The sequence below is a fragment of the Capricornis sumatraensis genome, chromosome 1 (genome assembly GCF_032405125.1).
Source record: "Capricornis sumatraensis isolate serow.1 chromosome 1, serow.2, whole genome shotgun sequence".
In the NCBI taxonomy this organism is placed as follows: Eukaryota; Metazoa; Chordata; class Mammalia; order Artiodactyla; family Bovidae; genus Capricornis; species Capricornis sumatraensis.
The window spans coordinates 159,335,952-159,480,130 of NC_091069.1; the positions used below are offsets into that span (position 1 = coordinate 159,335,952).

At 41.1% G+C, this 144,179-nt stretch overlaps 1 protein-coding gene across 1 annotated transcript; it reads right to left on the bottom strand.

Moving 5' to 3' along the window:
- Positions 1 to 12,058: 12,058 nt before the first annotated feature.
- On the bottom strand, positions 12,059 to 73,494 carry CD47 (CD47 molecule). Its single transcript, XM_068965355.1, has 10 exons — positions 73,315 to 73,494; positions 60,280 to 60,627; positions 51,373 to 51,462; positions 31,190 to 31,297; positions 26,166 to 26,258; positions 25,371 to 25,463; positions 24,048 to 24,140; positions 20,000 to 20,031; positions 18,406 to 18,430; positions 12,059 to 15,869 (listed from the first exon to the last, which is right to left on the bottom strand). The coding sequence occupies exons 1-10, from the start codon at positions 73,358 to 73,360 to the stop codon at positions 15,865 to 15,867; spliced, it is 933 nt and encodes a 310-aa protein (XP_068821456.1). The 5' UTR covers positions 73,361 to 73,494; the 3' UTR covers positions 12,059 to 15,864.
- Between the last annotated feature and the right edge of the window lie 70,685 nt (positions 73,495 to 144,179).

Here is a 144,179-nt window from a genome sequence, read left to right on the forward strand (position 1 = left end):
CTTCCCAAACTACCTATCTTGGAATCAAGGAAGGATGGTGATTCTTATTTTCTTTCAGTTCTAAGGAAATATTTGGTTGTACAACCTGAAGATTTCCTAAGAGGAAACATTACTGTGTTCAGTGTAACTGTAGGTTTTTGTCCTTTAGGTATTTCCTTCCCCACAGTGTGTCAGAATCCAGCCATGAAGTTGAAATAGGTTAATCTGGTCTTATCAGACATGTCTCAGTCATCTGGAAGAAGATATCAACACAAGGAATAAGTATGGGTACATTCTTTAGAAACTGTGTTTGCAGTTGGTTTAAAACTCTTCCAAGAATTCAAGGTGAATTCAACAGTATGAGACCAAAAAATGTTTCCACAGCACCATCTTTGCAGGCACAGCTGCAGAGAACAGAGGGAGCTTTGAGCCAGAAGGAACTGGGCTGAATCCTGGATGGATTATCAGTTAGCGACTGAGTGACCTTGGATGTGTATCTCACCCTCTCCGAGCCTCACATGCCTCAGGAATAAAATGTCTGGAGAAACTACTGTTGAGTTCTGGAAGTAAATAGAATGACAACATATAGAAGAGCACCTATGCAGTATTAGAAGATAGAAACTCAAGTTCTGACCATTGTCCTGGTCAGGCCCCTGTATACTCTGGATGGAAGATGTTAGCTCAGCCTTCTGACTGGTGCTCACAGGTTAAGTAGTCATTCTGCAAAACCATCATTTGGTGGATTTGTTGCTGAAGAATTCAATTTGGGAGGTATCTTAGCTCAGGCTGCCATAACAAAAATACCCCAGCTGGGTAGTTTAAATAACAAACATCTGCTTCTTATGGTTCTGGATATCCTGTGAAGTCCAAGGTCTGGGATCCAGCAGATTTCCCAGATCTGTTGTCTGGTGAGACCCAGCTTCCTGGTTTGCCGAGGCCTACACTGACCTTCCCCTTTTTTGAAGACACTAATCCCATCATAAGGGCCCCATCCTTGTTATCTAATCTAACTCTAGCCACCTCCCAAGGCACCACCTCCAAATACCATTAAAGGGGGATCAAGGCTTCAACATACAAGTTTAGGGTAGACACGTTCAGTCCATAGGAAGTGAATCGCCTGCTTCCACACTGACTTGGAACTTCAGATGTAAAAGCCTTGGAGCTTTCTTCAGATCTGGCCCATGGTCAACAAACAAGCTCCTCTGTGGCTCCTGTGGCCTCATCCAGGGATGCTGAGGACTGTGTATTTTCTGGGTACCCAGCATAGAGTAGGCACTCATCAGATAGGGACTGAGTAGATGATTACCACTGAGGCAAGGCCACCCAGAGTCCACATTGGGGGCTATAATGTTGCTGCACCCACACCAGTGCTACTGCGTTGCTCTTTTGCTAGGATGTTTATATACCCTCTGTGCATCATGACTGCACGGATTTGGCTTTTGCTCTCAGTTCCATTTCAGAGCTGGGATAAATATTTACTCCCTTCCCAATGCCCTCTAGACTGGGGTCCAGGCAGCACCAAGTAGCCCTACCTAGAAACCTGGGTTAGCTTATGGCCTATCCTTGTCCATGCCTGCTGAGGACTCCAGCCCCTGGCTCTCAGCACTCGGCTTCAGGTGGTGGCAGCTGGCAGTGGGCATCCCATGGGCAGTAGGTCCACAGCATGCAGGCCAGCTGGCTCCTCTCCCGGCACCACCCCATCTGCTCAGTGAGGGTGACACCAGGAGAGGATGGGAGGAGCTGGCCAGCTTACAGCCTTACAATATGCGTATGTTCATGTTGCCTTTGAGCTGGGAGAACAAGGAAGGGCTGGGTTGGAAGGGTACCTCACTGTCCCCAGGGAAAGGGCAAGGAAAAGTTCCCTTCTCAATCCCCTTCTAGACCAGCTGATACTGGGATGCCACACTTGGGGTATGATACCTGTCTGAGCCTAAATTTCCTCCTTTGTGTGAAAGGTGGAGAAAGTCATCAGAGAAAGCCCTGTTATTAGTATCAAGCAAATGAACTATGGATTAATTTCCTAGATTCCTACCTGGCCAAAGGCTGATGGATGAGACTTGTCAAGTTTGCCGCAGATGATGACAAAGCAAAGGCTTAAGATAAGAGGACTCCTGCCAAGGTTAGGTGCTAAGCCCACCCCATCACGACCTTATACACTGCTGGAAGAGGAAGGTCTGGAAGAAAGCTGCAGACTGTCTGCAGATTTCCATCTTCCAGGTTTTCCAGGGAGAGGAGAAGAAATTCACTGTCTTTGTGAGTTAGGCAGGTAGCGGAAATGAATGGAGTATGCTTGGGGTCTGCATAGTAAGCATTAACTACCTCCCCCACTTTCACAACGATGCTTTCTCTACTTGCTGGTAAAACAAGTGGTCCTCTATGTATATGTTTTGTTTTCTCATTTTTCGTGAATTTGTGATCACAGGGAAATTATTCCTCTAGTGCAAACAAATTCTAAACTACATGATCACATTGCACCTTATGGAAACCCAGGAGCTGTGCCACCGAGCCCTTGGTTGGGGGGTGGGCATGGGAACCGGTGTGGCCAGATCTTCTACTGTGTTTATTTAACAAATGCTGGAAATATAGATTTTTTTTAATGGAGAGCCTCCTGTTTTCACAGTTTCCTCTTCTTCTTTTCTTTTAATAGTGCACATGTTGTTTAAATCTTTGTGTACACCTCATAAAACCTATCCGTCTGTGGTCTGTTTGTATCCCACCTTCTGCATGGTACTCTGAATGTTGAAGTGTTGTTGCTAAATTATTCCAAATTTAGCATTCCACGTGCACCTCCTCTTGCAGCTGGGAAGTTGGGAGCTTTGGGAATCCTCACTGACTAAGGGAAGATTGTCTTTGACCTTGACTTGGGCCTCATGTCCTTAGGAGATGTCAGGGGCTGGCATGGGCTGGACAGAGGTACAGTCTCCTTTACACAGCAGAATTTCTTTCCTGGGGTCTTTCTATCACCCTGAGGCATTGGTTCCTTCTGTGGGCCACCTCCTGGCTTCTCGTATGATGGATACTAAAAAAAGGAACACTGCCTTGCTGTTTCCACTGACTTCCTGGCAGAGATGTCAGACCAGTAGTGCTAGGGAGAGCCCTTCAGGCATGGAGGCCAAGCCCCTTACTTTACACATAAGGACGAAGAGATGCAGAAATCTCCCAACACCTCCGCGGGCCCACAGCTTGTGGATAACAGCTGAGGGTTGAATCCCAGGACTCCTGCCTTACTGCCCAGCACTGTTTACTATCTCCTGCTGCGCCTGCCCACACAGGGCACACTTAGCCCTCCCGGCCTTCTTGGGAGGTTGTGGGCATTGCGTGCGTGCAGAGTCGTTTCAGTCGTGTCTGACTCTTGGCCATCCCATGGACTGTAGCCCACCAGGCTCCTCTGTCCATATAATTCTCCAGACAAGAATACTGCAGTGGATTGTCATGCCCTCCTCCAGGGGATCTTCCCAGCCCAGGGATCAACTCTCATCTCGTGTGACTCCTGCACTGCAGGATGATTCTTTACCACTGGGCCATCAGGGAAACCAGATTGGAGCTGCATAAATAGCTAACTTCAGAGCAGAGGCTGGGAATAGTGGGGAAGGCCAAAGGGAAACAGAGGTGGGGAGGAACTTTGAAATACTCTCTCCTGGAAGTGAACAAAATTTTCCTGACATCTCTCCAAAAAAGGCTTCTTGCTTATTTTGTCCCCAGAGTGTGGGAACACCAGTAGGTCTTGCCAGGCAAGTTCAACTTGCAGGCCACCCTGGCAGAGCTGGTCTCCCCAGTTCACAGAGCTGCTCCCCCAGGTCAGCCAAGGAGCTGGGCACTGGCTCTGCAGAGACTCTGGCTCAACCTCCCAAGGTCTCTCCCTCCATCCTTTCAGCTCAGGGGTCTCCACTATCTTGAGATGAAAAACCACACACTTCTGACTCAGGCGAATGATTTGCTTTTTCTGATAGAATGTATCCTGGGAGGGAAAGAGTGGCTTAAAGATTCTGGTCCTGTGATCTCTAATCTGTGATCTGCTGTTTCATCCTAAATGACGTATTCTTTTAAATGAAGACCTTGAACTTTCTATTAAACAACAATCTATTTTTTAAAAAATTGTTTAGAAATGGGGAAATGTGTGAATTTAGTTTTTTTTTCCTTTTCTTGCTTATCATGGGGTTGGGGGAAGTAACATGATTAAACTCTTAGTTATATTCCACTAGACAATTTTATATACATTATCTCAAGTAATCCTCAAAAAATTTCTGGAAGGCATGATACCTATCTAAAAGAAAACATTTTTTTTTCTATGTTACAAATAAAGGGATCACGGCTCAGAGAAAGTGAGAAACTTACTAAATATATAGCCCAGCTTGGAGGATTGTGTCTGTCATTGCAGCTGTATCCTTAGGCCTTTGCATGGTGCCTGGCCGGAAGTGCTCAGTAGAGTTGCCAATAATGTTATTTCCCCTGTGGCAACCGGTGAGCAATGAGACCTTCACGAAAGATGAAAAAAGACCTTGTAGGGTGAAGAAAAGAAAGAGGTTTGCATAATTAATACTGAAATGAGAAATGACTTTGATTTATACCACAGCATCTCTCTTCCAAGGATTTTGAGGTATTTGACAGTTATCTCACTTGTCTCTTCACCAGTCCTGGCAATATTCTTGCCAAGTGAGAGGACATGAAGCACAGAATGATTTAGAAAGGACCACACACAGAGCCCCAGGGCCAGACACAGTTACTTCCTGCTCTGTGTGCATGCCTTCCGGCCCCACTGGAATCTTCAGGGCACCCCCTCTTCAGTACCTCTCCGGAGAGGGACTTCTGCCCCGTATTCCATTCCATCACCTTGGAGATGAACTCAGCAAAGAGGAATAACTCAAATTCCCTTTGGACTCTTAGCAGGTACAGAGAAAACAACTTATAAGAATTGACTGTAGAGAAGTGTTTACCAGCAGTCTCCAAACTTTTTGGCAGCAGGGACCAGTTTTGTGGAAGACAATTTTTCCATGGCCTGGGCGGGGGTGGGGGATTGATCTTTGGAATGATTCAAGCACACTACATTTATTGTGCACTTTGCTTCTGTCATTATTACATCAGGCTCCATCTCAGATTATCTGGCCTTACATCCCAGAGAATGGGAACAACACAGATGAAAAATGACCTCCCAGATCTTCTTCCCAAAATCTGATCTTTAATGCTTTCTGTAAGACCTAAAACATTGCAGGAAATTGAGTTGAACTGAAGCAAAACCTCATGTAAACGCATTGCTGAACATTTCTGTGTTGCTTTTATTATTAGAAAAAAAAAGAACATACTAAAAATTTTATCCATAGCTTTAAGCTTTACTTTTTTAAGTCTGAAATGGTATCTTTTTATCAAAATAACAAAATGAAGGTAATAGAGGAAGGGGCTTTACAGTTGCAATACTATTAGGAGATTTCTGTACCCAAACAGGAAATCTAAAGACCTGTAAACTGGAAGCTGAAGCAAGTTCATTCGAGATTCCTAAGTACGCACTTGCCACTACCTGTCTCAAAAGCTTGTCTGAGACACAGAAGTCTTAATTAAATGCAGATGAAAAGGTGTCCTGAGTTGATTTTCTCGTTTAACATTAGACTTTCTTGAATTAAGCAGCTCAGTAAGAAACGAGACATAATTGAGTCTTGGTTTTAATTAAACATATAGAGATATATTTATTTATTTACTAGTTCCACTAAGATATTGCTGAATTTTCATTTAACGCTGTTGATTTTTTCTTTCCATAGAACAATACTCTTGTTAATCTTGCTTGAATGCAATTAATTGTGCTGTATTTATCTTCCTGGCTTCACCATTAATTCCAGTGTAGAACCAATTATATTCCAGTGTAGAACCAATTATTTATATTTTTCACTGCTCCTAACATCCTCCCTACTGAACATTCATCAATAATGCCGTGACTCACAGTATATTTTTATTTTGGGTGGAAGAAAGTGAGGAATCAGTTTGGAGGAAGAAATGAGAGAGAGGTGTCTATAAAAGACGTTTCATTGGGTAGCATGGATTGGAAATGTCCCTGATGAAGGACACAAGTGCCTACTTTTGGATATAATTATGGTGCTGTGATTGGCTTTCTGCATTACTCTCTCTTTCTTCAGATGCAGATGACAGACTAAGAAAAGACTCCTATAGTTACTGCATCTCTAAACACCCAACAAACATAAACAGTAAAACACCTTAACAGACTGTGACATACTGATTCACTACGCACATCTGGCCAAGTCGGGAGTCAGGAGCTGAAACAACATACGAGGATAGCCCAGATTCTGTCTCTGGGGAAAGTACCTAACAGTCTAAGCATCCAAGGCTTAATAGAAAACCAAGCCTTCAAACGAATTGGGGGCCTTTAATCAAGCACTCTCTGAAGCACGTTTTGTACTCCACTCAAAGGACTGCAGCCAGACAGCCCCACTTGGCTTTTGATTCCCCCTTGAACTGGGCATCATCCGTGGCCATATGAGTAGGCGGAGAAGAAGTAAATAGAAGTCACTTCCAATTCACAGCATGTCTCCAGCTGCCTTTTTTGCTCTCTGCAGACACCCAGGAGCACTGGTAGAGCAGAGACGCTCATCATTTTAGAGAAGAGAGTGAGCTGGTTACATATCGCCTAAGCCTTATTAAAACCCCAGACTGAAATACTTCCACTGGTGAAATAATATTTACCAGGACTCTGTATTTTCAACAAATACCTCCACTCCCATGTATCAATACTTGGATTTAGTCTCTGCTAGTTATTAGCCTCAAGGCAGCTCTGAGTTCTCCCGTGAATCTACAGTGATTTAAGGGTCTGCTCTTAGCACACTTTTAGAGTCTTGAGCATCAGCCTCTGATATGAATGAATAAATGGGTGAGTTGAGTATTGCTGGCAGGCAAAGTGCGTTCTAAAGACCCTCCATATGTTTATGAGGACAAGCTCCTGTCTCCATTCCAGGAAAGGGCGAATCAGATCTTCCGATGCCTTTCTCTTTCTCACTTGCCATCCTCTGGTTTCACTGAGGGAACCAGCATGCATGCGTGCTTGCTAAGTCGCTTCAGTTGTATTCGACTTTTTGCAACCCTATGGACTATAGCCCTCCAGGCTCTGTCCATGGGATTCGGCAGGCAAGTATACTGGAATGGTTGCCATGCTCCTTCTCCAGGGGATCTTGCCAACCCAGGAATCGAACCTGTGGTTCTTACCTCTCCTTCATTGGCAGGCAAGTTCTTTACCACTAGCGCCACCTGGGATGCCCTGAGGGAACCAGAGGGTATACCTAACAAGAACACCGTGTTTGGATGGACCGGGTCTGCAGTGTAGCGGTGCTTGTCGTGTGACTTTATATGCTGAGTCAGTGTATGTTTGATTTGCTTCTTTGGCAGTAACCCAACATAGGTAAGTATGAATTCCAGTATATGTTGTGCTCATCTCTAGACTATCATGCTAAGTTTTTTCCTCCCCGGCCAAAGTTTATTAAGATGGGGAAAAAGAGAAATAGTTGACAGTTCCTGAGCCGGGTACTGTGCTAAATACTTCACGTGCATTATCTTATTTCATCTTCATGTGTAAAAGGGAGACACAGAGGGCCCAAAGAAGTTAGGTTACTTGCACAGGGCCACACAGCTGATGAAGGCACTCTGACTCCGTGCGAACCGCCTCTCCTTTAAGCACCTGCATGGGGAGCCGGCTCTAAGGTTTACTAGGTGATAGGAAGAGATGAAATCTAGAAGTGAAGGCAGCATCTCTACTCCAAAGAAAAAGGAACTGTTGTCAGAAAACACTGCAACCGCTGTGGCCTTCTTTCCAGGATAAGAATAAATTTGCTGAATTCTCCTTTAAGGCACTAATGACTGGGCTGCTGAACTCCACGAGCTATTATTGTTTTCCAGGCTGACACTTGGCTGGTTCTTTCTCTTCTTTACTTTCAGGCTAATAATTAGATCTAAATCCCTGACAGGATTCTAACCACCACCCCAGGGGGTTCTAGATTTCTTTACTATTGCTTGTAAAGATTTCATTTTAAAAAAGCCCTTTGAAGCTATAAGTTACACTCAGCTACAGCTTTTAAAAAAATCTATTATCTATTTGAGTCTTTTGAAGAACACACACTACCGTCTCTCTCCTCACCTTGAGAGATCAAATCTTATTTTTATCTCCAATTTGAAGACCCCAGGAGGACCAGAGAAGGTAGCGTCATCAAATGTCGTTTCTATCAGCACCTGTGTCTTTGAGAGGCTCACTTGGATAGCATCCAGGCTATTGGAATGTTTTAAATATAAATTTCCTACATATATGTGAAAATTATGGTAGTGACTTTGCTCCTCAGGGGGAAAAATATAAAACTGCTTTTTATGTGAACAAATGAATCTCTTGGCCTCATGCGAGCTCACTTTGAGCAAGGTGTTTAGGCTTTACAGTTTACCCAATGCTGCACTGCTCTCCACACCCACACTGATTTGCAACCACACTTGAGTGGTTGTGATCATGGAAAGCAGCTATCTGACCCAAATGGGGGCACTCTAAATCCTTTGAGGAGCAAGAAAAGCCACACAAATATGAAGCTGGCTCAGGTGGGGGATCACGGGCCTCATTAACGTGTGTTAAAGCCACTGAGTGGCCTCTCGGGGGACCCAGTCACTCAGGAAAAATATGTTCTGAAACCATGTTATCACTTTATATTATGACTCCTTTGGAGAATCCCTGGTGCCTTTGAGGAGGGAGACAAACAGCTGGCTGGTCTCTCTTTACTAAGTCTAGTCTATTCACACAGTAAAGTAAATGATTCCAGCCGGAAGGCCCAAGGATGAGATTTGGTAAATATTCCAGCCAAACATTTCAACCAAATGTTTTCCAGGAGATTGCATCAGTGACTTTTTCAGAGGCATAAAATAATATGAGTGTTTAATTTTACCAAACTTATTGCTTTAGAAAAAGCTGAAAAAATGTTTTGTGTAATTTCAAGCACAATGATTTTAAGCCATTAATAAATAAACCACAGACTGTCAATCAGCTTAAAGAATAAAGCTTCTATAATTTTTTTTAACAACTTCCCTTGAATGGGGGTAAGAACAACTGATATTTGTTGATGCTTTCAAATACATCCCTGCACAGGACCCAGAGTAGTATTTTCTATTCCACATAGTGATAGTTGTTAAGCAATAACCCCAGTTGATAGTTAGGCATATAGTTAAAGATATGAGGAGGCATGAGTTCTATTGAATCAAGAATAATAAAACTTAAAAAACCCCAACATATATGCCTACCAATTCAACTGCAAGAATTAAATGACTGTTAACACTGAAATAAAGAAACGTTTCTTGGGGTAACCAAATATATGGATCCTCTAACTTGCAAAGAGGTTTATGAACATTACATTCTAAAAATGTCTGGTGGAGCTGGGGGTGGAGACTCCCTGGAGAGTGAGCAGCATTCCTAGAACGACTTACCTGGGCGGTGCGTCATTCCAGCACAGGGCTTATGTGAGGGCAGTGGGGAAGCTACTGCTACAACTGTTGGAGAAAGAGATGTAGCAGTTTTCAGTGCTCTCTGGTTGCCCTCAGTATGAGTGCGTGAGAGAAAAATTACCCCACAGAATTTACACAATGATTGCTATGTACCCGAAAACTTCACCCATAATGCAACCTAACCACAGCACCCCTAAGATAAACACCTTTTAAATAAAAATGACTCAAAAGGCCTTTACGGACTGGCTTAAAAAGCTTAATTATCATTTATTTAAGAAATTAATAAGTAGAGAGTATATCCAGGGAAGATATAATCCACGTTTTAAACAAATACACTTTAACTCTGAAAACAATTCATTTGTTTAGAATGGAAGTCCACAAGATTTTACATTGTCAGTTTGACCTTGAAGAAAGTAGCAGGCAATTCAAAGAAAATTAGGAAGCAAACGATAGTGGTTCTTCTTTTGGAAGACAAGTCTATGATTAAATAAGGTCATTTTAAGAGGAGGATCTGGGCGCCCAGTACCGTGCATGCTGTTGCAACATCTGTAAGGGAAAAGCAGCAGCAGGTTCATGAATCCGCCAGATTTGCCTGCTATCTGGCCTCCAGATTGACATCGGATGGGTTTTCCGACATATAAATCATTTCTCTCCAAACCAGGCTCTTTACCAAATATTTCTCATCCTCCAAGCTGGGAAGACATACCTGATCTTCCACAAGTGACTATGAACAGAGTTGAAAAGCTGCTGTCTTATCATAAAATGACTAAATAAATAAATGCTGAATAAAAGTGGAGTTCTAATCATTTAATCCACGATCACTTCTATGCAGTCTGCAGTGCTGTCTTTGGCATTAAATAATCAATCCAATTATCCATAACTCAAATACTTCATTTCCCTCTGATTTGATGGATGGGTACTTGACCATGAAACTTAAATATTCAAAATAAACACCAGGGGTCAAGTCCCAGCACAGTCTCACTTCAAACACCCAACTCTGTCAATTGTGTGGAAATCTCTGAGTTACTGGTGAAATCATGTCCTACATGGATGGTGTTACCATAATACATTGTTTTCTAAAGCTGTCAGACTTGAGGCCTTGAGCTGGAAGGGTTGCCACACAAAAACGAAATCCAGTTGCATCCGGAAGCCTACACCTCCGTGGGAGTTTGAAAGAAGTTAAGTGCTGTTCTGTGCTGCACAGAACAGCTTTCTGTACAGGAGGTAGGCTATTAAATGCTTTCTGAACTCCATTAGTTACTCCTGCTGAGTGAAAAAAGTCCTCATAAATGCATAAAAATTAAATTGCCTATGAGGTAAGGAGTGAGATGGTACTTTGCTGCCAAATATTATTTTCCATTCAAATGGTTTACAATCACACATACAATGCAGAATCACAGTACATACCTGCAAGAAACAGGCCTAAAATTTAATGCCATCTTAATTTGGTTAAAATCTTGACTTTGCTTCAGTTTACTCCCGCTCTGTCCCCAACCCCTACCCCGGATGGAGTCCACAACTCCATTCCCTCCAGGCCAGACAGGCATGAGGTTCAGGCTGGCCCAACCTGGGTGTCAGAGATGCTGGGCCCCAGTGATTGAGAGGCCCCTGGCCCAGGCAGAGCTCTGAGCTGCAATCTTGGGTGGATGGGACTATTCAGAAAGGGAGAGACACTCTTTTTTTCTCCCCTCTTCCCTCCCTGAACTCAGGAGAAGGTGGGTATTGGATTGTAGTCAGCCATTCTGCCATCACACACACGCTCTGAAGAAGTCAACAGGGAGACTGAAGCCGAAAGTTGGAGACTCTGATCCTGAGGACACTGCTGGGAGGCCCTCTCCAGCTGGACATGTGAATTTTCAGTTATATGAGCCAATAAATCCCACTTTTCTTAGATTTAGTTTTACTTTCACTTGCAATCCTTGGTGGCTCAGAGGTTAAAGCTTCTGCCTGCAATGCGGGAGACCTGGGTTCCATCCCTGGGTCGGGAAGATCCTCTGGAGAAGGAAATGGCAACCCACCCTAATATTCTTGCCTGGAGAATCCCATGGACAGAGGAGCCTGGTAGGCTACAGTCCCCAGGGTCGCAAAGAGTCAGACACGACAGCGATTTCACTTTCACTTTTCACTTGCAATCAAACTAGACCTAGCAGATAACCAATTAACATGAAGAACCATTTCAATTTGCATTTCAGTCTTTAAGAGGCTGATCTGATTCTACAGATAAGGCGGGACACAGAGGCAGGTAAGTTGGCTTGCTGAGGTCCTCTGCTAGTCCAGAGTATGTATACCCAGGACTAGGAAAAAGAAGTATTTACTCTACCATGGGGAAAACTAATACATTGGACTTACCTGGAACTTTCAATTAAAACTCTGCTCTGATCAAACATTTACTTATTGGATATTGTTATACTTTAAAAAAAGAACTTATAAATTAATATTTTAAGTCATCATTTGCATTTGTACGTCAGATATGGACCTGAAAATACATTGATAAACTAAAATTTCTCAGTAATGCACTTGTAGCCTGCTGAGGCAGCAATAGAAATAAGCTCAACAAAACTAGCTTAAAATGTTTTATTAAGTATATATAATATTACAGGGCAATATTTACAAAGTTATGTTTTTTAAATAAAAAAGTATCTTGGCAAAGATTGCAGATATTCAAAGCTTCAAACAGTGATAAATTGATTTAATACATATAAAAAGAAAACCTTTAACAGTAACACAGCTGTAAAACAACTTTGGTCTTTAAATCACTGCAAAAAATGGCTACTGACAAATAGCACACCTTTAATTGCTATGGAAAAAAGCCCCCAGGAGAGGATCTCACACATAGCAACATCAGAGTTTCCTTTATTTAGAATGGTTAATGGATATTTATACCGTGTGGAATCTAATTCTCAACAATGGCTCTTTGTAAATAATGCTCTGTTTAATAAAAACAAAAATGCTTCCGTCTCTCACCCTGATAACAACATTTAAGATTCCACTGATATTGCCTTACAGAGAAGTTCATTACAGATGCTTTCTTCTTTTCAAAAGGCTAAATTTATGGGAAAGCTGTTCTTAAATATTAAGGAAAGGCTGTCAAAAGCCAAAGGCAGGAAAGCTTCCTGTTCACTGCTCATCTCTGAAAAGTTACCTAGATTATCCCTATTAGCCACAGAAGATGACTTAACAAAGGACCCCAGTGGGTGATGGCAGTTGGTGGCTGAAAACATGACACGTGAAAGACTGTTTCTAAACAGAATCTTCATCAAATTAAACACAATATAATGATAAAGGGTTGCCCAACAATCACTTCTCTAGTTTCCAATAACAGGTAAAAAAGGGGTGTGCCATTCCATACATACAGCACAGATGTCTGTTTTTGAATACCCATGTTAGGACAAAAGAAATCTAGGTGATACAGAGCTTAATTCTTATTAACGAGAAGGAAGCATAAATTCACAACTTTTCCAGCTTTATTATAACTCAAATCACAATTTGGTTGGTCACTTACTAAAATAACTACAACATCCTGAAAAGAACAATACTCTCAAGTATGGGATAATCCTATTATTTTCATTCTGACATTCTCAGAAAATTAACAGATTGGACCTAGGGTTTCCAGGTGAAAAAACTATCACCTTTGAAGGTTTTCAGAGCATGTGAAATTTGTCTAAAAAGAAAAATCTCTGGCTCACTCTATTAACAATATGGGGAAACTGAAATACAGCCTACTCAATCTTCAGATTTACAGAGTGAGCCTCTAATGTATGCAAACACTGCAGGAAGAGAAAGGAAGGGGGAAAACGGCTCTTGCTTTATGGTGGAATTTTTAAAACTGAATGAGAGGAGCAAGACAAAAACCCAGTGGAGCTAAGCAGAGACACACAAAGTACTAGGAAATGTAAGTAAGAGATGAGAGGCAGCGAGATAGGCACAGACCGCAAAGGAGAGCCAGAAGGGGCAGAAGGGTGGGAAGATAATGTTTTGAAGGAGAGAGAATTTGATTTGTTGCCAAAATGACAAATGTTGTCACTCTGAGAACATACAGTAAATTAAACTGAAGTCGATGGCAAAAATTGGGATCACTGATTAAAAAAGCATATTATGGGGGTAACAGATAATACTGATACTCAAAACAGCTGAGAACTTTAATTTGGTGTGACAGATAACTTACTGTCATTAGAAGTCTAATTTAAAGAGAATGAACTGGCCCAATGATGCCCAAGTAAGAGGGCGCCTGCTGCTGTGGTCCCTCTTCCAGAGAAGCTGACAAGTAACAGCAAGGGTAACAGTAACATTGGCCTTTCTCCTGCCACCTCTGTGTGCTGTCTAGGGCAGGGACTGCCTCCAAAGACAGGTAGTGTTAAAGAGAACACAAAGGACGGATAAGTCCCAAGATTAAGCCCCAAATAAATGAGAGCTGACTACATATTAAAAGGTACAACTCTGGTTCATTAAAAAGTTTATTATAAGATTTCATATAGAGAACAGGAGTTTGGATGTTTTTCAAGTCCATCTGCTTTTTTCCTCCTTTCATCAGAATTGATTTCTAAATTAACAAACTATATTAGTAAAATACAAATGTTTTCCGAAGGAAGAAGAGCAGTGGAAGCCATCAAATTTGTATAAAGGAATACAGCTCCCTCTACATGTTAATACTTTGGACAGGAACACAATTAGGGAAGAACATTTATTTTTCTTTTTTTCAAAAAGAACTGTTTTCATAGTATGTTCACTTTTCTAAGAGGCATCAGCAGGTTATAAATTTTGGTTTGCCATGGGCAAACCACTTGGTCCCAACGTAAAATATGACAAGTAATTTGGCATAAACGAGGTACATGGGAACATTCAGTGGACTAAGCAATAACTATTAATAATGCAACTACAAATAGCAATGTCTTCTTACACAAACAGGAAGAAAAACCAGTATTTTTAGAGGGCACTGGTGAGCAGTCAAAAAGCTTGGCAAATTACCTAGAACTTTTTAAACATTTTAAGTGATCGATTATTCACATCAAATAGAAGTCCACCCAATAAAGATCTTTGTTTTTAAATGTTCTCACTAGAAGCATGAAATTAACATTTGCTCTCCCATCGGTACCTCACCTTTGTGCATACAGAAGAGGTACGTGCCTATCTTATACATGTGCACACACAAACACACACCCGCAAGGGAAGAAAATCTAATAATCTAAAAGTACTCCAGGCGATCACGACTGTCAGAATGTTAATCTTCTTCTAATGGGGGGTAGGAAACGTTGGGGGGGGGGTTGTTTTACTTTTCAATCTTAGGGTAAAGTGAATATGAGGCAGGACTACAGGAGGAGATGATGAGTGTTTATCATGCAACACAGATACAACAGTAATAAAACCACCCGTTCAGGGCTGGCCTGTTGGCCTGACGGTGACACACATTATGTTGCCATGCAGGAGACTCATAGTTCAAATCTCAATCTTGGTTTTTCATGCCCCAGATCAGAAAAGAAGCGAAGAAACACTGTAGATTGTGCCTTCAAATCCAAGGAAGGGAATACATATGTTACAACCATCGCTATTTCTGCTGAAAAGTGTGAACATAGTTCTTTGAGAATAAGTCTGGCTCCTTTCTGAAGTGATGCTACTGTGTCACTGGACCATGTTCAAAGAGGAGAAAAAGTGCTACATCTCGTACAGCAGAAGCAAATAACAGGAGGACAAGACAGCATGTAAAGGGTCATGTGAGAAAAAGGAAGAAAACATCCATCAACAAAATTACCCTCAATCTGGAAAGGGTCTGGTACACTGTATGTTGAGGGGATAACGTGTGAGTGGCAACCCCCAAGAATGAAGACCATGATCCTCAGCAGTATCACACCCCATGTAGGCAGTCAACAAGATGTTCCTAAATGAATTTCTAGTCTGTACTTAACATTATGCCCCTGACCCAGAAGAGGCAGACATTATTCAGTTAACACCATAACAGCCAAAGTGGCTGTGCCAAAGTTCGCTAAGGTTTGATGGAAGCCTCTGTTTTCATAGATAGCTCTGGGTAACCAGGGTAGTGCCAGGAAATTTTCACCTTGAACCAATTTAAGTTGGTGACCTAGAGTTAAGAGGCCCCAGGATCTGGAAGGCATCATTCTTGGAAGTTGCCAACTCTACTTTTGCCCCTAATTGAATAAAAATAACAACAAAAACCTGGATTATCAATTGGGCACACAACACAGATCATAATTCATTTATTAATTAAATTTAAAAATGCTTTGAATAAAAACTTAACTGTAACAATCATTTAAAAGTCAATTATTTACTTTCTCCCATAGATGGAAACCAGTTACTGTTCTTGTTTTCTTCTCCAGGACAATGAATCAAGGCCATGGTGCTTAAACACAAGTGTATTTCTTTCATGCCATACTACTCTCCAAATCAGAGTCCATCACTCCACTTCAGTTACTCTGGAAAATTGAAAAATGGATATATAATTGCTATGCATGTCTATTTTCTATGCCTTAACAAGTTGATATATTTTAAAAACTGAAAATTGTTTCAGATATATGGTATCTAAAACTAAAGAAAAATTATTTAATCTTAGATTTCCCAAGTTCACAGACATAAACTAGACAATCCATTAGCCTTTTTAGCTGCAGTAAGCAAAAGGCCAATGCCAAATGGAAATGTAAATCAACAAAATCTGATAATCTCCGTTTGCTGGGTTAGCTGAGAAGTCAAGAGATGTTGATTTTTCCAAAGTAAAAGACATTGATCCTAGAATAATATGCTATCACTTTCATTTTAGATTGACACCATTCATTTAATGTAAGAAAATGAAATTGAGATCAGGTGTTAAGTGAAAGAGGAAATGGGACTGTGGTCCCAAGAGGGCACCCGGTACCTCACTTACCAAAAAGGCAGATACACATGGGCCTTGTGACCTGTCAGTAGGAAGAGCCCACCACCCAGACATTTGGAAAAAACCCAACAAATTCTGAACAGCTAAAATTAGCAAAATTAAGGGAATTTCAAAGGTTGGTATAGTTATCATGTGCTGTGAAAATACAAAATCTGCTGTCTCTACAATGGTGCCCAAAAAGTAATATCTTAAGGGGAATTAATAACGGAAGAGGCACTCAAGGCTCTTCTGGTTTTCTGAAAATGGAGAAGAGTTTAGTTTCTTCATACAACTACAGAAGAATGACACCACAGTAGGAAAAGGAGAAAAACAATGAAATTTAAAAAAACAAAAACAAAAAACCAACAACAGAACACGAGAATGCAAACACAGACAAACCATGCCACACTTTCAGGTATCAGTTCTTTTTAAAATGTCATTTAATGTTTTCCTTCTGATCCTGTTATTTTTAGGAGTGCAGTGGTTAGCAGAGCATGCATTTTTCGTAATAAAGGCTGTGACACAAATTTGCAAAGGGGGCATCATTCTGTGACTGCTTACTGAACACAGTCCAGGCACTGTTTTAAACTTAGCTCACCAAACACAACTGGTGTGTTTTTAATCTTATGCAAAAATTAATTGCACTCAGGGGAATATAGCCTCTTGAGTTAAATGCTGCATTTTGCTGTAGAGGTGAGCACATATGTCACAGACGTTAGAACAATAAACTGAAAGCAGACTATTTACATGATCAAGGAATGATTATAAATATCAAAGGTATGAAGAAAGTTTCGATAAAATGAAAACAATTATTCAAATGTTAACAGAACTCAAATATCAGAATATGCTAAGGTAAAATTAAAACGAATGCTTACAGAACTCAATATCTCATACTTAATTAGCTTTAAGAACTAATAAATATAGGTCTTTGAAACAGTCATTAAAAATTAAAAATTATTAGCCCAGAGTCCCCCCTTCAAAAAGCTGGAGTAACTAAACATGTCTTTTTCAATACTCTCCCAAAAGGTTAGAATCCAATCCTTGCTTTAAAAAGCTGAGATATTAAGTCTCCATGAGCCAAATGCAACAAAATCACCAAACATGAGCACAGAAGAAACCCTGTCAAGACGATAAAGATTTGTGCCAAATTATCTAAGCGTCTTACAAAGAGCATTTAAAGGTTCAGTCATCAGACACTGCATCTGAAAAATGTTTGTTTATTTTTTAAAGCAGTTATTTTTCTTTGTTATGAGCAATTTGACTGGAAAGTCTGATTAGTGATACCCTACAGCTTTTATATTATTAGTTTTGCAACTTGTAACAGAGTAAGTAAGTTTTATAAACTAAGAAATGTAGGCCTTTATGATTTGACAGTGTCCCTTAAAAGAAAAAAAAAACCCACACTTTCAAGAAGCAATTTTACTTCTTTTCAATGTCCATATTTTAACCAAGCTATAATTGCAGGTGCATTTTATACTTACCATCATTCATCATCCCTTTTGATTCTTTAAATGCTAAGAATTAGTAATAAGCCAAGCAGTTAGTAAGATTCCACAATTAGAAATCATTTCTAGACAAACAAATATGCGGTAATATCATGCCCAGTTAATTTTAAGATTACTATTTAGTTATAAAAGCCTTCTTGTGGGTCATACCCACAGGCTCCACAAAGGACACAAAGTCGTTGGGAATACAGATCTAGATTTGGGGAGAAGTGAGATACTTCGGTCTCACTCCATGATGACAGTCTATATCTGAAATTTATAATTAAAAATTGAAACTAACTGAGATCCTTCTCTACTGGGGGTGTTACATTTCATCTTGGCCAATTAAAAAGGCAAGAGAGTCCCCCCACCCAAAATCACTTGGCTCGAGAGACACAGAACAGTGCATTTTTCTCTCAGAGGTGACACTACAAAAGCAATACTCTTAATTCTTGATGAATAATCAAGAAAAGAGAGGTTAGGCAATTAAAAAAAAGAAAAGAAACTAGATTCTTCTCAAGGCACAGAGAGCATTCTAACTGCTTTGGGGCCTAATTCAATTTATGATGATCTGGTAACGGATCAAGAAGAACATATAAATTTGTAACAACCACATACCATTAAGAGGTTCCTCTACAGCTTTCTGGAAAATATTTAAAATATATTTACATAAAATAGAATTTATTTCATGTTCTTTCATACTATAATTTATATATGCTAACATTTAAACTGTATATAAACAGTGAATCCTACAGCCAAAAGACAAAGTAAGGCAATAAAGGTTAGGAAGACAAAGCTTGCCAAATTTAGCTAATAGTTTGATAATGACAGAATCATTCTCTTAATAGTTTCTGTGCAGAACTTCCCACCCTACCCTACCTCTCTCTGTTCAAGAAATCCTAACTATAGAACACAAACACAGATAGCAACATAATAAGCAATACAGTTAAGCCAGATATGAGAGCAATCATTTTCAAGTCATGCAAACTGAACTTGGTAACAGGAAAGAGAAGCGTTAGGATTGATGGGTCTAATGGCCGAATTATCTTTAACAGAGGCACTTTTAAAACTTCTAGCTGTTTGGGACCTGTGTAGCTATGGTATCAATCTTTTTAGAATGAACACGTGGGGTAACGTGCACCCCCACTTGCCTCACCTCTCCGGAAAGTCTGTGGAGGCTTATCAGCTTTACGGGCATGTGTAATCACCCCTTCCTGCCACAGACAGGACAGTCTCGCGTTTGGCATCCCAGACAGAGCTATTACTAATCCTTAATCCTTTTGAGGAAGATGAATACAATATGGCCCTTTCAGATCTTATTTCCATAAAGTAGTTCCTGTCCCTGTCACCATGATGAAAAAACGGCTTTTTTCATCCCCCACCATTATCCCTTTCAGTTTACCTCCTCAATTGCTTCTTTTCTTGGAATTTTCTCAGGTAGCTTATGATACAGAAAAACTACAGTGCAATTTGGAGGAAGAAAAACGCTTATAAAATGGGGGAAAGAGGGAAATGAATCAATTCAGAACAGCTGTTTTTTGGCCATAGTTCCATTTATTTTATAGATTATTGTTTTTAATGAAATCAATTTAATATGAACTTCTCTCCTCATTTTTAAGCCTGAAATATCATTCTGTATATGCACTTCAAATGTGTCTGACAGGTGAGGCAATATATTGGAATCAGATTCTTTCAGCAGATAATGACCATTATTCTTACATACAAACTTTCCAGTTCTGGGCATGAGAAAACAGCACAATCTTAAGGAATCGTTTATTCTAACCCATTGCTAGTAAATGACCAAGTTTTAAAATAGATTGGATCTATCCATGCAAAGGTCATAAAGTGACTTCATACGTGTGTGCTAAGCTGCTTCAGTTGTGTCTGACTATTTGCGACCCTGTGGACTGCAGCCTGCCAGGCTCCTCTGTCCATAGGATTCTCCAGACAAGAATACTAGAGTGGCTTGTCATGCCCCCTTCCAGGGGATCTTCCTGACCCAGGGATCAAACCCACGTCTCTTATGTCTCGTTCATTGGCAGGTGGGTTCTTTACCACCAGTGCCAACTGGGAAACCCTGAAATAACTTCAGTGTTCTCTTAATTTGATGTCTTGGTGAACAGTGAGCAATGGGGTTCAATATCTCAATTACCATTCTTCAGACTAAACCATCAAGTATCATACCCAATTCATTTAAGAAATTTTAACTTACCTTAGGAGGTTGTATAGTCCTGTGATTGGAAGCTGATCACATTAAAAAATAAGAATATTAATTTAATAAATGAAAGCAATTAAGGCAATATTATGTTTAATTTTAAGATAAAACATTTAGGGCTAAAACTAAACATGTCAGAAACTCCACTGAAAGAGTTTGGCTTTGATAGACTAAAGGTACAGAACACTCAATCATATACACTGACAGAAAAAAATGATGCAAATAATCCACCCCAATCAAATAATAAACACATACACACTCTCATTTGTACATGCCATATGTCCCTCAAAATCAGTCACTTGTTATACTTTGTGGTGGAAAAACAGTCATCTACTCACCCCTGCTGTAGGCTTTACACCCCTCCCTACTCAACCCAGCTGGAATGTGGAATTGCCCACCCTTAGCTCACTGCTGTTGTTCCTGCAGCCCGTCCTCTTTTTTTTTCTTCTTCCCTCTTTCCAGTTTTCAAAGCTCCAGCTAGCTAATAAACTAAAGAAAATATCAGATCCCTCTGAGTTTAGAGAATTATTTGAGGCCAGCTAGTTTTAGTTACAATCAAGCCCTTCTCTGTCTGTATTCCTCCCTAGCTTTTCAAGTTACCCTTCACTGCCTCTCAGTGGATTGGTTAATGAAGATGAAGAAATGAGGGGATGAAGAAAGTGACACAAGAATGGCTCTAGTTGCACAGGGAAGAAGAGAAATGCTCCTTATAAAAACCAAGTAAGAAGGTCCAGGAGCAGCTAAAACTGGTCTTAAATACAGAATCAGAGTCCTACAGATACAAAAGCATCAAGGGGCAACACCCTGCGGGTCATTCTGTAGGAAGAGGATGCTACTGGATGGTCAATTCCACTGATCTCTGGACTGGATGATGGCACTGATTTATTTATGAGAAGAATGAGGCAGGCCACTAGAACTGCTCTGGTCTTCTGTGCTCAGTATTTCCTACCACTTCTCCATGCCTTCTCTATCAAGCTTCCAAAGCTGATGGGAAATGGGGGTAAGACCTGAGCCAAGGGAAGCCAACCTACAGACAAGTCAGAAGCTTGGTAAGACTTGTTCCAAAAGGGAAAATGGTAACTGACTGGCCTGAAAAGTTTATTTCCCACTGGAACCTGGAGAGGGGAAGAAAGAAGAAGAGAAAGCTGGTGAAGGGAAAGAAAGGTGAAAAGGAGACAGAAAGTAAGCAAGGAGAAGCTCAAAGCTCAGAGCCAAAGGTAAGAATACAGACCAGTGAGAAGATATGAATAGGATTAAAAAAAAAAAAAAACCATTAAGGAGAGGATGAGCTATCTGGCTAGCAGGTAAAGAACCAAAGAGAGAGAGAGAGAGAAAGTAAGTACACTGGCAGAGGGCATCTGCTAACTCTTGCTACTGAGAGGGCAAATCATGACTCAGACTTCAGAGATGTGTTGGATTCTTCCAATTCCTAAAGCACTTAGTTGTTCCACTCTCTGGGAGGATCAGTTATGTATCTGCTTTCACGCAATTCCGATCTCTGTTAGTGCCATGTGTGGTTTTAAAGTAAATCTCCTTTACTGGAGGCATTTGAAAGTGGTTTGGTCCTTGAGACCAAACAAGAAGAAATGTCTTTTTAAAGTACTATGGAATAAAATGTGTTGGGAATATGGGTAATCACAATTAGCAACCTCTGAAATAAACCAAGCAGAGTTATAGAACTTTATTTGGGACAATCATGGTAGTTATATGTATATACAACTTGCTTCAGCTAAACCATGCCCCATGTCCATGTTCTATCTAGGAAAAGAGAACTTAGCAGCCATGTAATGTGAAGGGTCAGAGGTAAGATTTTAAAGCTATATTTTTGACCTCATAAATTGTTAGAATTAGTATTAAGAACTGCCAAGCAACTCTTTCAATAGTCTTAAAAAAGTGTGAAGAAGTTTCCGAGTTCTAATTCGCAGGTCCAAGGAGCATCATATTTGGCTAGCCCATTCTGAAACAAAGAGCTCTATAAAGAACATTGATCCAAAGGGCACCAGTCAGCTGTGACCCCTCTAATATAAGACCAAACAATGCAGAAGTGAATTTAGCTTGAGTTAATCCTCTCTAATAGGCATATGACCTATGTGACTAAAGAATGATTGTGATATGTGAGTGTGGGTGTGTGTATAAATCACAAGCCTTAAGCATTTCATGTAAGCTCACTTGCAAAGCTTCTGCTCTACCAAAAACACTTGATACAAGGAGTAAATATATTTCCAGGTTTTGAATTTTCAGGGACAACTTTATCTTTTGATACCAGATTCACCTCTCCCCAACAATGGGCAAGAAAATTTCACTGAATTTTACATATCTAGTCTGTGTCTTTCTAAAATATGTGAGATGAGATGTGGTCAATGTGGTTCCTGACTGTTAGGAGGCTGATTTGTATCAAAACATTACTATATTCCCTTATACAGAATTAAATAGTAATAGCTTAAGAAAATTAACAAGTAATGACCCTTATGAAGAATGAACATAAGCACCCTACATAGGTAACACACCCAACTTCACTGCTGAGTTTAGTTAGTTCTTTTTAATCTTCTATATTTTCTCATATTGTTATTGTTCTCAACCCTTGATTTCATTTTATGAAACAAATGTTTCAGTAAACAAACTCCAACACAGTTAAAAAATAACATAGAAAATGAAATTTAAAATCCTACTCTTTAAATAATATTTAAGGCTACAAATTTAAATTGGGAAATAATGAAAATAACGAAAGTTAAATCTCTCACAGGGACATAAACAGCTTGGATTTAAAAGTCAAGACACATTCTTTAGACTTTTCCAAAATAGACCATCAGCAACAAGTAAAAGTTACACTGAAAGCATTTACAGTTTTACTTCCTAATACAAATGCTCAAATTTGTAACCTTAAATGTTATATATACTCATATTTACATATTCAGTTATATATGAAAAATACATCAACTTTTCTAGTCTACCACATTATCTAAAGAGCTACTTCCCTGTACCTTTTCTCTTCTTGTCCTTCAACTGACCAAAGGCATTTCTCTGAACTCTGGTATCAGACAAGTTGATTTGAAAAGTTAATTTAGAAAAGTCTCAAAATGTAAATAAAACCTAACTTAATTCTTCACTTACATATACTTATAAAACTACCATAAAGAAAAAACCGTTTGAGGAACTTGCTAGGAATTCAGTTTCACTTTGAATTTAATGTGAGAATAATACGTTTGTAATGATAATGGTTTCACAGGCTTCTCAGGGGTGTAGTGGTGGAAAAGGGGAGAGAGCAACGTCAAGGGGGCAGCAGCTAGAAGATGCCTGTTCCCATTGAGTCAGTATCTCCAGACCTGCTGGTCGTCAGACAGGGAAGGCAAGAGGGAGCATGGGAATAAAAGGGAGGGAAATCCAGATAATGAGGGGGGAAAAAAAGAACAAAGAGCTGACCACCAGTCAAAGATACCTAATACTACATCAGCTGCATGGGTACTGCAGGTCACATACTGTTCTCAAGTATTAATAGGGAGCAACATCATTAGCAGAGTCATCTTCAAGAACCAGACAAATGGTGATTAAAAAGTCAAACCCAGGTCTCAGGGACTGAACCCAGGTCTTCCACCTTGTAGGGAGACACTTTATGGGACACCAGGGAAGCTTAAAGGGAGCTAATATAAACCAGGGACTTCCCTAATGGCTCAGTGGTAAAGCACCCGCCTGCCAATGCAGGAGACACAGGTTCGATCCCTGGGTCAGGAAGATCCCCTGGAAAAGGAAATGACAACCCACACCAATATTCTTGCCTGGAGAATGCCCATGGACAGAGGAACCTAGAGGACTACAGTCCACAAGGTCACAAAGAGTTGGACACAACTTAGCAAGTTAGCACAAGGCACAGCACAAATGATTTCAAATTAATTATTTAAAAAATACAGTGGCATTTGCTGTATTTTCTCATTTTTGGAATTACTCATGCACTTCTTTTGTCCTAGACAGTAAGAATCAGCCAAAAGCATTATCCACATTATATATTTGAAATTCCTCGCATAGGCTAACAAAAATAAGGCTGACTTACCAACACATTTCATATAAACTAATCCAAGTAATTCTGCTAGAGCTATAATACCCAAACCTGAAATCAGAAGAGGACCATGCACTGGGATACATTCTGTAAAGACAAATGAAGTTCTATATTAGAAATTCATATGAAATGATTGATTTTTTAAAAGAACTAGCAATGACAGTAATAATATTGAGTTTTAAGAAATTGTCCTTTTATCAAGAAACAAAAATTATCTACATTTGTTCATCACTATTAAGTCAGTCAATGAAATGACTTCAAATTATTAAAAGAAAAAATCCTTTGTCTGTATAGTATGTACCTTATCACATCAAGACTAATGGGAAATAGTGTGTAAAGCCTAAGGCCCCAACCCACTGGATGGAGCCTACTTATTTTAAAAGCTCTCTCACAGATATAGGCAGAGCAGTCTGGCTGCTGAAAGAATCAACCCACAAGCCATATACAGCCAGTATACTCATAGTAATGTGGAAAGCACTATCCTCAGTGCGGGGAGCACATGACACTAAACGCCGGCAAGGATGTAGAGCAACAGGAACTTTCATCCATTGCTGGTGGTAATGCAAAATGGTATAGCCACCTTGGAAGACAGTGTGGCAGTTTGCTGAAAAACTAAATATGTTCTTAACATACAACACAACCACTGCACTCCATTGGAGTTGAAACTTGTGTCCACACAAAGACCTGCACATGGATGTTTAGAGCAACTTTATTCTTAATTGCCGCAATCAAGATGTCCTTCAATAAGTGAATGGATAAACAAACTGTAGTATATAATACAATGGAATGTTATTCAGTGCTAAAAAGAAATGAGCTATCAAGCCACAAAAAGAGAAATCTTAAATGAATATTACTAAGTAAAAGAAGATAATTTGAAAAGGCAACATACTATGGACACATTAAAAACACTGGTGGCTGCTGGGGTAATTAGGGAGAGGGAAGATAAACAGGCAGAAGAGAGGATTTTTAGGGCAGTGAAACTGAACTGAATGATATCATATCTCTGACTATGATCCATATCATTATACATGTATCAAAATCATAGCATATACAACACTAAGAATGAACCCTCATGTAAATTATGCACTTGGGGTGATACTATGTCAATGTTGGTTCAATGACTATAATGCATTTACCACTCTGGCGGGGGATGTTGATAGTGGAAGAGGTATATGGGAACTCAGTACGTTTTACTCAAGCTTGCTGTGAACCGGAAACTGCTCTAAAAAAAATGAAGTCTACAAAATAAAAGCAAGAAGAAAAAGAAAGAGAACCCTACTAAGACAAGGCAAGACTAGAGAAGGCTGAGACTCTTACCTGAGACACAGAGGCTGAATCCAACCACAGAGAGCACATAGCCCAGTATCTGAAGGATCAGTATGCTGATGGTATAGGAGGACATCCCCATAGCTGGACGGAGGAAAAGTGTGTTGAGGGCATTTAAAAAGCAGTCAGTCCTGCTTGTATTTTGTGCAATCAAGAAAAACAGCCTATGACCAAAGACTGCCTCTGGAGTTCTTGTCAGACGGTAAATTCTTTCCCAGTGACCTATCTTCTATGTCTAGATCTGTAATTTTATGACAAATCAATACTTTTCCAATTGTAGGCCAGAGATAGGCTCTAAGGCTGAGAGTCACATGGGTAACTAAAAAAAATAGATTCTAATATTAACAAAAATGTTAGTGATTTACTCCTAACATGCAGTTAAAATGACACCAATTACAGGTTGGATATCTACATGTTAAGATTTGCATAACTAAAAAAAAAGCTACTCTTACTTATTTATAATTCTATTTTGTAGAACTAGCTAAAACCTGAAATAAAAATATGATGATAATCATTAGGAAATTATATAGCATAACTTTAAAAATATACTGATATCAAATATACATAAAAATAATTTTTTACAAGATAACTGAATGCCTTGAAAACCCAAGCCAACTTTAAAATAATTCCATATGGGTAAAATATCACTAAGAATAGCCTGGGAAATCTGTTAATAAAGCAACTTCTATTGAGTAGTTAAAAAAAATACAAGAATATTTTAACCAAAAATGCTGTTCTTTAAATGAAAAAGGAGAGCAAAATCATTACATCACAACAAATACTCACCTATCATAAATACACAGTAATGAAGTAATATTAATATTACTGTAGGAAGTACAATTAAACCAAGTCCCGAAGCATTCTTTGTTGAATATTCACCTGTTAATAATGAAACATAATAATTAATATTTTCCTACAAACCTCCTACTCTTACAAATCATTACTTAATTTATTAAATGTATTAATCTCTATACTGCTCTTATAAACTACAAAAGGTTTAAAAATATTTTCTCCAAAACTTCACACAAAATAAATGACTATTTTTTTTTTATTATTCTAGACCAAATTTAAAACACGTAAATGTCAACACAGAAGTCTGAAGACGTCAAACCTTGAGTTGGCTCTGCCTCCTTATTAACTACTTCACCTAATTACAATGGGAAACTCTGGGATCTCTTACCATTCCCTTCACTTGCTATACTCAACCTGTCCCAAAGTCAAAGCAATTGTTCTTTCAAATTGTCTTCTAAATTAATCTCCTTCCTCCCCCTGTTAAAGTAGTGCTCAGAATTCTATAAGTCAGGCTTTCAGAGGTTTAAGCTGGATTTAGAAAAGGCAGAGGAACCAGAGATCAAATTACCAACATCTGTTGGATCATCAAAAAAGCAAGAGAGTTCCAGAAAAACATATACTTCTGCTTTACTGATTACACCTAAGTCTTTGACTGTGTGGATCACAATAAATTGTGGAAAATTCTTAAAGAAATAGGAATACCAGACCATCTGACCTGCCTCCAGAGAAATCTGTAGGTAGATCAAGAAGCAACAGTTTGAACTGGACATGGAACAACAGCCTGGTTCCAAATTGGGAAAAGATTATGTCAAGGCTAAATACTGTCACCCTGATTATTTAACTTATATGCAGAGTTCAGTTCAGTCGCTCAGTCATGTTGGACTCTTTGTGATCCCATGGACTGCAGCAGCCCAGGCATACCTGTCCATCACCAACCCCTGGAGTTTACTCAAACTCATGTCCATTGAGCCAGTGATGCCATCCAACCATCTCATCCTGTCATACCCTTCTTTTCTCACCTTCAATCTTTCCCAGCATCAGAGTCTTTTCCAATGAATCAGTTATTTGCATCAGGTGGCCAAAGTATTGGAGTATCAGCTTCAACATCAGTCCTCCCAATGAACACTCAGGACTGATCTCCTTTAGGATGGACTAGCTGGATCTCCTTGCAGTCCAAGGGACTCTTAAGAGTCTTCTCCAACATCACAGTTCAAAAGCATCAATTCTTTGGCACGCAGCTTTTTTTATAGTCCAACTCTCACATCCATACATGACTACTGGAAAAACTATAGCCTTGACGAGATAAATCTTTGTTGGCAAAGTAATGTCTCTGCTTTTTAATATGCTATCTAGGTTGGTCATAACTTTCCTTCTAAGGAGTAAGGATCTTTTAATTTGATGGCTGCAATCACCATCTGCAGTGATTTTGGAGCCCCCCAAAATAAAGTCAGCCACTATTTCCATTGTATCTCCATCTATTTGCCATGAAGTGATGGGACAGGATGGCATGATCTTAGTTTTCCGAATGTTGAGCTTTAAGCCAACTTTTTCACTCTCCTCTTTCACTTTCATCAAGAGGCTCTTTAGTTCTTCTTCGCTTTCTTCCATAAGGTTGTGTCATCTGCTTATCTGAGGTTATTGACATTTCTCCCGGCAATCTTCATTCCAGCTTGTGCTTCATCCAGCCCAGCATTTTCCATGATGTACTCTGCATAGAAGTTAAATAAGCAGGGTGACAATATACAGGCTAGACATACTCCTTTTCCTATTTGGAACCAGTCTGTTGTTCCATGTCCAGTTCTAACTGGTGCTTCCTGACCTGCATACAGATTTTTCAAGAGGCAGGTCAAGTGGTCTGCTATTCCCATCTCTTTCAGAATTTCCCACAGTTTGTGGTGATCCACACAAAGGCTTTGGCATAGTCAATAAAGTAGAAATGGATGTTTTTCTGAAACTCTCTTGCTTTTGTGATGATCCAGCAGATGTTGGCCATTTGATCTCTGGTTCCTCTGTCTTTCCTAAAACCAGCTTGAACATGGTTCACATACTGTTTAAGCCTGGCTTGGAGAATTTAGAACATTACTTTACTAGCGTGTGAGATGAGTGCAATTGTGCGGTAGTTTAAGCATTCTTCGGCAGTGCCTTTTTTTGGCATTGGAATGAAAACTGACCTTTTCCAGTCCTGTGGCCACTGCTGGGTTTTCCAAAAATGCTGGCATATTGAGTGCAGCACTTTCACAGCATCATCTTTTAGGATTTGAAATAGCCCAACAGGAATTCCATCACCTCCACTAGCTTTGTTCATAGTGATGCTTCCTAAGGCCCACTTGACTTCACATTCCAGGATGTCTGGCTCTAGGTGAGTGATCACACCATCGTGATTACCTGGGTTGTGAAGATCTTTTTTGTACAGTTCTTCTGTGTATTCTTGCCACCTCTTCTTAATATTTTCTGCTTCTGTTAGGTCCATCCATACCATTTCTGTCCTTTATTGAACCCATCTTTGCATGAAATGTTTACTTGATATCTCTAATTTTCTTGAAGAGATGTCTAGTCTTTTCTATTCTATTGTTTTCCTCTATTTCTTTGCAATGATCACTGAGGAAGGCTTTCTTATCTCTCTTTGCTATTCTTTGGAACTCTGCATTCAAATGGGTATATCTTTCCTTTTCTCTTTTGCTTTTAGCTTCTCTTCTTTTCACAGCTATTTGTAAGGCCTCCTCAGAGAGCCATTTTGCTTTTTTGATTTCTTTTTGTTGGAAATGGTCTTGATCCCTGTCTCCTGTACAATGTCATGAACTTCCGTTCATAGTTCTTCAGGTACTCTGTCTATCAGATCTAGTCCCTTAAATCTATTTCTCACTTCTAAAGTATAATCATAAGATATATGATTTAGGTCATACCTGAATGGTCTAGTGGTTTTCCCTGCTTTCTTCAATTTAAGTCTGAATTTGGCAGTGAGGAGTTCATGATCTGAGCCACACTCAGCTCCTGGTCTTGTTTTTGCTGACTGTATAGAGCTTCTCTATCTTTGGCTGCAAAGAATATAATCAATCTGATTTCAGTGTTGACCATCTGGTGATGTCCGTGTGTAGAGTCTGCTCTTGTGTTGTTGGAAGAAGGTATTTGCTATGACCAGTGCATTCTTTTGGCAAAATTCTATTAGTCTTTGCCCTGCTTCATTCTGTACTCCAAGGCCCAATTTGCCTGTTATTCCAGGTGTTTCTGAACGTCCTACTTTTGTCTTCCAGTCCCCTATAATGAAAAAAACATCCTTTTTGGGGTTTTAGTTTTAAAAGGTTTTGTAGGTCTTCATAGTAGTGTTCAACTTCAGCTTCTTCAGCATTACTGGTCGGGGCATAGACTTGGATTACCATGATATTGAATGGTTTGTCTTAAAGCACAAGCTGGAATCAAGATTGCCAGGAGCAATATCAATAACCTTAGATATGCAGATGACACCACCCTTATGGAAGAAAGTGAAGAGGAACTGAAGAACTTCTTGAAGAAAGTGAAAGAGGAGAGTGAAAAAGCTGACTTAAAATTCAACATTCAGAAAACTAAGATCATGCCATCCTGTCCCATCACTTCCTGGCAAATAGATGGAGAAACAATGGAAACAGTGACATTTTATTTTGGGGCACTCCAAAATCACTGCAGATGGTGACTCCAGCCATGAAATTAAATGACACTTGCTCCTTGGAAGAAAAGTTATGACCAACCTAGACAGCATATTAAAAACCAGAGATATTACTTTGCTAACAAAGGTCTGTCTAGTCAAAGCTATGGTTTTTCCAGTAGTCATGTATGGATGTGAGAGTTGGACTATAAAGAAAGCTGAGCCCGAATAACTGATGCTTTTGAACTGTGGTGTTGGAAAAGACTCGAGAGTCCCTTGGGCTGCAAGGAGATCTAGCCAGTCCATCCTAAAGGAGATCAGTCCTGAGTGTTCATTGGGAGGACTGATGTTGAAGCTGATACTCCAATATTTTGGCCACCTGATGTGAATAACTGACTCATTGGAAAAGACCCCGATGCTGGGAAGGATTGAAGGTGAGAGGAGAAGGGTACAACAGAGGATGAGATGGTTGGATGGCATCACTGGCTTAATGGACATGAGTTTGAGTAAGCTCCAGAAGTTGGTGACGGACAGGGAAGCCTGGCGTGCTGCAGTCCATGGTGTCACTGAGTGGGACCCGACTGAGTGACTGAACTGGAGCTGAACTTCCCCTGCCTTTACTAACTCGAATTGCAAACAGAGCTACCAAATTGATATTCCTAAACATTATGCCTATAGGGTATTCTGCTCAAAACACAAGGCTTCTTCCAGTTTGCACTTGTGAGTCCCAGCCTGTCTCTGCTGCTCTTTTCATGTGCTGCAGACCCTTCCCCCCAACTCACACTGCCATCCTTCATGGGCAACTGCAATTTCAGACCCATCTGGGTTCCCAAGTTCATTCCGCCTTCCAAGTCTTGGCTAATAAAGTGTGCCTCTGTAGTGGCCTAATAGCTGCCCTAAAGATATGTCCACCTCCCAAATACTCCAAATTTGTGAATATTAACATATAGTAAAATACATGATGAAGGTAAGGATCTGAAAGAAGGAATATACCCTGGGTTTCCCAGGTGAGTCCTGAATCCAGCGACAGGTAGTTTTGTAACAGAGAAGCAGCAGGAAATTAACGGAGACACAGATGGGAGGAGGCCGCGCGACCATGGAGCAAGTTGGGAGCTATGCTACCACAAGCCAAGGAGATGCACAGATGGCCAGCAAAGAGCAGAAGCTAGGAGAGCTTGGAATGGATTCTTCCCTAGAGTGTCAGGAGGGTGGAAGGCCCTGGTAACACCTTTATTTCAGATTTATGACCTCCAGAACGGTGAGAGAATTTCTATTGTCTTAAGATACCCAGTTTGTGGTAATTTGTTAACAACAGCCCTAGGAAACTAACATGCACCTCTCCAGAAATGTCCTCAACCTTATCAATCCTCCTTTCCCTCATAATAACTGTATATCTTACCTGGGATGAAAAGGAAGGCTCCAACAATGACAAGGACAGTGAGCAGTAGTCCAGCAACTAATAGAAAAATGGCTTTCTCCTTCGTATAATTGGATTTATATTTAAGCGCTTAAAAAAAACACAAAGAATTACATGAACTCAATCACAAGAAAGAAATGGAACTTACAAGGTGCAAAGATTAAACTGGTAACTTACTATAACTGCATAACCTTTGAGGAACAAAACTCCACATCATGTCAAGCCACTTCAAATCTCTTTCATAATGAGTCAATGGCTAAATGGTATCATGGCAATATAAATATGGATGCTGACTTTACAGGTGATACTTTATTCCCCTAAAATGAAGTTATATATACCAGGCTTTCTTAATCATAGCATTATTAATATTTTAGGTCAGGTAAGTTGCTGCTGTTAGGCACTGCTCCACACACAACAGAATGTTTAGTACCATCCCTGACCTCTGCACACCTCATACCAGTAATAATCCCCAAACTGTGTCAATTAAAAATGTCTCCAGACATTGTTCCCTGAGGAACAGAACTGTCATGTCTATTTATGACTGATAGACACACTGCTGAGGAAAAATAACTGGCTAATCAGTTATATTAAGAAAAAGAGAAATTTGTAATATCTTATATAAAATTAGTAGAACATCTGGAAATCCAGATATTTTGTTTTGAAAAAGTATACACTGGACAAATCCCACCCTCTTGAAATCCTGAGGTGGGGGAAGTGCTTATATTGTTTAATTAAAATAATTTCATACAAATAAACTACAAATATTCCACAGGTTTTAATATATATGTTACACTTTTGATGCTAGCTCTGTTGTCAAGAATCCAGCTTCCATAAAAGAATGATATAATGCATAAACCTAAAAATGTTATTTTTATCATGTATTTACCCTTCCAGTTTTGTTTTGGTTAAGATTAAAATTAATGTTTCACCAAGAAAGTTGCTAAAAGTACCCTAAAAGCACACTGAGTAGTAGAGAGAAAGGGTGTGTGATTGATTGAAATTCAGCCATTTCATCCATACATGATTCTCTCCATGTTATTTACCAATGGGCAGTTGTCTTGAGGAGAATTTTTTCAGTAATTTTATATTTAGCATTTAATTTTCATCTAGTAAAATGACAGATAAATTACAGTAAGAACAACTAATAAACTCCTAAATGAACATGATAAAATCCATGTTTAAGGTATTATAACCTAGAGTTAGATTATAACCTATGGCTAAGCATTTAAAAGGTATAATTACCTTTTAAAATCTCTACTCATACTTTAGACTGTAACCTCAACTTTGTCCTCTTTAGGGGGATGGAGGGCTAATCATAATTAATCCTGAAGCTGAAAAGTGAAATTCACATTAATCAGAAAAAAGTAAGAAACAATAAGCTTGCCAAGCCTTCGTTTGATCTATCCAGCCTTGGAACTTATGTGACTATGACTCAATCATATCCCTGCCTTCTTATAGGGCATAGACTTTTTCCTATAGCCTACTTTCTAGTTTCAAACACTGGCTATGATGATAAAAATTCAGTGCATATGTTACAAAAGGCACAGATAAAGACAGAAAAAGAAACCTTCTCTTTTTAATTTTTTTTTTCAAAATTTACTTTTAATTGGAGGATAAATGCTTTACAATATTGGACATATGGCAAGGTTTTCATTTTCATCCCATGTATGTATGCTCAGCCACTCAGTTGTGTCTAATTCTCTGTGACCCCTCAGTCTGTAGCCTGCCAGGCTCCTCTGTCCATGGGATTTCCCAGGCAAGAATATTGGAGTGGGTTGCCATGCCCTCCTCCAGGGGATCTTCCCAACCCAGGGATCAAACCCACGTCTCTTGTATCGGCAGGCAGATTCTGTACCACTGTGCCACCTGGGAAGCCCCAATCCCATGTATACTATTAACTAAAGACAGTTTGAAATTTCTGCAAAAGGCTTTTAAAATAGAAGCTGTTTCAAATTACCTCACAATCAAACAAATATTCATAAGATACACTCCTAGGTTTAACTCAGCACATAAAAGAGCTACAAAGATGTCTGACTCTTTGAGACCCCATGGACTATACAGTCCACGGAATTCTCCAGGCCAGAATACTGGCGTGGGTAGCCTTTCCCTTCTCCAGGGATCTTCCCAACCCAGGGATCAAACCCAGGTCTCCAACATTGCAGGTGGATTCTTTACCACCTGAGCCACAAAGGAAGCCCAGAGTCCAGTATAAGTACATGCAAAATGGCTGACTTATACCATTCTTAAGAAAAATAAGAGTTTGAACCTCATATAAAATTCAATCTCTTCAGGCTTTCCAGAGCTACAGGAAAAAAATAATGTCAACAATAGAAACAAAAATAAAATGCCACAAAATGCTATTACTGACAGTGTTTTACCATAGAATGGTCTTTTTAAAACCTTTTGGATATAGCTTTCATTTCTGCTGATTGGTTCAACTACTAATTTTCAAGGCTATCTAAACTATTCCTCAAATTTAAGCAGCAATTCCCACTAAATTTATTAGTAGAGTCTACTTAAGTAATCACAGGCAATGAAAGATTATGTCCATGTTTTCTTTAGTGAACCTTAAAAAGGGTTTCTTTTGACTCACAATGGCCATGTTTTAGCAGGTCCCATAGCAAGTCTGTAGAGTATCTTGTTGTTAGGCTCTGTTGTTTCACAGTTGGAATCACATAGCATGTAGCCTTCTCAGATTGACTTCTTTCACTTAGGAATATATATTTAAGGTTCCTTCATATCTTTTAATGATTGACAGCTCATTTGTTTTTAGTGCTGAGTAATATTCCATGGTCTGGATGTAACACAGTTTATCCATTCTCCTATTGAAGAATATCTTGGTTGCTTCCAAAGTTTTGCAATGATGAACAAAGCTGCAATAAGCATCCATGTGTAGATTTCTGTGTGGACTTCAGTTTTCAACTCCATCTGGGTAAATCCCAAGGAGTAGGGCTTCCCTGGTGGCTCAGTGGTAAAGAATTCACCTGCAATGCAGGAAATGAGGATTTGGTCCCTGAGTTGGGAAGATTCCCCTTGAGAAGGAAATGGCAACCCATATCCAAGTTCCTGCTTGGGAAATCTCATGGACAGAGGAGCCTGGTGGGCTATAGTCCATGGGGTTGCAAAAAGAGTTGGACACAACTTAGCAACTAAACAACAACTATTACTGGATCATATGATAAGAGTACATTTAGCTTTATATGAAACCACCAAACTGTATTCCAAAGGAGCTGTATCATTTTGCATTCCCACCAGCAATGAATGAGAGTTCTTCTTGCTCCACACTCTGACCAACATTTGGTGTGGTCAAAACTTATGTTTTTAAGAAAAACCTATAAATGTGCTGCCTGACACAGGAACACCAAATATACAGGGAGACAATGTCAAGTTTTTTCCAACAAATTAGGAATTCCAAGTTTCCCTTTTATACCTTCTATCAAGTAATTAAATCTAGCTAGCTACTTCTCAGAGATGAGATGGGGAGCTCATTCATTTGTTCTATCATTACTGTGTGCCTACCATGTACTGGGCCCATTTATTAGCCCAAGTCACATCAACCAAATTGAGGCACAAGTAGAAGTTACTTTATTCAATAATAATAATTGATCACACACCTACTATGTGGCAATCACTATTCTAAGTGCTGGCAGTGAACCAATAATTCTGCCTCAATGCTCCTTACATTCTAATGTATGAATGAGTGTGTGTGTGTGTGTGTGTGTGTGTGTGTGTGTTGGTGGCGGGGAATGAGTGATGGAAAGTGTTACTCCCAGTTATCCTCCTCCAGTTAAGTAAAAGATGTCGGTCTAGCCTAAGCAAGCCCTATTACATATTTAAGCTTTCAAATTCATGTGAACAGAGAAATGACATGTCCCTCTAGCCACCTGAAGAAACGTGGCTAATACTATTGATAGATACTCCAGTAAGGCTTTTTTTGTGTCTTTGTCACTGATGTAAAGGATATATACAACAATGCAGGCTGTGGGTGAAGAAGTCTTGTGAAATTACCAGGTACAACCTGGAGATCAAATAAAACTATCATCTTAGTTTTCATGACATCCCAAAGACGGGATACAATAAGCCCATAAAGATCCACCACAGGCTGAAGTCCAGCTAACAAAACCCCAAAATTCATGAATTCAATGCCTGTTCTAACTGCATGACAATTAAATGATCCCTAAGTGATTAGTGAGTTTAGTGGTGAGATAGGAAGGTTAACCAGTGAGGTAAAAGACACATCAAATAAAGAATAAATCATGAAGAAAAGACATACACTTGATTTTATTATTACAGTGCTATCTTCTGATAACTCTCAGAAAGTAATTTTAGGATGTTTTTGTTATCAGTTGAGCTGCACATTGGTACTCTCCCTGATTAAGGATAAAGCACATCTGGTAGGTTTTAAAAAAGATGGCAACTTCAAAATTTTTATTTAATTATATTAAAATTACTATTTTAAAAATATTTAACACACATTAAAAAAAAAGAAGGCTTTGTGAAACTGGTACTAGATAAAAATGAATAAGAATGTCAGTAACAAACTGATTACTTGCCAGAAGGCGAGTAAAGTAATTTTATAATGAATGCCATGCACTATCCAACATTCTTTGATGAAACAATTTTGTCAAAATGAAGACGGATGAGAAATCACATTCCTAGTCTACAGAACAGAGAAATAAAAGAGTCCAAGTTTCATGAAGTCTGGGCTTTGAAGTGCTTTGAATATAAAAGATAAAAGCAGGCAATGCCTAACATACTAATTTCTTTTCCTTAGTTCCAAACATTCTTGGTCTTATGGACCATGCCACACCTTCAAAATAGAGGCAGGAAGGTGGGACATTTGAATTTGGAAAGAGTCAAAGTAACAGCAACTGTATTTCTACAAAAGAGTATATTGCTAAGCTGTAGGTTTGTTCAGTTCCTTCCACAATAAAATCAGTATATAAAAACACGTTTTAATAAGCAGAATTGGATAATTATATGGACAGGACCAAGGAAAAGCAATGGGAGTTCAAGATTATTTGATAGGATCTTAGCAATAATATTTACTATGATGATGCTTTGCCTTCCTGGATAGATGTTTCCTAGTACAGTTAGTATGTCTTTGTGTGTGTGCATGTGTGTCTAGTCGCTCAGTCATGTCTACTCTTCGCAGTCCCATGGACTATAACCTGCCAGGTTTTTCTGTCCACAGAATTTCCCAGGCAAGAATACTGGAGCAGGTTGCCATCTCCTTCTCCAGGGGATCTTCCCAACCCGAGGATCAAACCCAAGTCTCTTGTGTCTCCTGCACTGGCAGGTGGATTCTTTACCTGTAGTGCCGCCTGGGAAGCCCATATATGTCTATTTCTTCAGAATGATTTTTCTAATATACAAAGAAATTCTGTTTCATTACTTCTTTTAAATGTGGTTTCATGGCTTAATCACTTTCAAAATTAAGCTAGTCCTCAAGATTGGACTCAAGAACTTAGCAGGATCTCAAGGGTGTTGTGATGGAGAAATTTTTTCTTTGAATTTTCTGATTTCAATAGAGGCCTCCAGCCAGAAACCTCTGAGCAGTAACCAAAATCACTGTGGAATAATCTTGAGCAAGGACTAGAAAGTTAGAAAACAAAATGAAAGATGCCTAGAATGAACAAATTTGAAATTACAGCTGTCCCTCTCCTTCCCTAGTTCTGACATGCATCAGTTATCATCATTTAGTTAAATAACACAAGTCCTCCCAAAACACAGTTCAAATTTCCACGACCTCAATATAATAACGGAGTAATTAAAGTGTAAACTTCACTGTTATCTCTTCAATCCACAAATCACTACATAAATAAGAGATGTGCATCACCGTCAGTGACCAATCATGTCACCCTTTTCAAAGACTGTTGGTGACTGCTCACTGCACAGCTGTTATTCAATTCACACACAGACAGCAAAACATATGTTGTGCTACCTCCTGTCTCCCAATCATAAACCACTGTGACATTTTACAATGGATAATCAAAAGAGGAAACTGGGCAATAAAGATGAAGGAGCAAAGAAATGAGATGTGATAATGCTGGAAACGAAATTCCAATAGACGGTAACTGGCATTATAGAATAGCTAACTGTGGAATGTAAATACTACTGCCATTCAAGAGACTCTAGATATACAGTCAGAAGAACTCAGGAAAAGTGAACTTATTGGCATACATGAGGACAATGAGGTGGCTGTGACAAAAATGAAGATGTCCCAGAAGGGACTGGGAAAAAAAAAAACTTCATATGAAAGAAACTCTTGGAGACCGTTCATGACAATATATGCAAAAGGATAGTTCAAGACATGGAAGTGCTGGGGAGCTGATTAGATCTTAGAAAGGAGTATGACAATTCACCAAGGCATAGACAAGATGCATGCTCTGTATTCAAAGTTATATAACAAGAAAAGGCAAGCATTTTTCCACCTGCTCTTGATAAAATTCACCAATTCTCAATGTTTTTAAGGTTCTAACTTATCATGTACTAAATATTAAATTTACTCTTTTTTCACTTCCTAACACATTTATTATTGACAATAAGAGAGGTTTTAATGTTTTGACAAAAATTTAAAGGTCATGGAACAACAGTAGTTTTGGCATTTATTATAAGATTGCTTTGCAGAGTTTCCGCTTACATGGTCATGTTTATAGTCCTACGGTTCTGTGTAAAGCAGGGATTCACTGAAAATAACAAAAGTTCTAAAGAAGAAAAAATAAGAACAAGCAATCGTATCACAAAGAATTTCAACATGTTATCCAGTTCTCAACACGGAGTTAAACATTAATCCTATACAAACTGGATGTCCTGGTGAGAAGCACTTGAAATCATTCATTACACATCTAAATGATGGAAAATACCTGTCATATTGACACTGAGTAAGGAAGGACAATCCTGAAAATCAGGCAGGAACATAACTGTCAGTGCAGTGGGAAACTGAGTTGGTACAGTTTTCAGAACAAAAACAAAATACCTGAGACAAAATCCTATTAGAGATTCATTACTTCGGCCAGCAAATCTATAATTTGTTAGTCAAAGTAACTCGGTTAGCAGAAGGCTTGGTGTTTGATTCTAGGATTCTCTGAGCAGTTGGTTTACCATAAGATTCTGTTTAGACATTTTTAAGTTAAAGCTGAAGGCAAAGGTATTTCCCTGTGAGAGACCTTTGTGGTCGAAACGTGAGCTAGGGCTCACCATATTTGGGGGTTTGGCTTGGTTTCCAGAGTTTAGAGGTCTCAAAGCTTCTTTCTCAGTAAGATCGATGGCATCCTGAGACAGAGTTCAAAACACAGTTCTGGTATAAAGAAACTTTCTCCTCAAAGTGAAAGTGTAATCTGATGTCTTTACTGGATGTTTAGCTGATGGAAAGTCTAGGTTTTATTTTGGGTGACCAAAAAGAATGACACACAGAGCTAGATAAACCAGAGAGAAATCCCCTGTGTATAAGTGATATAAATGAAAGACTATAAATAATCAGGAAAAGTTAAAAGAAACTGAAAATCTAGAAAGGGAAAGACATGGGTCTGAGTCACGATTAATACTGTAGAGGCTGTAAGATTCTGCACTCTAAAAAATGCATAACCAAGCAGCAAGTGCAAAACAAAGGGGTTTTCCTTGGGTGGAATCCCCAGGTCAGAAACAGGATGTCTCCCACAAAGAGTACTGAAAGCGTTTAAATAAAAATTACCACAATTGTTTTTTTAGGTTTATGATCACATTTGTTAAAATATGACCAACAAAAGGGAATTCCCTGGTAGTCCAGTGGTTAGGACTCTGTGCTTTGACTGCCGGGGGCAGGGGTTTGGTCCCTGGTTAGGGAACTAAGATCCCACAAGGCATGGCCAAAAAAAAAAAAAAAGACCAACAGAATAAATATAAAAAAGAATTACCCTCACTAACACAAAAATGAAAATTAAGATGATGTTTTTTTCAACCACTGAATTACCAAAGATTTTAGAATTATAATGATGTCAAGTTTGTGAGGTGGAAGATGGGTGTTCTTACCTGCAGCAATAATTGATAAAATGGTGCTGGAAAACATGTTGGCAATATGTATTAATATCATAAGCCTTAAAATACCTTCTCTGCCTTTTCAAGTGTTACATATCTTTAGAACACTTACTTTCATAACATCAAGAAAATTTGGAAACATCCTTAATATCCATCAAGATGAGAGCTAAGTAAATTACAGTACATCCATAAAAGTAGAGCACAGGCAACTATAAAAAGATTTCTGAAAACACAGGAGGAAAATCAGCATTCACAAGTGTATAAGCTACATGAGTCCATTTATGGGTTTTCCTTTTTTAAGAAAAAAAAGGCAGAGAAGTGGGAAATTCACCAGAATACCTCAATAGTTTATTTCTAGGCTCTGAGACTCTAGATGGTATTTGTCTTTTCTTTACACTTCCTATGTTGCATAAGGTATCCTAAAGGGGTATGTATCACTTTTTTAATTCAGAAAAACAATGGTAAAACTTATTTTTGTAAAAATATGGCTGATAGTGAACACACTCCTGGTTCCGTCGACTAATGATAACGCCATGATCAGCACAGTTCAATCAATCCAAATGCAACAAGTCACACTTCTGTTAAGTGATTTCATGATCTGAGAAAAAGACTATTTCCCGCCTAAATCATAAGACATAGGCCTTAACACCTGAGTCTGCCAATAGGGTTAAAGGTGTTCCCTGATGTCAGTGGACAAGGTCTTGATGCTATACTAGTTATTTTCTTATTATAAAAAGCTTACTGAAACTCTAAGAAATTGCCGTAAGAATTTCAGACACTGTTTTGAAAGAGTTGTGAAATGTCTTGACAGTTGTCTTTCTTAGCCCTTTCTTTGTCTTTTTTTGCTTTTTAGACAAAAGCTGAGAAAAGCTTTGAAATCACAAAACATTTCCAGGGTGCTATACATTGAAAACAGTCTTTAGAATATATAATCAATCATCTCACTTCTACTTTTATGTATCACTTTAGATACACATGACTGAAAAAAAAAAGGAAAGTGAAGTTGCTCAGTCGTGTCCAACTCTGTGACCCCACAGACTGTAGCCTTCCAAGGCTCCTTCATCCATGGCATTTTCCAGGCAAGAACACTGGAGTGGGTTACCATTCCCTTCTCCAGGGGATCTTCCTGACCCAGGGATCAAACCTGGGTCTCCCACATGACAAGCAGACTCTTTACCATCTAAGCCACCAGGGAATCCCATAATAGGTAATCTGCTACAATATTTTACTAACTTTCTTTTTATAAAGCCTGCAGAATAAAATAAGTAAGTTAAATCACCCATTAGTCACTTCTTGCCTTATTTTAATGTACTTTTTTCCTTTCCTTTCCTTACTGGCCTTCAATGACTAACTTATTTCACTGTGCTATAAGGAGATGAGAAAGATCTCTTAAAGTTTAAAAGTTTAGACTATCATCTCAGAACTTTACTAATTTAGTAAATTTCCTTTACCAAACTGGTAAAGAAATACAGTTGAATATAAATATCAACCAAAATGCAAAATACCATTTTTAAACTACTAATGACAATCCTACATTGCTGATGCTAAATCTGATACAGCAAGATTTGTGACCTGAGAAGTTCAGTCACATGATCATCACAGTAAAATATGATCAAATAACATCACTTTCTATGGCTACTTTCTTAGAGGTTGTAGAACTGTATAGAAAGGATGACAAAATATGGCTTAAATTGGGCTTTTCCAAGCACATGTATTTTCCTGGGAAGTTCAAACTGGAAAAATAAAGAGAGGGAATTAATTAATACTCAAAAGAACAACATCCTTGTTTTTTTTTAAACTGAAGTATAGTTGACACATTATATTCATTTCAGTGTACAACATAGGGAATCAACATTTACATACACTACAAATTGATCACTGTAAATCTAGTAAACATGTTACCACACAAAGTTAGACTATATTTTCCATGCTGCACATTACACCCCCCATGACTTATTTATTTTCTAACTGAAAGACTGTACTCCTAAATCCCCTTCACCCATTTTTCCCATTCCCCTCAAATCCCCTCCCTTTTGATGACTACTGTATTTATGAGTCTGTTTCTATTTTGTTTTGTCTGTTCATTTGTTTTGTTTTCTAGATTCCACAGATATTGAAACCATATGGTATCTTTGTTCTTTCTTAAGATTGTATATTCAGAGTCTTTTATGTTTCCATGCAAATTTTAGGATTATTTGTTCCAGTTCTGTAAAAAATGCCACTGATACTTTAATAGAGATTCATTACATCTGAAGATTGCTGCAGGCAATATGGACATTTAAAAATATTAATTCTTTCAATATATAAGCACAGAATATCTTTCCATTTTGTTGCTGTTGCTCAGTCGCTTAGTTGTGTCCAACTCTTTGTAACCCCATGGACTGGCTTCCCTGTCTTTCACTATCTCCCAGAGTTTGCTCAAACTCATGTCCATCGAGTCGGTGATGCCATCCAACCATCTCATCTTCTATTGCTCCCTTCTCCTCCTGCCCTCAATCTTTCCCGGCATCGGGGTCTTTTGAAATGAGTCAGCTCTTCGCATCAGGTGGCCAAAGTATTGGAGCTCCAGCTTCAGCATTAGTCCTTCCAATGAAAATTCAGGGTTCTGTGTTGCTTTCAATTTCTTTCACCAATGTCTTTGTCTTTAGGGTTTTCTAAATGCATTATCATGTTATCTGTAAATATGACAGTTCTACTTTTTCCTCTTCAATTTGGATGCCTTTTATCTTCTTTTCCTGTCTGACTGCTGTGGCAGTCATTCCAATACAATGTTGAATAAAAGTTGTGAGTGAGCATCCTGTCTTATTTCTGATCTTAAAGGAAAAGCCTTCAGTTCTTCACTGAATATGATGTTATTAATAGCTGTGGGTTTGTTATACATAGCCTTTGTTATGTTGGATATACCCAGTTTGTTGAGTGTTTATCATAACTGGATGTTGGATTTTGTCAACTGCTCTTTCTGCATCAATTGAGATGATCAAATGATTTGTATCTTTCCTCCTACTAATGTGGTGTATCATATTAAATTAATTTGTGGATACTAAACCATCCTTTCATTTCTGGGGTAAATTCCACGTGATCAGGGTACATGATCCTTTTAATGTATTGTTGAACTTATTTTGCTACCATTTTGTTAAAGATTTTTGCATCTATGTTCATCAGGGATATTGGCTTGTAATTTTCTTTTCTTCTAGTGTGTTTGTCTGGTTTTAGAATCAGGATAAATCTAGTTTCATAGAACAAGTTTGAGGGTGTTCTCACTTCAATTTTTTGGAAATTGTTTTAAAAGGATAGCTAATAACTCTCCTTTAAATGTTAGTAGAGTCACCTGTGAGGCTATCTGCTCCTAGACTTTTGTCTGTTCAGATTTTTTTGCCCTGGTGGCTCAGATGGTAAAAAAAAAAAAAAACCTGCCTGCAATGCAGGAGACCCAGGTTCAATCCCTAGGTCAAGAAGACCCCCTGGAAAAGGGCATCGCAACCCACTTCAGTATTCCTGCCTGGAGAATCCCATGGACAGAGGAGCCTGGTGAGCTATGGTCCATAGGGTCGCAAAGAGTTGGACATGACTGAAACAACTTAGCACACAATACAATTACATTTCTAATAATTGGACTGTTCAGATTTTCTATTCTTTTTCTTAATTCAGTCTTAGAAGATTGTATGTTTTTAAGAATTTATGTATCTCTTCTAAGTTGTCTAATTTGCTGGTGTATAATTGTTCTTAGCAATCTCTTATGGTCCTTTGTATTCTTGTGGTATAAGCTATAACTTCTCCTCTTTCATTTCTTATTCTATTTGGGTCCTTTCTCTTTTTCTTGATGAGTCTGGCTTAAAGGTTCATAAATTTTATCTTTTAAAAAAACTAGCTCTTAGTTTTACTTGTCTTTTTTATTGTTTTTAAAGTCTTGTTTTCATTTATTTTTGATCTGATCTTTACTATTTTCTTCTTTCTACTAATTTTGAGCTTTGCTGATTCCTCTTTTCCAGTTCCTTTAGATATAAGGTTATACTGTTTGAGATTTTTCTTACTTCTTGACATATGCCTGTATCACCACAAAATTCCCTCTCAGAACTGCTTTTGCTACAATGCAAAGATTTTAGGTCATTGGGTTTCCATTTTCATTTGTTCCAAGGTATTTTTAAATTCTTCCTTGATTTCTTCAAGTGACCCAATATTTGTTTAGTAGCAAATTGTTTAGCCTCCACTTGTTTGTTTTTTCCATTTTTTTTCTTGCAATTGATTTCTAGTTTCATACTGTTGTAATAGGAAAAGATGCTCATTATGATTTAAATCTTTTATTTTAATTAATTTATTTATTTTGATTGGGGGCTAATTATTTTACAATATTGTGGTGGTTTTTGTCATATATCAACATGAATCAGCCATGGGTATACATGCGTCCCCACACCCCCTGCCACCTCCCTCCCCACACTATGCCTCTGAGTTGTCCCAGAGCATCAGCTTTGAGTGCCCTGCTTCGTACATCAAACTTGCACTGGTCATCTATTTTACACATGGTAATATACATATTTCAATGCTATTCTCTCAAACCATGCCACTCTCAACTTCTCCCACATAGTCCAGAAGTCTGTGCTTTACATCTGTGTCTCTTTTGCTGTCTTGCATATAGGATCATTGTTACCATCTCTTTAAATTCCATACATATGTTTTAATATACAATATTGGTGTTTCTCTTTCTGACTTACTTCACTCTGTATAACAAGCTCCAGTTTCATCCACTTCATTAGAACTGATTCAAATGTATGTGTTTTTTTTTTTTATAGCTGAGTATTATTCCATTGTGTATATGTACCACAACTTCCTTATCCATTCATCTGCTGGTGGACATTGAGGTTGTTTCCATGTCCTAGCTACTGTAAACAGTGCTATAGTGAACACTGGGATACATGTGTCTCTTTCAATTTTGATTTCCTCAGTGTGTATGCCCAGCACTGGGATTGTTGGGTCATATGACAGTTCTATATGCATTTTTTTTAAGAATTTCCACACTGTTCTCCATAGTGGCTGTACTAGTTTGCATTCCCAACAACAGTGTTAGAGGGTTCCCTTTTCTCCGCACTCTCTCCAGCATTTATTGTTTGTAGACTTTTTGATGGCAGCCATTCTGACCGGGATGAGATGGGTACCTCACTGTGGTTTTGACTTGTGTTTTCTAATAATAAGTAATGTTGAGCATCTTTTCATGTGTTTGTTAGCCATCTGTATGTCTTCTTTGGACAAATGTCTGTTTAGTTCTTTGGCCCGCTTTTTGATTGGATTGTTCATTTTTCTGGAATTGAGCTTCATGAGCTGCTTGTATATTTTGGAGATTAATACCTTCTCAGTTGTTTCATTTGCTATTAGTTTCTCCCAATCTGAAGGCTGCCTTTTCACATTGATTATAGTTTCCTTCATTGTGCAAAAGCTTTTAATTAGGTCCCATTTGTTTATTTTTGTTTTTATTTCCATTATTCTGGGAGGTGGGTCATAAAGGATCTTGCTGTGATTTATGTCAGAGTGTTCTACCTATGTTTTCCTCTAAGAGGTTCACAGTTTCTAGTCTTACATTTAGACCTTTAATCCATTTTGTTTATTTTTGTGTATGGTGTTAGAAAGTATCCTAGTTTTATTCTTTTACAGGTGGTTGATCAGTTTTCCCAGCACCACTTGTTAAAGAGATTGTCTTTTCTCCATCGTATCTCTTTGCCTCCTTTGTCAAAGATAAGGAGTCCATAGATGTGTGGATTTATCTCAGGGCTTTCTGTTTTGTTCCAGTGATCAGTATTTCTGTCTTATTGCCAGCCCCATACTATCTTGATGACTGTAGCTTTATAGTGTCATCTGAAGTCAGGCAGATTGATTCCTCCAGTTCTATTCTTTCTCAAGATTGCTTTGGCTATTCAAGGTCTTTTGTGTTTCCATACAAATTGTGAAATTATTTGTTCTAGTTCCATGAAAAATACCATGGGGAGCTTGATAGGGATTATGTTAAATCTACAGATTGCTTTGATTGGTGTACTCATTTTCACTACATTGATTCTTCCAGTCCACAAACATGGTATATTTCTCCATCTATTTGTATCATCTTTGATTTATTTCATCAGTGTTTTACAGTTTTCCATATATAGGTCTTTTGTTTCTGTAGGTAAATTTATTCCTAAGTATTTTATTCTTTTTGTTGCAATGGTGAATGGGATTGTTTCCTTAATTTCTGTTTTTTCATTGTTAGTGTATAGGAATGCAAGGGATTTCAGTGTGCTGGTTTTATATATTGCAATTTTACTATATTAATTGATTAGCTCTAGTAAATTTCTGGTGGTATCTTTAGGGTTTTCTATATAGAAAATCATGTCATCTGCAAACAGTGGGAGTTTTACTTCTTCTTTTCCAATCTGGATTCCTTTTATTTCTTTTCCTTCTCTGATTGCTGTGGCTAGGACTTCTAAAACTATGTTGAATAGTAGTGGTGAGAGTGGGTACCCTTGTCTGGTTGCTGATTTTAGGGGAAATACTTTCAATTTTTCACCATTGAGGATGTTTGCTGTGGGTGTGTTGCATAAGGCTTTTATTATGTTGAGGTATGTTCCTTCTATGCCTGCTTTCTGGAGAGGTTTTTTTTTTTTTTTTAATCATAAATGGGTGTTGACAAAAATGAATTTTGTCAGAAGTTTTCTTCACATCTATTGAGATAATACTATGGTTTTTATCTTTCAGTTTGTTAATATGGTGTATCACATTAACTGACTTGTGAATACTGAAGAATCCTTGCATCCCTGGGATAAAGACCACTTGGCCATGATGTATGATCTTTTTAACACACTGTTGGATTCCATTTGCTAGAATTTTGTTGAAGATTTTTGCATCTATGTTCATCAGTGATATTGGCCTGTAGTTTTCTCTTTTTTTGTGGCATCTTTGTCTGCTTTTGGTATTAGAGTGATGGTGGTCTCACAGAATGACTTTGGGAGTTTACCTTTCTCTGCAATTTTCTGGAAGAGTTTGAGTAGGACAGGTGTTAGCTCTTCTCTAAATTTTTGGTAGAGTTCACCTGTGAAGCCATCTGGTCCTGGGCTTTTTTGTTTGTTGGAAGATTTTTGATTACAGTTTCAATTTCCATGCTTGTGATGGGTCTGTTCAGATTTTCTATTTCTTCCTGGTTAAGTTTTGGAGGGATATACTTTAGAAAGAATTTGTCTGTTTCTTCCAAGTTGTCCATTTTATTGGCATAAAATTGCTCATAGTAGTCTCTTATGACCTTTTGTATTCCTGTATTGTCTGTTGTGATTTCTCCATTTTAATTTCTAATTTTGCTGATTTGATTCTTCTCCCTTTTTCCCTTAATGAGTATGGCTAATGGTTTGTCTATTTTATTTATCTTCTCAAAGAACCAGCTTTTAGTTTCATTGATTTTTGCTACAGTCTCCTTCATTTCTTTTTCATTTATTTCTGGTCTGATTTTTATGATTTCTTTCCTTCTACTAACTTTGGGGTTCTACTCTTCTTTTTCTAGTTGCTTTAGGTATAAAGTTAGGTTGTCTATTTGATGTTTCTCTTGTTTCTAAGATAGGCTTGTATTGCTATGAATCTCCCTCTAAGCACTGCTTTTACGGAATCCCATAGGTTTTGGGTTGTCATGTTTTCATTTTCATTTGTTTCTATGCATATCTTGATTTCCTTTTTTATTTCTTCCATGGTGATCTGTTGGTTATTCAGAAGCATGTTGTTTAGCCTCCGTATGTTTGTGGTTTTAATAGTATTTCTTTTGCTGTCGCTAACATCTAATCTTATGCATTGTGATCAGAAAAGATGCTTGAAATTATTTCAATTTTATAAAATTTACCAAGGCTAGATATATGACCCAGGATGTGATCTATCATGTGCACTTGAGAAAAGGTTGAAATCCATTGTTTTGGGGTGAAATGCAGATATCAATTAGGTTTAACTGGTCCACTGTATCATTTAAAGTTTGTGTTCCTTGATAATTTTCTATTTGGTTGATCTATCCGTAGGTGTGAGTGGGGTACTAAAGGCCCCCACTATTATTGTGTTGCTGTTAATTTCCCCTCTCATACTTATTAGTATTTGCCTTACATATTGAGTTGCTCCTATGCTGGGTACATATATAATTGTTTTATCTTCTTCTTGGATTGAGCCATTGATCACTATGTACTGTCCTTCTTTGTCTCTTATTATGGTCTTTATTTCAAAGTCTATTTTCTGATATGAGTATTGCTACTCCTGCTTTCTTTTGGTCTCCATTTGCCAAAAATATCTTTTTTCAGCCCTTCACTTTCTGTCTGTATGTGTCCCTAGGTTTGAGGTGGGTCTCTTGTAGACAGCATATACAGGGGTCTTGTTTTAATATCCATTCAGCCAGTCTTTCGGAGAAGGCAATGGCAACCCACTCCAGAGCTCTTGCCTGGAGAATCCCATGGATGGAGGAGCATGGTAGGCTGCAGTCCATGGGGTAGCTAAGAGTCAGACATGACTGAGCAACTTCACTTTCACTTTTCACTTTCATGCATTGGAGAAGGAAATGGCAACCCACGCTAGTATTCTTGCCTGGAGAATCCCAGGGACAGAGGAGCCTGTTGGGTGCCATCTATGGGGTCACACAGAGTTGGACACAACTGATGTGACTTAGCAGCAGCCAGTCTTTGTCTTTTGGTTGGGGCGTTTAACCCAGTTACATTTAAAGTATTTGTAAGTATGATCCCTTTGCCATTTACTTTGTTGTTTTGTGTTCATTTTTATAAACTTTTTCTGTGTTCCCTGTCCGAAGAAGATCCTTTTGCATTTGTTGAAGAGCTGGTTTGGTGGTGCTGAATTGTCTCAGCTTTTGCTTGTCTGTACATCTTATAAAATTTATTGAGACTGTTTTGTGGCCCAGCACACTATCTATCTTGGAGCATATTCCCTGTGTACTTGAAAAGAGTGTGTACTCTGTTGGTTTTGAATGGAATATCCTATGTATGTGTGTATGCTCATGTGTGTGTGTGTGTGTGTGTGTGTGCAGTCATATATATATGTGTGTGTGTATCTGCTCAGTTCAGTTCAGTCACTCAGTCGTGTCCGACTCTTTGTGACCCCATGAATCGCAGCACGCCAGGCCTCCCTGTCCATCACCAACTCCCAGAGTTCACTCATACTCATGTCTGTCGAGTCGGTGATGCCATCCAGCCATCTCATCCTCTGTCATCTCCTTCTTCTCCTGCCCCCAATCCCTCCCAGCATCAGAGTCTTTTCCAATGAGTCAACTCTTCACGTGAGGTGGCCAAAGTATTGGAGTTTCAGCTTCAGCATCAGTCCTTCCAATGAACACCCAGGACTGATCTCCTTTAGGATGGACTGGTTGGATCTCCTTGCAGTCCAAGGGACTCTCAAGAGTCATCTGTATGTATATATAAATTACATCAAGCCTGACAAGTAATTTTCTGTGCAGATGATCTATTCACTGATGTAAGTGGAGTATCAAAGTAACCAAGTACTGTATTACTGTCAATTTTCCTATTATTTGTTAATACTTGCTTTATATACATTAGGTGTTCCTTTGTTGGATACATAAATACTTTTGAATGTTATATCCTCTTCTTGGATTGAGCCCTTTATCCTTGTGTAACACCTTTTCTTTTTTGTCTTTTATTAAAGTCTTTGTTTTAAAGTCTGTTTTGGTTGATGTGAGTACAGCTATTCAGCTTTCTGTTTCCATTTGCATCAAACATATTTTCCCAGCCTTTTGTTTCCAGACCATGTATGTCTTTGGGTTTGAAGTGAGTCTTTTGTAGGCAGCACATAGATGGGTCTTGTTTTTGTGTCCAATCTGCCATCCTGTGTCTCTTGGTTACAGCATTTAATCCATTTACATTTAAAGTGATTACTGATAGGGATGCACTTTTATTACCATTTTGTTAATAATTTTCTGGTTGCTTTTATAGTTCTTTTCTGTTTCTTTCTTCTTTTAGTTTCTTTCCTCATGGTTTGATGATTTTTAGCTTTGTGTTTGGGCTCCTTCTCCTTTACTTTTTGTGTACATATTATAGGCTTTTGGTTTGTGGTTATCACGAAGTTTACATATATGGATCTATCAGCAGATTGAAGTTCAAATACATTCTGAAACTGTTTTTACTCCTCCCTACTCTCAAACCATATTTTATGTTTTTGATGTCATATTTGTATCTTTCTATTCTGTACACATAAATAACACTCACTGTATATAGTTACATTTGATTTTATAATCATTTTACAAAAATTATTTTTTGTCATTTAACCTTCACTTTTTAAGTGACAATCCTTTGCCACTTAGAGGATGACCGAGGACAAGATAGATGATGGCATCACTGACTCGGGCATGAGTTTGAGCAAGTTCCAGGAGATGGTGATGGACAGGGAAGCCTGGTGTGCTGCAGTCCATGGGGTCACAAAGAGATGGACATGATTGAAAGACTGAACTGACTGTACTTTTGACTTCAGTTATTGTATTCTTCAGTTCTGATGGATTCTTTTCTTCTATACTCTAACTCCTTGTTGAAGTTTTCACTGTTTTCATCCATTCTTCTCCAGCCTAGTAAGCATCTTTATGATGATTACCTTAAATACTTTATCAGGCAAACTGCTTATTTGTTTCATTTAGCTCTTTTTCTGAGAGTTTCTCTTGTTTTTTCATTTGAAACATATTCCTCTGTCTCCTCATATTGCCTAATTCTCTGTGTTTATTTCTAGATATTAGGTAGGTCCATTACATCTCCTAATCTTAGATAAGTGGCCTCATGTGGGAGATGTCTTATGGAGCCCAGCATCAAGGTTCTCTACGGCCACCAGAGCCAGATGCACCAGAAGTATCTCCTATGTAAGCTCTTCTATTGTGGTGAGGCTGACTCCTGCAGGGACACTGGTAGGCACAACAGACTTCCCAACACTGCTGGCTGAGCAACCTGTCAGTCTACAACTATTATAAGTCTCATGACTGCTGGTGGGATGTGCCAGCCCCAGGTGCTAATATGTGAGAGAGACAATTCCAACATGGTGCCCACCAGGTCAGGCATCAAGAGTGATAGTACAAGATCACAAAAATGGCTGCCACCAGCATCTCAGTTCTGGGGGGAATCCCAGCTGCCTATCATCTTCTAGCAAGGCTCTCCGTGAAAAGTCACTGGGTCTGACCCAGACAGCTGTCAAGTGCTGCCTCTGTGCTGGGACCTGAAGCAAGTATGCTTTTGGACATACCCTTTAAGAGCAAAGTCTTGGTATACCACAGTCTTCTGGTTCTCCCAAACCTAAGTCCCACAGGTATTCAAGGTCAGATACTTTGGGCACTTGAACTGCATGTTCTTGCCTGGAAAGTTTTATGGACAGAGAAGCCTGGTGGGCTACAGTCCATGGGGTCACAAAGAGTTGGACATGACCGAATGCATGTGCGTGTGTGCACACACGTGCACGCGTGCGCGCACACACACACACACACACACACATACTTGGTTTAGGACCTCCAGGATGGGGAGCCAGATGTGGAGCTTGACCCCTCTGGGAGGATCTCCACTGCTGTGATTTTCCTCCCACTTAAGGACCCCAAGTGTGGGTTCTGACCAGACCACATCTCTGCCCCTCCTACTCATCTGGTTGTGTTTTCCTCTTTACAGTTGTAGAATATGTTGTCTATCAGTCTTTGGGTCATTCTCAGAGACAGATGCTCTGAAAACAGTTGTATTATAACTTTGATGTGCCAGGGGAGGTTGTAAGCTCAGGGTGTTCATATGCTGCCATCTTGATTTCTTCTTCTATAAAATCCTATTTATCACCAATGTAGACTGTAACCATATCTTTACCAAAGAAAATAATATATGTATAAATGTTCTGTAAACATTAAAACCAGCTGAGTCAAAGGTACTGTTATTTTCAGGATTCACAATGTTAAGTCTTAAGAAGTTAAAAAATGAAAACCTTTGGTGGAATTAAAAGTGATCCGAAGTAAACTATGAAGGACAATATAGACTTCAAGGAGAATATTAATATTTATTGTACATTCTTACTTATCACAATATCATACTTGCTAATACAGTTTGGCTAAATTAAAATTTTGCCAACATTGCCGCCAAGAAATAACAATTTAACCACTAAAACATAAATGAAAAATAGAAATAAATACTTACTCACAATACCAAACTGTCCCCAGAACAGAAGTATAGCCAAAACTGGGAAAATAACAATGAGGATATTTTCATTTGGAGAAAACCATGAAACTGGGAAGAAAGAAAACAAAAATCACAATTAACACTTACTTTAATCACTTTAACTCCTAACTGTGATTAGTCAACAATATATATTATTGTGGAGATGGAAAATAAAAATAATTGAACTAAAAGTTCAGCTTTAAAATAAACAAACTACACATATAATTTACTTATACAACAAATTTTACTTATGAAACAAAAAACTATTTATGTAAGTGCTTTTCACCACATTTTCCCTAACCTATGACTTCTAGAAGGAAGTATAATGGCACAGGAATTTAAAACAAGGTTCTACAGCCACAGTGTCTGGCTTTGAAACGCAACGCTAATTTACAGTCTCTGTGACCTTGAACAAAGTCTTAACCCCTCTTGTTCTTCAGTGTCCTCATTGTTACACTGGACTATTACACTGTTACACTGTTATACTAGACTGTTGTGGCTGTTACACTGTTACACTGTTGGACTATTAGACTGTTACTGTTGGACTGTTACACTGTTACATTGTTACACTGGACTATTGTGACTTAACAAAGTTAATATATAAAAAACCTTGGCACTTTTCAAGTGCTCAGTAAACATTAACTACAATTATAATTATGCACTCCAACAATGAATACCTGTTAGGTGTCATTGCCAAGAATTTATCTTAAGCCAACAGTGACGCCCTTCTGTAAAGACTGACTCAGGGTATCAAAGTGAGGAAGCTGTACTCCGGGGTACCTTCACCTTACTCTGACTAAAACCAAGACAGATGTGAGCCCTAACTTTTCTCAAACTTACTCTAGATTAGAAGATGCATTTATGAATAATTAGGCCTCAAATGATTGTTTATGTGTAAAGTAACATGAGGGGCTTTAGGTATTAAGTGAAGGGAAGTGAAAGTCACTCAGTCGTGTCTGACTCTTTGCAACCCCATGGACTTTACAGTCCATGGAATTCTCCAGGCCAGAATACTGGAGTGGGTAGCCTTTCCCTTCTCCAGGGGATTTTCCCAACCCACTGATCAAACCCAGGTCTCCCGCATTGCAGACGGATTCTTTACCAGCTGAGCCACAAGGGAAGCCAAAGAATACCGGAGTGGGTTGGCCTATCCCTTCTCCAGGAGATCTTCCCAACCCAGGAATCGAACATGGGTCTCCTGCATTGTAGTGGATTCTTTACCAACTAAGCTATTAAGGAAGCTTCTATTAAGTGTGCAAAGAGCCGACTCATTAAAAAAGATCCTGATGCTGGGAAAGATTAAGACAAAAGAAGAGGACGGCAGAGGATGAGATGGTTAGACAGCATTACGGACTCAATGGACATGAACTTGAGCAAACTCTGGGAGATAGTGGAAAACAGGGAAGCCTGGCCTGCTTCAGTCCATGGGATCACGAAGAGTCAGATACTACTTGGTGACTGAACGACAACAACAATTAAGTATGTTACAAGTTATCTAGAGAATGATATTATAAAATGATACATTCTATATAAGAGAAATTGTGAAGTTAAGTCTTCAAAGAAGGTTTGTTGAGACCTTTTAAAAAATTAAGTTTAGTTGCATCTTATTAACTTTTAAGACTGTAATTTTACCTGTGAAATTTCTTCTCTAACAACAAAGCAAAGTAAGTGCACTGAAAGTGTTTCCAAGTTTGTCTGTATAGAGGGAAATGCTAATTTTATCCAAAGCAAGCACTCATGTTCTTCTAAAATTAACTCTTCCAAATCTTCCACTGTTCTGCCTCTTTATCAGCATGTAAGGAAACTATTTGGCTTTCATACAGTAATGCTAACTATGCATTTCCCACGTTAGCTTATAATGTTAAGCTCTGGTAGATGTTAATAATCTACAGAATATAATAATGTTATAAACTCTGTCTCACAGATATTTGCTTTCCATAATCTAACATTTTGCCCTACACATGCAGAGACTCAATTGGTTTGTTGCTGAAGGTCCCAACAGTCAAAAAATAGTGAGTGAATGAAAGACAGATTTTTTTGGGTGAGGGGTGGATGCTCTCATGGTTGCAGGTCTCTTACCAAGAGACAGATGTCTTCTGAATTAATACCTTAATTTCCAACAATGACTGAGCATCTTCCTTTACCAAGGAAAATCCATTTCAATTCAGTCTAAAATCCTACCAAGAGAAACCTTTATGAATTATCCCTAGGTTTTCACATTTAAATGCCTAAAGGATTTGGTAGAAGCTCTATGATTTAATGATTATTCTTAATTGACTTATTTTTCTCTACTTCCTTTATTATTTTGTTTTGAGTTGTGTATATCATTAACTCCCCAAATCCTCACAATTAATTAACCCCTCCTTATCATATGGGAAACTGAGGCCCAGATAATTAAGCAACTGACTTCTGACACAAGTTCCCCCTACTCCTTCACCAAACCTACCCTCTCAGTTTCCCCATTTCAGTAGTGGTGACCCCATTTCTCCAGTTGCTCAAGCTAAAAGCCTTGGAATCATCCTTGACTCCATGGTTTCTCTCACACCCTACTTCTGGTCTGACAGTAAATCCTGTGGTTGCTGCTTTCAAGACACAGCCAGTATTTGATCTCACATTCAAGATGGGCTGAGAAGGAAACGTTATTTCACAGGCCTCCCTGCCTACACAACAGAACGATATTCAACATTCTTGGCATTTATTAACAGAAATCTACCGGTGAAAATAAGAAGGATGTTTGACCTGGTCTGACCGCTCGTTTTTCATTTATCACAGAGTCATTTATTATAAGCCCACCATGGGCAGGGTGGGCTTCCCCAGCAGCGCAGTGGTAACCAACCTGCCTGTCATGCAGGAGACAAAGGAGACGCGGTTTAGTTCCTTGACTGGGAAGGCCTCCTGGAGAAGGGAACGGCAACCCACTCCAGCATTCTTGCCAGGAAAATCCCATGGAGGGAGGAGTCTGCCAGGCTACAGTCCATATTGTCACAAAGAGCTGGACGCAACTGAGAATGCAGGCATGGATAGAATTTCTTCCAGGTTTCTGCGATTCAGCAGTGAACAAACTAGGGGGAGCCACAGACTTGAGGAGGGGGAGGGGCTGAGGGATAAGACTCTTGTGGGTAGTAAGGAAAGGCCTTTGGGGAGAGGAATTGGCCCCAAACCTTGGACTGGAAATAGCCTGCCATTTCCAGACAGGGAAAGATACACCAAAGGAACAGCAAGTTTGAGCAACTAAATGATGGCCAGTGTGACTAAAATTTAATGATACACAATGAGACGGGAAGAGTTTGCTGGGATTAACATCATGGTGTGTCTTATTAGCTTGTTAAGGAAGTTTGGATTTTATTCTACAAGCAATGAAAAGTTATTGGAAATCCTCAAACAGGGGAGAAAAATGATTTACTTAAAATCTTCCTTGGTAGAGGAAAGGAAAGTAGCTAGAATGGGGATGCTGAAACTAAGAGCAATGATTGAAGGAACTGGGGATTTTTACCTTAGAGAAGAAACTTGGGTGAGAAATACCACAGCCCTCCTAGTGAGTGAGAAATTGTAGGGTTGCAAGCTTTAGTTTGACTTCAGGAAGAATTAGAACTGCCTAATAATAGACTAAAATCCTTTAGGAAGTAACAGCCTCCTCATGTCAAACATTTACGTAAAAAGTCTGAATGACCAACTACTTAGGGTGTGATAGAAGGAAATCATGAATTAGATGGGGAAACAGATTAGATGACTAACAGCTGACCCTACACCTCTAGGCAGAAATATGTGTAAGAGCTATTTCAAAGATGGGGGTAGGATTATGAATAAATAACATTATTGACTAAGTGATTCTTAACTGAAACTTATCAAAACCACCTGGGGTTTATCCAAACATCACATATTCTCCAGGGATTCCCTCATAGCTCAGTTGGTAAAGAATCTGCCTGCAATGCAGGAGACCCCGGTTCCATTCCTGGGTTGGGAAGATCGCTGGAGAAGGGATAGGCTACCCACTCCAGTATTCTTGGGCCTCCCTTGTGGCTCAGCTGGTAAAGAATCCACCTACACTGCAGGAGACCTGGGTTTGATCCCTGGGTTGGGAAGATCCCCTGGAGAAGGAAAAGGCTACCCATTTCAGTATTCTGGCCTGGAGAATTCCATGGGCTATACAGTCCATGGGGTTGCAAAAGAGCTGGATGCAACTTAGTGACTAAACAACAACTCCTTCAAATATATACAAGGTACACATCCATGCACAAAGAACATATTTCCATAAAAGAAGATCACAATGAAATTTCTAACAATAAAATTCAAGCCACATTTTTACTGATGCTTTAGGATTGTGAAGGGTTTTTTTGATGTATTAACTTGGCTAAGATATAATCCCTAGTTATTTAATCAAAGCCAGAATTCTAAGGTGGTTCCCAAACCCTGCCCCCTGCAAGCCTTTCTTTTTTTAACTCCTTCCCCTTAAGGGAGGGATGGGCCTGTGAACATGATGGATTTCATTCCCATGATTATGTTGTGTCACATGGCAAAAGGGATTGTGCTGACTGTAAATTAAGGTCCCCAATCAGCTGACTTTGAAAAAGAGTGATTATTCTTGAGGGAGAGGAGGCAAACCTAATTAAGACCTTAAAAGGATCTGGGATTGTTCTAGCCAAAAAAAAAAAAAAAATCAACATGTGCAAAGGAATCAACAAGAAGAAGATTATTCTTAGCTGACTTTAAATATGGAAGAGGTTCTGGAACAAGAATGGAGCAACCTCTAGGAACTAAAAGAAGCCCTCATCAGATATCTAGCAAAGAAACAGGGACCTCAGTTCTACAACCATAAGGAAAGTAATTTTGCCACAACCATGTGTGCTTGGAACAAGACCCTGAGCTTCTGATGGGAACACAGCCTGCAAACATCTTGATTTTAGCCTCATAAGACTGAATGGAGAACCTAGTTATACCATGACCACAACTGTGATCTACAAAGTGGTGAGCTAATAAATGAGTGCAGTTTAAAGCTGCTGCATTTGTGGTTGTTTGCACATGCACTAGAAAACCAACACAAGGGTCTCAAAATGCCTTCATGTCAACATTAGGAACATAACATATTTCATGTTGGTAATAACGGAAACAGCAACTTTTCTAAACTTGAATAGACCTTTTAAAACAAAACCCTAAGAGCTTACTCAGAAAAAAGTAAAAATTTAAGCTTCTAAGTTTTTGAATCACTACACTATAAATACAGATAAGAATAACACATTGTATAACTATTTTTATTTACATTTAATAATTGGGTTGTTTACAAGATGTTTTCATAGCAACCATATACAGTGGTAGTAAACATACTGGTTTTAAAGAAAGACAAAACTAGGTTAAAATCCTGGCTATGACACTGATTTTGAACAAGTACTCTAAATCTCTCTTACTTCATGTGTTAAACAACAAGACTGATAACTAACTCCCGGAGTTCTTAAAGTAAAGACACAATAAACATAAACTACTTGGTATAAATGTAAGATTATTTTACCATGGTACTGTACTATCACTTCCCTGAAATCAGGGATTATGCCTTAGTCATCACTGAATCCACCGTGCCCAGGACACTGCCCAGCATGTGTTAAATAGTAAGACTGATAACTAACTCCCAGAGTTCTTAAATTAAAGACACAATAAACATAAACTACTTGGTATGTGCCCTCATAAATTGTAAGATTATTTTACTGTGGTACTGTACTATCACTTCCCTGAAATCAGGGATTATGCCTTAGTCATCAACTGAATCCACTGTGCCTAGGATACTGCCCAGCACATAGTAGTTGCTCAGTAAATCTCTGGTTAAGTAAGCAAGACATTTTGAGCAAGACTTTGATGAAATGGTCCACATTTAGCAGGTAAAAACAGAGGGCCTGACAGGTTGACTTTCTTATCCAAATTTTCTTAAACTAGAAAATAAAAATGTATGTAAAAAGCTTTCTAAATTCAAGTCCTGCACTCTGTCCATGGTACCATACTATACATAGGCACCAGAGGTATATAAAACCTCTATATATAAAAGATTATATATATATATTTGACAGTATCTCTAAAATACTGCACTTAAAAGAATGGCACAAAGAATGGCCTTTAGTTCACATTCTACTAAGTATAATTCTCTATGACACAATTTCAGTTCCTCATCTATGTCTAAAAAATTGGTTTCTATTGCCTAAATCCCCAATGTCCATATGATGGGCAAGTTCCATTATCATAATACATTTGTATTCCACTGTAACAGTCCTGCTCCAATTAACTTTTTGTTGGAAGAAGTTTCTTTTTCTTCCCCCCCTCCCCCAGTAAAAAATGGATGCAAAACAATGATATGACAACAGCAGATGCTAGCAAGGATGTGAAGAAATGGGATCACTCATATGCTGCTGATGGGGATGTCAAATGGACCAACCACTCTGGAAAACAGTTCGACAGTTCCCTTACAAACTAAGCATACACATGCAGACAGCCAAATAATCTGTCCTTACTCAGAGAGGTGAACACTGTGTCCACCTAGAAAACCTCTACATGATTAATTCACTGCAACTCCAACTGTAATAGCCAAAAACTGGAAACACTCAAGACATCCTAAAACAGGCGAACAGTTAAACAAGCTGTCATATGCCCATGCCATGGAATATTACTCAGCCAAAAAACACAGAAAGAGAACAAACTGATGCAGGCAACAACTTGGTTAGATCTCAAGGGCACTGTGCTGATCGAAAAAAGCCAGTCTCAAAAGATTACACACTGTATGATTCCATTTACATAACAGTGCTAAAATGACAAAACTATGGACAAGGGGAACAAATTAGTACTTGCCAGGTTAGCATGAGGGAGAGCTTTGTGCTAATGAAATAGTTCTATATCCTGACTGCAGTGGTAGCTACAAATGACAAAGAAATATACATACATTGTACCACTGTCAGCATCCCAGTTTTGTTTTTTTTTAAAGTTACACAAGATTTAAGCATTAGGAGTAACCGAGCAAAGAGTACACAGCACCCAGCACTGTGCTGTTTTATTTTTGTGAATCTTTTATTTCTGTGAACTTCCTGTGAGTCTATAGTTATTTCAAAAAATAAACAATGAGTGCAAAGCCAAATGTCTGAGACCTCTGGTAGAATTTTCTACATTCTCTCCAACGAAACAATACTTCCTCATTTGAATGGTCCCAAAGTAAACCTAGTTCATATTTTTATAGGGTACTTTGAAAATAAAGAAAAACAAAACAATCACAGACACACAAAATTATAAACTTTCTCTTCATCTCCAGATGCTGGTATTCCTTTCCCATTCATTTTCATTCCATCTCCTGGCCTTTTGAGTCTCATATCTTGAGATTACCTCTCAGTGACCTATACAACTACCAAACAATTGATCCCTATGTCTTGTTTTTTCATTCCAGTGAAACTGTACATTCCTTCAGAAAAAATTTCAACTAGATATTAGATTATGCAATTCCAGATTCGACCCCCTGTTGAAAGGCACACTTTAAAATAAACAAAACAAAAAAAGCTCTTCAGCCTAAATTAGTACACATTAATACAAGTTACAATGTAAGAGAGATTTCTGAGCAGAAAAGCCTTCCAGATTCTCCTAGCCTACTCTAAGCCATCTCTCAGCCTCTCCTCATGGTGCAAGAATCCCTCTCACAACCACAGGCCAGCTTCACAACTTGACACCATCCTTCATAAAACAAACATCCCAAGAACACAATTCACACCTGTAAAGCACTTCAGTTCACATAGTGCTTGTACACAAGGGACCTCATTTGGTGCTCATTAGACTGTCAGGATAAGACATAAAGGCAGGAATCTTTCTTCATCCCCATGTAAGAGATGAGGTAACTTGACTTGGCAAAGTAACTTCTCAATAGCATAAAGGTGAACAGTTAAGTTGCAGAATAGGGGATATAACCCAGATCTGCTGGTTTCCTAATACTAAGCAATGTCAAAGTATTCTATCAACCCAAGCACCTCATTCCCAGTGTGGTAACAGACATTTATTAATGGTAAATGCAAGAAGAACAGAGGCAAAGAGTGGATCCAATGGAACCGATCTGAGTCCACGAAAAGAGCAGGTTCTCAAAGTATGGTCTAATCCTGAGATCCATAATATCGCTAGCAATTCTAGAGATTTCAAAACAGAAAGCCAAAATGTACCTCTGTGTGGCTGAAGAACTTAGCTGGCACTGCAAGGAATAGGAAAGAAATGAAAACTTTTTACTCAGCTAACTTTACTGCTTTATGCAACTCACCAACTCAGAAAGGGCAGGATAGTGCTACTATAATCAAAGCTGAATTTAAATATATTAAATTGAATCCCTAGCTCTCCCACATCTTAGCCAAAGTGGGGGCGGGGGAACAACACCAGAGCAAGGCTAAGCACAGGAAATCTCAAGGAATCAGCTATGATAACATGATTTTTAACATTCTTATTCTTCTCCTAATCTGTTATTTCTAGAGGAAGCATGTTTGGGACTTGGCAACCCTTGATCAAAGTGTAAGGTTAAAAAAAAGGTGAAATAATTGGGAAAAAGGCTTGAAAATTAATCACATGAAAGAGAGTACGTCTGATGGCAGCAAACAGAACCGCGAGGAGATGATCCCTGAACTGCTCCCTGCAAACATCACAGCCCTCAGACCTAAAGTTTGAGGACCACACAATGTACAAATTATCAACCAACAAAGGAGATTTATTGAGAAAAGCAGAAGAGCAAATAAGATAAAACTCATGATCTTAATGCTGCTAAACACTCCAACATTTAGTATTAATAGAATGTTTTTTGATTCAGAGAAGTTCCTAGCCCCATTTTACCCTTCTTTAACAGGATCATGTTGCTGCAGAAGAAATAACAGAGAAACTTTATAGAAGTCTTACCAACACGATATTTTAGTTCTATGATGGTTTCTCCTTCTCTGCTCAATTCCGTTACTTCGCAAGTGTAGTTTCCTAAGACGGCATCACTCTTATCCATCTTCAAAGAGGCAATGCCACGCAGTAATTCTGGTGGTGTGATTTTTGCACTAGAAAAGTTACTGCTGGACTTGGACATCCGCTTACTTCCATCAAAGATGAAAATGTTTTCTCCTTTAAATTTCCATCTGACATACAATTCAGTAATGTTCTTCGTCTCCACATTGTTAACAAAACATGGGATGACAACAGTTTGATTGCAAAGGGTATATTCTACAGATTTGATTACATTAAATATTAGTTGAGCTGAACCTGGAAAAGAGAAATAAAATTGTTTCATTTCATACAGAATACTATGAGATCTTAGGTATGTTACAAATTCTTAAGATAAAGAGAAGTGCTTCTATTGTTCACTTAAGCAAGTAAGCAACTATAGAGAAGATGGGTGAAGTGAAAAGAACAAATTATTTTAATATTAATGTGCTCAGCTGATAGACAACACTGTACCTCTTCTTTATTCATTCCCACTAACACAAAATATACATTCTCATGAATCCTGGGAATAAACTCAGCAACTGTGTTAGAACATACAGATGTAGTATCTGGCTTTGGAAACTCTGAAGCTTGTGTCTTCTGATATTTAAAGAAAAATACTGACTTTACTATGAGAAAATTTTTAAATTGAAAGTAAAACCAAATAATATATTCAGTCTCAACTTCTATACACTTTCTCCAAATAGAACTTGCTAAACTGATAGGAAGTTTATTTCTATCCCTAGGTTACATTTCCAAAAAAGGTAGCAGGCTCTACTGTACTTAAATATAAAAAGTAAATCACATGAATCACATCACATCTTTCCACTAGGATGGTAAGCCTTAGAATGCTAAGGATTAAAAAAAAAAAATTCTCTACAGCTATTTTTCCATTGCAAAATACAGACAGCAACAGACATTCGGTATGCAAGTATCATAAAGGATTATACACAATTGAATGGCATTTTCCCACTCCCACATTTCACTGAAACTAAGGAACAACTTCCAAATATATATTACAGGCGTCCCTTTCTTCTAGAAACCATAAACCACCCAAAAGAAAGCTAAGATGCAAGCTGAAACCAAGAGCAGATACTACTAATAAGTAGCATGTATCCGATCAACTCTTTTCAATAGTATAAACTACTGGTTGTTGCCTTATAAAAGAGAGGTTGAGAAATGGGTCTTCTTTCATGTGGAATGTGCAAAAATGTGGACAAACTGTAGTTGTCCTCCATATTCTTCAGCCACTTATCACTTCTTTCATGTAAGCAGTGAGTTGGTGTTTCCTTTAAAAAAAGGATTGACAGATATAAATAAAACCTTAGGTTTAATTGTTCATCTTTAAGATTTTTCCTTTATCAGGGGCATCAAGGGCATATTATTACTCTAGGAACATAATTACTCATCAATAAATGCCCACTGAATTGAATGCTGGGCTGCAGCATCGAATATGAACTGAACAATGTTCAGAAGCCTGAGAACAAATCCCATCTCTGTCACTTTTCAGGGTGCAACCTTAAGCAATTCGCTTAACTTTCTATGCCTTGGTTTACTCTCTGTAAGTAAGATGATCAAAAAATGAACACTGGGCTGCTTCACAGAATTGTGCACGCAAAGTTGCTTCAGTCATGTCTGACTCTCTGTGACCCTATGGACTGTAGCTTGCCAGGCTCCTATGTCCACAGGATTCTCCAGGCAAGAATCCTGGAGTGGGTTGCCACGCCCTTCTCCAGGGGATCTTCCTGACTCAGGGATCGAACCTGCATCTCTTGCGTCTCCTGCAATGGCATGCAGGTTCTTTACTACTAGCGCCACCTGGGAAGCCCCTCACAGAATTGTGGTCAGCATCAATGGAGAAAACATATTGGTAAGTGCTCTGTACTGCACTATAAATATGTAAGGTCATACTATAAAAACTAGGCACTCCAGCATCTTAATGTAATGCTCTGGACCTTCTCTGACTGGCAGGTCTAAACTGTTATTTCTGGGAATTGCAGTCTAAATCAACCCTGTGGTCATCCACAGCTCACCTTACCCCAGTTCCCTCCATTTCTAGCCACCTGAACATCAGGAAGCTCCAGGCCAAACCTGGACTTCCAACTGCATTCTTCAAAACGCTGGAGTTATGAATTACTTCCCCTGAGAAATAAGCACTGGGGGGAGACTATAGAGTGTACAAGGACAGAAGAAAGTGGTTATGATGCTGGAACTAGAAAGGAAGGAAAGTGTCAGAAACTATGGTCAACGATTTTGAAATGGACTAAAGGATTACCGGGAGTCCTTTCAATGGGGTGCTGGGCCTTATCGGACAGATCCTTTTGGAATAACTCTATAGCAGCCTGGGCCTCCTGCCAAGACTAGGCTGTTTTTATACTTTTGTAAGATGTAGAAAACTGATAGTAATGCAAACGATTCATATCCATAGAGATACAAACAAACTTTGTTCTGCAGTTGATTTGGACCTGTTGGAAGAGAGGAATTTTTTTTTAAACTACATTTTAGGGACTTCCCTGGCAGTCCAGCGGTTAAGACAGTGCTTCACTGCAGGGGGCATGGGTTTGATCCCTGATTGGAAACTACATGCCACATAGCAGGGCCAAAAAAAAAAAAAAAGATTTTATTGCCCTGAGGACACTGGCCAACTTTGTATCTATCCACAGATTCATTTCACCATTCCTGACTGCCTATATGTACATGTGTCTATTCTTCCAATTCTCTCTTTTTTTTAATTAACAGTTATTTGGCTACATTGGGTCCTTAGCCACAGCATGCAGGATCTTTAATTGTGGTGTGCAGATTCTCAGTTGTGGCATATGGGATCTAGTCCCCTGACCAGAGATTAAACCTGGGCCCCCTGCACTGGGAGTGCAGAGTCTTAGCCACTGGACTGCCAGGGAAGTCCTTCCAATTCTCATTTAAAACCAAGATGGCTGTACCGTCTTGTTGGTTTGCTTGTTAATTAATGTGTGAAATAAAAACTTTGACACGTGAGCATTTCATATTTGTTTGAGTCAAACTATACCTCCTAAAAATTATTAAATTGTATTTATTTATTTATTTAAATAATTTAATTATTTTATTTAATTGTTAATTAAAGAGATACAAGTGAAGAGCTAAGTTACCTCAGCAAACTTTTTTAGAAGCCTCCAAGTGAGTACAAAATGGTCAGCAAGCACTCAGTGACTTTATAACTTGTGTTCAGAAAATGGATTTTCTAAAGAATACAGAAAGCACTGATTCCACTGCAGTATTTGTTGTAATATCAATATAGCCATTTTTATAGCTGAAGCAATTTAAGTTGAACAAATGCTGTCAATAAAATTCAAAATGAAATTGACCTAGATCAACTATAATTTGAATAACCCTTGCACTAACAATTAATAAATACAATCCAAAAATGTTGCTTCATCAGCTGTTAACTACAACTTCACCCTCTACAAACATTTACTAAGCAGCTATTAAGCAGTGGAACTATTTGATTTGGTTTTTCTCTATTTTGCCTACTGCCTTCTGATGAAACAGCAAAGTGAAGAAAGAATCTAAAATATACAGAGCAAATAAAGGATCATATAGATAATTACCATGAATAAGTAAATTCTGAATACTCAAGAAATGCCTACAGCAGTCTAATCAGATAGGAATTGATAAGTATAACCATCCGTGATGCTGGAGGTACAGATAAATTAACGAATGAAATGGGAAAATTAACTTATATCAAATGCCAAAAATATGGGACCTTACAATTTCTGTGAATACAGACTACCAGTTCAAACCATCTCATCTGATCTGAAACACTTAACAGGAGGTGCGTATACAATAATGAAAAAAAATGTAGGAATCATCTTTAAAAAACTTAGAATTCTCACCTGGGGGACTAATGAAAGTGAAAGTAAAAGTCGCTCAGTCGTGTCCCACTCTTTGTGACCCCATGGACTATACAGACCGTGGAATTCTCCAGGCCAGAATACTGGACTGGGTAGCCGTTCCCTTTTCCAGGGGATCCTGCCAACCCAAGAATCAAACCAAGGTCTCCCGCAGTGCAGGCATATTCTTTACCAGCTGAGCCACAAGGGAAGCCTGGGGGACTGATACATACTTTTTACAACCCACGGTCGCAAGTGCTTTCTTTCCTACATGAACAAAGTGCTATGGATGGGCAAGAGAGTAACCAGTCTTTAGACTTCTAGGAAAATGTTTGTTGCTACTGCAGGAAAAACAGAAGACTATCATAGACTCTGCTCATTTATTTAGGCCTTCATTCTTTTACCTTTTCACATGTTCCATGGAAATTTTCTCTCCTTTAGAACAACACTGAAAATACTGTCCTTTTGTAAGAGCTTATCCAATACTCTCCAAAGGAGCCCTCCCTTCCTAATTACTTCAAATTGAGTCCTCCAGATAAGAAACCAGAAGCTTCCAATACTTCCCCCTAGACATTCTCCTGCTGCCCCACCTATCCACACCTCTCTTCCCCTCACTTCCTCTGCTTCAGAAATGAACTCCTTCACTTGAGAGCTAGTTTCCATTTCTGTCTCCACACTCATCAATATCAAGGACTTCCCCTAGTTGTTTACCATCCTCTGACATCCCCCAAGTTCATTTACAACGGGTTTTTAAAAAAAATTTTAAATACTTGAATATTAGCCAATTGGGGAAAAAAAAAATCCCTTGTACTTGTCTCTCTCTTTCCTAGCATCTAGAAAGACAACTAAATGCATTTCTTCATCTCTTACTTCCTACATCCCTGCTACCTGGCCTCCACCTTGCCTTCTTCACTGCGATGGCTCTTGCCAAAGTCGCCGATCATCCCGTGAAAATGGAATGCACATGGTTCGCTCTCCATCTTGACTTCTCTACAGTTCTTGAGCCTGTGGGGAGCCCCTTTCTTGTCTCTTGGCTTCTGTATCTCTGAATTTCCTCCTAGTGCTTTCTCCACCTCATCGCAGCTTGCTTGCTTTACTGAAATCCACTCCTTGACTCACAGTACACATTAGGTTGCTAAGGACTTCCTACCCAGCCCTGACCCCCACCCCTCCCCACTCCAGCATTCTCCCTTACTCCAGGTTTTAACTACCCACACATTTTATTTAACTAGGTTCCCCCTTTCTCCTTAGCTGCAGAGCTTGGGAAGCCAGCCCATGTGCTATGCGTTTCCACTTGGATATACGACAGTTACTTCAGAATCAACATGATCAAAAATCTATCTACCTTCTGCCTATGTTCATCCCAAATCCTCACCTCCCTAAAGTATTTTTTATTATCTACCAGTCAACCAGACCTAGACCTAAGAATCATGCTAGATTCTGCTCTCTCAGCCAGGCGAGTTCTGGGTAGGCTCAACCTATGTGACTGTTCCTAAAGCCAATATCTGCTACATAAATTAACTAGACATTCATCATTTCTGCCTTGAACTATTGCTGCAACCCCTAACTAGCTCCCTGCCTTCAGCCTCCAAGTTTCCCCATCCCAGTCATGCATTTTGCACAGTTCCCAAAATAACTGTTCCAAACACAAATGTGCACTCCTTTGCGTAATATACTTTAACAGCACCCCTTCCCCCACTTTCAGGCTAAATTCAAGTGCATTAGCACAGAATACAAACCAGGTCCTTCAGGATCCTGTCCATCCTCACCTCCTACACTCTCTTATTTCCCAAGTAAGCTTCAGTCATAATGACCTTCTAGCAATTCCCTGGATATGCAAATGTACTCTCATCTCCGGGCCTTTCCCCACTCACACGAGCTGTTACCCAGCCTAAGGAGGCCCATACCTTTCACTGGAGGTACAGGTAAGGGCACACACTTAGCTCAATACTTAGCGCTTTCTAGGTGTATAAGCTTAGGCAAGTTACTTAATTTATGTATCTCAGTTTCCTCACCTATGAAATGTGACCAGTGGTCATGTACACCTCATAGAGATTTTGTTGAGATTTAACAAGATAATGAACATGGAGTTCCTACTGAAATGCCTTTCACTTACACAGCAAACGTTCCATAAATGGCAGCTACAATTCACTAACTTTGGCTCTTCCTGAAGGCACAGCTGAGATGTTCAATCCTGTCCCCGTCGTTGCTACTACTCAACTCTATTCGTCCCTCCTAACTGCTCCTATTCCCCCCATTCAAGCGCTGTCGCTGAGTTCCAAATCTTGTAACTACTGTTTTACTCTACTGATTTCTCCTTTAGGATAAAAAGGGAGAAACACAAGGATAATGTATTCATTTGATATCCTATGGATCTAATTCAGGGTCCAGCCAGTAGGGCTCAATACATTCCTCCTGAATGTAAAAATTTAAAGTATGAATCCCATGAAAAGAAAATCTAAATATCATATCAGAGAAGATTCACTCTTCTTCCATATTTCAAGAGACTCCTCCACTGTTTCTTACTTCTATAGCCCTGATTATGGTATCATGAGGCTACATATTTTAATGAAAAATCTAAACCAAGTCGGATGCAGATTGGATGGAACAGTTTCTTTAAAATTACTTGATGTCTCTAAGAATGCTCCTCCTACCAGGCAGTGTTTAAACTGGATGAGTTGCAGTGTCCTAGAAAAGGAAGGGCTTTTCAGGCCATAACAAGTTCAGAGGAATAAAGAAAGAATACCCGAAGGCCAATGATTATTCAAGTGAACTCCAGGAAAAGAGGCTGGAAAAGATGATTAGGACTTATTGTAAAGGCTTCCTTGAATGTCATTGTGGGAAGTCTGGAGCTGATAACCTAAGTAATGACAAACCACTCAGACTTAATTACATTAAAAAAATAACAATAACACAGCAGTATGAAGGGTGAATTAAGGACAGGAAGAGCTTTGGGAAAGGAGATTCATTAAGAGATGGCTGCAATAATCCAGGAAAATGACAAGTGAAGAGAAGGCCAAAAGTCATAGTGAAAGAATGAAAAAAGCATACGGACGTAAGTCAGATGTGAGAGGTAAAGGAGAAGCAAGAAGAATTACAGTTATTAACTAAAATAGTATGTATAACCAGTTAGATTGTGGATTAACTATAGAGTAAAGGAGAAGAAGGAGAAGGCAATGGCACCCCACTCCAGTACTCTTGCCTGGAGGATCCCATGGACGGAGGAGCCTGGTGGGCTACAGTCCATGGGGTCGCTGGAAGTCGGAGACGACTGAGCGACTTCACTTTCACTTTTCACTTTCATGCATTGGAGAAGGAAATGGCAACCCACTCCAGTGTTCTTGCCTGGAGAATCCCAGGAACAGCGGAGCCTGGTGGACTGCTGTCTATGGGGTCGCACAGAGTCGGACACGACTGAAGCGACTTAGTACTAGTACTAGTAAAGGAGAAGGAAACGGCAACCCACTCCAGTGTTCTTGTCTGGAGAATCCCATAGACAGAGGAGCCTGGCAGGCTATAGTCCATGCGGGGGTCACAAGAGTCGGACACGACTTAGTGCACTGTCTGTCTCTCAAAGATACTTAAGAGATTCAGCAGTAAATATTCTTTCAATATTCAATAGGCTGAGTATTAAAAGTACCAGTGGCACACTGAAATGGAGATGTCCAGTAGATCCCAGGATATGGCAACGTGGATTTAAGAAGAAAGGTCTGAGCTACAGAGACTTGGGATTTACCAAGAATATAGCTGGTAACTGAAACCGTGAGCATAAACAAGATCACTCAGAGAGTCCTTGCAAACAGAGCAGGTACCAGAGAATAAAATGGTGGGGAATATCAATATATATGGACTGAACAGTTAAAGAGGAACAAACTAAGGATGTGAGAAAAGAGGTGAAGTAGGTGAGGGGGCAAAGAACACCACTGCAGACACAATGGAAGGGTCTTAACTATGGACAAAATAGATGTTAAGCAGGATGAGTAAAAAAAAAAAAAAAACCTCTAGATTTAAATTTTCATTCTTGGCTTCTTTATCTGCAGCGATGTCAGCAGACGAGGGACTGGAGTCAGACTGCATTTGGGAAGTGAAGGGGAGGGGAGAAAGAAGAGGCAGTGGTTCTCTATGAATAAATTTGGCAGAATAAGAAAGTAGGCTTCCTTCGTGGCTCAGCTGGTAAAGAATCTGCCTGCAATGCAGGAGACCAGGGTTGGGAAGATGCCCTGGAGAAGGGAAAGGCTACCCACTCCAGTATTCTGGCCTGGAGAATTCCATAGACTGTTTAGTCCATGGAGTTGCAAAGAGTCAGACAGGAATGAACGACTTTCACTTTCACTTTTGTGGGCCTCCCTGCTGGCTCAGATGGTAAAGAATCTGCCTGCAATGTGGGAGACCCAGGTTCAATCCCTAGATCAGGAAGATCCCCTGGAGAAGGGAATGGCAACCCACTCCAGTATTCTTGCCTGGAGAATCCCATGGACAGAGGAGCCAGGTGGGCTATTGTCCATGGGGTTGCAGAGTCAGACACAACTGAGTGAGTAACACACACAAGAGAGCAGAGAAAGAAGGCAACAATGGAAAGAGCGTGGAACCACTCTTCTTGTTCGTTTTTAATATGGAGTCAAACTTGAGCATGTCTTCAAACTAAGAGGAAGGAATCAATGAAGAGGGAAAGATCTAAGGTACAAGACTGAAGGATTAAGGTGATTAGGCATGTCTCCAAGATGGTGGAAGTGAAAGACCTGTAGACAGGGGGGTCTTTCCTTGGAAAGGTGAATAGGAACACTTCTGACACCGGGTGAAGGAGGAGAATGAAATGAATGTTGCCTAAGATATTATAGACAAGTTTAGTAATGGTGGGTGGGAAGTTGAAAGAGTCCACACCACACATCACTATTTTCTGCAGCAGAGTAGGAAGTTAATTATTTGTTCAGGATGGATGATCAGGAATGGGATAAGAAGCCCCAGCAGTCAATAAGGTAAATGAAGCAAAGCCCATGAGTCAAGATACCTGCTAGAAATGAATCCATTTAATTTCTGCCATCAGGCTTGGGTTCTGATATGAAGAACTGCAGTCTCAAACTGAATCAGGTTAAAATTACGGTCAAAGCGAGGATTTAGTCAGATCTCTCCTCAACAGAGACCAAAAAAGGCCGGTAAAAAGGCAGGTGTTCACAGGTGTTTAGTTCTGACTCAAACTGATCTCCCACTGGGGTTTTAAATGGTCCCTATAAGAACAGAAGTAGTCAACTTAGAGTTATAAGGCCCAGGGCAGTTTAAAGGCAGCAACATCCACAATTATAGCCTTTTCAAGCACTTAAAATATATTAAGTACTACTGAGGTATAAAAACAAAAAATCCCTTCTCTTTATAAACTACACTTTAAGTTATTAAGAGGCACACAGTCTGAAATTTGTCTGTATGCCCCAGAAGGCCTTGCAAAAAGCTTAAAGCATAGCATGGGTTCATACTTACTTGAAATAGAATAAGCAATGTTGACAGACCCTGCACTTACCCAATCCCTTGTGTGTGTGTGTGTGTGTGTGTGTGTGTGTGTGTGTGTGTTAGTCGCTCAGTCGTGTCTGACTTTTTGCAATCCCATGGACTGTAGCCCACCAGGCCCCTCTGTCCATGTAATTCTCCAGGCAAGAATACCGGAATGGACTGCCCTTCCCTTCTCCAGGGGATCTTCCCAAACCAGCAATTGAACCCAGGTCTCCCACATTGCAGGCAGATTCTTTACCATTTGAGCCATTAAGTTCAAATATGCACTTAATTTAAATCCTAATTTAAATCTCAAACCCTGGGATTGACCAGATTTTGATGGCTCAGTGTTAAGTAATTGGCCTGCAATGCAGAAGACACAGGAGATGAGGGTTCAATCCCTGGGTCCAGAAAATACCCTGGAGGAGGAAATAGCAATCCACTCCAGTATTCCTGCCTGAAAAATCCCATGGATGGAGGAGCCTGGTAGACGACAGTCTATAGGGTCGCAAAAAGTAGGACACAAATGAACAACTGAGCACACACACCATGGAGATGGAATAAAATATTCAGAGCAGCTTCTAATTCCTAACCACAGAGAATGAAAACCCAGATTCTACTGTCTTAGTCTAGGTATACCACAGTCAAATTTCCTGAGTGCTCTATACTTTTTTTCACTTTAGTACTACAATGTGTTTAGCAAAACTGATCCTACACTATCATTCTTGTTCTTTTATCATAGAAGAAATATCAGCACTAGTACACAGAGTGAAATTTGCTTTATCACAGCCCAAGAGTGCATTATATTAGGCTGAGCTACAAGATACAAAACTACAGAAATTTTTATCTTGTATAAAAAGGTATGACAGCAAAATAAGCTAAAAGAGGGGTAAAATGGTTACATGAAAACTATGTCTCTAAAAGAAGATGAATGTATTAAAAAAAAATGACGCCTATTCTAGCTAGAGTTGACTTAAGGAATGCAAACAGTTTTAATAATGCATTTTGGATTTACAATGTTTATCAATTTTGGGGAAACCACCTATTTCTCTACTTTAGAACCTGGCCTTTCAAATCTTCATTAACAACTCAGTGGCAAACATAAAACATCTGCCAAAATACAGATGACAGCACGAGAAAGTGTCCTAATAGTAGGCATTTAGTGCAATGGTTTAGCACCCTGCCTCTAGACTGCTGGGCGGCCCCGGAAATAAGTACATTTAAAGAGGCGTTTACTTCCTTAAAATGGCAAATTGTGGTTCAAAATAATATATCTGTTAGGAGAAAAGAAAACATTTTTGTTTAAGCCAGCTAAATTACTACTAGACTTAGACAATAAAAATGCTTTAAAATCATGTGTACCCGTGATTCTAAAAACTCACTTTAAATAAAGAAAAATCATTCAATTACTGAAAAGACAGTTCTTATCAGTGTCATTATCTGAGTAACCTTTTATTTACCAGTTAGTGAATATCACTGAAACTGATGATGTACTTTCAAACAACGTATAATTGGACATATGGAGGAGGGAGGAGGAAAGAAGAATAGTAATAATTCATTCTGCATCTTGTAAATCAATACAGAAAACTGTATTTTGCCTGTAATTAAAAGGAATTGGCATTTTGGATAACTTTCTTTACTATAAAGATCAACTGAATCTGTAGAGGCTACCAGGAAATAGCCTTTGACCACCAATCATTTATAAATGAAACTGAAAGCAAAATCAAACCTGAGTACAAATAAACGTACAAATCCATGACTTCCTTACTCATTTGAGAATCTAAATTCAGCCTTGCAAATACTTGGGTTTACAACTACTTGTGTTCTGAAACAACATTTCTTCCTACATGCTCTTTTAAAACTACATATTAAACACACATGCACAAAAATACATTATAGCTTATGACAAACACTATCCCTTCCTGTTTTATATTCAACACTTAACAACTCAAATGTATAATATCTCTATTTTGGCCTTTTTTTTAGGTCATTATTAACTAAGTACAATAAAAGACCATAAATTCTGAATTCTAAGACTCTGTAGGGACTTAAGCATATTAATATTGTATGTAAATAAATGCTAATCATACGTGATCATACCTATTACTAAAGGAGGCCTAACCATTTCTATCCTCAAAAGTACCATTCGAGCAGTTCTTTCTAATCTACTTGAAAATAGGACCCTTGTTTTTAAAACAGTGCATGATTCACATTTTTTTATGCTTCAAACTAGCTTTGAGACCACCGGTCTGATTTAGTAATATTTTATTACAAATTCATAACCGGGTTCAGTATAAGGCTCTCCGATCATACAACAGGTTTCTGAAAGCAGTATTATCTGAGCTATGATGGTAACGGGCAACAAGATGTTAAGGATGATAACAGAAAACACTACCCTACCTAGTATCAACCCTTTAGATAACAGAGATTGATTTTTAAGAGCTCCAACATCCCAGGAGATTTCACAGAGAAGGGAAGGAGCTAAGTCGGGACATAAGGGCATTTTGTAAACAGCCTGAAGTCACAAGCCTTCACAAATGGTAGAGGGAGGCTAATAACCCATTTAAAATCTAATTAATCTAGCATTCCAGAATTAAATGTAACAACTGCTTGATACTACTACTCTAACTCAATTCTGAATTTTACAAAAAGTTCACAACAGAATGTATAGATGTGAAGTGTGACAGGCACTATAGAGCCTCGAAAATTCCTATTCCTTCCTCAGTTTTTACAGGCGAAGCACACGTTCTAAAAAAGCGAAATGGATTCCAAAAGCTTGGGGGGCCAAAACGCCTTTGGCGTGGAAATACACCAAATCCCACTCTACCGCAAATGTGTTTTGACTAGAGGTTACTATCTTCATACTTGAAGCGAAATCTGGATTACTTTTAAAACGGTTCCCCTAAATAACGTAGGAAAACTTGAACGCGCAATTTAGACTGTATTGAAGTGGCTGATGGTGGTGGGGCGTGGGGGTAGTTTCCACCCAGTAAGCTATATTTCTAGGGTTAAAAAAAAGAAAGAAAGAAAAAAACAGCCAGAGAATCTTCTGATTAAACGCTGGGTTGTAAATGAAACTTAATTGTGTCCTTTACGTCCTCTTAACTCCTATGTTCGTGTGGTAGGGCAAACGGAGGAAACCCCTTCTAGCAGACTTTGCCAAAATGCGTACTTGCATCACAAGAGGCTGGGGCCCTCCTACTCTCCTTCTTTCAACCCCCAAAACGTTTAAAGCACGGGGAGGGACAGGGGTACGAAAGAGGGGTACCCTAACAGCTGCCAACCCCTCGCCTCCGATTGCGCCCCTTCTCTCCAGAGCTAATTTTTGCGCGAGGTGCACGGTTGGAGTCTTCCTCGGTGGTGGCAAACAGGGGAAGATGTGCCCCGCTCTCACCCAGGGGGAAGAGGAAGAGGAAGGAAAGGAAGAAAGGAAGGGGGTGCCGATTACCCGCTGGGCCCTCCCGCGTCTGCACCCGGGGCCTTGCACCCGTGGAGGGCCCGCTCGTCCCGCGCCCCGGCCACCCTCTCCAGGGAGCCGCCGGGCCAGCCGGGCGCAGCCCACACACCCGCGGGGGCGCCGAGACACAAGCTGTAGAACCAAGAGCTAGTGACCACTCACCGCAGCGCACTGAGGCCAGCAGCAGAACCACTACCAGGGGCCACATCTCCGCGCCCGCCGCTGGGTCGCCGCAGCCGCCGCAGGCGTCTAGAGCAGGCGCCGCAGCAGACACAGAGAGGACCCGCCGCCACCTCCTGTCACAGGCAGGACCCGCTGCCCAGGCTGCTTGGCCGCGCGCGTGCGCGCGCTCCCGACGCCCCCCTCCGACGCCCGCGCGGGCCGCGCACGCGCACTCGGCCTCCCCTCCGCCCCGCCTCGGTGGCTGTTGACGCCGCGCCCTCCAGACTCGCAGCTTCTAGTTCCCGCTCCCGCCTGCTCCCTGGCGGTGGCGCGCGCGGGGCTTCCCGGTCACGCCCCGCGGCCCCCGGCCGCCTCCTCCCACGTCAAAGTCCACACACCGCCCCCGCTACCCGCTGGAGGCTGAGTGTGTGTTCTCCCGCTCACCGGGGACCTCACTGCACCTGTCCCTGTCTGCTGTTCCCTTCTACCTCCCTGGGGACCCCCTGTCTTATCTCCACTGGTCCTCTCCTGCGTTCACGCCCAGCCTCACGCTTCAGGAGCCCCCTCCCCAGGCGCTGCTCCGAGGCGCTCCCTCGGAGCCCACTTCCCTCTGGACCCCACAATGGCTCGCCTCTCCCTTCATCCAACGTCCTCCCGCGCGATGGGACCTCCGCGGCTCCACACTTCTCATCCCTCTCCATTTCCCCCAGAGCTCGGCCGCCTGCAGTGGGAGCGCACACCGCGTGGGGGCATCTCAACGCTTCCCCCGCCGGCAGCGAGCCCGGAGGGACCACGCCTAGGACAGGTCGCAGGCGGTCGCGTGTCCTCTGGGAACTTCCACTCGCTGCTCGTGGGCTGCCGGGCCCTCCGGGGTTCACCGCGTCCCGTCTGCTTTGGTTTTCCCGGCCGCTCTCAGGTCCTCCGTTCTTTTTCTCGCCTAGTTCTGTTGTGTTTTCAACCTTTGAAAGGGATTACTCAAATTCCATTCGTGGTGGTGAACACTTTGTTGTTGTTCAGTTTCCAAGTCCTGATGCTGAAACCCTAGCAACCATCAGGGGTGGTCGCAACGGTTAGCAGAAGTATCCACGATGCCCCTTCCTGCAAAGTCATTGGGCCTGGTTAGTTCCCTCGCAGTGGTCCCTCTTCTATGCTGTTTGAGTTTACCTTGCTTAAAAAATGGGTTCAAAGTATGTCTCCAAGCCACAGTGTGGACAAGTTCTTTGATTAGCTCTCTGAATCACACAGACCACATCATTTATACAGAAGCAAATTCCCTTTTAGAACTCCCTTTAACATTTACCCTAAATGATGAAAATGCTTGCTGAAAAGTCATGCTTCGTGACTACTGTATTGGCATGCATATTGTCAACTTAAAAATTACATGCAATCTAAATGTTGAGCATTAGGTTTTATTCAGCAGAAATTTTTAGAAGGTAAGCCAGGGAGGGAACCTCTCAAATAACCCTGAGAGAACTGCTCCAAAAAGGTGAGGGGGGAGGAGCCAGGTTACACAGAAGCTTTGCAACAAAGGGCAGGTAATCTGAACATGAGAAGGTTATTGTTAATTAAAGAAACCCAGATACCCCAAGTTAAGGAATTTAGTACTTTTCTATGTATGGAAGGGACTTCCCTGGTGGTTCAGAGGTAAACAATTTTCCTACCAGTGCAGGAAACGGGGGTGCAATCTGTGGTTTTAATCAGTGGGTGGGGAGGATCCCCTGGAGAAGGAAATGGCAACTGGTTCCCAGTATTCTTGCCTGGGAAATTCCATGGACAGAAGAACCTGCTGGGCTGCAGTCCGCGGGGTTAGGTAGCAAAGAGTCAGACACAACTTAGTGACTAAACCGTAACTGTGTATGGGAAGATGCAAGAGTCTGGGCTCACTGAAATCATTCCTTTTATAGGTATCTCAGCTATCTGGCCAGCATCCTGTGTTTTCACTCTTGAGCTTCCTTTCCCCAGGGCTCATAATCGAGTTTGGCTATTATGCTGGCTGCTAGATAGCAGGTATTCTTCTACCTAAGTTCCCTTAGGGCTCACCTGCTCACACTGGATGGGTGCAATCGCTGAAGATTGTGACATCATTATGTACCAACATGGTTGGAAGTATTCCATTTCTCAATATCCACTGCTCCCTTGGCTGTTTTTCACTCATCTGGTGGAAAACAAAAAATCTTCCCACCACAATATTCCAGTCCTCCAAATCCTCTACCCATGGTGTCTCTTTCATTGCATCTCCTTAGTAATAAAATCCAGGAAATAAAATTACCACTCTCTGACCTTCTGTAGCATTGTATTATATATACTGCATAACTTTCCCTTTGATTGTTTTTTTGTGTGTGTGGGTGTAAATCTCTTCCCCACAGCATTATCCATTTTTTACAGTCAGAGAGGGTATATTAAGTATTCCCTTCTCCAAGACTTCCTGTTGAACTAGGCAAACAGAAGGGGTTTTAATAAACCTGTAGATGTGACTTGAGGCAAGCATTGCTCCAGTGAAATTTGATTGTTTTTTAATGATTAAAAAAAGAATGAAAGAAAGAAAAAACAATTGCCTGGCAGATATCTTACTAAAACAATGGTTAATAATTATGATGGTAATGATTTGAATGACAGCTTTGACACCCTGAGGCTACCAAAGGGACTGATGGATTCTCCTCCAACTGCTGCTTCTGTGGATACAAAAGAATCATCCATCAGACTTTGAGCATTCGGGACATTGTGTATCACAGAGCAGCTGGTTGGCTAAATAAGGCTGTCAGCTGTCCCTGAGATCCACCAACCCCCCTAAAGCTGAAGAATGACTGGGGAGGACTGTCCCTAACCTTCAGAGGTGGAGATCAGTGATGCTGTGTTTTATTGTGGGAACTGCTGACATCATGTGCTTAAGGTAGTTTGTGAAGAAAATGGAATAGCTTAAGTCAGGTGAATGAGAGGCCACCTGGGTGACCACCTCTGCTTTGGGAATCTGACCAGGATATGTTTTGATGGTGGGGCATGAGGAGGCCTGTTCTGGGAGAGATGATCCAAAGCAACCTACCTAGGTTTGATGATTTTCTCTTTGAGATAACTTGGGCTCCTTTCTCAAGTATCTAAGCACCTCATTTTTGTGGTTTCCCTTTTAACATTTGCAAGCATTTTGTGGGGCGGGGGTGGGTTTTGAGCTCATCTTATCTTTACATAATGAGTTTTCTTGGATAGAAAGCAAAAGAATAATGCATAGAATGTTTTGAACAGAGGTAATACACATTAGGTATATTACCTAAATCTTCACAACAACCTTGGAACAGGTTTTATGATCTTCATTTCAGTGACAAAGAAGCAAAGGGAAAGAGGGATGATGAGCACAGTGTCTATGATCCTTTGTGTCTAACTCATTTGCCCTCTTTTTCCTACTTTCTCTTTTCACTCTGTAACATCAAAGATCCTATAGTTTCCCCTTTGTAGATAAATCAACTCACAAGCCCAAACAATTGCTACCTTTTCCCATCATTACCCTTACAGGTAAGGAAGGTGAACTTTGCTCAGGGAGGGGATGGTGGTTAGTCTGACTCCAAGGCCGGCGAAAATGTTCACAAGCTTCCCTTCTCAAGTCATGATCAGCTCCCCTTTCTTTCACTTTCTATCTCAACAGTACACCTACTTCTATCTTCCTCCCCAAACTGTATCTACATCCTACCACATGGCCCATATTGTTAGGGTATTATCTAAAAATATGTGTTGATAGAGTTGAGTCCTTACCACAATTTTTCATTCAACTGGAACCTTTTTTTCTTCCCATGTTGGTGTGCCATGCATGATCCTTGATACTCTGGAGAGTTAGCTCAGAACTGTACCTGCCTAACTGTGCAAGGCCTACGCTTTGTGGAGGGCTAGATACACCTTTTGATGTAAGTGAACCTACATCGAATGATCCCACAGTAGACCAAAGCCCAGGATTCCCCCACTGTAAGTTCAGGGCCCCTTCTCTGTATTTTCTGTTGCTTGGTACATATCAGTTACTTTATTATGTTAAAACATACCTGTTTGTGTTGCTTTCTTCCTGTTCAATAGTAACTCCTTCCTAAGCCCAATGAGGGGAGAGGCCACATGAGTCTTTTTCTCTGCTAGCCCCATTGCCTGGCACACAAGAGGTAATCAAAAATTGGTCATTAAAATGATGAATGAAAGAATGATCAATAACCTCTCAAGGCCAGGAACTCTATTTTCTATGATTGTCTGGCAAAGTACCCATCAAAAGGGGATGCTCCATGAACTGCACTAATGAGCTAACCCTGATGCTTGTCTGGTACGTAAGAGACTTTTATCACCATTAAGTTCCATTCTGGGGCTTATCAGTCATCAAGTTAGTTGCAGCACATGATGAGTATTATCTCTCTTAGTGTTTCTGAATATAATTTGAGGGAGGTGCTATTTGTAATGAAGATTCTTGTATTTTTAACAGTTCTGGCCAATGTGATCCTAGCTAATTTTCATGCCCCGGTCCAGCACTTTACGCTTGTAACAGTGGGCTTTTCCTTGCTGGGACTATTCTATTTTCAAGCTTCTGTATTTCAGTCACGCTGTTCCCTCTGCCTCATGTGTCTTCCCCCACATTTTTTTCCCTCTCTCTTCAAGCCAAAGAATTCCAACTCATCCTTCAAGACTAAGATCAAATTTTACCTCTTCTACGTAGCTTTTCTCAGCCTTATTTTTCCTTTTTCTCTTAACTCTCTCTACCACTTTTAAGGTCTAATGACCTCTTCTATTATACTTTGTTCATGCCTCAGTAAACATTGTGATATGAAACAGTTGTGTTCATAACACAGTAAAATGTGCCAATATATATTTCTTTCTATATACCTGTCCTCTTCTATCATGTTATCAATGAAAAAAATGAAATGTTTCTGGGTCTATTTGTATCTCCAGGGTCTGGCACAGTACCTGGTTGAGTTCTAAGGGCTCTGCGTATGTTAAATCAATCAAGAGAACTCAGTGTGCCATGTGTGTACAGAAACACCCCATAGCATACTGAAACACATTAGCCTGAGTTATAGCCATGTACCACCAGCCAACCTTGGACAAGTTATATAATCTTTCTGAGTCCTATTTTCCTTTCCTCATTTTAAAAGTTAGATGACAAACTGATAAAAATAATAGAAATTAACTCTTCAAGTTGCCTTGAGAATTTAGTAAGTTAACACTTTTATAGTTACATAGAGCTGTGTATACAATAATCACGCAATCAGTATCAGCTCTTAGGATTACAATCTTCTTATAGTGAGATGGCAACCCACTCCAGTGTTCTTGCCTGGAGAATCCCAGGGACGGGTGAGCCTGGTGGGCTGCCGTCTATGGGGTCACACAGAGTTGGACACAACTGAAGTGACTTAGCAGCAGCAGCAGCAGAGTGAGATGGGTCTCCTAGAAGGGCAGTGAAAAGTATTTCAAAAGGATCCCCAGCCGCTGATTTGGAGCCTTGAGAAAGCACTGTAGCTGGTGAACTGTCTACAGTTTTGACTTAAGCTGGCCCAGTGGGAAGTCCTTAATTCTCTTGCTCTTCTGCACACTGTGTTGGTGATTGAATGCTGAGGAACCCTTGTCTCTCTCATCTAGCTCAGGGCCCAGTGTCCTAGGATGTTACTTCAATTTGACCCAGTTATTAAAGCACAGGTGGTGGTTTAGTTGCTACAGTCCATGGGACTTGTGACCCATGGACTGTAGCCCACCAGGCTCCTCTGTCCATGGGATCCTCCAGGCAAGAATACTAGAGTGGGTTGCCATTTCCTTCTCTAGGGGATCTTCTCAACCCGGGGATCAAACCCAGGTCTCCTATTTTGCAGGCAGATCCTTTACCTACTGAGCCACCAGGAAAGCATAGGAGTCCTAGTCATTGAATAAAGCTGGGTAGCAATGAGGGTCCGTGTTCTCTGGGTTTGTTTCATTTGGCAGCTGAAAAATACCCATGTGTGGCTGGGGAGATGGATTTGGTGAGGGAGATAGAAGGAAGGCTCCAGCAGCAGGAAACGTTCTTCTTCCTCACCTGTGTTTCAGTTAGAGGTGAATACTGGAAATAGAAGCTGCCTCCCTGGAGGAGGATGGTAGCAGGACTAAAGGTTTCCAGTAAGAAATATCCTACCAGAGAGCTGACAACCTGCTCTGGTGTGAATTTCCCTGCAGGTGTCAGAGGTGCACAGGCTTGTCTTGCTTGGGTCACAAGGAAGCACAACGTGTCCTGCTCTTCCTGCTGCTGCTGCTTGAGCTTACTCCTGTAGGAGGCCCATCCTCATGACAGCTGGAAAGTGCTAGAAAAAGACAGCCTGCACATTAGGCTGCAAAACTGCCACAGGCTTATTTCTTTAAGAGCACTTGACTTTTGGGGTCCTGGGAAGGCCCCTTGTATCTTGCCTACCTCTCCTCTTTGAGGGCAGGGAACATATATATCGGGGGTCACCTTAGGTAGCAGATGTTTCCATGCTAGTGTGTTATTTTCTATCATTGAGGGTGATGCGGTCCTGCTCAGCTGTGTCTGACTCTTTGCAACCCCATGGACAGTAGCCCACAGGGCTTCTCTATCCATGGGATTCTCCAGGCAAGAATACTGGAGTGGATTGCCATTTCCTCCTCCAGGGGATCTCATCAACCCAGGGATTGAACCCACATCTTCTGAGCCTCTTGCATTGCAGGCAGATTCTATTGCTGCAGGAACAAATTACCACTAATGTAGGGACTTAAAATAACACCCATTTATTATCTCACAGTTTTGTAGGTCAGAAGTCCAGTGGCTCAGCTGATTTCTCAGCTTCTGGTCTCACAAGGCCAAGATCAAGGTGTCGACTGGGCTCCTTTCACTTCTGGAGGCACTAGAGGAGAATCCGTTTCCAGCATCACTCCCGTGGTTGGCAGAATTCAGTAGCTAGAGGACTGATGTCCATATTTCTTTGCCTGCTGCCTTCTAGGGGGCTCTTTAGCACCTAGGCCTCTTTGGGGTCATTGCGAATAATTGCACATAGTCTCAAAACATGTTAGAACTAGCAACAGTACCCAAAATCCTTCTTTTGTTGTCATACTTCTGCCTTCTCACCTTCTGCCACATTTCTATGACTAACTCTTCTGCCTTCCTCTTCTTTTAAGTGCTCAAGTGATTAGATTGGGCCCCTTGGGTAATCCAGGATAAGCTCCCTATTTTAAGGTCTGTAACCTTAATCACAGCCACAAAGTCTCTTTCACCATGTAAAGTAATGTAGTCACTGACTCCCAGCAATTAGAGGCTGAAATCTTTGGGAGGCATTATTCTGCCTACCACAGTCAAGCTCTTTCCTATTTATGTCCCTCAATCCTCATCACAGTCCAATAAAGAAAGCATGATTATACCCATTGTGTATGTGTAGAAACTGAGGCTCAGAGAGATTTATATCACAGGTAAGAGATGGTAGAATTGGAGCTTGAATCTTGCTTCAGAGCTCACACCGCTTCCTCTGCTAGGGAAAAGGAAAAGTGGGAGCAAAGCAATTGTATGGTCTGTTACCATCCCTGTGGTCCCCGCTGTTGTTTTGCTAGTGCCGTTTCTCAACTAAGTGAAGCAGTCACCATTGTGTCCAGCAAGTTTTCGGTTCTTCTCCTGGGTCCCAGAGAAGTATATCCACTGGGCATCAGCAGAAAACAGGTGGCACATTCAAATGAATGATTTAGAAGAGACTGGTTAAAGGACTGTTTACAAGGATGTGGGTGGGGTTAAAAGAAACCAACAAGGAAAGAAGAGTGGCTCTTAACCAGCAATAGCTATTGCTCCCAGGTCCCTAGGTCTGGAGGTGCAAGAGGAGGAAGTGATTATGAGAAAGAGAAAGGAGAAACTGAAGGAGGGCTTCTGGGCAAGAGCTGGTGGCCTTTGATAGGTGAACACAGCCACTACCAGCATGGCAGAGAAAAAGATGTCAGAGTAAGTCCTCATTCCCATCCTCTAAATTCCTGCCATGGGCAATTCTCAACCAGAATCCACAGGGGGAGAGGTTCTTGAAGTTCCATTTTCTAGGCTCTGCATAGTATGAAAGGGTGGAGAGTTGGTCTGAGAGAGAATATTCAGCACAGCAGGACTATCCCTCTCCATTCCCCTGAAACTGGCTGAGACTGACTTTGCCCAGCGTCTTAGTTTCCTAGGGCTGCCCTAAGAAATTACCATTAATAGGGGACTTAAAACAAGAGAAATATATTCTAGAAGTCTGAAGCCAAGGTGTTAGCAGAGCCACGCTCCCTCTGATGGCTCTAGAGAAGAATCGTCTCTTGCCTCTTCCTAGCTTCTGGTGAAAGTGAAAGTCGCTCAGTTGTGTCTGACTCTTTGTGACCCCATGGACTATACAGTCGGTGGGATTCTCCAGGCCGGAATACTGGAGTGGGTAGCCTTTCCTTTCTCCAGTGGAACTTCCTGACCCAGGAATCGAACCAGGGTCTCTTGCATTGCAGGCAGATTCTGTACCAGCTGAGATACCAGGAAAGCTTCTGGTAGACCCTGCCACTATTGGTGGCAACACTTCACTCTCTGCCTCCATCCTCACGTGGTCTTCCACTCTGTCTGTGCCCTCTCTTCTTATGAGGATACCAATTGTTAGATTCAGGGCCCAACCTAAATTTAGTATGATGTCATCTCCAGATTCTTAACTGAATACATATGAAAAGGCCTTACTTCCGAATAAGGGCACATTCTGAGGTACCGGGAGGGGACATGAATTGGGAGGGGATACCATGGGATCCCAAAGAGTCGGACAGGACTGAACTAGTGAGCGCGCATGCAGGCACTGTTCAACTCGCTAGAGCCAGTAAAGCGTGTCAGATCTGAGCATGGGATTTGCCACTCTCTCGTCCCCTCCCCCAGGGCAATCAGCAGCCCTCCAGACAGTGGCTGCTCCCTCAGCCTGGGTCCCGGAGTGAAGATGCGGCAGAGTGATGCCCCAGCTGATCTACAAAGGAAGCACAATAAGAATAGAAATAAATGTGTCATCTCTCCAGAAGGGATCACATCTGAAGGGTTTAATGACACCGTCAAGCCCTTCACAGATATTTCCAGCAGCTAATGCGCCTCCCCCATTCCCTACCTTACCTAATAAAGAGCACCCTTGAATACTGGCATTACCCAAAAGGACTTTTGCAGGCTCACTGTTCCTGTTAGTCCCAACTCCACTGGCCACTTGTAAAAAGAGAAAGGTTTTATTTTATCTATTTATTTTATATTTTATTTATTTATGTTTTATTTATCTTTATTTATTTAGCTTATATTTTATTTATTTATGTATTTGGCTGCATTGTGTCTTAGTTATGGCACACAGAATCTTCATTCCAGCTCATGGACTCTCTAGTTGCAGCATGCAGGCTCTGGAGTTCAGGAGTCAGACTTAATTGCTCTGCAGCACATGGGTTCTTAGTTTCCCACCAGGGATTGAAACGACATCCCCTGCATTGCAAGGTGTATCCTTAACTACTGGGCCACCAGGGAAGTCCCAAGAGAAAGATTTTAAAGACAGCCTTTTGTATCCTTAGAGGAGCAAGTTTTCTAGAAAGAAAAGAAAAAAAAAAAAGAATGAAGGCTAGAGCACATGGGTGTTCTTTGAAATTAGCTGCAGAGGAACTGTGTACATTTCAGGCTGACAGTCTCACCTCCAGTTTCAGAAGAGTTCCCCACCTGCAGCAGCTAGGAATGTCTGCTGAGGAACCTTTGTTCTCCACCAAAACCAGGACTCCCTCAGTGTGCTCTTCCCAGCCCTACCACAACCATGACACAAAATGACTCAAGACTCTCGTGCCTCGTGAAGTTTGCTTATTGATGCTACATGTGTTCTACTTGTATGCCAACCTGCTTTTCTCTAATACTGGCCTAACTGCTATGGGCATGGATCAGAGACTCAAACTATCATCAGATGAGCTTTAAAAGTGAAGTGGATAAACTAGGATCAGACTGCCAGACAAGACAGATGTATACATTTGGGATCATGAGATAGGTTGGCTAATTCCGTGTGCTTTCACTCTCACTTATCCCTGTGTCTTGAATGGCAGCCTGGACTTGAAGGCACCACATGCCCCCTGCTGCTGCAGCTGAAATTTCTATTGCTTTCCCCCAATCACAGGTTCCATGAACCCCAATAGCAGGAGAAAAAGTAAAAGTTATCAAAACACTGTGCTTAGAAGGACAGTTCTCCAAGCTTGGTATCTGGATCAGCAGCTGCCGCAACACTTGGGAACTGGTTGAAATGCAGATTCTTGGACCTTACCCCAGAAACTGTGGTTGTGAGGCCTAGGAATCTGTGTTTTGGGGAGTCTTCAAGGAGGTGCTGGTGCATGTGAGAATCAGAACCACCAGCTTAGAGCTTGATCTCAGAAGTCGTGTGGCCTGCCTAGAAGGTCATCCGTCTTGGTAAAAACATCATCAGCTCCTCTGTCCCCTTTGATTTGGTGGGAAGTCCCACATGTAGTACAGTGGAGAATCCCCTGCACTAATGCAGGTAGCCAACAGCAAATGCAAAATGCCCCAGGTTATCTCCCAGCCACTGGGCATTAGGTCACAAGTGTAGCTGGGCTGAGGTGGTGCCCTGGAGACAGAAGCACCGCAGCCACAAGAGAAGTGTCTCTCACCTTGGGAGCAGGCTTTCTCTGATATCTCATGGTGAAGGAGCTCATACTCTGCCCCTTTCTGAAAGAAACAGATGTATACTTTCAAGTAGCTTGAGGATCTCTTTAGTGCTAGATTGAGTGAATTTAGAAACCTGGTTTTGTTGTAGTTTACCAATGGCCTTTCCTGTGTGTCCATCAAGGTACTTAGGACCTGTAATCTGTGCTAATCTCTTCTGAGTTTCCACATACAAGATGCCGTTTTGATAAAAATGCAGAAAATTTCCATATGGTTACATAATTGTGCTTCTTTGCCTAGAAAATGAAGTGAATAAAACCGGGGGATTCCCTGGAGGAAGGACACATCAGTACCCTTTACATCAGATGACAAATTCAGAGGTACCACAGGGCAGCATGTAAAGTAGAAGAGAAAAAAAATCATACTCTATCGTAATTCAAAAGAAAATGAGGTGTTCATGTTCAACAACTACACTGGCTAGACCACCTGGAGCAGGTTCTGGAAACTAAGGTACAGGGCGTGCCTTAACCCTCTCTATCACTAAGGGGTAAGTGACATTTTTGTCCAGGGGATATGCCTCTGGAGGCAAGAGAAGGGCTCTGGACAGATGAATCAGTTAGATTTGCTAATGTGTATGTTCCCTGGTGGCTCAGATGGTAAAGCGTCTGTCCACAATGTGGGAGACCTGGGTTCAATCCCTGGGTTGGGAAGATCCCCTGGAGAAGGAAATGGCAATCCACTCCAGTACTATTCCCTGGAAAATCCCATGGACAGAGGAGCTTGGTAGGCTACAGTCCATGGGGTCACGACGAGTCGGACACAACTGAGTGACTTCACTTTCACTTTTGTGTTCCCCTCCAGTTGTTTGATGGTTCTCTTAATTTTGTTGGCAGTACTGGAATGCCAGAGAAACTCCGCTGATTTCCTGGCACAGCACAAAATCTTGTGAACTAGGAATTCCATTTTTTGTGACTTTTTGGTGAAAAGATTGTGTTTCTCATGCTCTTCCTCCTTCCACTCTTAGAACCCACACTCTGTTTTGGAGCATGGGAGATTCAGCCCCAGAAGGCCAACTGAACATGCTTGTGGTTTGTGCTCTAAAAGTCATCTCGCCTTTCCCCATCTCCCCTCTTTGGGGAGTTGAGTCTATGCTTATCCAGCTTCTTTTCCCTTCCCAAGAAGTGGCTTTGTGCCAGGGGAACTGTAAGCTAGATGAAAAGCTATCAAAGCACGAAGGGAAGGAATCAATAGTAATATGTGTAAGTGTGGGTATATATCACAAATGACAGGCTCGTTTCCATGCAAGTTAAGATATTCTCAGTGCATCTAATTGATGCCCTGCCTATCTGTGTGTCACACACACACATACACACACACTCTGATGGGGATATACACAGCTGGATTCACCCTGTAGAGGTAAGTGGACAGCTGCCCGTGGGCTGGGATTTGATTTTGCTCTAGAGTCCTCTCTGTGACGACCCCAGATGGCCCAGACCTTTTGCTTGCTGGGAATTCCCACATCACTGGCGTCTTTGGATTCAGGCACTGAAAGCTGTTTAAATGCAAATTATTTTCTAGGTGGTAGAAACATTATTATTCATTAATATCTGGGCTTTAATGAGTTTATCAGCTTAGAAAAGAACAGGCCAGAGTCTTTTGGTAACAGAACCCAGAGAGATATGTTTTAATAACAATAGGTGGAAAAGGTGGAAAAGACTATAGTGAAAGTGAAAGCCTCTCAGTCATGTCCAACTCGGTGGCCCCATGGACTATAGCCCGCCAGGCTCCTCCTTCCATGGGATTTTCCAGGTAAGAATACTGGAGTGAGTTGCCATTCACTTCTCTAGGGGATCTTCCCAACCCAGGGATCAAACTCTGGTTTCCTGAATTGCAGGCAGATTCTTTACTATCTGAGCCACCAGGGAAGACAGAGTGAGAATGAAAATATTACAGGAACTATAGCCATAGGCTCAAGGAATAGCATGAGGACATTATTTACATGGTAAGAAACAAGATGGAAAAAAGGAGCATGGGAAATAAGGTGGCCTCCCAAGTCCACGGGTCATTTCAGCCATCTACTGCTAGAGATTCTTTCCCAGGCAGATGTGTTTATAGAAACAATGCTGAGACACTGGTACATTTCACATTTGCTGTAGCATCACTATTTCCAGGGATTTATTTAGCTATTCACAAATATTTATTGAATATCTAGTACACGCCTAGCCACTGTGAGTGTATGAGAACAGCAGATGGGACGGAACTGAGACCTTAAAGAGCTTGCATTTTAGTGAGAAGGGGTATGGGGTGTGGGGAGAGACAACAGACACAATGCATAAGGGAAGCATGGTAGGTTAAATGCTGACAGGAGCTCTGGAGAAGAAGAAAGCAGTGAGGGGCTGGGGAGGAATCACCATTTTAAATAAGATGGTCAGAGACGGCTCACTGGAGGTGACACTTGAGTGAGGAGTAAGGAAACCCCACAGGTGTCCATGAGGAGATCATTTCCAGCAGAGGGGAGAGTAAAAAAATGCAAAATCCTGCATCAGGAATCTGTCTGGCTTATTTGAGGAGGGGCGGGGGGTGGGGGTGGAGAAGACAATGGCACCCCACTCCAGTACTCTTGCCTGGAAAATCCCATGGATGGAGGAGCCTGGTAGGCTGCAGTCCATGGGGTCGCTGAGGGTCAGACACGACTGAGCGACTTCACTTTCACTTTTCACTTTCATGCATTGGAGAAGGAAATGGCAACCCACTCCAGTGTTCTTGCCTGGAGAATCCCAGGGACGGGGGAGCCTGGTGGGCTGCCGTCTCTGGGGTCGCACAGAGTCGGACACAACTGAAGCGACTTAGCAGCAGCAGCAGCAGCAGATCCTTGCGTTGTTGCAATAATGCACAGGAGAGATGAAGGTGGATTGGACCAGGTTGAAGCAGTGAAGTCAGATCAGATATTGGCTACATTCTGAAGCTAGTACCCTCAGGACTTGCTGTCAGACCAAATGTGGGGTGTGAGAGAAACCAAGGAAAGTGACGAGAGAAACCAAAGATGACTCTGAGGCATTTTGCTTGAGCAACTGGATAAACAGAGTTACCACTACTGAAATAAGGCGAGTAAACCCAGTGGGGAGGTTTGGTGTAGGACTGAGAGGAGGGTATCAGGAGTCAGTTTGGGAAGTGAAAATGCAAGATGCCTTTAGGATAAAGAAATTGGGCCTTCAGTTCCCTCTAACTCTCCTTCCAGTCCTCATATTCTATGATTCCACAACTGTGATAGAATAAACAGCTACCCTAGTGGCTTCTATGGTAATTGTGTTCTTCAGAGAGACTTTCCACTCTGCATTACTCTATTTTCCCAAATGCAATTGGTGATTATGCTAGCTAGAGATCAGTTGCTGGAAGGCAGGCACACAGAAAGGGAGCAACTGCCAGCTGAAACTAGCAGGAGCACTTGGAAGAGTAGCATGAATGGTGTGCGTGCTGAGGAGGCTTTGAGAGCCGGAGGCAGATTCCTGTGTATCTTAGTTTCCTGGAGGTTACTCATAATGGAGGGTTGTCAGCCGACCAGGCTAAGAATGTTCAATTTGTTTTCAGAGAAAAAGCAAAACATCTTCTTCGACTTCACCTCGGCTCCGCTCTCAGAATGGCCACACTTCAGACCCACTCACCCTCTGCATAGACACCAGGGAGCCGGGCGCTGATCCCGACGGCCCCTGGGGACCCTCAGGACACAGACGAGGTCTTTGCCACTAGCTTCTGCAGGCAATTTCCTCCCTCCTTTCTCTTCTCCCTGGGAGATGTATCCTCTGTCTGCCCAAATTCTTTCCACCCAAGAAGTGGCTCGGTGCCAGAGGGGTTGTTTGCTGTGTGGGGAGCTGGCAAACCACTTTGAGAGTGAGCTGATAGTAATATATTTAAAATATGAGCATTTATCAGAGCAGCAGATGGAGGCAGCAGAGTGGAGCTCCCAGAACGGAGGGCAGGGAGTATTTCATTCAAGTGTAAAGCTCGCACCATCTAGACTCAGCTGGCACCAGCTTCTGAAACCAATGAACAGGAGGAAAACAAAAAAGGCCACCTTTGTGCTGGGTTCCAGAGGTCACAGCGTTCCCTGACCGGGTGTCCTCAGTGCCTCAAAGGCTGCATTCACTACAGAATGGGAAGGAAAACCTTCTCGGTTGTTTTCCTTAATACGTTTTATTTCCTTAAAGCTTAGTAATTTTAATAGAAATTCCAAGCCTTGGAGCAAATGGAAATAGAGACCAAATTAATGCATTTATGTATGCATGCATTAATTCATTCCACAAGCACTTACTACATGCCTGGACATGCCAGGAGCTGTGGCATATGCTGGGACAGTGAACCAGGCAGATGTATGCCTTGTTGTAATTCCTAAATATTACAGCTGTCAGAAGTATTTTCATTTTAATTTTTTACCACCATCTCCACAACCCACCCTAAATATAAAAATATATTTAAGACCTATTCTATACACTATTTGAACTATATAAAGGAGTGTATTTTTTAGTGGTAAATTTCCTGAGGGTCCAAGTGTTATGCTCAATACATTAGTGTGAAAAAAAAAACCATGATATTAATTTCAAATTGCCTTTTTGAGAAGCATGTTATTTTTATCGTGTCAGGATAAAGTAGATATATTAGGTAACACTTCGTTGTTATGGATGACTATATCTCCAATCTTCAATCTACATGCTCTTAGAGCTCTATTGTTCTTTTTATTTTTGCTTTTTGTTTTTAAAGTCATTTATTCAGCAATGTTTTTGAACATTTATTCAGTTTCTGATTGTGTGATTCCCTGAGCAAGTATGAAGGTGATTGATAGGCATTCCTGCCCTATACACATGCCCTCCCACACTACAGGAGGTTGGGCCAGCACTACCATCAAGAGAGCTAAGGGCTGTGGAAGGAAAGAGCCAGGAAGTACCAGGGCTGGAGAAGGAGACTGTGGTGAGAATGATCAAGGCTTGAAGGAAGCTCTAGAGCTGGCAAGTCGACTAAAAGTTCTCAGCAGAACAGATATTGCTCCCTCCAAGAGTTTGAGAACCTCAGGGGGTGTTGCCATTGGTCACTGATAGGAGGCATTTAGTGGATGAAGGCCAGAAATGCTAGATGTTCTGCTATGCATGATTTGATCCTACTCACAAAGTCTCATCCTGCATCCAACAGGACATGTGAGTGTCCCACCAGACATTTGTCCGGGTGAAAATTTGGTTACAATTGTCTGAGCCTAATATCCAACTCATGTCACATGTAAACACAAAGTATGCTTTACCCAGTTTTAATAAAAAGTGCATTTCCAGGAATACAACTCCCTTATGAGTCAAAGAAAGACTGTGTTCTGTTCTTTTTGGAATTTTGCCAAGAGTCATTCACCAGCCTGAAAATCATACCACTGTCTCATTGCTCTTGGCATTTGTGTCTCTGAAACAATACACGTGAATCGGTTCATTTGTACCCATCAGTCCCCTGTGGTTCTATGCAAACATTTGTTATGTCTTTGAATGTACCCAAGCATATACATGCAGAAACATCCATTTTATTCCATACTACTTGCATTTTTTCCTATTACAGTTAAAGTATTATTTTGGATTTTTAAAAACTATGAGTGTAGATACATTATCTACAGCATTTGTTGCAAGATAGTAAAAAGCAGAATACCTTTTAAAAATATATAAAATGGGGGCATTTCATCTCTAGGGTGAGAACCAGTGACTTGGGCAAAGTAGGTGGAAAAAGCATTCTAGGCAATACTCTACAATTTTAATGTGAATAGAATCACCTGGAGATTTTGTTAACACATGGATTCTAATTCAGTAATAAGCTCTTGGATGGTGTTGATGCTGCTGGTCCATGGTCCATACTTTGAGTGGCAAAGTATAGAAAATCGTAGGTGCAAAGGTATGAAGTCTTGGAAGAGTTTTTCTGGGAAACAATCAGGAACTTGGTATAATCAGAGCACAAAATGTGGAGGGTTGTGAGGTGGGAAATAAAGAGGGAGACAGGGTCACAGCAGGTGGGACTATGGCCACGCTGTCTTGACCTCACTTTGTAGACAGTAGAGTGCCCTGAAAGGGCTTTAAGCAGAGCTGTGTAAGATTACGTCTCTGCCACCATGGGTGACGGCTCTGTCAGATGTAGGAAGTCGTGAGAAAGGCTTTCACAAATAAGTCCCGTGAGAACATAACAAAAATAAGGACCTGAACTGAGGAAGCCAAAGCAGAAGTGGAACGAAGAAGACAGGTTTGATGATTTGAAGTTAGATTTACTGGGACTTGACGACTGATTGAACACGGGGAGTAAAAGACAGGAAGGATCAAGAATGACTTCCATGCTGCTGGCATGAGCTCTGGGTGTATAATGATGCTATTATTGACTAGCATTGGGAGCAGAGAAGGATATACAGGTTTGAGGGCAATGTTTAGGGAAACTGACTTTCAGATAAATGAATTCCAAGTGTCTTCCCAATCAAAAACTAGAAAGATGTCCAGTTGAATTTTGATGTGAGGACTTTTATTGAGTATATCATGGAGGAAAAGAACTCTGTACACTGTTGAAAGAAATGTGAATTTTCATAACCACTATGGAAATTAGTTTGAAGGTTCCTCAAAAAGTAGAAAAAAAAATACTATATGATCCAGCAATCCCACATCTGAATATATATATTCTCAAAGGAATTAAGATCAGGATCTCAAAGAGAGATCTGCACTCCCATGCTCATTGCAGTGTTATTTACAATAGCCAAGGGATGGGTGCAATGCAAATACAATGTAAGTGTCCATCAACAGATGAATAGGTAAAGGAAATATGGTATATGTACCTACAATGGAACACTTTTCAGCCTCAAAAAAGAAGAGAATCCTGCCATTTGTGACAATATGGATGAACCAGGAAGATATTATGCCAAGTGAAATAAGCCAGACACAGTAGGACAACACATACCATTTATATGAGGAATCTAAAATAGTCAAACTCACAGAGAGTAGAATGGTGGTTGCTGGGGCTAAGGGGAGGCAGAAATGAGGAAGTTATTTGTCTAAGGGTACAAAGAGAGTCCCTTGGACGGCAAGGAGATCCAACCAGTCAATCTAAAGGAAATCAACCTTGAAGATTCATTGGAAGGACTGATGCTAAAGCTGAAGCTCCAATGCTTTGGCCACCTGATGTGAAGAACCGACTCATCAGAAAAGACCCTGATGCTGGAAAAGATTGAAGGCAGGAGGAGAAGGGGAAGACAGAGGATGAGATGGTTGGATGGCATCATCAACTCGATGGACATGAGTTTGAGAAAGCTCCAGGAGTTGGTGATGGACCAGGGAGCCTGATGTGTCCATGGGGTTGCAAAGAGTTGGACAAGACTGAGTGACTGAGCTGAACTGAACTGACAAAGTTTCAGTTATACAAGGTAAATAAGTCCTAGAGATCTACTACTACAAGCAAAGTGCTTATAGTTTATGATACTATATTATATACTTAAAAGTTTTCTAAGATGGTAGCTGTTATATGCTATTACAAAAAAATTAAAAATAGTGAGAAGGCAGTAGAAAACTTTAAGAGATGATAAATATATTGATATTTATGGCATAGATTTTGGTGATGGTTTCATGGATATATACATATCTCCAACTCATAAAGTGATATACACAAACTACGTAGAGCTCTTTGTATGTCAATCATACTTCAGTCAAATGGTCTTTAAAGAAGCATATTGGATTTCACTCTAATAGGCATCACTTTTGTAGGAGTTCATCTGTCACACAGGGAGTGGAGGAAGAACATGTGCAGTTCCTACAAGCTCCGTGGTTGTCCAGGCCAGCTGTGACAATGAGAATAAAAGGGGCAGGACAACATATTTATTTTATTATGAAAGTGGATGAAGTATTGAGATCATATGGGAGGTGTCAGAGATTCCTCACGATCCCATGGACTGTAGCCTTCCAGGCTCCTCTGTCCATAGAAGAATTCTCCAGGCAAGAATAGTGGAGTGGGTTGCCATTTCCTTCTCCAGTGGATCTTTCTGAGCCATGGATTGAACCTGATCTCCTGCATTTCAGGCAGATTCTTTAACGTTTGTACCACCAGGGAAGCCTGTAGAAGACATAGGTAGAATTATAATTCCTGCTTCCCAGGGTCAACCTCTGTTTGTCTTTCTGTTTGTGTCTTTGTCTGTCAACATACACACACACATACAAACGCACACACACACCAGAGTCCTGTCTTTGTGTTGTTGCCAGTTTACAGACATTGGCATGGCAGTGAGGTTGAGGTGGTCCCTGTGAGGTCATGGGCCTGGCGTTCCCTTTTTTGTGTTCAGTTGTATCAGTCTCCACAAACACCAAGAACAACTGGTCTACTTTGAGAGCTTGGAACCAGTCCTTGCCAAATTGCTTTATCTTATTTGATTTTATATGAAAAAATTTCATAAATGAGAAAATTGAAGCTTGTAGAGAGAGATCAGGTCATATGCCTATGGTAACATAGAGAGAAGGAACGACAGTCTAGCCCGGATCTCATTTCCTTTCTTACTCACTCTGTAATTCACTTCCTCTAACCTCTCCCAGTTCAGTTCCGTTCAGTCACTCAATCATGTCCAACTCTTTGTGACCCTGTGAACTGCAGCATGCCAGGCCTCCCTGTCCATCACCAACTCCCGGAGTTCACTCAAACTCATGTCCATCGAGTCGGTGATGCCATCCAGCCATCTCATCCTCGGCCGTCCCCTTCTCCTCCTGCCCCCAATCCCTCCCAGCACCAGGGTCTTTTCCAATGAGTCAACTCTTCCCATGAGGTGGCCAAAGTACTGGAGTTTCAGCTTTAGCATCATTCCTTCCAATGAACACCCAGGACTGATCTCCTTTAGGATGGACTGGTTGGATCTCCTTGCAGTCCAAGGGACTCTCAAGAGTCTTCTCCAACACCACAGTTCAAAAGCATCAATTCTTCAGTGTTCACCTTTCTTCACAGCCCAACTCTCGCATCAATACATGACCACTGGAGTCACACTTAAATAATGGCTGCTCCTTAACACCCCATGCTGCTTCACACATCTGTGTACACTGCATACTTCTGCTTGGACTCCTCTTCTCTGATATTCAGCTGTCAAAGTCCTGCTTAGTCAGAATTATGTCAGAATTCTACCCAGGGACCCTTGTATCTGTGGACACTCTCCTGAACCTCCTGTCTCGATGCCTGTACATATTCTCCTCTAGCATGTACCAGGCTTCATTGCAATGACGTGTTTCCACACCCCTCCCTCTTTCCAGGTTGTGGGCTCCTGCAGGCAGGGCCAGTCTTAGTGTTATTGTGTCAGGTAGATATAACTGTCCAGTAAGGGGTTCTGAACTAAACTGTTGAGTACAATCATTCGTCAGTTCTCAGTAAATGTTACTGGACATAATAGTGCCTGGGAAGAACACATCAGTTTCTAGAGAATGTAAACACTGCTGCTGCTGCTGCTAAGTCACTTCAGTCGTGTCCAACTCTGTGCAACCCCATAGATGACAGCCCATCAGGCTCCCCCGTCCCTGGGATTCTCCAGTCAAGAACACTGGAGTGGGTTGCCATTTCCTTCTCCAATGCACGAAAGTGAAAAGTGAAAGTGAAGTCACTCAGTTGTGTCCGACTCTTTGTGACCCCATGGACTGCAGCCTACCAGGCTCCTCTGTTCATGGGATTTTCCAGGCAAGAGTACTGGAGTGGGATGCCGTTGCCTTCTCCAATGTAAACACTAGAAATGGGGGAAAAAAATGGCTTGGAAAATCATAATCTTTGAACATATTATTTATGTATCAAGCTTTTAATGAATGTCTTCTTCTCCTGTAATCCTTCACCATTAATATTAGGCTTACTTATTAAGTTTAGTTTATTGGGAGTCAATATTTAATTTAAAATTTTAATTCTTATAAGGGTTTTAATAAATAACATGTAATAACTGTCAATGATATTTTACCAAATAAAGCACATAATTTTTAACATAATTAATTTTTAATAAAATGTAATAGAAAAAGTACTCTATATGCAACTCTACACCTTGAACAAGTTTTAGGTCTAATCCTATCCTTGTCTCTTTGTATTGCTCATTCTACAGCTTTGTCTCTCTTTCTTCCCCCTATTATTTCTTCAGTAAGGTTCATGTGAAAGAAGATGGACTTTTTCAGGCCTAGCGGGGGCAATAAAGCAGGGGAAAACAACAATGACTAAAGAAAAAAAACAAAATGTAGTAATTTTAATATATAGGAAGGTATAAAAATTTCTACAAATAAACATTTTTATATTTAAACATTAAATTCCATTTCTCTGTAGCCTGTGGTTAATTTTATTATAAACTAACATGTATTTAAAATATCTACAATGCTGTCTTCCTGGCTTTTGTGATTCAGAAGAGGTTCTCGTGCTTTGGGGCATACACACACACATAACCACACACCCACACACACACACACACACACACTTTCATATTAATATCTCTTAAAGCATTTAATGAACAGAAACACACTACTGTATATAAAATATCAATAGGTAACCAACAAGGACCTACTTTATAACACAGGGAACTAGATTCATTATCTTCTAATAACCTATAATAGAAAAGAATCTGAAAAAGAATATGCGTGTGTGTGTGTGGGTGTGTGTGTGTGTGTAGCTTCCCTGATGGCTCAGTGAGTAAAGATTCCACCTGCAATGCAGGAGACACGGGAGACGCGGGTTTGCTCCCTGGGTCAGGAGGATCCCCTGAAGGAGGAAATGGCAACCTACTTGAGTATGCTTGCCTGGAAAATTCCATGGACAGAAAAGCCTGGCAGTCTACAGTCCACAGGGTTGCAAAGAGCTGGACATGACTGAGCACGTGGCATAAATATATACATATATATAGTTATATATATATACTACATATATAACTGAATCATTTTGTTGTGTACCTGAACCACTATAAATCAACTATTACTTCAATTAAATAAGTAAATAAAGCAAAAATCAAACCAAACCAAATCCAGTTGCAAACTGATGTTCTTAGCAACAAAGCTTAAATAGTAAATTGCAAACTTTCACTGTCAATGAAAAAAAAAAAACCTCCCTAAAAGCGTGTTATTAGAATCTTCAGGGACCAGTCACTCAGATAACCTCAGGTAACATTAGTGTATCATGCAACCATGTTTCTCCAACTGAGGTCACGACACTTCCAAGGATTATAAGAGTTACTGGCTAGGAGTTACGGGAAGCAGCTGAAAAAATAGGTGGCATCTCTCCCTAAGATATTAATTTAAATTAATGGGTTGAACATCATATTTATGTAAAAATCAGTACAGTTCTATTAAGGAGGAGAATGCAAATTTCTCATGAAAGTTTAAAGATAAAGATAACAAGAGACCCCAAAGAAATGCTGAACTTGTCATCAGCCGCACAGACTCCATCCCAGGCTGCTAGTAGTACACAGGCTCTTCTTTTCTTTGGTTAAGTGGAAAGGTCAGAGAAGTATTGCTTAGGATTCACACACAAATAAGGACAAACTCAAGAGCTTCACAACAGTTTTGTTGGAGATTGGAATATTGTTCAAAAAACAGAGTGAGCCTGAAAAAAGCCCAGGATGGCTCTAGCAAATGAATTATCTTGACATCACCTCAGCAGTAGAATCTTTCATCCTCTGCCCATAACATAACACTGAAGGACTACTTCAACAGTCCTTACTCCCACCAGCCAGCCACCCTCTCCACTCTCTTGTATGTCTTTTGGTTTCTTCTTTCCTTTATATATCTGTTGGTTTCTCTAATAATTTCAGTATATCCAGTGGTCTTTCATATCCTTTATAGTCCATTTCACTTCATGGGAAATAGATGGGGAAACAATGGAAACAGTGGCTGACTTTATTTTGGGGGGCTCCAAAATCACTGCAGATGGTGACTCCAGCCATGAAATTAAAAGACGCTTACTCCTTGGAAGAAAAGTTATGATCAACCTAGATAGCATATTGAAAAGCAGAGACATTACTTTGCCAACAAAGGTCTGTCTAGTCAAGGCTATGGTTTTTCCAGTGGTCATGTATGGATGTGAAAGTTGGACTATGAAGAAAGGTGAGCATCAAAGAATTGATGCTTTTGAAGTGTGGTGTTGGAGAAGACTCTTGAGAGTCCCTTGGACTGCAAGGAGATCCAACCAGTCCATTCTAAAGGAGATCAGTCCTGGGTGTTCATTGGAAGGAATGATGCTGAAGCTGAAACTCCAGTACTTTGGCCACCTCATGGGAAGAGTTGACTCATTGGAAAAGACTCTGATGCTGGGAGGGATTGGGGGCAGGAGGAGAAGGGGACGACCGAGGATGAGATGGCTGGATGGCATCACTGACTCGATGGACGTGAATCTGAGTGAACTCCGGGAGTTGGTGATGGACAGGGAGGCCTGGTGTGCTGTGATTCATGGGGTCGCAAAGAGTCGGACACGACTGAGCGACTGAATTGAACTGAACTGATAGTCCATTTTCTTCCAGGGTATCTTTTCTTGTGTTCCATCTTCCAAATGCTCAAATTAATTTGTGTACTACATGAGAAACTCTTCAAAAGAGGGAACATAATTCCTTCAATTAATTACTATCATATTAACCCTATTTTAATACAGATTTTGTGCCAAGTTGCCCCATAGAGTACCAGCCAGCTTGCATGTCAAGTTCAGTTCCCACTTCTGGGGAGGCTGTCTGTTGTTGTGTCAGGGGAGTAACAGTTTATTGATTAAAAGCATGTCAGTTGACCAGGGTCAGGTTTCCTCTGCAGGAGACCATGGAAGTACGTTGTGGGCATTCTGACTCTTGCCTTTTCCAAAACAGGTTCCGTGAAAGATATCAGAAATGGATGCCTTTGGAAAGATTAGCAGCTGATAAAACAAGATAAAGGTCTGAAGCCTGTTCATTGACACATTCTGGATAAACTTATACAGAAATTTAAAAAGACAGAAACATTGTTTGAAGAGACCACCTAGGTAATGCAGGTATTCTTTCTTATTTATTAAAATTTTTTTTTCTTTTTTTTTTGTATTTTAGTTATAGAGGGTTGAGTTAACCATACTCCTTAGTTCCCAGCCCACCAGCACTATTGGTCTGAGCAAGACCTCCCTTGGTTGATTTATTGGTTAATTGGAATCCTCTCCACAATATCTGTGACAGATGCTTTAACCTACTTTGGAAACTCACTATCTCTAAAGGGAACAGCTAATACCGTATATAGAGCCCTCCAACTCTTAGATAATTCTTTCTTACATTATACCAAAAATAGCTTTTCTATAACTTTGCCCCGATGTTCCCAGGTTTTTCCTGTAGAATCATACTGAAAAAAATCAATTCTTTCCTCAACTGATAGCTTTCCAACCCCACAAAGTTAGCTATCATGAAGAAGTAAATCTTCACTTTTCTATATGAGGTACATTCTACTTCTTGAGTCTTCACTGATGTGATCTTAAGACTCTTTACGACCTAGTCACCTTCCCTTGGGCAAACTCCAGTTTGACAATGACTTTTTAAAAAACAGGTGTTTAAATATCTTGAAATTGATGTGCTTTGCCAATGCAAAATATGAGTGTAACCCTCCCCCTCCCTTCCTTAATTTCAATTTCTATTAATGCATACTAAAATTTGTATTAGTTTTTTTAAAAAAATAATACCACATTTTGACTCTCACTGAACTTTATATCTTTTCTAGTGAACTGCTGTCAGTCCAGAGCTTTTCCACCTTGTATTTAAGTAGTTGATTCTTTGAACTTAGATGCAGAACTTAACATTTAACCCTATTAAGTTGTATATCATTAATTTCATTTCACCTTTCTGCTTTGTCAAGGTCTTTTTCAAGTTTGATTCTTTAATATGGTTTATCAATTTTTACTCCAACTTGAAATCCACCTAACTTACTGATTAATATATTTAAGATTTCAGAAAAGAGAGCAGAGAACTTTGGTGTGGCTCTCAGATTTTAGTGTACAAAAGAATTATCTGGAACATTTATTAAACCTGCAGATTGCCAAGTCTCATTTCTGGAAATTTTGACTCAGTAAGTGTGGGATGGGACTTCAGATGTGCATGTCTAACAAGCGCCGCATGTGATCCTGATGATTTGGTCCTAGAGCACACTTTAGAAACTTAGAAATTTCCTTTAGGCCTGAGTTGACAGTAATGTGTTCATTCATTCTAATAGGGTGGTTGTCTCTGCAGTGCTGATGATTAATACTGAATGAATGAGTAAAGGGATGAAGGAATGAAGAATGGGAAGGAAAACTCAGCTAATCATCCACTTTATATTTTCCATTTTAATCACAATACCAATATGATTGACTTTTTCAAATACTCTGTTGCAATTAAATTGTATCTTTGATTCCCCTCTGGGAAAGGTGTTTTGCATGACTATTCTTCATAGAAAACATAGACAACATATTAAAAAGCAAACTCATCATTTTGCCAACAAAGGTCCATATAGTCAAAGGTATGGTTTTTCTAGTAGTCATGTACAGATGTGAGTACTGGATCATAAAGAAGGCTGAGCACTGAAGAATTGACGCCTTTGAATTATGGTGCTGGAGAAGACTATTGAGAGTCTCTTGGACTGCAAGGAAATCAAACCAGTAAATCCTAAAGGAAAAAAACTCTGAATTTTTACTGAAAGGACTGATGCTAAAGCTGAAGGTCTAACACTTTGGCCACCTGATGCAAAGAGCCAACTCATTTGGGGAAAGAAAAAAAGAAAACCTGATGTGGGAAAGATTGGATACAAAAGGAGAAGATGGCAGAGGATGAGATGGTTAGATAGCATCAGCGACTCAATGGACATGAATCTGAGCAAACTCCAGGAGATGGTGAAAGACAGGGAAGCCTGCCACGCTGCAGTCCATGGAGTCACAAAGAGTTGTACATGACTTAACAGATGAACAGCAAAAATTCTTCATAACATATGTCATCTCCTAATGGTTGTTTTTGTCCTTTCTAAGTGCTCACACATCATGTATTTAATTCCTCTAAAATTTCGTTGAAAATTACATGGTGTTTCAATGGCAATCCACTCCAGTACTCTTGCCTGGAAAATCCCATGGACAGAGGAGCCTGGTAGGCTACAGTCCAAGGGGTTTCAAAGAGTCAGACACAACTGAGCAACTTCACTTTATATTAAAACCCAGAGATCTCCCCCTACTAATTCCTGCTTGACTTATAAAAAATTGAGGTGTATTTTTGGTGTTTGACTTATTTGTTCCCATTCAGGCCATGTTGTTCATCTTTTCTGTTTTAACAGGTTTGCAGATAAATAAGAAGCCAAGTGCCAGACACTTCAACAAGAAAAGATTTCTTACTTTTCCCCTGGATTTAAAGTTTTGAAAATGTCAAAGTCCGCAGAAAGACTCAAAGACTAATACATACAATGTACTTTACCTAGATCAACAATTACCAGAATTTTGTCACAGTGTTTTTATTTATTTATTTATTTTTTTGTATCTAGCTATAGCTCCATAGATTTCTGTCCCCTCAACCAATTAGTCACCATGTTTCTTTGGTCTCTTTTAGTCTTGAACAATTTCTCTATCCTGTTTTCTGCCTTTGGGGGTGGACATCTGAATTATCTAAATATGCACCTTGTTTTTGTTTGTTTAGTATTATAAGTGTTGCCTTTTGAATCACATTGTTTTACATATTCAAAAAGTAAAATTAAAGAGGATTTTTTTAAAGTTAACTTTAAAATTTGCTCCTAAAGGGGGATTGGAGTTGCACATCACAGGGTTCACCATAGATTTGAAGAAATCAGATCCTGAGTACAGGAGAGGGGGACAAAAAGCTGGGTAGAAGCTTCTGGGACTCTGGGAAACCTCAGGAGACTTCAGCAAAGCCATGGGGGATTTCTCCAGACAAAGTTGGTTGTCAGATCAGTGTCCCTGCTGGCCCAAACACAAGGATGGATTTCAGATCCCAGCCCCGGGTCTGTGAGAGGAGACCTGAGAGGGGACACAGGCTGCCATACCAGAGTCATTCCCTCTTCCCAGGGTGGTCTTCACCTGATTGGGTGTTGGGGTCCCAAGACTACTGACCTCCCACCCCAACTCAGGGGCAGTTCCCGCAGAGGCTTTGTTAAGATTTCATCACAATGTCTGGCTCTGCTCAATCCTTCCTCCTTCCTGTAGCTACACTTGTTGAGAATTTAAGGCACATTCCCTAATAAACTCCCATACACCCATCTCCAAGCACTGTTCCAAGCACAACATGTTACCTATGAAGGTATGTGATCCGCAAATGCTATGAAAGTGAAAGTGTTAGTCACTAAGTCACATCCAACTCTTTGCAACCCCATGGACTGTAGCCTGCCAGTTTCCTCTGTCCATTAGGTTCTCCAGGCGAGACTACTGGAGTGGGTAGCCATTCTTTCTCTAGGGAATCTTCCCAACCCAGGGATCAAACCAGGGTCTCCTGCATTGCAGGCAGATTTTTAATGCATGAGCCACCAGGGAAGGCCCTGCATACCCATCTCCAAGCACAGCTCAAATGATATGATGTAGGTGCTATTAGCTATTTTATATGTGAGGACATGAAGACACAGAGTGACTAAATGATTACGTAAACAAAAAGATGTTCTTTTCATTATAGGGGACTGGAATGCAAAAGTAGGAAGTCAAGAAACACCTGGAGTAACAGGCAAATTTGGCCTTGGAGTACAGAATGAAGCAGGGCTAAGGCTAATAAAGTTTTGCCAAGAGAACGCACTGGTCATAGCAAACACCCTCTTCCAACAACACAAGAGACAACTCTACACATGGACATCACCAGATGCTCAACACCAAAATCAGATTGATTATATTCTTTGCAGCCAAAAATGGAGAAGCTCCACACAGTCAGCAAAAACAAGACCGGGAGCTGACTGTGGCTCAGATCATGAACTCCTTATTGCCAAATTCAGACTTAAATTGAAGAAAGTAGGAAAAACCACTAGACCATTCAGGCATGACCTAAATCAAATCCCTTATGATTATACAGTGGAAGTGAGAAATAGATTTAAGGGACTAGATCTGATAGACAGAGTGCCTGATGAACTATGGAATGAGGTTCGTGACATTGTACAGGAGACAGGGATCAAGACCATCCCCATGGAAAAGAAATGCAAAAAAAGCAAAATGGTTGTCTGGGAGGGCCTTACAAATAGCTGTGAAAAGAAGAGAAGCAAAAAGCAAAGGAGAAAAGGAAAGATATAAGCATTTGAATGCAGAGTTCCAAAGAATAGCAAGGAGAGATAAGAAAGCCTTCTTCAGTGATCAATGCAAAGAAATAGAGGCAAACAACAGAATAGGGAAACTAGAGATCTCTTCAAGAAAATTAGAGATACCAAGGGAACATTTCATGAAAGATGGGCTCAATAAAGGACAGAAATGGTCTGGACCTAACAGAAGCAGAAGATATTAAGAAGAGGTGGTAAGAATACACAGAAGAACTGTACAAAAAAGAGCTTCATGACCCAGATAATCACAATGGTGTGATCACTCATCTAGAGCCAGACATCCTGGAATGTGAAGTAAAGTGGGCCTTAGGAAGCATCACTATGAACAAAGCTAGTGGAGGTGATGGAATTCCAGTGGAGCTGCTTCAAATCCTGAAAGATGATGCTGTGAAAGTGTTACACTCAATATGCCAGCAAATTTGGAAAACTCAGCAGTGGCCACAGGACTGGAAAAGGTCAGTTTTCATTCCAATTCCAAAGAAAGGCAATGCCAATGAATGCTCAAACTACCACACAATTGAACTCATCTCACATGCTAGTAAAGTAATGCTCAAAATTCTCCAAGCCAGGCTTCAGCAACACATGAACCATGAACTTCCAGATGTTCAAGCTGGTTTTAGAAAAGGCAGAGGAACCAGAGATCAAATTGCCAACATCCACTGGATCATGGAAAAAGCAAGAGAGTTCAGAAACACATCGATTTCTGCTTTATTGACTATGCCAAAGCCTTTGACTGTGTGGATCACAATAAACTGTGGAAAATTCTGAGAGAGATGAGAATACCAGACCACCTAACCTGCCTCTTGAGAAACCTATATGCAGGTCAGGAAGCAACAGTTAGAACTGGACATGGAACAATAGATTGGTTCCAAATCGGAAAAGGAGTACATCAAGGCTGTATATTGTCACCCTGCTTATTTAACTTCTATGCAGAGTACGTCATGAGAAACACTGGGCTGGAGGAAGCACAAGCAGGAATCAAGATTGCTGGGAGAAATCTCAATAATCTCAGATATGCAGATGACACCACCCTTATGGCAGAAAGTGAAGAGGAACTCAAAAGCCTCTTGATGAAAGTGAAAGCAGAGAGTGAAAAGTTGGCTTAAAGCTCAACATTCAGAAAACGAAGATCATGGCATCTGGTCCCATCACTTCATGGGAAATAGATGGGGAAACAGTGGAAACAGTGTCACACTTCATTTTTGGGGGCTCCAAAATCACTGCAGATGGTGATTGCAGCCATGAAATTAAAAGACGCTTACTCCTTGGAAGGAAAGTTATGACCAACCTAGATAGCATATTGAAAAGCAGAGACATTACTTTGCTAACAAAGGTCCATCTAGTCAAGGCTATGGTTTTTCCAGGAGTCATGTATGGATGTGAGAGTTGGACTGTGAAGAAAACTGAGTGTCAAAGAATTGATGCATTTGAACTGTGGTGTTGTAGAAGACTCTTGAGAGTCCCTTGGACTGCAAGGAGATCCAACCAGTCCATCCTAAAGGAGATCAGTCCTGGGTGTTCATTGGAAGGACTGATGCTGAAGCTGAAACTCCAATACTTTGGCCACATCATGCAAAGAGTTGACTCATTGGAAAGACCCTGATGTTGGGAAAGATTGAGGGCAGGAGGTGAAGGGGATGACAGAGGATGAGATGGCTGGATGGCATCACTGACTCGATGGACGTGAGTCTGATTGAACTCCGGGAGTTGGTGTGGACATGGAGGCCTGGCCTGCTGCGATTCATGGGTTGCAAAGAGTCGGACACGACTGAGCGACTGAACTGAACTGAAACACAGACAAGGGACAGCCCTTCGCTTCCTGGTCTGCCACAAGTGGCTCTCCTCTGTGATAAGAGATGGCTCTTGGCACACACAGTATGTTAACTCTGTCATTTTTCCCAGATACTTCCTAAGCAAAGATGTAGAAAAACTCCCTGTTGATGTAGCATGGGAGGGGATTTGTCCTGATGGTTCAAGAAAGGCAGGTCAAGGCAGTCTAACCTGAATCCTTGTTCTTCCAGAGGGCTTTAGCCCTAACTGGAAGTTCACTTCACCCTCTGAGCTGACTCCCCTTAGCTCCTCTAAGCTGAGCTCAGTTTTCCTCTGGTTACATGTTACACCTGGCACTCCCACTCTTGCAAAAGGAAAGAATATGCTCAGCACAAAAAAATGAAAAGAGAGATAAATAAAATAGGCTTCTCTTCTCAAAGACAAGCAAGAGGCAGTTGTGTCCTGACCTATTTGGGTATGCTTTCAGAGCTTGTGTAATGTAGCCTAACCAGCCTTAATGTAGCATTGATGCAATCCGCCCTGCTTTCAACAAACTCTTCAAGGCATGACTTGTTTAAAACTCTTGATAAAAATCTGCAAGGTCAAAATAGCCACTTCTATCTATAAGGAGACTCAAGAAATCTTTTTTGACTGCTTTTGCAATTCACAGTTGGGAAATCTTTCCACTCCATTGATTTTTTTCAAGCCAAAAGATAGGATGACCAACTGTCCTGCTTTTGCCTGGGCTGAGAGGGCTCCCAGGATGTGATATTCTGTTTGTTAAAACATGTGAGTCCATCACCCTACAGTAGACACTTTATGACCCAGCACTATTGTGTTACAGGAAATGCCTGTTTATTGTGTATGCTTTTATCTCAAAAATATTATATTTTATTATTAAACTAGAAAATTTAGAAACCATGGAAATAAATACAGGAGAAACTGAAAACCACACAAGTCCATAATGCAGTGACCACTATTTAAACATTTTGGCAACTACCATGCATTTTCCTTTGGGTGGGTGTGTGCGTGAGTGTATGTGTGTACATGTATTTTACAAATCTAAATTGTGCTGTAGGAATAGTTCTGTATCCTTATTTTCACTTAGCATGAGTGTGCCTCCATATCAATACTTTTTTAAAAACACCATTACTAATGGTTGCATGCTTTCCGTTGAGGATTGCTACCCTTTATTTAACCATTCTCCTATTGTTCAGCATTTTCACAGATTTTTTCCCGTTAAAGATAATGTTGCTTTGAACATGTTACTTTCAGTTTCTAATGATTTCTTTTGGAAAGGTTTCCAGGACTGAATTGGGTGAAAAATTATGGGCTTAGTTAAAGCTACTGAATTCTATCTCTAAAATGCTTCTAGAAAATGTACATTGCAGTGTTTATGCCTGCTCCACTGACCTCTTGCCAGCACTAAGGATTTTTTCAATCTTCATCAATGTTACAAATTTTTAAAGTTACCCTAACCAATCTGCATTTTTTGTTTGTGAGTAAAGCTTAAACCTCTTTCATATCTTTCTTATGTGAATTTTTCTGTAAATTGTTTGTTCATATACTTTCTCAGATTTTATATTTAATATCTTGTTTCTCAGTTTGTATGAACTCTTTATAGACTAACTATAATAACTCTTCTATGTCATACTTGCCTCAGATACTTTTCCTGATTAATTATTGGATCAGTTCAGTTCAGTCGCTCAGTCGTGTCCGACTCTTTGCGACCCCATGAATCGCAGCACACCAGGCCTCCCTGTCCATCACCAACTCCCAGAGTCTACCCAAACCCATGTCCATCAAGTCGGTGATGCCATCCAGCCATCTCATCCTCTGTTGTCCCCTTCTCCTTCTGCCCCTAATCCTTCCCAGCATTAGGGTCTTTTCCAATGAGTCAACTCTTCGCATGAGGCGGCCAAAGTATTGGAGTTTCAGCTTCAGCATCAGTCCTTCCAATGGACACCCAGGACTGATCTCCTTTAGGATGGACTGGTTGGCTCTCCTTGCCATCCAAGAGACTCTCAAGGGTCTTCTCCAACACCACAGTTGAAAAGCATCAATTCTTTAACGCTCACCTTTCTTCACAGTCCAACTCTCACATCCATACATGACCACAGGAAAAACCATAGCCTTGACTAGACGGACCTTTGTTAGCAAAGTAATGTCTCTGCTTTTCAATATGCTATCTAGGTCATAACTTTCCTTCCAAGGAGTGTCTTTTAATTTCATGGCTGCAATCACCATCTGCGGTGATTTTTGGAGCCCAAAAAAATAAAGTGTGACACTGTTTCCACTGTTTCCCCATCTATTGCCCATGAAGTGATGGGACCAGATGCCATGATCTTCATTTTCTGAATGTTGAGCTTTAAGCCAACTTTTCACTCTCCTCCTTCTGTTTTTAAAATACCCTTAAAAACCTTGGATGTTTATGACCTTTATGCAGCATATCAAACTCTGATTACATACAAGCACATACATATAATCCTTGGCAGAGGTATATAGACCTCTAAAAGTCAATTTTTTAAAACTCTTTGTTTATCAGATTTTAAATTGTTCTGTAATATTTGAAAATAATATATGTGTCATTTTTAAGAAAAATGGTAAACCAAAATCACATGAATTAACCACTTAACCTAAGAACTGAAGGCTACTAATGACTCAGTGTTCCTCCTTGTGATGGCTAATTTTGTGTGTCAACATGACTGTGACCCAGATTAAACATTATACCCAGGTATATCTGTGAAGGTGCTTCTCTAGATGAGATGGCATTCCAGTTGGTGGGCTTAGTAGATTGTCTTCTTCTGTATGGGTGGGAATTATTCAACCTGTTTCAGTCAATCAGTTCAGTAACTCAGTCGTGTCCAACTCTTTGCAACCCCATGGACTGCAGCATGCCAGGCTTCCCTATCCATCACCAACTCCCAGAACTTGCTCAAACTGTCCATCGAGTTGGTGATGCCATCCAACAATCTCATCCTCTGTCGTCCCCTTCTCCTCCTGCCTTCAATCTTTCCCAGCATCAAGGTCTTTTCCAATGAATAAGTTCTTTGCATCAGGTGGCCAAAGTATTGGAGTTTCAGCTTCAGTATCAGTCCTTCCAATGAATATTCAGGACTGATTTCCTTTAGGATTGACTGGTTTGATTTTCTTGCTGTCCAAGGGACACTCAAGAGTCTTCTCCAACACCACAGTTCAAAAGCATAAACTCTTCGGCACTCAGCTTTCTTTACAGTCCCACTCTCACATCCATACCTGACTACTGGAAAAACCATAGCTTTGACTAGATGGGCCTTTGTTGGCAAAGTAATCCAACCTGTTCAGGGCCTGAAGAAAACAAAAATATAGAAGACGGAAAAATTTGCCCTTTTTGCTTCCTGCCTGTTGAGCTGAGATGTTGGTCATCTCCTGCCCTTGGACTAGGATCTCCTCAATAGGCTTCACTGACTCTGGGGCCTTTGGACCAGAACTGTATCATCTGCAATACAGGGCCTCCAACTGGCAGATGGCAGGCTGTGGTACTTCCCAGCCTCCATAATCTCATGAGCCAATTCCTTATAATGGATCTCTACCTATACATATATTATTGGCTCTGATTGTCTGGAGAACCTTGACTAATATGCTCCCCAATCTCAGATTCCTGTCTTTCCCAAGATGTAGATGTACCACGTCCTTTTGTCTTTATCATCCCCTTATCTCTTAAAAAATAGTTTTGTCCTGTATATGTTTGTGCCTCTAAGCATATGTTTAGTTCTCATATTTTTGAGCTTTACAAAAATAGATTCAGTTTTTAGCTTATCTACTCAGTCTTGCTTTTTTCCTGTTAAGTACTATAGATAAGATTTATCCATATTTTATGTGAATATATGATTTATTCATCTGCACCCCTGGATAGTATTTCACCTCATGAATTATATATATTTTATATATATGTATTTGTTGTTGTTTAAATGGCAATCCACTCCAATATTCCTGCCTGGAAAATATCATGGACAGAGGAGACTTGCAGACTATAGTCCACGAGGTCACAGAGCCAGATACAGCCGAGCAACTGAGCATAGCACATAGCACATTTATTGTTGTTTAGTTGCTAAGTCATGTTTGACTATTTTGCAAGCCCAGGCTCCTCTGTGCATGGGATTTCCCAGGAAAGAATACTAGAGTGGGTAGCCATTCCCTTCTCCAGAGGATCTTCCCAACCCAGGGATCAAACTCGAGTCTCCTGCATTGCAGGCAGATTCTTTGAGCCACCAAGGAAGCCCAGGTATACCTATACATACATGTGTATATCAATACACAGATATGGAATGACTGAGTTGAAGTGCACGTTCATGTTCAACTTAATAAGCTATTGCTAAATTGTTTTCCTGTGTGGTGGTACTAATTACATTCCCAAATGCAGAGTATAAGATTTTTTGTTGCTTGACTTCCTTGCCAATACTTTGATATTTTCAAGTATTGAGATCTGGTAGCCATTTTTCACTCAGAAGATTTGCACTCACTTTTTAGGCATATTTTTCCAAGCTCCTAAAGTCTGAAAACTAGTTCTCAAAACAAATCCAACCTCTTTGGATTGGGGCTTCTAGTTTCTCCCGGAGGTCAGTTCACCTTGGCATGGTGACTGTCCAAGGAAAACACTTAACAAGCTGTTTGTAACATGTGTTGCTGGGTCTGACTGTTCAAGCCCTTCGAAGAAGAGGCCACATCAGTTTGGACAAGTGAACGGCAGATGGAGTTAGAAGTTGGGAAGCTTGGGCTCTAACTTGGTTCTGCCCCTGCCGCTTTGCAGGGCAGGCTTATAAGTCATGTCACCTCTCAGCATTCCATCTGCTCACTAGGCAAAATAGAGCTGACCTTCCTCCCTGCCCTGCAGTGAAGATGAAATCCTGTTGGGGAGCACTTTGAAATCTTTGGATGAAAAGCATGACAGAAGCGCCAAGTGTGATTGTTACCCATGCCAGCAACACTATAAGGCAGAATAAAAATAGGAAGCAAAGAAAATTTCATTTTACAAAAGCATCAGGGAGAAAATTGGCTGGTCACAATGTCAGTCCCTGTTTTTGGTTCACAGAGACACTGGCTTTTATAAAATTAAAAAAAAAATGGAATGTACACATTTTTGTCTTTGCCAGGCGGAAATCCTTTGATCATCGCCATCCCTGTGACATCAAATGAGTCACTGATGCAGAAGGGAGATTAATACCTTAGGAGATTCTGTGGAACCAGTTCTTTGTAGTTAACCCCAAATCTTGCCTTTCGTTATAAAGCAATAAAGCCATAAAGCTTGAAGAGAGGTTACAAGTTGAAGTTTGGGGAGGGTCTAAGCCTCAACACTGCCATAACATCCAAGATATCTTCAGCTGAAATAGACACCTGGCCTCTGCTAAGACACTCTCAGACCCCTGTCTGCCCTTCACATGAGCGCACGAGATTTAAATTCTCATACAGGGCTTTTGCGACAACCTTTGACATATTAGGAACCTCCCAAATAAAGTGAATCAAGCCAATTAAGGTTTAGATTCATTCCAAAAATGACTTAGGCATAATTTTAGTAGCTTGGACCCACCTTAGGTGTAAAGCTGTCAGTGACTTGTGAGGAGCTGTAATCACTTTACTTATGAATTGACTGCACTGTGGAGACAGTTTCAAATCCCAGAAACAACCATTTCACACCCTGATCTTGCCAGCGGTTGGACATCAGAGGATTTAGAATAAGAGATTTTTGATTCTTTTGCCACGTCTTCATTACCCACGTTTTTTTTATAGTGAAATTTTAAAAAGCCAACCCCCTCCAGGGTGGTTCAGTTGCTGCACCACATTGAGAAGCTGAGAAAGTAAAAGGTTAGAAGGTGTAGCCATGGGCGTAAAGGGGGACGTGAGTGACATGAGTCCACCCACAGCAACTGTTCCGTGAAGTTATGAATCATTTTGCTCAGCAACTAATTTCTACCCAGGAAGGCAGAACTACTGAGCCTATGGAAGTGTTTTGTTCAGATTTTCTCAGAGAGAGGGTCCTCACAGTGTTCTGTGGAATAATTTCTATTCTAAATCGCATAATTAAATTATTTCTCTAAAATTGACAAGGGGTGACTTTGGCAGAAATACTTTCCATTAGGAAATGCTCCTTAAGAAAAAAAAATGTCCCCGGTAGTACACAGTCAGATGGCAATCTCTGTTTATTCTATTCAATAACCTCATGAGAAGGGTCATTTGCACTGGATTTTCAATTGCTTACCTGAAGAAATTACTTGAAAAGTAGAAATCCAACCTGCTGATGGTTTCTTTATTTGCCCACACCTAATAATTGTTTTGACTGATGTTTCTCTTTAAATTGACAGATTATTTATGCTTCTGTGAATTAAAATGTTACTAGGGTCTTTCTTCAAAAAAATTTTTTTTGCATGTTAGAACTATCCATGCTGTCTGCATATGCTCAGTCAAGTCTGATTCTTTACAGCCCCATGAACTGTAGCCTGCCAGGACCCTGTCCATGGAATTTCTCAGGCAAGAACGCTAGAGTGGGTTGCCATTTCCTCCTCTGTGGGATCTTCCCCACCCAAGAGTTGAACTCGAGTCTCTTGAGTCTCCTACATTGGCAGGTGGACTGTTTACCACTGTGCCACCCGGAAAGCCTAGAACCGTCCATAGCCAGGGTAAAACTCCATTCTTATCTTCATTATTCTTTTTTGTATAATATAAATTTCTGATAACGGCAAGAGAGTGGATAACTGTACATCCTAGAAATACCAAGTTGATAAAAACAATAGAGCACCATAGGGAAATGATGGCATGTTAGGAGAAAAGGAATATGAAACTGTATCTGTACCATGATTTCAAACACACATGTTATGCCCGTGGACTGAAAAGGGAACATGGACAAAGGAAAAAGATGGTTGGTTAAGATGGTGGGATTATTAAAGTTCCCCCCAGTGGTTTTTTTTTTTTTTAGTTCTCCATTGACACTCTTGCAATATCACTTGTATATATTATAACTGTACAGTTATATATATATATTATATATATAATAACTACAATTATAGAAGTATTCTATTATCCCGGGTGGCTCAAATGGTAAAGAATCTGCCTGCAGTGCGGGAGACCTGGGTTTGATCCCTGGGATGGGAAGATACCCTGGAGGAGGGCATGACAACCCACTCTAGTATTCTTGCCTGGAGAATTTCATAGACAGAGGAGCCTGGCAGGCTACAGCCCATGGGGTCACAAAGCATCGGACATGATTGAGTGACTAACTTACACATAAAAGTTTCAGTTGGGTGCAGGAGAAGGTAAATCATGAGCCTAGTAAAGTGTATGCAGCAGATCCCCTCACTTATCTAGCCCCACAGGGGTCTGAGTTGCTGAGCACTGTAGAGCGTTCCAGGTGGAAAGAGGAGCAGCTTGACAATCAGAAGTGTTTCTGGTAAATTGCCTGATGAGATCTCAGAAGAAAGGGACCTAATTCTTCAGTGATCCTGAAATCTGTCATAATCTATTTTCTTATTTGAAGTAAATATCTCACTTCCATGCCTAATTTTGTATTTGTAAATCTGCAATTTTTTTTACTTAAAGAGGGCTCTTGTAATTATAGAAGCTTCATGCTCTCAGACTTTGAAGGTGCCTTTGATTATGTGGGTCCTCAGAAGGTCCATTGAAGACCGCCGAGTGTGAAGTCAGCCACCAGATTCCATCCCTGACTTTTCCTAAAAACCACTGAGAAAGTGCTGGTGTGTTGTGTCACCACACTCCTGATTCCACCTGTCTCCTCCTAAGCTGTTTTCAGTTCTTCTTCATGGGAAAAGCAGCTCAAAACACCAGTTCAGAATCTCAGGGCAGGGAAGGGACATGTGCATGCATGCTAAGTTGCTTCAGCCATGTCCGACTCTTTTGTGACCCCATGGGGTGTAGTACTCCAGGCTTCTTTCTCCATGGAATCCTCCAGGCAAGAATACTGGAATGGGTAGCCATGTCCTCCTCCAGGGGATTATCCCAAACCAGGGATCGAACTCAGGTCTCCTGTGGCTCCTGAACTGCAGGCAGATTCTTTACCACTGAGCAGTAGGGAAGCCCAGGGAAGGGACCTACCTGAGGGCAAAGTTCAGTCACTCCTCTGATGTTCCATTCTCCTCTTCAGCCTTTCTGAGCCTGAGCTGCAACCCATAGCCAGAAGCAACACATTCAGCTCGGTTCTGTTCAGATGCTCAGTCGTGTCTGACTCCTTGTGACTCCACGGACTGCAGCACACCAGGCTTCCCTATCCATCACCAACTCCCAGAGTTTACTCAAACTCATGTCCATCACGTCGGTGATGTCATCCAACCATCTCATCCTCTGTCATCCCCTTCTCCTCCTGCCTTCAATCTTTCCCAGGATCAGGATCTTTCCCAATGACTCAGTTATTTGCATCAGGTGGCCAAAGTATTGGAGCTTCAGTATTAGTCCTTCCAATGAATATTCAGGGTTGATTTCCTTTAGGATGGACTGGCTGGATCTCCTTGCAGTCTAAGGGACTCTCAACAGTCTTCTCCAACACCACAGTTCAGAACCATCAATTCTTCGGCACTCAGCTTTCTTTACAGTCCAACTCTCACATCCATATACAACTACTGGAAAAACCATAGCTTTGACTAGATGGACCTTTGTTGGCAAAGTAATGTCTCTGCTTTTTAATATGCTGTTTAGGTTGGTCATAGCTTTTCTTCCAAGGAGCAAATGTCTTTTAATTTCATGGTTGCAGTCACCATCTGCAGTGATTTTGGAACCCCAAAAATAAAGTCTGTCACTGTTTCCATTGTTTTCCCATCTATTTGCCATGAAATAATGGGACTGGATGCCATGATCTTGGTTTTCTGAATGTTGAGTTTTAAGCCAACTTTTTCCACTCTCCTCTTTCACTTTCATCAAGAGACTCTTTAGTTCTTCTTTGCTTTCTGTAATAAGGGTGGTGTCATCTGCATATCTGAGGTTATTGATATTTCTCCTGGCAATCTTGATTCTGGCTTGTGCTTCCTCCAGCCCAGCATTTCTCATGATGTATTCTGCATTTAAGTTAAAAAGCAGGGTGACAGTATACAGCCTGGTGTACTCCTTTCCCGATTTGGAACCAGTCAATTGTTCCATGTCCAGTTCTAACTGTTGCTTCTTGACCTGCATATAGATTTCTCAAGGAGGCAGGTCAGGTGGTCTGGTATTCCCATCTCTTTAAGAATTTTCCAAGCAACACATTAGGAAGGCTTTTTTCTTGCCTTGAGTCAAATCCTATTTCTGTTGGTATTGCTCTGTGCTTCTGGGCCCAGGAAAACAAGTCCAGCCTTTCAGTTGATAATGGCAGAGCCCAGGGAAAAGGAAGTAACTCAGTTCTCTATGGACTTCACAGTGAAGGGTTTTAGTACAGTGTTGACTTAATCATTGCAGTAGCTCTCTGAGGTAGGTATTATTAGTATTATTACCTAGTGTTATTAGGTTTAGTAAACAAACTAGAGAAGGCACAGTTCAGTTCAGTTCAGTCGCTCAGTTGTGTCCGACTCTTTGTGACCCCATGAATCACAGCACGCCAGGCCTCCCTGTCAATCACCAACTCCTGGAGTTCACTCAGACTCACGTCCATCGAGTCAGTGATGCAATCCAGCCATCTCATCCTCGGTCGTCCCCTTCTTCTCCTGCCCCCAATCCCTCCCAGCATCAGTCTTTTCCAATGAGTCAACTCTTCACATGAGGTGGCCGAAGTACTGGAGCTTCAGCTTTAGCATCATTCCTTCCAAAGAAATCCCAGGGTTGATGTCCTTCAGAATGGACTGGTTGGATCTCCTTGCAGTCCAAGGGACTCTCAAGAGTCTTCTCCAACACCACAGTTCAAAAGCATCAATTCTTTGGCACTCAGCCTTCTTCACAGTCCAACTCTCACATCCATACATGACCACAGGAAAAATCATAGCCTTGACTAGACGGACCTTAATCGGCAAAATAAAGTCTCTGCTTTTGGAGAATGCACAGTTGAATTCAAATGTCAGATAAAAGCAAATAATTTTTAATATAAAAACGCCTCTTCCCCCTCCCCAAATTGTGACATTAATGTGTGCATACAGAACAGCTACCAAAGTGTCACGCATTTTACTGGCATCCCTATTGTTATGTTCATTTTGGAGTCCTTCCACTCTCCTCTTTCACCTTCAAGAGGCTCTTTAGTTCCTTTTCACTTTCTTCCATAAGGGTGGTGTCATCTGCATATCTGAGGTTATCGATATTTCTCCCAGCAATCTTGATTCCAGCTTGTGTTTCATCTGGCCCAGATGTGAATTTTAAAAACACATTTTCTGGGTTTTATCCTAATGCGTATGGTCTATAAACCTATGACTACCAAATGGTTTTTTAAGTATGATCTACAATGAGCAATGCAAACATACAGAATAGGGCCTTGAAGGCACTCAATCCAACGACTTCATGCAAATTGGAGGACATGAGGCCCTCAGAGATGGTGGGACTTGCCGAAGGTCACACAGCAAGAAGGATCGAATTAAGAACTCAAATTCTGCCCTCTTCTCTGGAGGTCTTTCTACCAGGTTTATGAGTGTTCTACTATAAAATTCATTTTTAAATTCATGCCTTACTACGTTTCCCTCAAACAAGCATTTGGATGTTGCAAGATCACAAGGGCCTCATAAAATTACCCAGAGAAATTCTAAAAAGGCAATTGAAGACAGAATTCTTCACTTCAAAATCTCTGTTTTTCATGAAGACAGCTTTCTTTTCCATCAGATAAAATTAAAATTTTCTTTTTTCTCTCCTGATTTTCTTCTAATGTGCTTAGATCTTCCTCCTAAAAATTCTTTGAAATAGTTCTTTCTTTCTATACATTAGTCACCTTACAATACTTCCTTTTTAGCAAACAAAATTCCAAAATTTTTTAGCTGTTAGTCCTTTTCCCTTATCACAATTCATTTTTTCTACCCTGTTTAATCAATTATATAATTATTTTCTCAGCTTCCAAATAGTTTGCTATTGTATATGTCATAGTTCTCTTCTGGATGAGAAATCTCTCATTTCACACAATAGTGACATTGCTTTTATTATTCTTCCTGTCACTGAGTGGGGACAAGATCAAGAACCAAACAATAAGACTTTTATTTACAGTAACTGGAGAGCTGTCTTGAAAGTTATCACAGGCCTCTGCCATTGTGTGGTTCCATCTTGGACGTGCCGTCTAAGACACGTAGAATGGCAATGACCTTGGCCTACTAGACCGTGGAGTCAAATCCTGTCATTTCACAGAAGAAACTGAGGTAACAGGTCATCCCACATAGCTTGCTAGAGGCAGATACTCGGGCCTCCAACTCTCAACACACTGTCCTTTTGTCCTTTGTATGATAAGTCCATGGAATTCCTCCTGAACTCCTTGAGCTAAACTCCAAACCAGGATTGCAGTCCATTTGTGTTTGTGTCAGCAATACGGAAGAAAAGAGGATGCCGTGACTCCTGGGTCAACAATAAATTTACATAATGATTTGCATGATTTGGCTGATTAGTTTCAAACTGCTCCAACCACCACCTTCAATCCATCTTTGGAAGTTCTTTCATCTATCAGAATCCAGAAATGATCATAAGGATCCTGTACATGGCTTTGTATTGGCCAGCGGATTGAACCAAAGCAAACTATTAACCTCTCCTTGCATTTGTAAATTAAGGATGTTGATAGCACCTCTTCATGCTGCTGTTTTTGAGGATTAAATGAAAAAATGTATGGAAAGGGCTTTATGTTCATAACAACTCAGTAAATATTAACAACTGTTACTCTAGCTACCGATGAGGAAATTACTTGATAGTGTTTTAATAAAAATGTATAAGGAAATGTAAAAGAAAACTGGTGTAAGAGTAACAGTAAGGAGCATCATGGTACCAGATCTAAGCTCTGCCTGTAACCAACCATGGGGCCAGAGAGAAGCAGGCGCATCTCTCTCAATTTTTTAATCAACAAGTCTAATTCTAATCTCTAAATGGGAGAAAAGGACGCCTGCTGCTGCTAAGTCGCTTCAGTCGTGTCCGACTCTGTGCGACCCCATAGATGGCAGCCCACCAGGCTCCCCCGTCCCTGGGATTTTCCAGGCAAGAACACTGGAGTGGGGTGCCATTGCCTTCTCCAGAAAAGGACTCCAGAGAAGTGTAATTTAATGGACTCAAAATCTGTCAAATCAATCCCATTTCAAGCCAGAAGAAGGTGAAACCCTGCCAGGAACCACCGTCTTCTCCACAGCAAGGAAGCTATTTCCTTGATCCACCTCCATGACCAAAGCTATTGCTGGGACACTGCTCTGAAGCACCGTGTCCCTGAAGCAACCCAGAAATAATTCCATCCTTGCCTTTGCGTGAGCCACCTGCCTGAGCTCCAGCCAGAGAAGAGAGCAGATGAACAATGAATGTCACCGCAATTAGTTTTGGCAATTAGGCAGGCAATTAGTTCTGCCGCATGGAGAATGGGAAGAGAAAATAAATCAGTGCTGAGAGGTGACAGGGAAATATGATTAGGACATCAGGTTCCAGTGACACCAGGTGGAAAGGCGTGCATCAGCAGTCCAACCTCCCCTTTCCCTCCACTTCTGTGATAAAGGAGGGTGCTTTCCAGAGGCCCTGGAAACAGCTCTGTATGGAAGGGGCTTCCGGCCCACAGTTCTCTTCTGTTCTCAGGGTCACCAAACACCTCCAGTGTTCATGCCAAGCTAAAGCTCTTGCTGGTTTCTCACCAGGAATTCTGCCCACAATGTTAAGTAAACAGAGCAGTAGTTTCCCCCTGGATTGTTTTCTCTTAGTTGAAAATATGCTTGATTCCCTTGTTTGCTATTTTCTGGCTCAATGTTTACTTGTTTGTTTTAACTGCTTTGGTAGTTCTCTGTGTGCATGCTCAGTCACTTGAGTTGTGTCTGACCCTTTGCAATCCTATGGGCTGTAGCTCTCCAGGTTCTTCTGCCCACGGAATTTTCCAGGCAAGTATACTGAAGCAGATTGCCATTCCCTTCTCCAGGGGATCTTTCTGACCCAGGGATAGAACCCTGGTCTCTCATAGTTCCTGCACTGGCAGATGGGTTTCTTACCACTAGCACCACTTGAGGAGCCCATGAAAACAACAACACAACATTGAATTTATTACAATATTGTTTCTGTCTTATGTTTTGGTTTTTTGGCCATGAGGCATGGGGGATCTTAACTCCCCTATCAGGGACTGAATCCTCACCCTTTGCACCGGAAGGGGAAATCTTAACCAAGGAAGTTCACATTTTGCTTGGAGTGGGTCAGAGGGAGATACTATGTAATTGTATCATGTGTTGAAAGAAAAGAAAAAACAACTGAACTTTAAAACCAAAGACCTAAGCTTGGATTCCAGTTCTGCTTCTTGCCAGACTCTTAACCTTGGTTTCCTCAGCTCCAAAATGGAGATAACAATAGGGATGCCGGTAAAATGCACGACAAATTGGTAGCTGTTCTCTATGCACACATTCATGTCACAATTTGGGGAGAGGGGAAGAGGCATTTTTATATTAAAAATTATTTGCTTTTATCTGAAATTTGAATTCAACTGTGCCTTCTCTAGTTTGTTTACTAAACCTAATAACACTAGGTAATAATATTAATAATACCTACCTCAGAAGTTACTGTGATGATTAAGTCAACACTGTACTAAAACCCTTCACTGTGAAGTCCATAGAGAACTGAGTTACTTCCTTTTCCCTGGGCTCTGCCATTATCAACTGAAAGGCTGGACTTGTTTTCCTGGGCCCAGAAGCACAGAGCAATACCAACAGAAATAGGATTTGACTCAAGGCAAGAAAAAAGCCTTCCTAATGTGTTGCTTGGAAAATTCTTAAAGAGATGGGAATACCAGACCACCTGACCTGCCTCCTTGAGAAATCTATATGCAGGTCAAGAAGCAACAGTTAGAACTGGACATGGAACAATTGACTGGTTCCAAATCGGGAAAGGAGTACACCAGGCTGTATATTGTCACCTTATACAAGGCTGTATATTGCCACCTTAAGCTTATTTAACTTAAATGCAGAATACATCATGAGAAATGCTGGGCTGAAGGAAGTACAAGCTGGAATCAAGACTGCTGGGAGAAATATCAATAACCTCAGATATGCAAATGACACCACCCTTATAACATAAAGCAAGGAAAAACTAACGAGCCTCTTGATGAAAGTGAAAGAGGAGAGTGGAAAAAGTTGGCTTAAAACTCAACATTCAGAAAACTAAGATCATGGCATCCAGTCCCATCATTTCATGGCAAATAGATGGGAAAACAGTGGAAACAGTGACAGACTTTATTTTTGGGGTTCCAAAATCACTGCAGATGGTGACTGCAGCCATGAAGTTAAAAGACACTTGCTCCTTGGAATAAAAGCTATGACCAACCTAAACAGCATATTAAAAAGCAGGTTCGATACAGGACGCCTGGGGCTGGTGCACTGGGATGACCCAGAGAGATGATATGGGGAGGGTGGTGGGAGGGGGGTTCAAGGTTGGGAACTCATGTACATCTGTGGTGGATTCATGTCAATGTATGGCAAAACCAATACAGTACTATAAAGTAAAAAAATAAAATTTAAATTTAAAAAAATTAAAAAAAAAAAAAAGCAGAGACATTACTTTGCCAACAAAGGTCCATCTAGTCAAAGCTATGGTTTTTCCAGTAGTCATGTATGGATGTGAGAGTTGGACTGTAAAGAAAGCTGAGCGTCAAAGAATTGATGCTTCTGAACTGTGGTGTTGGAGAAGACTCTTCAGAGTCTCTTGGACTGCAAGGAGATCCAGCCAGTTCATCCTAAAGGAAATCAGTCCTGAATGTTCATTGGAAGGACTTATATTGAAGCTGAAACTCCAATATTTTGGCCACCTTGCGAAGAGTTGACTCATTGGAAAAGACCCTGATGCTGGGAAAAACTGCAGGAGGAGAAGGGGAGGACAGAAGATGAGATAATTGGATGTCATCCCCTATATGATTGACATGAGTTTTAATAAACTCCGAGAGTTGGTGATGGATAGGGAGGCCTGGCATGCTGCAGTCCATGGGGTTGCAAAGAGTCTGACACAACTGAGTGACTGAACTGAACTGTTTCATATTTTAGACCAGGAAGTTCTATTGGCCTGTATAATGATTCTAGAGCTGCCTGCCCATTCTCAGGCCAAACAGGAAGCAGACTGTTCTTTTTCCTGTTTCCTTCTTTGTTTAGGGGAGGGTGCAAATTTTTGTGGCAAATCCTAGCCACAAACCATTCAAGACAGCACCAGTGCAGTTCAGTGTGGCCCGTGACCCCAGTTCCTCCCGAAGGGCCACACTGAGCTGTTCACTGCTGGGGTCGACGTGTGCTCTGTATGGCAGTGGGGCCAGGTTGGGGCGTCAGGGATGTCAACCTGGGAGTGACTAGGAGAGGCTTCCTGTGGTGCGGTGGAGGCTCAGCTACAGACCTAACGGAAACACCTGTCGCAGAGGGGTCACTGAAACTTGAGAGATAAACGACCGGGATTCTGAGCTCCACCATTATTCTGGTTAGAAGGTGCTTATCAGAATATAGCGCCATGTAGGAAACCAAGAAAACCACAGTTGTGAGCACTGGCTTGCAGAGATAATAAGCCAATGAAATAGATCTGCCGTGGGAGCCAGAGGGGCTGGGACCCAGGCAAAGTCTGGGAGTGGGAGTGGGGACATAAGAGGGCCAGACACAGTAGTCCAGGGTCTTGTCTCACTTTAGATATGTGACCTAAGACCTGGCTCAGTGTGTGTGCGCTCACGTGCGCATGCACACAGGGGAGGGGCTGTCACTGGAAAGGAAGCGTGGGGAAAGGGAGGGAGAAGAGAATGACAAAACCATGAGAGGATAAAAAGCATCTGAAATATTGAATTACTACAGAGTGTTCTGAGCCTTTGTCTACAGCCATCGTTTCCATACTGCAGGTTGTGGCTTGCAGACGGTTGTTAGATCAGTTTAGTCAGGCAGGGGTTCTTAACTTGGGTCCATGTATGTGGCCCTTTTTCCCCACAGAAGTCCAAAGATAAGACTGTTTCAATACAGTTGGTTTCCTTTGTAATCCTATGAGTTTTGTTTTGCATATTTAAAAACATTAGTCCAAGAAGGGAATCCATCAGTTTTACCACACTGAGTAGAAATGGCATCAAAAAAAAATTAAAAATCCCAAGATCAAGGCCAATATATTTAAACAGTTATTGTTGATTGACTAGATTAAAAAGAAAAAGAACAATCTGAGCTCCACACATAATAAAGGTGATATTGTTTTGTGAAATTTTAGTTTCAGATATATGAAAATACATATGTGTACAAATGCACATATGTATAAGCACATGCATGTATTTATACATAAAGATATTTATTTCTGGGTTTCCCAGGTGGTGCTAGTGGTAAAAAAAGTGAAGTGAAAATGTTAGTCACTCAGTCGTGTCCAGCCCTTTGTGATTCCATGGACAGAGGAGCCGGTTGGGCTACAGTCTATGAAGTATTCTCCAGGCCAGAATACTGGCAAGAATACTGGAGTGGGTTGCCATTTCCTTCTCCAAGGGAATATTCCTAGCACAGAGATCGAGCACAGTTCTCAACCTGCCTGCTAAGGCAGGAGACATAAGAGATACTGGTTCAAGAAGATCCCTTGGAGAAGGAAATGGCAGCCCACTCCAGTATTCTTGTCTAGAGAATCCCATGGACAGAGGAGCCTGGAGGGCTATGGTCCACAGTGTTGCAAAGAGTCAGACACAACTGAAGTGACTTAACTTGCACACATATTTATTTCTAACAGTAGAATGTGGTCAAAAAGTTTGATAACCACTAATTTATTGGCTTCTAGACCTGGTAGGCTACAGTCCATGGGGTCGCGAAGAGTGAAGAGTCAGACACGACTGAGCAACTTCAGTTTCACTTTTCACTTTCATGCATTAGAGAAGGAAATGGCAACCCACTCCAGTGTTCTTGCCTGGAGAATCCCAAGGACGGGGGAGCCTGGTGGGTGGCCTTCTATGGGGTCGCACAGAGTCAGACACGACTGAAGTGACTTAGCAGCAGCAGCAGCAGACATGAGCATAAAAATTTTTAAAGCCAACTTAAAAATTGGGTGTATAATGTGATAAAATATTTTGGACCAGAGGTTTCTGCAGACATTTGATACTGTATACTCCACACAGTGACTTCATCCCAGCCAACCTCTTGGTGAATGGTGACCAGCTGACCCCGATCACAGTCTGTAAGGCATGGCTGCATTCCTTTCTGTCTTGTTGAGGCCTGAGTTCACCCAAAGTGGGGCCTGAGTTCATCCGAAGTGACGAAACCTCTTAGAGATGTATGTCGATTCCTGTGGCTACAATGTGCCAAGAAGTGTTAGAAACAGAGATCTAATTTCCTGAGAGGTGTGTCTTCTGTTGTTTTCTGCCAGGAAGTTGGTTTTTTCCTGCCAAAACAACAAGGCCGTCTGAAGACACAGAGAGAACAACTCCCACTGAGGGTGGCAGCAAAAAAAAGAAATGCCAAAGTGAAGACAGGGAAATAGGGGCCAGAGAAGTGAGATGTGCAGATGTTCAGGAAAAGAGGGGGTAGGGTGACCGAGGAGAGAAAGGCAAAGAGAGAGAGAGAAAAAAAAAAAAGTGTGTGAGGCAAGCAGCAGGCCAGCTGCACCGCAGTGTAGTAAGAAGTTACCGCTCTAGTCTGTTAGCCCCCCGCAGGATTCACAGCATCAAGGATGGTGGAACTAAAAGCAAGAAAAGACAGTTCAGCAGGAAAGATGGACGAAGACAAAGCCTGGGACAAGAACAAATTGGGATTACACTTGAACCAAGACAGAGACGAAGAGGGCATGGCAACCCACTCCAGTATTCTTACCTAGAGAATCCCCATGGACAGAGGAGCCTGGCGGGCTGCAGTCCACAGGGTCACAAAGAGCTGGACACAACTGAGCGACTAAGAACACAAGCCAGACATACAGCCTCCACTGTTAGTGACCTGTTGCTAACAAATTAGCAACATATTTTTAAGATGAAACTCATATTGACTTGGTTAGCATAGAAAATGTAAGCTTCACCAGGGCAGGTCAACCCTTTGTTGACCGCATTTTCTAGATCAGCACCAGTGTCCTGGTAAAGGCACAATCAATATTTGTAAAGGAATGCTAATTGATCTGCCGGTAGTTGTTTTTTAAGATCACTTGGAGCCACAAAGGAAGCCCAAGAACACTGGAGTGGGTAGCCTATCCCTTCTGCAGGGAATCTTCCCGGCCCAGGAATTGAACTGGGATTGCCCGCATTGCAGGCAAATTCTTTACCAAATGAGCTATCAGGGAAGCCCGGTAATAAATAGTAGTGATAAGCAAAATTTATGCAGGATTTTTTTTTGAAGTCACTCAGTCATGTCCCACTCCTTGTGACCCCATGAACTGTGCCTAGGCTCCTCTGTCTATGGAATTCTCCAGGCAAGAATACTGGAGTGGGCAGACATTTCCTTCTCCAGGGGATATTTCCCACCTAGGGATCAAACCCGGGTCTCCTGCATCACAGGCAGATTCTTTACCATCTGAGCCACCAAGGAAGTTGGGAAATGTAGGGCTTAATAGTTTAGAAATCAATTTCATGGATATTATATCATTTAGTCCTCACACGACCCCAGCAGTTATCACCATTAGTAACCTCCTTTTAAAGATAAGGACACCAGTTTAATGCCATTTGATGGTAAGTGTCTGGGATTTTGGAGAAGGCAATGGCATGCCACTCCAGTACTCTTGCCTGGAAAATCCCATGGATGGAGGAGCCTGGTAAGCTGCAGTCCATGGGATTGCGAAGAGTCAGACACGACTGAGCGACTTCACTTTCACTTTTCACTTTCATGCATTGGAGAAGGAAATGGAAACCCACTGCAGTGTTCTTGCCTGGAGAATCCTAGGGACGGCGGAGACTGGTGGGCGGCCATCTATGGGGTCACACAGAGTCGGACATGACTGAAGCAATTTAGCAGCAGCAGCAGCAGTCTGAGATTTTAATCCATATTTTTGGATGCTGAAGCCAACGCAGGACTTTGCCTCTTTTGGAATGTTGTACACTTAATGTAAAAGTCTTGTAAATATAAGTCGTTTTTGTTTAGCTGCTAAATCGTGTCTGACTCTTTGCAATCCCATGGACTGCAGCATGCCAGGCTCCTCTGTTCACGGGACACTTCAGTATTCTCTCCAAGAATACTAGAGTGGGTTGCCGTTTCTTCCTCCAGGGGATCTTCCTGACCCAGGGATCAAACCTGAGTGTCCTGCATTGGCAAGCGGATTCTTTACTGCTGAGCCACCAGGGAAGCCCTGTAAACGTAAGTAGCCATATCCATACTAGCATACTAGCATCATCCCAGGTGGCTCAGTGGTAAAGAATCTGCCTGCCAACTCAGGAAATGCAAAGAGACACAGGTTCAGTCCCTGGGTCAGGAAGATGTCCTGGAGAAGGAAACGGCAACCTACTTCAGTATTCTTGCCTTGAAAATTCCATAGACAGAGGAGCCTGGCAGGCTACAGTCCATAAGGTCGCAAAGATTCCAACACGCCTGAACAACTGAGCATGTACATATCCATACTAGGCCTGTGTGTTTGTTTGGGGCCTCCAGGCAGCCAACAGTCGACGGAGTTAGGAATACGGGAGGAGGAGGGAGCACCACACGTGAAAGACAAAGAAGGAGGGAGCAGGATGTGGCAGCAGTGCTGAACCGGCCTTCCCCCCTAGTGAAAGGACAGGCAGGAGGAAGCGGAATCAAGCTCTGAGTGCCTCAGACAAGGATGCAGATCTCATGAAGTCCTGACCAATACAAGGGGAATCTCAGAGCGAAGAGTAGTGAAGCCCCATGCTGGGTAGAAATGGTGAGGCTCTGACCCCTCACCTTGCTAATCAGTGTCTGAGAGCTCAAGAAGTATGTGTCCTCAGCTTGCACGTTGAAGCGGATTCTGCAGGCTCCGCATCTGGATGTTATCAGCTCGTTGCACATCTTGTAGCTGAGTGTCTTCTTCAAGGGGAGAGGCAAGTGGTGCACCCCACGGTCAGTACAGCAAATATTGAATGTTACTTAAGATATGATATTTTCTCTGCAATTCCAGTTCAAGTACACTAGCTAGATATTGTTTTATTTACGATACGTTGAGGACTAAACATCCTAGTTTGAAAATACTGAATTCCTACCTACGGAAGTTGAGAGAAGAAAAGGATTACACTAGGTTGAGCAATTAAAATCTGATACACTGGATCAGGTCAACTGTTACAAAAACACAGGTGCCGCCGCTCCATTTTTCACATTGTATGGCGGCCTTGGCCGATTGATCAACTCTTCCTCTTGAGTTGTGTTGTCTGCCTCAGAATTATTCTCAGCGTAGTGATCTGGAGAGCCACTACCAATCTATCAATGTTGGCATCTGAGATGAAAACAATTTATCATCCTGGCACTAGGTAATAGGGGCAAATATAGGTCTTTGAGTAGGTGTCTGTGCACAAATGTGTGTGTGGGTTAGTGAGAACATCAAGTTGAGGGAGATATAATGAAGATGAACACTTGAACCTGCTTAGCAGTTTGGGCCTTAAGTTCAAAAACTTTGTGAAAAAACATTTTCATTGAAGTACAGTTGATTTACCATGTTGCATCAGTTTAAAAAGAGTTTAAAACATTTTAAAACAAAGTCTGAACCCAGGACACTTTGTGCTTTTGGAAGCAATGTTATAAATAAGAACTATATACAAAAGTCAGCACATGAATGCTTATTTTCTCATTCATAACTATTAATAGAGATGCTTTTGGATCCTAAGACTCAAAACTCATTGACCTTATCGAATAGGGATTTACTTTTTCTCCCATAATAAGAAATTTGTAGATAGGCAACTGCCAGCATAAGCTCAGGGTTTTAACAGTGCATCCCTGTGAATCTGTTGCTACTTTCCTCATAGTTACAAAACAGTTGTTTTTGTTCTGGGTGTTGCTTTCAATAGTAGAAAAATTTGGAAGTGAGGGTTCTCTGATTCACCGGAAAAAAAGAAGCTTGCTAAGAAACCTCCCCTAAAGCACTTCCATTTACATCTCATAGGCCAGAGAAGCTTGTCTCTAGCTTCAAGAAAAATGGAGAAAGCACAGGTTTTGTTTTCCAACATCAATAGTGTGAGGTGGAAAGAGAGAAAGGATTGGGAGCAGTTCTTAAATAGCTAACCAACAGTAAATGATACACCGTGTGTGTGTGTGTGTGTGTGTGTGTGTGTGTGTGTGTGTGCGTGTGTACGCACATGCGTGCATGTGTGTTAGAAGGCAATGGCACTCCACTCCAGTACTCTTGCCTGCAAAATCCCATGGATGAAGAAGCCTGGCAGGCTGCAGTCCATGGGGTCGCTAAGGGTTGGTTTCGACTGAGAGACTTCACTTTCACTTTTCACTTTCATGCACTGGAGAAGGAAATGGCAACCCACTGCAATGTTCTTGTCTGGAGAATCCCAGGGACGGGGGAGCCTGGTGGGCTGCCGTCTATGGGGTCGCACAGAGTCGGACACGACTGAAGTGACTTAGCAGCAGCAGTAGTGTTAGTTGCTCAGTCTTGTCTGACTCTTTTGCGACCCCATGGACTGCAGCCCACCGAGCTCCTCTGTCCATGGGATTCTCCAGGCAAGAATATTGGAGTGGGTTGCCATTTCCACCTCCAGGGGATCCTCTCCACCCAGGGATCGAACCCGCGTGTCTTGTCTCCTGCATTGGCATGCGGGTTCTTTACCACTAGTGCCACCTGGAGGATAGTAGTAGATGGTAAAGAATCTGCCTGCAATGTGGTAAACGGGGATTCAACCCCTGGGTCAGGAAGATTTCCTGGAGACGGAATGGCAATCCACTCCACTATTCTTGCGTAGAGAACACCATGGACCGAGGAGCCTGGCCGCCTACAGTTCCTGGGATCACAGAGTCAGACAGGACTGAACGACTACACTTTGACTTTTCTTTCGCTTATTCATAGATTAAAGTGACTCAGATATTCTTGAGCACAGGCGGAAAATACTGTTCACTCTTTATTCATTTCCACTTTCCAAATGAAGTGTCCATGTATCAGTACTTTTGTTGGCTGAGGGTGGATTCTACATATATGTGCTTCAGCAAAATAAATGCTTATTTTGAGCTTCAAAGAACCTATGTCTTAAAGTCTAGTCATTAGATAATTTTGACCCCAAATATCATTGATAATTCACTATTCACTATAAGATTAACCTAACAACTCACTGCAAACTAAGAGAATTCTAAAATTAAATTAGCAATGAGTTTTAAGTAAAGATAATGGTGGCAGAAGTTGAAATCTCCAGTCCACTCATAATAGCAACACTAAAAATGTAGAGTGTATTTACTCAAAATCGCAGAAGTTCCAAACGATCTCCATGCATTTTAGTAGGTCATAGGCCAAAATTGACAATCCTTTAGTGCTCTTCAGTCTTCAAAGAGAATATAGGAGTAAGTCCTTGGTAAACTCTAATACTGTATTTTAGTAATTCTTAGTAACATAATTTGTTGATTATTAAAAAGAAGATCTCATCATATATAAAAAAAGAAAGTCTAAGGCATCTTATGTCATTTGCTTCCAAGAACTGGAGGAAGGAAATCTCAGGGATTAAATTTTGGTCCAGTTTTGCATAATATGTTGAACCCTCTTTTAAAGAATCATGATGTAGTAGAAGAGAGAACTTCTTCCCTGGTGACTCAGATGGTAAAGAATCTGCCTGCAATGAAGGAGATCTGGGTTCAGTCCCTGGGTTGGGAAGATCCCCTGGAGGAGGGCTTGGTAACCCATTCTGGTATTCTTCCCTGGAAAATCCAGTGGACAGAGGAGCCTGGCGGGCTATTGTCCATGGGGTTGCAAAGAGTTGGACATGACTGAGTGACTAAGAACAGCACAGAAGAGAGAATTGTTTTGAAGTCAACTCTGGGATTTGAATTTTCACTCCAGTTCTGACTACTTGAGGGCAAATCTCTTAACTTCTCCAAACCCCACTTTCCTCATCAGTAGACCACATGTTAATACAGAAACTCTACTTACAACCAAGTTGTTCAGTTCAGTTCAGTTCAGTCTCTCAGTCGTGTCTGACTCTTTGTGACCCCATGAATCGCAGCACACCAGGCCTCCCTGTCCATCACCAACTCCCAGAGTTCACTCAGACTCATGTGCATCGAGCCAGTGATGCCATCCAGCCATCTCATCCTCTGTCGTCCCTTTCTCCTCCTGCCTCCAATCCCTCCCAGCATCAGAGTCTTTTCCAATGAGTCAACTCTTTGCATGAGGTGGCCAAAGTACTGGAGTTTCAGCTTTAGCATCATTCCTTCCAAAGAAATCCCAGGGCTGATCTCCTTCAGAATGGACTGGTTGGAAATAAATCCATTTATTGGAAAGTTCCCTGGTGGCTCAGATGGTAAAGCATCTGCCTGCAATGTGGGACACCCGATTTTGATCCCTGGGTTGGGAAGATCCCCTGAAGAAGGAAATGGCAACCCACTCCAGTACCCTTGCCTGGAAAATCCTATGGACAGTGGAGCCTGGTGGGCTACAGTCCATGGAGTCATAAAGAGTTGGACGCTACAGAGCGACTTCACTTTCTTTCTTTCTTTCTTTCACTTTCAAAATGACTAAACTTCCAGTCCCAAGTGCATTGCTAGCAACAGGAGAATGAATCAGTTTTGTAAACTTTTAATTAAGGCTGGTCTTGTTCATACATGTGCTCTACTATGAATGTCTACCTGAGACATTAGAGCTTGGCATGCAGAATGAATAGAATAAATATATTTTGAGTGAGTGAATGATATATTTTCTCCAAATCACCCTGTGTGCATCTAGTGGAAGTCTGTTCAGGCAGATTACTGCTCTTCTTGGGAATCTCCCAGGTCCTTCACTGTCCCTTTGCAGCTAGCCCCCTTCTCACCATCTTCGCTCTTGTGTGGATGTAAGGCAGACTGGAAAAGACTTTCTCTTTGGCGAGAGACAAGAGTTTCAGGAGTAGGGCCACATCAGCTCATCCTTAAACTTCTCCAATACTTAGAATTACACAAGGCTCCTACCCAGCCCGTGTCTAAACATGCACTCAAATAGTGTTCCACTGTGTCCCTCTTCCTTTCTCTTGATGATATTGTCCGTTGGACCATACACAGCATTTTTATGTTGCATGACTTGCTCTTTGTCCTTCAGAGTCATTTCTACTTTGAATAATTCATTTTATATTCGCACAAAATATTCCTCCTTTTTTCACCAGTGTAAAAATTTTAAAAATCTCTTCTGTTTCCGTGGTGATTGTATATCTTGACAAAGACTTCTAGCACTCTTATGCTGTTGGACTTACTGGACCTGATGTGGATAATAATGTTTGGGGAAATGTCTTAAAATAAACACAAACACAGCAAAATGCACTGATGGCAAGCAATGTGGTTTCAGAGTCCAAAAGGCAGCATCCCACGTTCCAACATCATCTGCTGCTCCCATGCAGTGTGTTCTCACAGGAGAGTTTTGTTTTTATATGAGCACATCCATAGGTTGAAAGTGGGCAAGCAAAGAGTGACTAACTAATCTACTTTCTTCACAGGTTTGTTGTTGGAATAAAGTGAAAGTGAAACTATGACATGTTCTTCAGATCTTTGTTATCATTTCCATGAAATGTGTCCCATTTCCACACTTTCATGTTGGGACAACAGGTGCAGATCTTTGTCCTGTGGCAAAAGCAGAAACTCCAAGTGCAGTCCCTCAAACATATGAACGTGTGTGCAGTCATCTAGTTTTCTTTTTTCCTTTCTCTTCTCTTTCTTCTCTCTTTTTCTCTGTATATTTTACCTACCTCTGTCTTTATGATATTTCAAATTGAAGAACCTTGTTGATGCTTTTATAGATCAATACCTATATGGACTAGAAGGACCAATAGAGGAGTCAGGACATCGAGTGGCTAAAACCCAATAAAAATATCCAACTTCTACCTATCTGTTTCAGCCTGGGTATGGTACATGTTTTATTTACACACATATACACACATACACACACAATCTCACTTAATTCCCCCAATTATTAACTCTATAATAATTTTATGACATTTTTGCATGAATAAACAAATCAAATAAATTAAACAACTTAACACACACACACACACACACACACACACACACATACACACATCCTGCTATCAGGAGGAGTGGTAGGGCTCCTGGCTCAGAGTTTACATCTCTCGCAGCAGGAAGAGGAATAGAGACAAAATTCCCAGTTGCCTAGTTGACAATAACTTGTGAACTCTCTTCATTTTCATAGGCAAACCATTCCTATTATTTTCTTAATGTTGCTGTTGTTTAGTCGCCCGGTCGTGTCCAACTCTGCGACCCCATGGATTGTAGCCCACCAAGCTCCTCTGTCTATGGGATTTCCCAGGCAAGAATTCTGGAGTGGATTGTCATTTCCTTCTCCGGGGGATCTTACCAACCCAGGGATCAAACCGTGTGTCCTTCATTGGCAGGTGGATTCTTTACCACTGAGTCACTTAATAGAAGAAAGCAAATCATTTGATAAATGTTTTGAGTTGGACTCAGTTCAGTTCAGTCGTTCAGTCGTGTCCGACTCTTTGCGACCCCATGAACCGCAGCATGCCAGGGCTTCCTGTCCATCAATTAAAAGACACTTACTCCTTGGAAGGAGAGTTATGACCAACCTAGACAGCATATTGAAAAGCAAAGATGTTACTTTGCTAACAAAGGTCTGTCTAGTCAAGGCTATGGTTTTTGCAATGGTCATGTATGGATGTGAGAGTTGGACTGTGAAGAAAGGTGAGCATCAAAGAATTGATGCTTATGAACTGTGGTGTTGGAGAAGACTCTTGAGAGTCCCTTGGACTGCGAAGAGATCCAACCAGTCCATTCTGAAGGAGATCAGTCCTGGGTGTTCATTGGCAGTACTGATGTTGAAGCTGAAGCTCCAGTACTTTGGCTAACTGATGCGAAGAGCTGACTCATTGGAAAAGACCCTGATGCAGGGAAAGATTGAGAGCAGGAGGAGAAGGGGATGAAAGAGGATGGCATGGTTGGATGGCATCACCAACTCGATGGACATGGGTTTGGGTGGACTCAAAAAGCACACAAATTGAAATTAAGGTGAAGGATTTTTTTTATTATATCCAGAGTGCCTGTGTAAATTATGTTGCAATTATGTTTGGCTGAAAGTTTTTCTAAATAATAAAAAGGAGATTCACTTACTGGCATTTCTGAAATGTTATAGGGATGAAGAAGATGAAGATGCCAGATCATGTTCATATAATGTAACCAAATAATGAACGACCAATTTTTATGTTGAGTTATAGAATCACACAGTTATAAAACAATTTACATAGAAGGAAGGGGTCACAGAGATAACCTACAGGAAAACAAGATGGATTTTTCCAGCAAATCTTGTCTTGGCTCTCAGATACCTTAGACATATTGTCAGATATTTTAAAGATATTTTTCCTCTCACACTTCACTTTCACGATCTAGAAGCCAAGTTGAGGCATTTTCCTCACTGAGTGGGACTTGTAAGGACTAGCTCAAGAGTGGAGAAGGCTGTAGGCAAAACTAAATGTGGAGGAAATGATTGCTGCAGCTGCATCTTGTTTCAAGGTCTTGAGCCCCAAGCCCTATTCCTACCTCACCCCCGCCTGGCTGCCTCAAATCTCTGCAGACACAAAATCCTCCACAGAAGTGGCTCCCAGCTTTTTAACAATGCCACCTGAGGCTTGACTTCCCTTCTGCCACCTTCCAGTATTTAACAATTCAAATATTTATTTCTTCAGGGCCGCAGTTTGTGAACACTAGTTTGAACTAGTTCCCATAGTTCTTACGATCTAAAAGTGTTTTTCTTTCAAGTAAGTGGTTTGCATTTTGGTATGGTGATGGTGCATGCTCAGTAGTTCTGCTGTGTCCTACCCCTCGCAACCCCACGGGTTGTAACCCCCCAGGCTCCTCTGTCCATGAGATTGTCCAGGCAAGATTGCTGGAGTGAGTGAGTTGCCATTTCCTCCTCCAGGGGATCTTTCCCACGCAGAGATGGAACCCATATCTCCTGTGTCTCTGCACTGCAGGTGAAATCTTTACCACTGAGTCATTTAACAAAGGTTAAATGGAATGCCTTAGTTCAGAAGAATGGTGTCATAGGATTGTTAAAATCCCACTTCCTCCAGGAGGCATCTCCTGCCTCCTCCACCCCACAGGCTAAAAGTTTCTAGAAAGGTTCACAAGAGAACTGTGCTTTTCCTGCCATGGCACTGAGCACCCTAATTGTAATAATTGCTTAACTGTCCCCCTCCTGTACCCACTGTGAGTTCTGGGTGTGCTGCAGCCCCATGTATTGATATACATATACTGCTATATGAGTTTCTACCTAGTTCTGTGAAGAAATCCTTGGAGGACCTCAATATACACTTGTGGGTTGAAGAATGAATGAACAGTGCTAAGAATTTCAGAGGCTATAGAAAAGTGGGGAGAGAGGAGAGCAGCATTTTGGAAGCCAGATGGTTTTCACTTATGCCTTCTACTTAGTCATTTTATGAGGCTAGAAGGCCCTACTGACAAACTGCTGAAAATGGCACTTGAAGATAGCAGACATAGATTTCAGTATCACTTTATGTGCTTTGAAAGCCCATTCAGCATCAGATGTAAATGGTTAGTTAAGGAGTAACTAGAGCCTACAGCCCTACAGTACAGTTCAGGTGCACAAATTACACAGAAAGTATTGTGGCATCCATGTTTTACTCAACGAGGAAATTCATTGTTCAGGTTGAAACCAACATGAAAATTTCCCTTTCCATCAGTAGCCGGAGAAAATGAGAAGAAAAACGAAAGTAAAATCTCTCCAGTATGATATAGAATGCAGTAAGACCCTCCTTAAAAGTTGTTCTGGTTTCTGAGATTTCAATCAAACACAGTCAACCTTGGTCAGAGAGGATTAAATAGAAAATTTCAGAAATAAACATTTCTGAATGCAACATTTTATGTTGCGTGTTGTGGAGAAGGAGTGGCAACCCACTCCAGTATTCTTGCCTGGAGAATCTCATGGACAGAGGAGTCTGGCGGGTTGCAGTCCATGGGGTTGCAAAGAGTCAGACGTGACTAAGCAACTGAACACACACAGACACACAAGTTGCATGTTGTTCTGAACAGCATGATGAAATCTCGCTCCATCCCTCCCAGGAGGTGAATCATCCCCTTGTTGAGTGTATTCCGCCAGGTAGTCCTTTAGGTTATCAGACCAACTGTTGCCTTATCACACCGCTTGTTTTCAGGTAACCCTTATTTTACTTGAAAATGGCCTCAATGTAATGATGCTGGCAGTTTGGATATCTAAAAAGGAACTGTAAAGTGCTTTCCAACTTTAAAAGAAAAGGTGAAAGTTCTTGACTTAATACAAAAAGAAAAAAATGGTTCTCTGTGGTTACCAAAATATATGGTAATAATTAATCTTCTTTTTGTGAAATTGTAAAGAAGGACAAAGAAATTCAAATTTGACACGGGGCTTAAATAGTCAATGCAAAGAAATAGAGGAAAACAACAGAATGGGAAAGACTAGAGATCTCTTTAAGAAAATTAGAGATACCAAGGGAACATTTCATGCAAAGATAGGCTCGAGAAAGGACGGAAATGGTCTGGACCTAACAGAAGCAGAAGATAGTAAGAAGAGGTGGCAAGAATACACAGAAGAACTGTACGAAAAAGATCTTCATGACCCAGATAATCATGATGATGTGATCACTAATCTAGAGCCAGACATCTTGGAATGTGAAGTCAAGTGGGCCTTAGAAAGCATCACTACGAACAAAGCTAGTGGAGGTGATGGAATTCCAGTTGAGCTATTTCAAATCCTAAAAGATGATGCTGTGAAAGTGCTGCACTCAATATGCCAGCAAATCTGGAAAACTCAGCAGTGGCCACAGGACTGGAAAAGGTCAGTTTTCATTCCAATCCCAAAGAAAGGCAATGCCAAAGAATGCTCAAACTACCGCACAATTGCACTCATCTCACATGCTAGTAAAGTAATGCTCAAAATTCTCCAAGCCAGGCTTCAGCAATACATGAACTGTGAACTCCCTGATGTTCAAGCTGGTTTTAGAAAAGGCAGAGGAACCAGAGATCAAATTGCCAACATACTCTGGATCATGGAAAAAGCAAGAGAGTTCCAGAAAAACATCTACTTCTGCTTTCTTGACTATGCCAAAGCCTTTGACTGTGTGGATCCCAATAAACTGTGGAAAATTCTGAAAGAGATGGGAATACCACACCACCTAACCTGCCTCTTGAGAAATCTGTATGCAGGTCAGGAAGCAACAGTTAGAACTGGACATGGAACAACAGACTGGTTCCAAACAGGAAAAGGAGTATGTCAAGGCTGTATATTGTCACCCTGCTTATTTAACTTCTATGCAGAGTACATCATGAGAAACACTGGACTGGAAGAAACACAAGCTGGAATCAAGATTGCCGGGAGAAATCTCAATAACCTCAGATATGCAGATGATACCACCCTTATGGCAGAAAGTAAAGAGGAGCTAAAAAACCTCTTGATAAAAGTGAAAGAGGAGAGTGAAAAACTTGGCTTAAAGCTCAACATTCAGAAAATGAAGATCATGGCATCTGGTCCCATCACTTCATGGGAAATAGATGGGGAAACAGTGGAAACAGTGTCAGACTTTATTTTGGGGGCTCCAAAATCACTGCAGATGGTGACTGCAGCCATGAAATTAAAAGGCGCTTACTCCTTGGAAGAAAAGTTATGACCAACCTAGATAGTATATTCAAAAGCAGACACATTACTTTGCTGACTAAAGTCTGTCTAGTCAAGGCTAAGGTTTTCCTGTGGTCATGTATGGATGTGAGAGTTGGACTGTGAAGAAGGCTGAGCGCCGAAGAATTGATGCTTTTGAACTGTGGTGTTGGAGAAGACTCTTGAGAGTCCCTTGGACTGCAAGGGGATCCAACCAGTCCATTCTGAAGGAGATCAGCCCTGGGATTTCTTTGGAAGGAATGATGCTAAAGCTGAAACTCCAGTACTTTGGCCACCTCATGCGAAGAGTTGACTCATTGGAAAAGACTCTGATGCTGGGAGGGGTTGGGGGCAGGAGGAGAAGGGGGCGACCGAGGATGAGATGGCTGGATGGCATCACTGACTCGATGGACGTGAGTCTGAGTGATCTCTGGGAAATGGTAATGGACAGGGAGGCCTGGCGTGCTGCAATTCATGGGGTCGCAAAGAGTCGGACACGACTTAGTGACTGAACTGAACTGAACTTAAGTAGTCAGTTAATATGGAAAATTTTTTTAATCTGTACAAGAAGATACTTTGAGAGAGAGAGACCATATTCACATAACTATTATTACAGTGTATCATTACAATTATTCTATTTTATTATCCATTATTGTTGTCCATCTCTTACTGTTTATAAATTAAATGAAATCTCCTAGTTTATAAATTAAACTTTATCATATCTATGTACATACAGGGAAAAAACCTAATATTGATGTATATAGGGTTTGGTACTATCTGTGCTTTCAGGCATCCATGGAGGGTCTTGAAATGTATGGCCTATGGATAAGGGCAGGGGGCTACTCTAGTCAGATAAAAAAGGGAAGGAAGCTTTTAGGGAAACAAAAATAAAAAGGACTATTTCAATATCCCAAGTAAACTGTGGCTAACATTTTGACTCAGTCACTGGAGAGAATGAGACCTTCCTTATCAATACTAATGAATACTCTTATCAGGAGTGATAAGAGCTGGCCAACTAGGCTGCAAATCTCAAGGCAGGCAGGAAAGTCTTGCTGCTGCTGCTGCTAAGTCACTTCAGTAGTGTCTGACTCTGTGTGACGCCACAGATGGCAGCCCACCAGGCTCCCCCGTCCCTGGGATTCTCCAGGCAAGAACACTGGAGTGGGTTGCCATTTCCTTCTCCAATGCATGAAAGTGAAAAGTGAAAGTGAAGTTGCTCAGTTGTGTCCGACCCTCAGCGACCCCATGGACTGCAGCCTACCAGGCTCCTTTGTCCATGGGATTTTCCAGGCAAGAGTGCTGGAGCAGGGTGCCATTGCCTTCTCCGAGGAAAGGCTTAGCTGAACTAATAATACAAAGAAGAAAGGAAAGTCTACCCCAAGTCAGAGACTATTAGTCTTTCCTGTGGGAGGCTTCAGTTCTCAGTGAGGAGGAACTGTAAGTTATATCAAAACTCCACTATATGGAACATATAGTTTATTAGCACAATTACAGCTAAGTCAACTGCATGTAGCTCTCAGTAATACAGCATTCAATCATTTACAATTATTTCTTTTTTTCTATCAGTTTCACATCCCTTTGTCTTTATGATATTTCAAGCTAAAGAACCTCTTTGATGCTGTTATAGATACATATATATGGAACAGGTGAACCAAGAAGTTAATACATAAAGTAGCCAAAACACAGTAAAACCATCTAACTTCTACACATCTATTTCAATCTGAATGTTTGTTTTACACATTTACACAATCTAATTCCTCCAACAGACTTACTGTATAATAATTTATTGCCTCTTAAAAAACTTTCCATTGAAATATAGTTGATGTACAATATTATATGTTATAGGTAAACAATATAGTGATTCGTAATTTTTAAAGGTTATACTCCATTTATGGTTGCCCTGGTTGCCCAGCTGGTAAAGAATCCACCCGCAATGCAGGAAACCTGGGTTCTATCCCTGGTTTGGGACGATTCCCTGGAGAAGGGAATGGCCACCCACTCCAGTATTTTTGCCTGGAGAATCCCATAGACAGAGGAGCCTGGAGGGTTATGGTCCATAGGGTTGCAAAGAGTTGGACACAAATGAAGCAACTTAGCATGCACTTCATTTACAGTTATTATAAAATACTGACTATATTCCTTATGTTATGTAGCATATTCTTATAACTTATTTTATATCTAATAGTTTGTGTGCCTTAATCTGCTATGTTGTCCCTCTCCTGTTCCCTCTCTTCGCTAGTAGCCACTAGTTTATGCTTTATCTCTGTGAATCTGCCTCTATTTTCATTATATTCACTAGTCGGTTGTATTTTTCAGGTTCTAGATTCTATTTCATTTGGAATCTTAAAAATGCCTATTTTGAGATGAATAAACAAATCAGTAACTTAAGTAACTCAGTCAATGACAACTAGAAACATGGAACATGAATTTAAAGCCACCATTTCTGGCTCCAATGCCTTTACTCTTTTTCCTGCCCATCTTGGGAGATAACAGGTACAAAGTAGCACAAATTCAGTGTTACAATTATCATTTAGCTTAGATAAAGAAGCAATATCCTCTTTCATAGGGAATACATTTCTCTGTTCTTGAAGATGAAATTGTTTTAAAGCTGCAAGATACAACTGAAGACTCAGAAGCTATCCATGAGTAAGTTTTCAACCCAACTTCTCCATGGTTTCCTACTTCCTTTAGCCTGGGCCAGTGGATAAAATGGCCACGCTCCTGGCATGCTGATCTCACCCATTGTAGGTATTCCTGAATGGGTGCCTTGAGGCGCCAAGGTTTAGGTGAGTTCCTCCAGGATTCTGTGCACCTTCCACCCTTCCACAGGCCACCTGGCCAGGTGAGTGGCATGCTCTGGCACCAGTTCAGGGTCTATCCCTCCTACTTCTCCTTACTTGCCTTACAGTATGACCTAGAACAGGATCAGCATGTTGGTATATTTTAATTTGCTCATAGGCCAAATCACAGTGTTTATATTTGCAACTCTGAAAGTTGATGGAGAGAATAAATAGAATTAAAATTCATATATAGTGACACCATGAGTGCTTTGAGTATCACTAAGAGGGGAGATATACAAGACATTACATTTAGAAATTGTTTAGGAGGAGCAAATGGAGAGAAGTAACATTTTTTTCTTAAAAAAAAAAAACACATCACAACCCCTTCATTATGTGCAACACACAATTTAACAGGTGTGTGATTTATTCATTTATTTGCAGATTCATGGCCAAACCATTCCATCACAGCACTATTGTCTGGAAGCAAAACACAGTTAACAACAAACTGTATCAGCTTCTTCAGAGACACCAAATTAGCTGATCTCCAGAAAGCCTCTGCTGCCAGTTGAAAAAGGGGGTTAATAATCATCAAAATGGTGAACATGAATAATTAAATTTGGCCTCAATAAACTTTTTTCTGTCCTAGTATTTCTGGGTCATCAATAACCAGTGCTTGATATGAAAGGAAAAAGTATTTTTGTGCATTATTTCCATCGGGAAAATAGTGAAAAGCATCAGTTTCTCTACATGTATCCGGAATGGCCAGTGGCCCTGGTGGGAAATGCGCTCCGGCACTGCCCTTTCCCCCTTTCCCTGTTCTTCTCTTGAAGGAAGACGGTCTTCTGATTGGTGCGAGGAGGGACGCATTTCTTCATTGGTCGAAGTGTAAGTGCTGGTAGGTCACGGTTCTTTTTCTCCTGGCTACTTAGACCCAAGTGCTCCTAGGAGCTGCACTTGCCTGTCTCAGGTCTCCAAGCGGTTAGCCTGTCACTGATGGGTCCAGCAAAGTCACTCGTTCTGGCTTCTCCACTTGCAGATGGCTAATAAGTCACTGTCCAGTAGGTTCCCAGGTATAAAGTTACTGAGCAGAGAACTAATAGGTCCGGGCTGTATTTCCGCACAGGTTAACCGAACGCCGAGTGTTCTCTGGCTGGTAACAGAAATCGGATCCGGTGCTAGGTCTGCGCCGTTTTGTTCTATCCAGCTTCACTGCTGCTAGTGCTGATACCGTGCTTTGATCCCCCACTTGCTTCTTTTGCCAGGTTCTTAACTGCTTGGAGTCGGAAGGTGAGGATTGTTTGAGTGATTTTTACTCCAACTCCAGTAAAACGGGAGGATCCCAGCAGAGAGGCAGGGCAGCAAGGAGACAGGTGGGGAGCATGTCGTGGAGGCGCGTGTATGCCTGTGGGGGTGTGTGGAGAGAGAGCTGCTTCTCATTCTGCCCGTCTTTAATACATTACAATGCCCTGATTTAAAAAACTAAAAAGCTACCTTCAAAGATGATCCTGGGGACTATAAGGCTGTCGGCACAGTGGGAAACATGCAATCAATAAGTAAACAGACCGTGTCAACTCGAGACCTTTCAGAACAACACTTCTACTTGAGGGTGGGGGGCGGGGGCGGGAGTGGGGGGAGTGGTAGATTTAGTCTGTTTAAACATTTCCCAAAGTCTCTATTAAATTTCAAGTAATAATGTTTCCTCCTTTCAACTGCATTGCATGTTTGCCTTTGACTGAAAATAGATTGGACTGGAGACCATTTGATATTCATCCTGTGACTATTTTAGTATTGGGGCTGGACCAAAAGAAATTCATGCTCAATGAAATGATTTTCACTTACTGAGAGAAATTCGCTTTTTGCTTCCTTCAGCAATTCATCAATCTAATGGGAGAAATAGAAGCTATCCTAATAATGAGAATAGACTTTTGGGAGCAGAAGCCAATATCAATACTTTAATAATGCAAATTCTACTGCTATATATTTGGTTTCAATCCAAATTTGCTTTTAATTAAGTTTTCTTGCCATGCATACACCTCTTGTCCTCCCTCTCTCTCTCTCCACACACACACACACATACACATTAATATATATATATAATTTTTTTCATAGCACAGGTGTCACATTTGACCAGATCTCACTGTCTCTGAACAACATTGGTGATGCCATGGAAGATATCACTATTACTATCAACATTATCATCATCTTGATAAGCATTTTTACAACATTTTCAATGTGGCTCTCAATCAGGTTTTTGGATAAAGCAAATAACTCTTGTCTGATATATTATAGCCCAAAACAATAACACTAGTTGAAAATGGCAGACAATGTCTTTTAAAAGTAACATATTAACATAATATATATGTATCAAAATTTCATACTGTGTCCTGCCTAAGTTTATGTAACATAGGATGCTCTTTAGCTCTTAAACTAGGAGGGCTACCAAGTTCTGTTATTTCATTGTTTATGAATGCATGCACGCATGCTCATGTCATGTTTGACTCTTTGTGACCCTATGGACTGAAGCCCACCAGGCTCCTCTCTCCATGGGATTCTACAGGTAAGAATATGAGAGTGGGTTTCCAGTTCCTTCTCCAGGGGGTCTTCTCAAACCAGGTATTGAACCTGCAACTCCTGAATCTCCTGCATTGGCAGGCAGATTATTTATCACTGAGCCACTTGGGAAGCCCCCTGTTTATGTATAGAACCATTTAAACTATTTCTAGGGTAAGTGGTTCTGAGCAGCAGGCCTCAATCTCTCTGAGGATGGTATGAAATCCTGTGGCTTCTCCCATCTTGTCCCCCTACCTTCAGGAGGATGCTCTGGGAATCTCATAGTTAGCAAGCATTTCCTAGTCTTTTGCTCTTTCATTTCTGATCTGCTCCTGGGCTATTTCTAGCCTGTTCCTGAACTCTGCTTTATCATCCCCTACTCTATTTCCCTTTATTCCTTGAACTAGGCCTTTGATTTGGAGCTCCCTTCAAGAACTCTTGCCTCCCTTTCTATCTGCCTGAAAAGGGATAACCCACCCTAGCAGACTCCAGATACAGCTGCTGACCTAGTTTCTCTGGTGGGTGGATTCGGACAGCACAGATTCAGACCGTAATGTGGTTGCTCTTCATTCTTTATCCAGTCATTAAACATTGGATTTCCACAAGGCTTAGCCCTGGGTCCTACTTACTAACTCTGGAGGAAGGAAAGTCCACACTAGTTAACAAAATTGTTACTAGATTCTGAGAACCACACTCAGAGTTTTAAATACTTTCTGCCACTTTATATTCCCAACAGGGCTATAAGATAGGAAGTGCTATTGTCTCTGTATTATAGATAGGAAAATTTGGTTTGGAGTATTTGAGTCATTTTCTCATGGTTGCACAGCTAGGAGGTAACTGAGCTGGGATGCAAATCCAGGCAATTCTACTCCAGGACTCCTGTCCTCAACCACCACTCTGTGTTAACATAGGGTGTATGGAATCTCTAGGCGACCTCATTCACACCTGTAAATGCAGTTGCCATCCAAGCATGATGACTCCTGGACTTCAGGTACCTCCCTCTAGATCTCCATTTGGGATGTCTCAAAGACACTTCAAACTATATTTACCCAAAAGTTTATGTAATTATCCATCCCCCATCCCCCACCTCCCACCCCCAACACAATTCCCATCCTTTTAAGTGTTTCCTCCCTCAGGGAAGGACAGAGTCTCCCATTTGGTGGTGTTAGCCAGACACCTGGACATCATTCCTGACTCATCCCTCCCCTCTCCTTCAATCCTATATCCAATCCATGATTAAGCCCTGTCACTGAAGCCTTTGAAATATGTCTCAGATCCTCTCCTCCCCATCTCCATGGCCACCCGCTTTGCCCAAGCCACGTCCCCACTCATCTGACCTATTGCCATAGGCCCTTGAGCAGTGTCCTCACTTCCAGGCTTGGCCTTCTTCATCTGCTGGATAAGAGACCCTTTAAAATGCAAGCTGACCATATTATCTCCTGCTTTCATGGCTCTCATTGTTCTTAGATAAAGAACTACCTACTTAACAGGACTAGAAAATCCAGCCTCATGTCGACCCCCTTCTCTCTGCTGTCTGCAGTCAGGACCACTTGCTTGCTTGCACGTGGGTATCTTCATCCTACTGCTCCGAAACGCTCGCCCCCCCACCCCCCACCCCCAAGTTTGGTTAACTTACTCATTCTTCACTATTAGACCACATATCACTTCTTCAGGGACACCTTCTCGCTGCTCCTCCACTCCCCACCTTACCAGACTGGGACAGGTCTCCTGGAATATATCTTTATAACACCCTGAACCTCATTGGCATAACTTGCTCAGTTTGTCATAATGCCTTTGTTTCTGTGTTTATTTACTCAACGACTTTCTTCCTCTGGTAGAATATGAACTCCCAAAGGGCAAGGACCAAGTTAGTTTTTGCTGACCATTGTATCCCCTGCAGGCATTGATAAATATTCATGGAATCAATATGAGATGAATGACTTTTATAACACAACAGAATTAATTTTGAATGCAACAGATTAAATGGCAAGAACTAAATCTCTGTTGAATGATAGGGAATGTGTTAAACTTTAAGGTAGTTAAAATTTTTTGACTCAAAACTCTCTTCTTCTGGTGTAAGCTTCTTGCCACACTCTGAATCTTTCATTGTATAATCCTTCTAAGTTTCTCAGTGACATATGACAAAATCTAGTCTTTTCCACCCCTGGGTTTTGAAACTTGACCTCACTGTAGTGTGTGGCAGTCAGAGTGTGCTGCTTTGGGATACTGCCTGGCTGTTCCCCTTTCTACCACACTCACCCGACGTCCTTGCATCGCCAACTTTCTGGGTTGCCCAGCTACCCTGCCTTCAGGTCAGAGCCTATGGCTGGCCCTCAATTCTATTTTTAGTTCCACCCTTGGATTTTGGGTCCCTACAGCTTCAGCAGAAGTGGAGAGTGCAGAGCTGAGGGTAGAAGGAAGAGAGGGTAGGAGTGGGGGTATTGATGATTGGGCTCATTCCAGGTCCCTGGCAAGAGGGTTATTTGAGAAGATCTGACCTAGAATCCAAACAGCCTAGACGAAAGAACACGGAATGATGAGAACTGCATGAAAGGATGAGATACTAATAGGATTCAATATTTTCAGTGTGCTTTGGGGAAATGATGAAGTGCCAGATCTACTAACTCTGAGTCTCTGAGATTGGTCCAGGAAATCTGCACTTTTATATGCAGCCCAAGTAATTTTGATACATGTGGTCCCTGTACTGCACTTTGAAACAACACTGGCACAGAGTCACCTTTTATTCAGAGCGCTGTTAACACTTATTTTCAAAAAAAGCCCATATTCTCAGCTCTGCTGACTTGCTTGGAATAAGATACCTATATTTCACCAGTGGACTGATCCTCAGGTCCCTTCTATTAAATATAGTAATGGGTATCACTGTGTTTTTATGCTTAGAAACATAGAGGAGCAGCTACCTGTTTGCCAGGCACATCTGTTGCTGCACACCTGGCGTTCTCTGTAACAGGTGTATGCTCAAGATAGCAATGGTAAAAAATCAGATGATGTTGGCCCAGATCACAATTTGCAGCCTGTTACTCCTGCCAAATGGGTCAGTTGAGATGGAAACCACAATTTGAGCAGATGTGTGTTAATAATTTAGGGGAGAGTCATAATTTAAATGAAAGAGTACAAGAAGATGGGCTGTCTTGTGAAGTGGGAGAGGTGATTGCCAATTGCCCAGGAACCTCATTTTCTTTCTTCCTCTTTATAAGCTCTCATTCCACCCTTACTTTTTTACCATAAAGCATTGCTGCTGCTGCTGCTGCTGCAAGTCGCTTCAGTCGTGTCCTACTCTGTGTGACCCCATAGACAGCAGCCCACCAGGCTCCCCCCATCCCTGGGATTCTCCAGGCAAGAACACTGGAGTGGGTTGCCATTTCCTTCTCCAATGCATGGAAGTGAAAAGTGAAAGTGAAGTCACTCAGTTGTGTCCGATTCTTCGTGACCCCACGGACTGCAGCCTGCCAGGCTCCTCCGTCTCTGGGATTTTCCGGGCAAGAGTACTGGAGTGGGTTGCCATTGACTTCTCCGACCATAAAGCATTAGCTACTTCTAAAGCCCATGAAGGAGATGAAGGCTGGAAATTTGTCTGAGCAAAAGAAAGCTGTGGCATCAATTGTGGAGACCTCAGTTGGAAGACTGGTAGGTTGTCTGATAGGCTGTCAGGTCATCGGGTTCAGACTCCCACTATTTAGATGAGGCAGTGGAGGCCCAGGGATGTTATGTGATTGAGCCCTGGGACAGGCTCCCTTATCTTTTATTCTGTCTGGAACCCAAAGCTCAGCTAGAGTCCAGATGTAGTTTGTTAGTTCTTCCCCCATTTTATCGCAACATGCTAACTCTAAGAGTTCTAGGGAAGGGAAATGGTTAGTGATGTTCTCTCCACTACAGTGGAGATTGTATGACTACAGGCACCTCTCCCGTCTTGTTCTTTATTGTAACCTTAACATTTAAACAGTGCCAGGCACACTGCAAATGACTGATAAGTTTTAAGAAGCCCTGGTAGCTTCTACTTCTGCATTTCTGGGAACCTTGAGCTGCCTCTGAGAAGTCTGCTACTCTGATAGAGAGGCCACATAGAGAGACTGTGTGCCCAGTTGAAAACTGTAGGTGAGACCTTACTTGGAAATAGGGTCTTTGCAGGCAGAACTGCATTAAAATGAGATCATATGGATTAGATGAAACTTAGAGCCAATAGCTGGTATGCTCACAAGAAAGTGAAAAAGTGAAAGTGTTTGTTGTCCAGTCTTGTCTGACGCGTTGCAACCCCATGTACTATAGGCGGCTAGGCTTCTCTGTCCATGGAATTCTCCAGACAAAAATACTGGAGGGAGTTACCATTCCCTTCTCCAGGGGATCTTCCTGACCCAGGGATTGAACCAGGTCTACCGCATGGCAGGCAGATTCTTTACCATCTGACATAAGAAGGTCATGTAAGTCCACAGGCACACATCGGGCAAAGGCCATGTGACGACAGAGGCAGAGATTATAATGATATAGCTACAAGCCAGGGCACCTCAAAGATTGAGAGCAACTGCCAGAAGCTAGAAAGAGTGACAAAGGATTCTTCCCTGGAGCCTTCAGAAGGAGCATGGCCCTGCTGACACCTTGGCTTTGACTTCCAGCCACCAGAACTGTGAGAGAATACATATGTGTTGTTTTAAGCCACCAGTTTGTGGTACTTTGTTTCAGCAGCCCTAGGAAATGAATACAAGTGAAGCAGCCTTGGAAGGACATGGAGAGGGCACAAAGACCAGGTATCCAGTAATCATGTGGGTTCTCCAGGTGACTCTAGCCCCAGCCTCCATCAGACCACAGACATGGGAGACCCCAGGTGTGACAAGCAGAACTGTCAAGGGACCTCAGACACATGAGGTTCCACAGCATGGGGCACCTTGGACAGTCCAGCCCAGGAAAGCCCCCAGATGACTGCAGCCCCTCTGTGATTACACAGGCTAGAGGAACCACTTACCTGAGCAGTCCCATTGTACTGTGAGAGATAATAAAATGGTTGTTTTAGCCACTACACTTTGGGATGGTTTTACATACAGCAATAGACAACTAAAATATTTGGACTCCTCAGAAGTAGACTTTGAGATACGGAAGTGATTTATTAGGAGGCATTCCTGGGAACACTAGAGGTAAATGAGGAGGTGGGACAGCAAAGGAGAGACAACCAGGCAAGGATGTAGCACCAAACAAAGTCCCATGGAGGGTAAGTTTGGCCTAATCTTGCAAGGAGCACTGGAGACAGTGAAAGTCCTAATGCAGCGTTGTCCCCTTCAGGGTCAAAAATCCTGGCATGTCTAAACTCCTTTACATTTCAGTCATTGGTTAAGAGCTGCTCAGATGGTAAAGTGTCTAGCCGCAATGTGGAAGACCTGGGTTACATCCCTGGGTTGGGAAGATCCCCTGGAGAAGGAAATGGCAACCCACCCCAGTACTCTTGCCTGGAAAATTCTATGGACGGAGGAGCCTGGTAAGCTACAAGTCCATGGGGTCGAAAAGAGTCAGACACAACTGAGCGACTTCACTTTCTTTCTTTTCTGGTTCTCTGGGGGGTCATGGGGAGGTTAGGGGAGGTTAGCAGCGTGAGAGTAGCTCTTCAGCAAGTAGACACAGGCACCAAGAGTGAAGACCAACACAGAAGCAGATGTGTAAATTAGAAAAGAGAGTGACCTGTTCATTCCAGCTTACCAAGGACTGCATTCAAAATGGAAAGTCCCACATCTCAGGAACTTTCTCCGTTCCAGGCAAGTCAAGCCAACCTGTTAGTTGGCCACCCTAGAAAGGGATCCTAGGGGATGTGGGCAGAGCCTATGGATATCTCTAAACTGGAGAAAGTGGGGCCCACAGGACTCTCCAGAGGCACCTCTGTCAGAGACCAGGGATGCTGGAGGTCAACCAGCAGCCAGAAACCCTCTTAATGATAAGATCCTGTAAGCTATGATGAGTATAAATGATTTCAAACTGTTTTAAACTCTGTAGAAGGGCTGAGGATGATCAGAGTGGGGAAATATCTTTTACTTTGTCTGTGAAAGGCATGGGTGAAAAAAGAGGAGCAGAAACACAGTGGTATGACATGAAACCCAACAATGGCCTCAGAGCACTGCATCCTCCAGGGGCGAGGGCGGACAGGGAACAAGAAACCTGGGAGCCAGAGGAGTG

What these genes read in the sequence shown, in the direction of transcription:
- CD47 (XM_068965355.1), bottom strand. Translation starts at nt 73,360, where the DNA reads ATGTGGCCCCTGGTAGTGGTTCTGCTGCTGGCCTCAGTGCGCTGCG. An exon ending in AGCCTTCCTTTTCATCCCAG is followed by an intron (nt 26,259 to 31,189) that starts GTAAGATATACA and finishes CATTATTAACAG; the next exon opens with GTGAATATTCAACAAAGAAT. An exon ending in GGACTATACAACCTCCTAAG is followed by an intron (nt 18,431 to 19,999) that starts GTAAGTTAAAAT and finishes AATATTTTCCAG; the next exon opens with AAAGCTGTAGAGGAACCTCT.